This window comes from Amphibalanus amphitrite, unplaced genomic scaffold (genome assembly GCF_019059575.1).
Source record: "Amphibalanus amphitrite isolate SeventyFive unplaced genomic scaffold, NRLGWU_Aamphi_draft 001363F_arrow, whole genome shotgun sequence".
Lineage (NCBI taxonomy): Eukaryota > Metazoa > Arthropoda > Thecostraca > Balanomorpha > Balanidae > Amphibalanus > Amphibalanus amphitrite.
This window is the reverse complement of record NW_024882856.1, coordinates 62,084-184,469: the sequence shown is the minus strand read 5'-3', so window position 1 is coordinate 184,469 and position 122,386 is coordinate 62,084. Positions and strand designations below refer to the sequence as shown.

The 122,386-nt window shown below is 52.3% G+C and overlaps 5 protein-coding genes across 8 annotated transcripts; 2 read left to right on the top strand and 3 right to left on the bottom strand.

Annotated features, from left to right (window-relative positions):
* Positions 1–1,390: 1,390 nt before the first annotated feature.
* LOC122372470 lies at positions 1,391–21,487 on the top strand. 2 transcript variants are annotated; one of them, XM_043349682.1, is made up of 7 exons: positions 1,391–1,458; positions 6,678–6,939; positions 7,337–7,726; positions 13,938–14,159; positions 18,026–18,246; positions 18,629–19,016; positions 19,326–21,487. In XM_043349682.1, the coding sequence occupies exons 3-7, from the start codon at positions 7,613–7,615 to the stop codon at positions 20,799–20,801; spliced, it is 2,421 nt and encodes an 806-aa protein (XP_043205617.1). In that variant the 5' UTR covers positions 1,391–1,458; positions 6,678–6,939; positions 7,337–7,612; the 3' UTR covers positions 20,802–21,487. The 2 variants fall into 2 exon arrangements, with proteins under 2 accessions (XP_043205617.1, XP_043205618.1); XM_043349683.1 differs by lacking the exons at positions 1,391–1,458; positions 6,678–6,939; positions 7,337–7,726; positions 13,938–14,159 and adding an exon at positions 17,897–17,913 and having other exon boundaries at positions 18,011–18,246.
* On the bottom strand, positions 8,590–12,268 carry LOC122372471. 2 transcript variants are annotated; one of them, XM_043349684.1, is made up of 5 exons: positions 11,964–12,268; positions 11,687–11,793; positions 11,284–11,424; positions 9,623–9,720; positions 8,590–9,395 (listed from the first exon to the last, which is right to left on the bottom strand). In XM_043349684.1, exons 1-5 carry the CDS (start codon positions 12,213–12,215, stop codon positions 9,364–9,366), a joined length of 630 nt encoding a protein of 209 aa, XP_043205619.1. In that variant the 5' UTR covers positions 12,216–12,268; the 3' UTR covers positions 8,590–9,363. The 2 variants fall into 2 exon arrangements, 1 of the variants encoding a protein (XP_043205619.1); XR_006254879.1 differs by lacking the exon at positions 8,590–9,395 and having other exon boundaries at positions 9,402–9,720; positions 12,122–12,265.
* Positions 21,488–32,874: 11,387 nt separating the features above from the next.
* LOC122372474 (insulin-like growth factor-binding protein complex acid labile subunit) lies at positions 32,875–73,824 on the bottom strand. Of its 2 annotated transcripts, XM_043349687.1 has the most exons (3): positions 73,592–73,824; positions 56,935–57,009; positions 32,875–35,987 (listed from the first exon to the last, which is right to left on the bottom strand). In XM_043349687.1, the coding sequence occupies exon 3, from the start codon at positions 35,963–35,965 to the stop codon at positions 34,439–34,441; it is 1,527 nt and encodes a 508-aa protein (XP_043205622.1). In that variant the 5' UTR covers positions 35,966–35,987; positions 56,935–57,009; positions 73,592–73,824; the 3' UTR covers positions 32,875–34,438. The 2 variants fall into 2 exon arrangements, with proteins under 2 accessions (XP_043205622.1, XP_043205624.1); XM_043349689.1 differs by lacking the exons at positions 56,935–57,009; positions 73,592–73,824 and adding an exon at positions 41,190–41,769.
* A 25,031-nt stretch (positions 73,825–98,855) lies between these two features.
* On the top strand, positions 98,856–100,575 carry LOC122372472 (serine protease 33-like). Its single transcript, XM_043349685.1, has 2 exons — positions 98,856–99,213; positions 99,514–100,575. Exons 1-2 carry the CDS (start codon positions 98,856–98,858, stop codon positions 100,470–100,472), a joined length of 1,317 nt encoding a protein of 438 aa, XP_043205620.1. The 3' UTR covers positions 100,473–100,575.
* A 6,585-nt stretch (positions 100,576–107,160) lies between these two features.
* Positions 107,161–119,118, bottom strand: LOC122372473. Its single transcript, XM_043349686.1, has 9 exons — positions 118,928–119,118; positions 114,733–114,790; positions 110,877–111,011; positions 110,229–110,333; positions 109,783–109,894; positions 109,100–109,311; positions 108,643–108,859; positions 107,760–108,350; positions 107,161–107,334 (listed from the first exon to the last, which is right to left on the bottom strand). The coding sequence occupies exons 1-9, from the start codon at positions 119,090–119,092 to the stop codon at positions 107,298–107,300; spliced, it is 1,632 nt and encodes a 543-aa protein (XP_043205621.1). The 5' UTR covers positions 119,093–119,118; the 3' UTR covers positions 107,161–107,297.
* Between the last annotated feature and the right edge of the window lie 3,268 nt (positions 119,119–122,386).

The window sequence follows — 122,386 nt, the reverse complement described above, 5'->3', positions numbered from 1 at the left end:
CAACCCGCTGGCGGATGCAAGGGAAGGCATTTGGGACAAATGTTATCCCCCACGTAGGCCCACATCCGGGGCAGCGTCCGAAATCGTTTTTCGAGAATAAAACGAAAACTTCACAACTTTTATGAGGAAAACTGTATTGATCGAAGTGCACAGTAGTGCGCAAGGAATCGAAATCCGATGTTTTTTAATTCACAGAAACCTTTTTTAGGGTATATGCCCCCCGATGTGTTCAAGACCGCTTCCTGGATCCGCCAATTAAGAATATGTCACGGTCGATTATTGAGCTTCGACGGGACTGGGCGCTGTATGCGTCGTACCTACAATGAAGAGGCGTACAGACACCTCACCCCACATCCTACTGCTCTACCCGTGCCTCTGGGCGAAGCACTGAAGCATCACGGAAGCCCAAAGGACCTGCGAGTCGACGAGGTGGCCGCCGGATACTGCAGCCCCGGAGTTGCCCGGGACCGAGGGTTTAACAGTAGTAATTTTCACTGGTGGTGAATCCTCGTAATGTAGAGATAATATCCTCTAGGACCTCCGTTACGATTTTATATTCCTAAACAATGTGGCCGACCAATTATGCTTGCCTACGTTCAGGCATTATCCCTGATGCTTATCCGCCCACTACAACATGTGTTGTCTGTCAATCAGCCATCGCTCGACGACGGGATCAATTCTAACCATCGGTACTCGGTTGTCAATTCACCCACCCCGTTTCCCTAAAAATAGACGGGTCAGACTCGGCCTGGGTCCTAACGAGTCCTAGAATCGCCAAGGACGGGATCGGGTCGCCGTTATTGCACCGGTCTTAGCGTCTTTTGGTACATGTAGAGTAGACAGCTTCGACCACGGACGTCGGACCGTTCTACGAATGTACGCACCATCCAGGCCTAAGATGCGTCGAGCTTTATAAGTATGCAGTCTAGATCAATCAAAATAACAATGGTGGTATGCAAACGTTAAAATCTCTCCCCAACTCCCGCAACGTCCAACGCTCCTCCGTTATACGCTCGCTCGATGCGTCCGCCGAGCCGGCTTGCCTCCAATGACGTCATCGGCCGGCCGGCGGCGTTCAAGGTCAAACGGCTGGTGTCCTTACCTGGAGTTCCATAGCCTTGGTTACGTAGAAGAGCTGACATTGCACTAAAAAGCAGCAACATTTCGACAAAAGTGAAGCTCAGTGGGCTTCCCATTTGTAGGTGTTTACCTGTAGTTAATAAGTTTCGAAAATTGTAGTTCAGTTTATTTTTGGTCAGTAAATAAGATTCGGTTTGGAAATATAATGTTTCAGCCTTTAAGGGGCTTCAACAAATAAATATTATGGTTGGATGAAATTCTGCTGCGTTTTTGCAGCCCTAAACAGGTTCTAATTATGCCGCGCTTCATATGTTTGCGCCGCACGACCACGTTTGCGCGCAAATATCGAAACATCTCGTTTGCGCGGCGCTTACGTAGGTATGTAAATCCGTTTCAGTGTTTTTTCCTAGTATTTTAGGTATTAGTAAGCCTGGCGTCCCAGGAAGATGCCAGATTGGGACGACGGAGATATATAGACCAAAACAAACTTGACCTAATGTGATAAACCGCCCATTACTGTCGTGTCCGGACAAAATTTCGTCTGACATTTTTTCGTCGGACAGTTTTTCGTCCGCAGATTTTCGTCCGACTTTTTTTCGTCTCGCATTTTTTCGTCTGTACATTTTTTCGTCTGTGCATTTTTTCGTCTGTACATTTTTTCGTCCGTACATTTTTTCGTCCGGACATTTTTTCGTTCGTATATTTTTTCGTCGGTACATATTTTCGTCCGGACATTTTTTCGTTCAATAAATTTTACGTCTGTTCACCCAAGGTTGAGTGAAAACATAGTACAATGCTATTCAACTGTGGAGGCAAATGATGTCATAATAATACTCGGGGCGAAGCAGTGCAGTGCCGAAGGCAATGCCTTAGGAGAGATTACAGGCAATGGTAAGTCAAATATTTTTAGGTTAAGTGGTTGTGTATCTGGCTTCAGGCCGAAGGCCTGAAGCCTGATGCATAACCACTTAACCTAAAAATATTTGACTTACCATTGCTTGCAATCTATTCATGCAAGTAACTTTTTCCTTATCCCCCGGTAGGCAAACATCAGTAGGTAAGGCTAGGTAAGGTTAGGTTAGGTTAGGTTAGGTTAGGTTAGGTTACGTTACGTTAAAATTGTAGACGAAAAAATGTCCGGACGAAAAAACGCACAGACGAAAAAATATACGAACGAAAAAATGTCCGGACGAAAAAATGTACAGACGAAAAAATGTACAGACGAAAAAATGCACAGACGAAAAAATGTACAGACGAAAAAATGCGAGACGAAAAAAAGTCGGACGAAAATCTGCGGACGAAAAATTGTCCGACGAAAATCTGCTGGACGAAAAACCGTCATGGAATCCATTACTGTCGAATGTGGTGCTCTCACTAATATTCGTTTTCTGTCTTGTCCTCAGGTCAAGGTTTATGTTTATGTTTGTTTATGTTTATTTGCTCATCACCAACAGGTACAGATAAAACCCGGTTACACGTGAAGTCATGGATAAATATAAGATAAATCTATATGAATACACGCAACCCTTCGGACGGACAAAAGCTCAATAAAAGCCAGCTCGTGCAGCATGGAGCCTTACAGAGGCCTTGTACACTGATATCGGAGAATAAAAGAAGTCTAGAGATGTGTTGTCTCTTAAAAGCTCATTGCACCTCGATGGGATACGGCAGAAGGTATTGTTTTTGATCGTTGCCACTCGAGCAAACGGCACATGCCAAAGAGCTGGGGACCTGTTGCGTCTGACAGGTGTCGACAGCTGAAACTGATGTAGCAGCTGAGGACAGTCAATGTGGCCGTGAAACACACCGTAAAGGAACATCAGGTCATGTTGCATGAGACGTGATTTGATCGAGGGAACGTTAAAATGCTGAAGTAGGTGATCATAGCTAAGATTTTGTGAGCAAGTGTTACTAGAACAGGCCAGCCAGATGAGAAATGTGTGCTGAATACGTTCGAGTCTTTTGAGGTGAGTCACAGCTGCACCAGACCAGACCACACTGCCGTATTCGATGATGGAGCGAACATGAGCGTAAAACACAGACAGTAAAGGCTTAAAACTGACCCTGGCGCGGCGCGGGACGGCCGATCGCTGCATGCTTCTGATCAGCAGACCGACCATGCGTTTCGCTTTGGCGACCGTGGCATCTACGTGACCAGCAAAGGTCAGTTTGCTGGTAGGTACAACACACTCATATCAGTCGAATTTAGTTGAATAAAAACATTGTATTCATACTATAACTTTTGGTACCACACCTAACCTTACCTACAACCTGCAACGTACAAACCGACAACCTACAAACCTGCAACCTAACCTACAAACCTACCTACCCTACAAACCTACAAACCTAGGTATCGGTAACCCTGGCGTCACCGGTACCTAGTGTTTTCGTGCAAGGCTAAGGTTTCCTGTATTAGGCCGCCGTGCCAAGCCGAAGCATGCTGTGACGTCACTGGGTAAGAGATGATAAAGTACCACGCTATCAGTATCGACCGACTCAGAACAACTCAAACTGACTCAGACCGACTCAACCGACTTAAATCGATTCCGATCGACTCCGACAGACTCAAAACGACTCAGGCAAACTCTAATCGACTCAGGTAGACTCAAGGTGACTCGACCGACTCAAACTGATTCAGATCGACTCAGACCGACTCCAACTAACTCAGACCGACTCAACCAACTCAAATCGATTCTGATCGACTCAAATCGATTCCGATCGACTCCGACAGACGCAGACCGACTCAGGGAGACTCAGACCGATTCAGATAGATTCTCAGACCGACTCAGATAGACTCAGAACGACTCAAACTGACTCAGACCGACTCAACCGACTCAAATCGATTCCGATCGACTCAGTAAGACTCAGAACCAGGGCTGCGGAGTCGGAGTCGGAGTCGGTCCGAGTCGACAGTTGTGACCGGAGTCGGAGTCGGAGTCTGAGTCGATTTTAGAAACCTGAGCCGGAGTCGGAGTCACCGAAAATCTGTCGACTCCGCAGCCCTGCTAGGTCTGCGGAGTCGGAGTCGGGAGTTGGAGTCGGTCGGAGTCGACAATTCTGCCCGGAGTCGGAGTCGGAGCTAGTTTTTGAAAGCCGGAGTCGGAGTCGGAGTCGCCGAAAATCCATCGACTCCGCAGCCCTGCTCAGAACTATTCAAACCGACTCAGGCAGACTCATACTGACTCGACCAACTCAAACTGATTCAGGTCGACTCAGACAGACTCAGATAGACTCAGAACGACTCAAAATGACTCAGACCGACTCAACTAACTCTAATCGATTCCGATCGACTCAGACAGACTCAGATAGACTCAAATCGACTCAGGCAGACTCTCACTGACTCGATCGACTCAAACCGATTCAGATCGACTCAGATAGACTCAATCAATTCCGATCGACTCAGACAGACTCGAAACGACTCAGGGAGACTCAAACCGACTCGGGCACACTCAAACTGAATCGACCGACTCAAACCGATTCATATCGACTCAACCCGACTCAGCTAGACTCAGAACGACTCAACCTGACTCAGACCGAATCAACCGACTCAAATCGATTCCGATCGACTCAGACAGACTCAGAACGATCAGACTCAGACAGACTCAGTCAGACTAACCGACTCAACCGACTCAAACCGATTTAGACCGACTCAGACAGACCCAGTGGTGACCTGAATCATCAGACCTGAATCGGTTTGAGTCGGTCGAGTCAGTTTGAGTGTGCCGAGTCGGTTTGAGTCTGCATGAGTCTGTCTGAGTCTGTCTGAGTCTGCCTGAGTCCGTCTGAGTCGATCAGAATCAATTTGAGTCGGTTGAGTCGGTCTGAGTCAGTTTGAGTCGGTCTGAGTCTATTAGAGTCGGTCTGAGTCGATCTGAATCGGTCTGAGTATGCCTGCGTCGATTTGAGTCTGCCTGAGACTCTCTGAGTCGTTCTGAGTCTGTCTGGGTCGATTGGAACGATTTTAGTCGGTTGAGTCGTTCTAAGTCAGTTTGAGTCGTTCTGAGTTTATCTGAGTCGGTCTGAGTCGATCTGAATCGGTCTGAGTCGGCCTGAGTCTGTCTGAGTCGTTCTGAGTCTGTCTGAGTCGATCGGAATCGATTTAAGTCGGTTGAGTCGGTCTGAGTCAATTTGAGTCGTTCTGAGTCGGACTGAGTCGATCTGAATCGGTTTGAGTCGGTCGAGTCAGTTTGAGTCTGCCTGAGTCGGTCTGAGTCTATCTGAGTCTCAGTCGATACTGATAGCGTGGTAAGTTATCTTCTCTTACCCAGTGACGTCACAGCATGCTTCGGCTTGGCACGGCGGCCTAATACAGGAAACGTTAACTTTGAACGAAAACGCTACCGGTGACGCCAGGGTTACCGATACCCAAACCTACACCTACAACGGTATCTGGCATCTTCCTGGGACGCCAGGCTTACTTATACCCCTACAACCTACCAGCTTACCAACCATGCCTACTTCATCTGGGCCTTGTTAACAACTGGATTCAGTCAGCTAGTTGGCCAGCTGGGGCCGTATTATAGCCAATAATATATAGATATAAGCATAGTACTAGATGGACATACACTTGTAAAATGGCAATAGAAGATAAATAACTAGATCGATATTTAGTCTTTTATATCTAGCATTGATATATAACAATCTCTGTGACCACAATCTCTGCTAGCACCATCATATGGCGTCAGCCGGCAAATAATCCAGTTAATAGCACGGCCCCTTCATATATACATATACCTCTAAGACTTGGGGGCGGGCGCAGTTAGGTATCACTTAACAGTCAAGGACAGCGACGGCCAATTATGGGATGAATTTGGCGACAGTTTCTTTGAAGCAATGGCTGAATGACTGATGGTTGTAAATGTCACCTGCAAGTTGCAGAAATTTAACCTGATCTATCTCAAATAAATGTGTATTTCCTTCCTGTGCAAATCAAGTTACTCTCTATGAGCTCTCATCTCATAGCAGATAGTAGAGTAGGTAATAGGTATGTCAGCATCTTGACATAAGTTGTTTTAAAATGTGTCATTCTTTTAACAACCCTGTATTTGCTTGAATACCACTACCCCCCCCCCCCCCTCCTCAATGCCATGGATTAGGTATTCCTAGATGGGACACTCCGCCGATTTTCCGACCACCCACGAGTCCACGACGGCGAGGGTGTAGGCGTCATTTAAGGTAGGCCTGCTATGGACAGAGAGTGTCTAATGGTTCCGTATGTAATAGTGACTAAATGGAGCCATCATAATTATTTAAAAAAAAGACTAAAAATATGTTTAAAGTGTCTGAAATCGTGTCTTACAAGCTAAAGCTCGCTAATTTCGCTCTCCGCGTTTTCAGCACGCACGCCGCCCGCCGGCGCACTCGCCACCGATGTTTCGGCGCTCTGCCACCAGGGCGTCCGCTTGGTCGCCGGAGCTAGTGTTGGGGAATAGGGAGTGTCCTATCCAGGAATACTTCATCCATGTCAATGCTGTACTGACCCCTTGTGTCTTTCAAGTTTAGCCCTGTGGCTATTTACTGACCTGACCAGTGGCCTCCTGTGTTCCTCAATGCCTTGGCCCCAGCAGTCAGCACTTACCTTCTTCTGTATCCCTCAGCCCTGTGGGCCCTGTGCTGTGGCCATGGTGCCGCCTTCACAGCTGTTTGTGCGGACGGGCGATGGCAAACCGATGGAGTTTTACCTGGATGCGGGCCTGCCACGCCGGAGCGGTGCCGGCTGCAGGCGCTGGTGGTGGGCCACGGCGGCACGCTGGTGACCAACCCGGCGCGCCGTCGGCATGCAGTGACTCTAGGCGCTGGCGTGCCGGGATCGCAGCAGCGCCCGGACGTCTGTGATCGGCAGGACACCTTCAGCATCAAGTGAGTGAAAGAAGGGGACGGGGACCTTCAGCAGGCAGTCATTGAGAGAAGGGGATGGGAGGGACCTTCAGCAGCCAGTGAGTGAAAGGAGGGAGGGACATTCAGCAGTCAGTGAGTGAAAGGAGAGGAGGGGACCTTCAGCAGTCAGTGAATGGGAGGAGGGGACCTTCAGCAGTCAGTGAGTGAAAGGAGGGACGGGAGGGACCTTCAGCAGCCAGTGAGTAGGAGGATGGGAGCTTCAGCAGTCAGTGAATGGGAGGAGGGGACCTTCAGCAGTCAGTGAGTGAAAGGAGGGATGGGAGGGACTGACACGACCTTCGACAGGCCGGTTGGCGAGCCTCTCTGTATCGGTCTGTGCTCCGATTCCTTTGTACTGAGCGTCTGTCTGTTCCGGCAGGTTCGTGGACGAGTGTGTGCGCAAGGGCCGGGTGGTGGACCTGTGTCCATTCAGGCTGCAGTCCACCTCTCGATACAGCCGGTCGGAGTGGGTGAACGACGTGCTGCTCGGCTGGTGCGCCTGGTCTGACCTGGCAGTGTGGAAGGCGCCCCCGACTCTGACACCGACGAGGAGCTGGCACTGCGGGCTGCTGCCCTCAAGGCGGGCGACGGCCGGCTGGGCTTCACCCGTGAGAAGGATGAGGCGCTGGTGCGCTTCGTGGCCGAGTACGGTGACATGAAATACCCATCGGTGATGACGCTCAAATTCTGGTTCTGGATGGCGTTCCGGCTGCCGGCGGTGCTGTCCGGCCACTCACCGCCGTCGCTCTTCGACCGCTATTTCAAACAGGTGACTGCAGTGCACATCCACTTCAGCAAACAAAGGGGGACGAAGGGACAGTGGGAAAATTTTGGGCTGGAACACTAGGAGGGGACAGACAGACAGTAGAAACACTGTAAGAGTTGGATGGACATTGGACAGTGACCATTCATGCCGGGAGCGGATGGCATACATAGATGGATTTGATGTCATGCCGTGATGAGGCCAGCCGCCGCCTATGTAAGAATTTCGCTCCAACAAGTTTCTGTGTTATCCAATCTGTGTGTAGAGGTGCTGTTAACTCTTCCTGTTTAGGTGTTTTGCCAGCCGCCACGCATGGGGGCCTGGATCCCCGCCTTTCGGCCCCTGTAGGAGCTAGAGCTTCGCGGCAAAAGCGAGCATGTCGTCCGTGGCGAGAGGAAGCCAGCCGATGATATCCAATTTTAAGGATAGGCCATTGGTTGACCTTCCAGGTCAGGTCAATGACCCAAAAGTCGGGAACATCGGGAACTGTGAGAACTACGTAGTGAGGTTGTTTTGAAGTTTTCGGGGTGCAGTGGTCAGTGGTCACGAATTTCATGTTAGTTCTGGTCACGGATTGTCGCTAGTATGCATTAAGACCAGGCTGGGTCAGGTCAGGTCAACTATATGGGCCTTGCCGGGTATTTATAGTAGGTGTCAACTGTCAACCACTACTGACAGCCTCGCAACACGTTACGAAGGCCCCAAAACTACCTCGTTCATTCAAATGGTTGCTAAATTCGAAATCAGCTAACTACCCTGGAGACATACAAAACTCGAAGAGTGAACCAAAGTCATCAAAGGTCAATGGCCTGACCTTCATGGGACCTGGACACCCACCTGACCACAGTGTTGTATCTTGAGACACTCTGTTAAACCGGGTGCGGTATATTTTACTTTAGCAACAGCACCATACCGACGGCTGGCTCAGCGGTGACCGACCGACTCCCCCCGACCGACCGGCCAGCACGACGCGGCCCTGACCGTCCGATACGATCACGTGACTGACCGATCAACGGTCAGCCAATCACAAAACGAGACACCAGACAGCCAGACACAGACAGCGAGACGCCAGACCAAACTGGGCGGGTACCCGCGCACTGGGGATGGGTAACCGCTCCGGAATGTTCCCAGCACACAACACCCTCCCATTTAAATCAAGAGTTAGCCTTGCAATTAAACAAAATCAACTTCGACAGATACATTATGACCTCTAGTAGCGCACCACAGGCCGTCTATTTCTAAGCGGGTATCGTCGTGGAGCGTCAGCGTCAACGCCCATCTGCCTGGGGACATTTGCGCTCACGGACGGACGCTCCGGCGATGGTTCACCAAATAGTGAGCCGCGGTCGAATCGCGGCGGGGAGAATCGAGGGGAGACGACACCGGGCTCCACTCGCTGTAGCGCAGCGTCTGGCACGTGACGCTCCGGGAAGACGCGACCGGCGCTCTCATCTCGTCTCAGTGTCGACGGCCGAGCAGGAGAGGTCGACCCGGCGCCGCCGATGGCCGACTCCAGACGCTCAGCAGGCGGTTCAGCCGGCTCCGCAGCAGCAGCGGGAGCAGTAGCGGAACGGCCGGCCAGACGATCGGGGACATCGGCGCCGCAGATGTCGCCACCGTGCTCCAGCTCCTCAGCAGTCTCCTCAGCAGTCTCCAGACTGGGCGCCGATGCAGCCTGTGAGTACAATTGATTGATGTGACGCTTGTGTACCTGCCCATTGGACATCCGGACCCAGTACAGAGGATGACGATTTTTGACAACAATAGCAGGGCACCACACAGCCTTCTCTCTGCCGAATTTCCGAGCCCACACAGTTTGACCAACAACAAACGCAGGCCTCACTCGAGTATGCCTTCTTTTGTGACTTTCTACCAAGTTCTCCTGTTTCCTGATCACGTTACCTTGAAGGTCCGGCTTCAGTTTATCGAACCTGGTGACCGGCTTGTATCCGATGAGCAGCTTGCCAGGAGACTCCCCGGTCGTTGCGTGCGGCGTCGCCCTGTACAAGAAAAGCCATTTAGACACAGCCTCCTCAGCACATACGTCAGTCAATCTGTCAAGCCGTACCTTGAGCTCTCGGACAGCACGTTCAGCCAAGCCATTCGAAGCAGGCGAGTAAGGGCTATCGTGCGATGCTGAATGCTGTTCCTGTTCAAAAACTCTTGGAATTCTGAGCTAATGAATGTTGGGGCATTGTCTGTGACAATGACGTCGGGCAGACCGAAACGCGCGAATATTGAAGTCAGTTTCTTGATCGTGGTACGTGCATCAATGGAACTCATGATCTCTACCTCGATCCATTTTGAAAAGGCATCACAGACAACCATGTAATACCTGCCCTTCCTCGGGCCGGCAAAGTCAATGTGCAGTCTGGACCAGGCCTTCACTGGATATTGCCACGGATGGAGCTCTTCTTTAGGAGGATCTGGACTCTGGGATCTGCATACAAAACATGATGCGGCTAGCTCCTCGATATTTCGGTCAATCCCAGGCACCAAACTGTTGTTCTAGCCAAAGCTTTCATTTTGACTACCCCGAAGTGACAACTGTGGAGTTCTTCCAGGACAGACTTTCGAGCCGCCTCAGGTATGACCACTCTTGTTCCCCACATTACACAGCCTCCGATCATGTAGAGCTCAGTCTGTCTATCTGCATAGGGTTTCAGATCAGAGCTCACGTTCTGTGACCATCCCATTCGAATAGAATGGATGACCTTGCTGAGAACAGGATCCCTGTTCGTCAGTCTTTCCACTTTAGGGGCACTCAAAATGTTGGCCTCTTCAAGGTAATTGATGAGTAAGACATCCTCTTCCTCAGGAGGGATGTAACTCTGCCCTACTGACTGTGTCAGTCGGCTCAGACCATCAGCGTGAGCAATGTCATTTGTTGACTTGTATCTGATCGTATAGGTATACTGGGAAAGCTTCAGCGCCCAGCGTTTGATTCTGGCGCTTGTCATCTCTGGCATGCCGCTGTTCTCTCCAAAGAGCTTGATAAGAGGCTTGTGATCTGTGACCAGTTCAAATTTTGCCCCATATAAGTAGTCACGGAAGGCGGTGACACCAAATATGATAGCTAGGGACTCTCTTTCGATTTGACTGTACTGCTTTTCTGCTGTCTGTAGCGTCCTAGACGCATATCCTATCGGCCTCTCAGACCCATCTGGAAACGCATGTGAGAGCACAGCTCCGATCCCACGAGCGGAGGCGTCACAGGTGAGGACTAGTGGGAGGTCAGGATCAAAATGAACCAGGAGTTGGTTAGACGTGAGCAATCGTTTGCATTCCTCGAAAGCCCTTTGATGCTCTTGTTCCCAGGACCACGGTGTACTCTTTTTGAGGAGCTCAAAGAGCGGGTGTAGCGTTTGGGCTCTGCTGGGGATGAACCGGGAATAATAATTGACGATGCCGAGAAACGACTTCAGCTCAGAGACATTTGTGGGAGGAGGTGACTGGGTTATGGCTCGAACCTTGGCCTCCGTGGTACTAAGGCCATCTTTGTCGACGACATGACCAAGATACTCAACGCGGGGGACCAAGAAGTGACACTTGTCCGGTCTCACCCGAAGTCCGGAGTCCTGGAGTCGTTGCAGCACTTGCTCCAGACGGGACACGAGCTCGTCTTCAGCCCGTCCAGAGACCAGGATGTCGTCGAGGAAGATGAAGACTCCTGGCACGCCAGCCAGCAGCTTTTCCATTTCACGCTGAAAGATTCCCACAGCTGAGTTTATCCCGTACGGTAGCCGCAGGTAACGATACAGTCCACGGTGAGTGTTGATTGTCAGCAAGTGTCTGTGCTCCTCTGCTACTTTCAACTGTTGATATGCACGGCTTAAGTCTAGCTTGGCAAACACCTTTCCCCCAGCCAGTTGGGCAAACATGTCCTGGACCTTGGCAGGGGGTGTCTGTCTACTCGAATGGCTTTGTTAGCTGTCTGTTTGAAGTTTCCGCATATGCGGATTTTACCGTCGGGCTTCACTATCGGGACGATTTGGCACGCCCAGTCCGCAGTGCGCACTGGCTCGAGGACCCCAGCCTCGACCTCTGCGTCCAGCTGCTCCTCCACGCGTTTCCTGAAGGCATAGGGAATGTTCCGTGGACATAGAAACATGGTTTTGCATCCTCATTGACGTCAAACTTCACCTCCACGTCTTTCAGGCACCCTAGATCAGCAAAACACATCACGGTACTTTTTCTGCAGCTCTGCACCCATTGACTGTCCCCGCCCAGGATCACCTCTGACCTGTTTGATGGTTTGCCAGTCGAGCTGAAGGAACTTCATCCAGTCCCTTCCCAGAAGATTGGGTCCTGCAGTGTCGACCACGACGACGGGAAGCTCCAGGTGCTGCTCACCGTAATGAATGACGGCACTGAACTCCCCCTCGACCGGGATGGGCTCACCCGTGTACGTCCGAAGCCTGGCGCTGCATCGCCGAAGTTCAAGGCTGTCGTCGCCGCCTGTAGTCTTCACCACCTCAAAGGTGCGGGCATTCATCAGCGTGGATGCCGATCCTGTGTCAACCTCAAAGGTAACGGGCACACCAAACACTATGATATCAACTGTGATTGGAGGGGACCTTGCTTCACCCACAGTGTAACTGTACACGCTGCAAACATTATCCTCTTCAGCAGCCTGACTAGGCTCTGATACTCTGACAGACTCATCAGTCAGTACACAGTGTGTAGATTTAGCTTGCGAGGCGCGCACATGATCTTGATCATTTTTGCGACATTTGCGACTTAAGTGACCCTGCTCGCCACATGAATGACACTTGTACGTCTTAAAGCGGCATGTTTGAGGTGAATGATTAGTGCCTCCGCAGCGGAAACATTCCGATCTGACGTACCGATTGGATGGTGACCCTTTCACCTGTCGTGCAGATCCAACTCGGTGAACGTCCTGCGCCGCTGGATCGGATGACTGGGCAGCCAGCTGTCTTGCGCTCTTCGTCGCCGTCTCTGCTGCCAGTGCGATCCGCTGCGCCTGTTGGAACGTCAGAGTATCTTCCTCGGTCAACAACCGCTTCTGCAACGCCTGATCAGCGAGTCCACATACAAATCTGTCGCGTAACATATCATCTCTACTTGATCCAAAGTCGCATGGATCGGCCATGACTTTCAAGTCAGCCACAAACTCCTTTATCCCCTGTTCTGATCCTTGACATTTTTGATGGAACCGGAAACGGCTAACGATAACAGACTGCTTCGGATCCACATGATCTTGCACGGCCATGACAATATCTCTATATGACATCTCAGAGGGTCGGGTGGGTGCCAGAATGGTTTTGACTCTTTGATACGCAGTTTGCCCAATACCAGCCAAGAGAAGTGCTCTCCTTCTATCATCCTCTGAAATGCCCTGAGCCTCGCAAAAGAACTCAAATCGTTCAATGTAATCCCTCCAGGTGCCTTGACGTTCATCAAATTCGCCAATGGCGGACGTGAGACATACCGTGGGCTGGTGCATTGTTGCGATACCTGTTGCCGGCTTCCTCTCATCTGAATCACTCATCTTGCCGTGGGTTCTTGCCTCGTCGCCACTGTTGTATCTTGAGACACTCTGTTAAACCGGGTGCGGTATATTTTACTTTAGCAACAGCACCATACCGACGGCTGGCTCAGCGGTGACCGACCGACTCCCCCCGACCGACCGGCCAGCACGACGCGGCCCTGACCGTCCGATACGATCACGTGACTGACCGATCAACGGTCAGCCAATCACAAAACGAGACACCAGACAGCCAGACACAGACAGCGAGACGCCAGACCAAACTGGGCGGGTACCCGCGCACTGGGGATGGGTAACCGCTCCGGAATGTTCCCAGCACACAACACACAGTATGTAAATCGGACCAACGTCATTACAGATGTTTAAACGGTCAAAACCACAAAAAGACTGCAAACACGCGGGTAATGTGGGCCGACATACGCTGAATCGCGATTCTGACCAAACAGTTCACGAGAAATAGGTGACATTTCAAGGTTATTGGGGTCGTGGTTATGAAATTTTCAGGGTATGTGTAAAATTGATGAACTCGATAGTCGATGGTAGTGCAAGTATCGTCGCGATCGGCAGCTTTTTGCGCGAGTTATTCGTGAAAAACGAGGGGTATCCGTTCGACAATCGACCCCCCCCCCCTATAAGTACGAGGGTCAACCCCTAAACCTGTACGGCCGCGGTGGTCGCTCTGACCCCTGACCTCGGGACGTCCTGCAGGTGGATCCACGACTGGCCGACTTCAAGTCGACGGTGCCGCTGCACATGGTGGAGAGTGCGGCCTCGACCACAGGCGCCAAGCTGCCGCTCACGGAAGATGAGCAACGCGCACTGGAAAAGTACTGTGAGGAGGAGACAAACCGGTATCAGCCGGTTCGGCAGCCAGGCAACTCGGACACCGAATCAGAGGACCTGATCGGCGCCAAGGCCTCGGGGAACAAGGTGGGCCGCGGCACTGCCGCCCCGTTGCCCCGCTGATAATTCCGCAAGATCTGAGGACGCTCCTGTCGCTCCTGGTCTCAGTCCTGACGCTCCTGGTCTCAGTCCGGCCGCTCCTGGTCACAGTCCGGCCACTCCTGGACTCAGTCTCCTGATGATTTGGCCACTCTTGACGATTATGTTCCTCCGTCTCGCCTTGAATTCTCAAATGATAGCACTAAGAGTACGTCAATGTCTCCGACCCAAACTTGTTTATAAATATGTCAGTTTTTCGTTGACAGCCCTGGGTGAAATCCCCCCTCGCACCCAAGGCTGATAATTGAATAGAAAACCATGCTATATAAATAATTGTTAGAAACCATACATCATCTTAGAAATGTTTATTCATTTAGGGGAGGATGGGGTAATTTGACCGGCAGTATAATTTGGCCGCCCCCACCTTTACAATATCGGACAAAGTGAATGAAATAATTCTAGCCTCTATTGATGTATCATTGGTGGAACCTATCCATGGAATTTTTTTCTCAAAAATCTCCCCTATAGACAACTTCAGAATGGCAATGCAGGGTAATGTGGCCTGTGCTAGTGGAGCAGCTTTGACGGTGCTCTCAGGATCGCTATGCTGGGGCGGCCGACTTGATAAGGTCGTCGTGCCGAGCTGGTTGGGTTTATAGACATTGGCGTTGGCATTGCGGCACAGTCTGCCTCCTGGGGGCTCATCAAGACAAGACACTGCGCAAGGCAACACGACGAAGATGCTAAGGATCTGCTCAAACCAAACTGATAGTCACATCTCCAGTTAGCAAACACTATCGACAACTTTTTGTAGACATCGGAAGGTTACGAGATGTGAGGATTTGAGACCGAGTTGAGTTATGTCATTGATTGCTAAAAAAAAATTGATTGAAATTAGTCGATTATTTCTTTACTAGAATAAAAAGTTAACGTGTTTCCCCAAACAACGCCCTCTCACTATTCACTTATTATAAGTTTCATTGTGAAAATATTTTTATCACAAATAGAATGCAAATGTTTGCTTCAGCATTGTATGTAAAGGAAGCGCATTTTCAGTTGTACAGGAAAATGCTGAAATAAGTCCTGAGTCTAAATCATTCGAATATAAGTGCGACACCGAGTCAGCCTAAAAATGCGTCTAAGACACAGGTCTTTGCTGACGCTGATGTTTACTCGCCTGTAAAATAAAATCAAGGCCTTATATAAACACCGGCCAAATTGCCCCACCTCACCGGCCAAATAACCCTGCTAGCGGGGCAATTTGGCCGCTTTGTAACGTCCAGATTCAGGCATAATTAGTTGCTCTATCATTTTCAGTTTACTGTATAAGAAAGTAAAATGAATGTTACACGTGCCAGCGTTGAGAGTGCAGAAATATGTCACCAATTTCGAGCTACAGCGCTTCCTAAAGAAGCGGCCAAATTACCCCATCCTTCCCTACTCCTAAAAAGCAGGTACCCAACATGTAGAAATATATAAAACTAATCTAGCCTTACTTAAGCTTACCTGGCATAATTTAACCTCACCAAACTGTATGGTTGGTTGGGCTTAATTTAAGAATGTTCTGTATAAAAAGTAAATGTACGTGTCAAATATGTGTGGTCAAACTTTTTCAGCGTAGATGGATGCCTCCTTTCCTTTCTTCTTTTGATTTTGTGAATATCCCCAGTGTTTGGAGTGTACAAATGGTAGAAATAACCCACCCTGTATTTCCTCAAATACCACTGCCCCCACCCCCACCCACCCCATCCCTCGGTGCTGTTCTGACCCCCTGTACCCCACAACTTTGTGGTCCTGGTTCTACACCTTTTTGTGTTAGCTTTTGACCATTAGACTGTAGACAAAACATTTGTACACACTCGCCATATAGGTGGCGCTACAAAAGGGCGGTTGGTCACAAAGAATCACCATTGTGCAAAGCTATTCGGCGGTCCTACTCTACAACTCTACAACTCTACAACTTGAGCGAATGGTTCAACGTTGTGCAAAACAAATCGTCAATGGTAAAAGCCGTTCGTCATATGCCGGGCTGGCTCGCTCAATGCCGAAGTCTGGCGAAGTGTCAAACTGTTTTGCAGATTGTTGTTGTTGTTGTGTGTTCCCTCCAGCCGCGTCACCGCGGTGTAGCCGTGCGGCTCTGGAGGTCCCTCACGGCGGCCGCCAGGGCCGCCACCTCTCCGTCGTTGCGGACGTCTTCCGGGTTCGGGAAAATCGTCCCGTACCTCCGGAGACGCCAGCCCATGAGGGCCGGGCACCGGAAGAAGAAGTGCCGGGGCGTGTCGGCCTCCTCCCGGCACACGGTGCACCGGCCCGCCGCACAGTCGGTGTCAGGGCACTGGCGGCGATCGTCGGAAGGGTTCCGTCCAATCCGGTGGAGGTATTGGCGGTATCCTGACCAGTGGCCCGCGCGGATCTGGTGGACGTCGACGGCCGACGATCTGTCCCCCCGTCGCGGCCGGCGGCGGCAGCCGGTTCTCCATCAGCGTCCGGTACCAGCCCTCTGGCCAGGCGGCGACGGTGCGGTCGCGGGCCAGTCTGGCGGCCGCGCGGTGGGCGGTAGCGACGTCCACCGGGACCGCCGCCTGGGGGAGCGCGGCCGCCTCCTTGGCGATCTGGTCGGCGCGCTCGTTTCCGTCGACGCCGCAATGGGACGGCACCCACTGTAGGTGGATCCGGCGGGACGGACCGGCCAGGGCCGCTAGTTCGGTCCAGATGGCGGCTCCTAGCAGGGTCTTCTGGGACGCCGGGCCCTCTCTCAGCGTCGCGAGGGCCGACTGCGAGTCCGAGCAGATGGTGATCGGCGCGCTCGGCTGGTGCGGGTGGTCGCGCAGGTGGTTCAGGGCCGCGCGGAGTGCGACCATCTCCGCCCTGAAGCTCGAGCAGAGTTGACCGGCCGGGACGCGTAGCTCGTCGGTCGCACCGTCCGGCCACTCCACAAAGGCTCCTGCTCCTCCGCTGCGGACTCCCGCATCCGCCGACCCATCCGTCCAAACCCAGATGGCTTGCTGGGGGAGGGACGCTAGGTGCCTCTGCGCCGCCTGGTGCAGTTCGTCAGGTGGGGCGTCCCGCCGCAGCGCTCCGATGTCCAGGGAGAATGTGACGTGTGGGCAGGCGGCCACCTCCCACGGCAGCGCGCGGGCGGGCAACAGGGGCTCGATCGGCAGCACGATCCCAGCAGCCCGCCAGGTGTCGTGCCCCACCCCGCGCCAGCCCGTCACAGTCTTCAGCCGGCTGGGCGGCCCGCCCTCCGCAGCAGCCCTGAGGGGGTCGCCCTCGGGGAGCGCGTGCGCCTTGGCGAGTAGTTTCGCTGCCAGGACGTCCCGGCGAGCAGCCACCGGCATCAGCCCGGCCTCCGCCATCACAGCGTGGGCCGGGGTGGACAGCGGGCAGCCGGTGATGGTGCGGGCCGCCGCCCGCATCTCCCTCTCGAGGAGCTCCACGTGGGACTGAAGTGTCGCCGGGTCGCTCATTTCAGTGTTCAATCTGTTTTACTGAACGGCTGACATGAAACACACAACGCTGGAATAGTTGTGCTCAATGCCGATTGTCGAAATGGCTCCTCAAACAATTATGGCGAATGGTTGAATTCAAATGCAAAAAGGTGTAGTATTGATCCCCAGTGTCCTTCAGCCCTGCGGCCCATGCTACCCCTCCCCCCTCCTGTGTCCCTCTCCCTCAGTCCTGTGGCCCCGGTACTGACCCCTGTGTTCCTCAGCGCCTTGGGCCCTGTGCTGTGGCCATGGTTTAGTTTAGTTAAGTTTTAGTTTATTCAATCAATCATCCACGGGCACACACCCAATGACGGATGAAGTCATAATATAAAACAATATAAAACAATGGTGCCGCCTTCACAGCTGTTTGTGCGGACGGGTGATGGCAAGCCGATGGAGTTTTACCTGGAGGCGGGCCTGCCGCGCCCGGAGCGGTGCCGGCTGCAGGCGCTGGTGGTGGGCCACGGCGGCGCGCTGGTGACCAACCCGGCGCGCCGTCGGCATGTAGTGACACTGGGCGCTGGCGTGCCGGGATCGCAGCTCCGCAAGGCCACATCTGTTCGGCGGGACACCTTCAGCATCAAGTGAGTGAAAGAAAGGGACGGGAGGGACCTTCAGCAGCCAGTGAGTGAAAGGAGGGACGGGAGGAACATTTAGCAGCCAGTGAGTGAAAGAAGGGACGGGAGGGACCTTCAGCAGTCAGTGAGTGAAAGGAGGGACGGGAGGAACATTCAGCAGCCAGTGAGTGAAAGAAGGGACGGGAGGGACCTTCAGCAGTCAGTGAGTGAAAGGAGGGACGGGAGGGACATTCGGCAGTCAGTGAGTGAAAGAAGGGGACCTTAAACAGTCAGTGAGTGAAAGAAGGGATGGAGAGGGACTGACACGACCTTCGACAGGCCGGTTGGCGAGCCTCTCTGTGTCGTGTGCTCCGATTCCTTTGTACTGAGCCTCTGTCTGTTCCGGCAGGTTCGTGGACGAGTGTGTGCGCAAGGGCCGGGTGGTGGACCTGTGTCCATTCAGGCTGCAGTCCACCTCTCGGTACAACCGCCCGGAGTGGGTGAACGACGTGCTGCTCGGCTGGTGCGCCTGGTCCGACCTGGGCGTGGAGACGGCGGTCCCCTACTCTTACTTCGTCGGCCAGCTGCACATTGTGCTGCTTAGCCTCGGCGGCGGCCGGCTGGGCTTCACCCGTGAGAAGGACGAGGCGCTGGTGCGCTTCGTGGCCGAGTACGGCATCCGGCATATTTTCCCACCAGTGACGGGTAAACTATTCTGGTTCTGGATGGCGTCTCAGCTGCCGGCGGTGCTGTCCGGCCACTCACCGCCGTCGCTCTTCGACCGCTTTTTCGAACAGGTGACTGCAGTGCACATCCATTTCAGCAAACAAAGGGGGGGGGGCGAACGGACAGTGGGAAAATTTTGGGCTGGGACACTGGGAGGGGGACAGACGGAGCACTGTAAGAGAGGGATGGACAAGGGCAAGTTGTTGGAGCTGGTGGCATATAGGGACTCGATGTTATGCTTTGATGAGGCCGGCCGCCGCTTCTGTAAGAGTTTCGCTCTAATCTAACCACTTTTCGTGTTATCCAATCTGTGTGGAAGTGTTTAAGCTGGCGTGGCCGCGGTGGCCGTTCTGACCTCAGCGTCACGGGGCGTCCCGCAGGTAGGGCCACGACTGGCCGACTTCAAGTCAACGGTGCCGCTGCACCTGTTGAAGATGGCGTCCCTTTTCACGGGCACCCGGCTACCGCTCACAGAAGATGAGCAGCGCGCACTTGCTAAGCGCAAACAGGAGGTGGAATATCGGTGTCAGCAGGTTTTGTGGCGCAGGCGCCGGCAGCTGCCCTTCTTCGCTGGCGACTCTTGCACCGAAGCAGGGGACCTGATCTGCGCCACGGACTCTGGGAACAAGGTGAGCCGCGGCGCCGCCTCCGCCGTTGCCCCCGCTGATAATTCCGCAAGATCTGAGGACGCTCCTGTCGCTCCTGGTCTCAGTCCTGACGCTCCTGGTCTCAGTCCGGCCGCTCCTGGTCACAGTCCGGCCGCTTCTGATATTTCGGCCACTCCTGACGATCCTGTAGCTCGGGACATCGTTCCTACGGCTCCTCCCACCGCTGGTACAACTACTGCTGCAGCTGACAAGGTCTTCGTGGCCTGTTCCGCTGCTGCCACTAATACGACGGCCGCCGGAAGTGCCGGACTGGATATGGGCTCAAGCGATGTCAGTATGGCGCCGGCTGGCGCGGGCGGCACCCACCCAGCCGCCGCAGCCTCCGTGAGTCCGGAGGGAGTGGCGGCGGCGATTTCTGCGGGACGCCGCGGGCGGCGGCTGCGCTCGGCTAGCTTGTCACGAAGCTCGGTGTCGAGCTCAGACAACTTCCAATCACCGCCCAGGAAGACGCCACTGCTGGCCGGCGAGCGGAGCAGCCAGCCCGGTCCGTCTGGCGTGAGGCCGGCGCCGAAAAGTAGCTCCGCTGACAGCGGCGCCAGCGCGCCGGACACTGCCCAGCCGGCGCAGATGAGTCTCGAACCGAGCAGCTCCACTGACGGCGACGCCAGCGCAGATACGTCACGATCGTCGCGCCGCCAATGGCAGGCGTACTCGAGGGCCGAGGAGGACGTGCTGGTGCGCCGTGTGCTGGCCGAGCACGCGGCCGGCGGCCTGCTGGGCGGTCGCCGCGTCTGGCAGAAGATAGAGGACAGTGGCGTGCTGCCGGGCCGCTCCTGGCAGTCGCTTAAGGAGCACTGGCGCCGCACGGCGCCGCGGCTTCGCAACAACTCCCAGCTGACGGAGAGCCAGCGGCGCCAGCTGTGCCGCGCGCTGCGCCGGCCGACCGGGCGCCCCGGCGGCGGCCGACCGCCAAATGAGCCTCATTCGCCGGCGCGGCCTTACACTCGCGCCGAGGACCTGGCCGTGTTGCGGTTCCTCCGGGAGGAACCGGGGCGCGTGGTCAACATCTCGGGCCGCGCGCTGTGGCAGGATATGTCCGTGGCACTGAACAGGTCCGGCCGGTCGGTCAGGAGCTGGCAGTCACTGAAGGAGCGCTTCCACAAGCGGATCGCGCCTGCACTGCACCATGAGTACAACGAAGTGGACAGCGTCTTCCGCGTCTTCCTGGCTGCCGAGCTGGGCCTGTAACGGCCGCGCGGTGAGGACGGCGGAGCACGGGGGCCGGTGCTAGTGTGTGAGTTGGTGAGCCGGTGCGGCTGCCAGTGAGGGGTGGGCTACGCCTCGCGCGGGGTGGCATCGATCTCCCAGTCTTTCCGGGTGGGGCGGTGGGTCGCGGGTCCCGTCCAGGAGTGGGATCTCTCCCAGCCATGGCACATGGTGTGTTGCGCACTCGTTTAAGGCTGCCTGTTGTGAATTTTGCTTTTGCTTTTGTTCCCTTTGGCATGAAATAGCTGGTAGACTTATCATGGATATGGACATTACCCAGATCCCCTTTTTTCGAAGCCTAGTTTTACTTTGTCGCTGCCCGCTAGACTGCAAGTTAAAGCTCAGGTCAAGGCTATTGCTCAGACTCTTTTTGGCGGCCAAAACTGGCCCGCTAGTCACTCCGTCTATGTAATGGAGTCATAGCGTGGCGTGCCGCCGCGGCTCGTGAAGTTCACTGAGTTTGTGATTTTAGCTGTGCCAGGCTGAGCGCTCGCCGTCTCTGTTCATTCTTCATCGAGGTAGGGACGGGAAGGCATGTTTGCTGCTTTTTCGCTGGTACGGAGTCCCTCTTCAACCGTTTTCGCATGTGCAGTGGAATGCTATGCCGTGCGAGGGTTTTGAGTAACCGCCACTTTGTAAGTCCTGAATTTACTTTTTTATCAAAGGTTTTTGCTCGACAATGAGTTACGAGTGGACGACTACCAAAAATGGACGACTACCAAAAAGGTCTAGAGTTTGGAGAGCTATTTTTTGGCGCGATGATGTCGCGCCTTCCCGGGTTGGTACCTTCGACTGTGGCCCGCGTTTTGAAGGACGGGGATCAAACGCCAGGGCAGCCGCCAGCCTGTTGACTGGACCTAGAGTAGTTATGTACAGTTGACTAAAGGATTATGTTCCACTCCCCAGAAGCTACCAGTTGACTGGAACGCTGAGTTGTGCCGCTTATGACGCAATGTAGTGTATTTATGATGAGCGTTGGGTCACAGCATTGTCTTCCGCCCGTGTAGTGCGGCACAGCCTATCACTCCAGGCGACTGATTGCCTATGAAAAGTGGAGCATCCTTCTGAAGTCCGCTGTACAGGCAGCTGGTGTGGGCCTGGGGCGGTGGGTCGAGTTAGAAGGCGCTCTGATGGGCTGCTCAGTCTGGATTGCTGGGTCGTCTAACGGGGCTGGGTGAGTGGGGTAGGGGCACTTATCACCATAGAGGAGCGAGGAGCAAAGCGGGGAAGACGTGACGCGTCGAGATGTGAAGAAGAGGTGAGCGCAAAACAAAGGGAGAGGAAGAGAGAGAGAGAGAGAGAGAGAGAGAGAGAGAGAGAGAGAGAGAGAGAGAGAGAGAGAGAGAGAGAGAGAGAGAGAGAGAGAGAGAGAGAGAGAGAGAGAGAGAGAGAGAGAGAGAGAGAGAGAGAGAGAGAGAGAGAGAGAGAGAGGTTGGGGAGACTGCTGTGGGGAGAGCCGGAGCGAGGGGAGCGGCGCCGCTGGTCGGCGGGCGGGCGGGCCGGATATTTGATACCGTAGCGCAGCGGTCGGTTTGTGCCATCAGCTGCAGACGGTAGTAATTAACCCGGAGGAGGGCCGGCCCGGAGCCATCCGGAACAGACACCGGAGCACCGCCGGCGGCCGAAGACCGGCAGCTCTGACGGCCATCCGTACCGCGCCGCGAGCCGTGACCGGATACGGAACGGGCGGGCTGCCGATGGCCTATTGTATACGTAATACGTACTTATCAAATAGTACGCGAATTACGAATGCATCATCTTTGCCCACTAGGTATATCTACCTTTACCTACGTTCCTAGACGGGTGATGAAAAGGTAGGTGTTCATCATCGCATGCGCTTTCCCAAGAAATAGTTCATGTTAATCCCACCTACTCCAGAGATATTGCAAACAACTTTGGCAGAACACTGGGGACAAGTCAATTTGAGAAGAACTCCATGAACTAGCGGGAATCTAATATTCTCGCCAGAGGCTGCCTCATCATTATGCAAAGCACCTCGACGAGCTGATATGCACCGTAATGAGTCCAGTTCACTCGGCCGAGTTCTGGTCGGCCCCTGCGCACTCTCACTCTGTACCCGTTATTTATTGGCTAGTAACGTACCACATCACACATGTAGGCAGATGCCTAAGTAATGCCTGTTTAGTATTTGCCCTCCATTCAAACAGAATCCTGATTCAATTACCTATACCCAGCTTTCGCGGCCGAACGACTGGTGTTTAGAGTTGATGCATTGGCCCGGTATGTCATTGTTTTGGGACGTCAGTAAGCGATGTGGAAATGGAGAAGAGGTAGGAACGAATCACGGGAATGAGCGGCACAGCAACACAGCGGCATTTTATTCATTCATTCGTTCATTCATTCACAATTGCCACATTATTTGTGCATCATGTGATTTAGCCCGGGATTTTCCGCGACGCTGCCCGAGTCTGGACGTGTCGTATGAAATCCACCGCCGTGCTGCCTGTCCAAGACTGAAACCGACGCGAATCTGGGCCTCCGTTTCAGTTGCTTGTTATATATGATATCATATTATATGTATATTATTATATATTCACTACCTATATGTTATAGAGTGAATATACCTAACATGCTAAGTCCGAGTCGCAATGCACCCGGAGCGCCGTTTACGTATATTTTTGGTCGCAACCCGAATTAAAGGGACCCTCCCACCTTAACATTAGATTTGAGTTGAGATAGCCAAAATGGGGTCCCTGGCTCACAATTACCGGTTTCGGCACTCACAACATCGAGAAATGCCTTAAATCAGAAATATTGAATTTCAAAATTGCAGCATTTTGATTCAGAGGGGCTAATGCTTAGGAATACCCCTCTGAATGTGTGACGTCAGCGCAGATATCTACGATTTTTAAATGTTTGACTAAAACGTTTTGTAGCACGCGGTGGTATATGCTATTTGCGCGCAACATCTGCCGCAAACGCCGCACTTCTAAAATAAAGTCGCTAGAAACAGCGGAGATCCCAAAAAAGTAAACAAAAGTAAAAGTCTAATATCTTGAAAACCGGTGAATATTTTTCGGTGAAATTTGGTAGATATTCGTTTTCGCTCTTTCTGAACCGAGCGACATCACTTTCATGCCAATTCATAAACTTTTTTGAAGGTGGGAGGGTCCCTTTAAACCAATGATCGCACCGAGCCGAAGCATCGCCAATAAGGCGCTGACGTTCCCCTCACACCGACAGTGCCGCCAGCTAAACGGTAACGTTCTCCTAACACTGACACTGTCGTCAGTACCTATAACGGTAACGTTCTCCTAACACTGAAACTGTCGTCAGTACCTATAACGGTAACGTTCTCCTAACACTGAAACTGTAGTCAGTACCTATAACGGTAACGTTCTCCTAACACTGACACTGTCGTCAGTACCTATAACGGTAACGTTCTCCTAACACTGACACTGTCGTCAGTACCTATAACGGTAACGTTCTCCTAACACTGAAACTGTCGTCAGTACCTATAACGGTAACGTTCTCCTAACACTGACACTGTCGTCAATACCTATAAGGGTAACGTTCTCCTAACACTGACACTGTCGTCAGTACCTATAACAGTAACGTTCTCCTAACACTGAAACTGTCGTCAGTATACCTACCTATAACGGTAACGTTCTCCTAACACTGAAACTGTCGTCAGTACCTATAACGGTAACGTTCTCCTAACACTGACACTGTCGTCAGTACCTATAACGGTAACGTTCTCCTAACACTGAAACTGTCGTCAGTACCTATAACGGTAACGTTCTCCTAACACTGACACTGTCGTCAGTACCTATTACAGTAACGTTCTCCTAACACTGACACTGTCGTCAGTACCTATAACGGTAACGTTCTCCTAACACTGAAACTGTCGTCAGTACCTATAACGGTAACGTTCTCCTAACACTGACACTGTCGTCAGTACCTATAACGGTAACGTTCTCCTAACACTGACACTGTCGTCAGTACCTATAACGGTAACATTCCCCTATCGCTGACAATGCCGCCAGTAAAACGGTAACGTTCCCCTATCACTGACAATGCCGCCAGTAAAACGGTAACGTTCTCCTAACACTGGCAATGCCGTCAGTAAAACGGTAACGTTCTCCTAACACTGGCACTGTCGTCAGTACCTAATTATAACGGTAACGTTCTCCTAACACTGAAACTGTCGTCAGTACCTACATGGGTGGAGAAGGTTTGAAAAAGTTACCCCGGCCGGCGACCGAATGTCAGAAAGACGATGATGCTCAAATATTTGTCAACGGTTATCAACAAACTCCTGTTCTGTGACATGGAATAATGGATGTCTGCCGTTTTTATGTTTTTTTTGGGGGGGGAACTGCTGCACGCAGGTGCGCAAAATTTCGCAATTTTAACAACAATTTTGCAACACGCCTTGAAATATCGGACGCATGTCACCTAGTGTCAGGTCATCAGGTCAAATTGGTTGGATGATCGTGCTACAGACTGCGATCATGCCCTTTGCAAAGCTTATTCCATGGAAAGTTGCAACATTCCCACACAAAAATGTCAAATTTGATCGTTTTGACCCTATTATTGATTTGAGCTAGCACCTGAAATATTAACCTTTCGCGGCCGAGCCTTAAACGAGTTATCGGATGCTTTGTTTGCAGTGGTTTAGCTCCGTTACGTTCATGAACTGTGAGAACTGAGAAAAGTTGTCTGAGAACGCTAAAATCAGAAAAATTTGGCTTTTGATGATCTATGGTGTTTTATTATTGAGCTTCCCTAAACATGACCAGATTCCTCTGATCACGTTTGTCGCTCTTTCAAACGTCGTTCCGCTTCTCGCCTCGTATAGCTGAGCCGAGTTAGAAGGGGCTGAAACTTCTCGACTCAACGTGTTACGATAGGGCCACCACCCTGGCGCGGGTTAAGTTGGGGGAGCCTTGAGCCTCAGCAGCTCGTCCTTCTTATCTCACTGATATTACCCTCGTCCTGTCTTGTGATGTGTTTGCAGTGCCATCTTTCTATAACGGCCCTTAACCCTCGCCGGCACAGGCCATTTTGAGTCCTTCGACGGCACAAGGGGGGGTACGACCCCCCCCCCTCGCGTTTGGCCCCTGATCGAGCTAGAGCTTTGCGGAAAAAACGAGCGTGTTGCCCGTCACGAGACGAAGCCGATGATGCCCAATTTTAAGGTCCTAGGTCATCGGGTGACCTTCCAGGTCAGGTCAATGACCCGAAAACCGGGAAAATCGGGACCTGTTAGAAAGTCGTAAAGTGTGGCTGCTATGTGGTTTTTCCGGGGTGCTGATCACAAAAATCGTGTTAGTTTTGATCAGAGATGATGTCTTTAAGCATTTAGACCAGGGCCTCGTTTCATAAAACGAATTACTTACGGCGTTCCGTCAATTATGCCAGATTTGGCGTATTTGATGCCAATTCGGTTTCATAAAGCCGGAGACCGGAGTAATTCACGCCATCGAAAGTACGGAGCTTCATTTACGGCAAATGCTCGATTCCGGACCAATTGATGCCATTTGGGTTTCATAAAACGACGTAATTAACGCCAAATATTTTATCAAGCTCTTGATATCAGTGGTGTAAACTACGCACAAAAATGGGTAACGGTAGCGCTGGCTTACACCTTCTCCGCCGGCGCCAAGGTTGAAACTAATCAAGGTCACGTTTATTGATGTCCGTGAAGTTAGCGTCAGCAACAGCAACGAATACAGCTTCGGATTCAGAATCACTTCAAAAACTCATATCAGGTCAATTGGGGGACGGGGAGCAAGAATATGACCTTTATTTAGCCCTAGCTCTTACCCCTTACCCTTTAATTGACCCTTAAAGAAAGCGGCGCGTCAAAAGTGCCTCAAGGGTTCGTCTGATCGCCAAAATAAGGGCGGCAATCGATTTCTCGGGTGAATATCTAGCCGCAGCGTCGGGTTCCAGATGTGTGCATCTTACCCCTTACCTCTTAATCGGCCCTTAAAGGAAGGGGCGCGTCAAAAGTGCCTCAAGGATTCGTCTGATCGCCAAAATAAGGGCGGCAATCGATTCCTCGGGTCAATATCTAGCCGCAGCGTCGGGTTCCAGATGTGTGCATCCTATCCCTTACCCCTCAATCAGCCCTTAAAGGAAGGGGCGCGTCAAAAGTGCCTCAAGCGTTTGTCTGATCGCCAAAATAAGGGTCGCAATCGATTCCTCGGGTCAATATCTATCCGCAGCCTCGGGTTCAAGATGTGTGCATCTTACCCCTTACCCCTTTATCGGCCTTTTTGAACCTGAGGCTGCGGCTAGATATTGACCCGATGAATCGATTGCGACACTTATTTCGGCGATCAGACGAACCCTTGAGGCACTTTTGACGCGCCCCTTCTTTTAAGGGCCGATTAAGGGGTAAGGGGTAAGATGCAGACATCTGGAACCCAAGGCTGCGGCTAGATATTGACCCGAGGAATCGATTGCCGCCCTTATTTTGGCGATCAGACGAACCCTTGAGGTACTTTTGCCGCGCCCCTTCTTTTAAGGGCCGATTAAGGGGTAAGGGGTAAGATGCACACATCTGGAACCCGAGGCAGCGGCTAGATATTGACCCGAGGAATCGATTGCCGCCCTTATTTTGGCGATCAGACGAACCCTTGAGGCACTTTTGACACGCCCCTTCCTTTAAGGGCCGATTAAGGGGTAAGGGGTAAGATGCACACATCTGGAACCCGAGGCTGCGGGTAGATATTGACCCGAGGAATCGATTGCCGCTCTTATTTTGGCGATCAGACGAACCCTTGAGGCACTTTTGACGCGCCCCTTCCTTTAAGGGCCGATTAAGGGGTAAGGGGTAAGATGCACACATCTGGATCGCGAGGCTGCCGCTAGATATTCACCCGAGAAATCTATTGCCGCCCTTATTTTGGCGATCAGACGAACTCTTGAGGTACTTTTGACGCGCCCCTTCTTTTAAGGGCCGATTAAGGGGTAAGGGGTAAGATGCACACATCTGGAACCCGAGGCTGCGGCTAGATATTGACCCGAGGAATCGATTGCCGCCCTTATTTTGGCGATCAGACGAACCCTTGAGGTACTTTTGCCGCGCCCCTTCCCTTAAGGGCCGATTAAGGGGTAAGGGGTAAGATGCACACATCTGGAACCCGAGGCTGCGGATAGATATTAACCCGAGGAATCGATTGCCGCCCTTATTTTGGCGATCAGACGAACTCTTGAGGCACTTTTGACGCGCCCCTTCTTTTAAGGGCCGATTAAGGGGTAAGGGGTAAGATGCACACATCTGGATCGCGAGGCTGCGGCTAGATAATTGACCCGAGGAATCGATTGCCGCCCTTATTTTGGCGATCAGACGAACCCTTGAGGTACTTTTGACGCGCCCCTTCTTTTAAGGGCCGATTAAGGGGTAAGGGGTAAGATGCACACATCTGGAACCCAAGGCTGCGGCTAGATATTGACCCGAGGAATCGATTGCCGCCCTTATTTTGGCGATCAGACGAACCCTTGAGGTACTTTTGCCGCGCCCCTTCTTTTAAGGGCCGATTAAGGGGTAAGGGGTAAGAGCTAGGGCTAAATAAAGGTCATATTCTTGCTCCCCGTCCCCCAATTGACCTGATATGAGTTTTTGAAGCGATTCTGAATCCGACGCTGTATTCGTTGCTGTTGCTGACGCTAACTTCACGGACATCAATAAACGTGACCTTGATTAGTTTCAACCTCGGCGCCGGCGGAGAAGGTGTGTAAGCCAGCGCTACCGTTACCCAAAAATGTTGCGTGATTTTGAATTAATGTGAAGATTCGAAGCTAGTTTTTAATATATTTTATAATGTTGAGCCCGGTGAGGAAGAAAGAACAGCCAAAATGAGAAAAAAAACTGCAAATCTTCTGTACCAGTCGCTTTTTGTGGCCACTACATATAGGAATTGGGACCGTGTATATCACACCACGGTGAGATTTACACAATACCGGCCATTTGTGTAAATCACACCCACCCCGGTGTGATATACACAAAATCTACTACGTAGTGTAAATCACACCCGGGTGAGGAATACACAGAGAGGGCAGCTGTGTGTATATCTCACCACGATGTGACGTCATAGCAACGCTGAACGTCCATTGGTCAGAGCAGTGACTCTGCTCGCCCATTGGTCAGATCAGACTAAGCACTACGAATATTCCGGCGGCATTCCGGGCGTCCTCTCTCTCGGAATCAGCTGACCGCCTGGCCTAGTGGTGAAGGTGCTTGCACCGTGATACGAATGTTTCGGGTTCGAGTCCCGTCGGTGCGGGCGCTTTTTCCCGCATTTTCGCTTTTCCTTGGTAGCGGTGGGTTCGCTGCCGACCGACAAGTTTAAAAGCACCAATACCTACAATATGGAAAGCGACGTCTGAATGCTCGTGGCGAAGCGGTGCAGTGCCGAAGGCAATGCCTTAGGAGAGATTACAGGCAATGGTAAGTCAAATATTTTTAGGTTAAGTGGTTGTGTATCTGGCTTCAGGCCGAAGGCCTGAAGCCTGATGCACAACCACTTAACCTAAAAATATTTGACTTACCATTGCTTGCAATCTCTTCATGCGAGTACCTTCTTCCTCATCCACGGGTAGGCAAAAATCAGTAGGTCAGGTTAGGTTAGGTTAGGTTAGGTTAGGTTAGGTTAGGTTAGGTTAGGTTAGGTTATGTTAGGTCAGGTCAGGTCTAAGGTTTGGTTAAGTGTCTTGTTACCGTGCCTACTGTGTAAATCTCACCCAGGTGCTGCGTGGTTTGACACCCAGGTGTGATTTACCCACTACCGAGCACACAGTGTATATCACACCCTGGTGAGATTTACACATTGGCTAGGCCTACTGTGTAAATCACACCCAGGTGCTGCGTGGTTTGACACCCAGGTGTGATTTACACACTAGGAGCACATTGTGTAGGTATATCACACCACGGTGTGATTTACGCATTTGCCGGGCCTACTGTGTAAATCACACCCAGGTGCTGCGTGGTCTCTGTTTTTAATATATTGTTTTGATAAAGGATGGTCATCAATATCAATTTTGTTTTTCATAAATAATTTTTAAGATTTAAATTCTACATAATTGTTTTATAATTTCTTGTAAAAAAATAAGTGTTGACATGAAATTGTAATTTGTAGGACGCTTGATAAATTACGGTAACTACGCAAATGTGCTTAGTTACGGAGGTGTAAACAATTCCAGTTGTGGCTTTGTGAAACGGGTTTATTTGCGCTCCGTAGTTAACACTCCGTAATTCACACTCCGTAGGGTGTGAATTACGGAAAGGTGTAAGTTACGGCAGAGCTTTATGAAACGAGGCCCAGGTCGGGTCAGGTCAGGTCAGGTCAACCGGTAGGGGTTGTGACGGGTATTCGTAATACGTGTCAACCGCCTCGGACAGCTTTGTAACATGTTACGAAGGCACCAAAACTACTTCGTAAATGTTCAAATGGTTGCTAAATTCGAATTCAGCTCCAAAAACTAGCCTAGAAACATGTAAAACTCGAAAAAGTGAACCGAGGTCACCCAAGGTCACCAAAGGTCAATGACCTGACCTGACCCTCAGGTGACCTTGACACCCACCCTAATGCATGGGAGCAACATCAAATCACATGTTTGAACGTTTGAAACCACGAAAAGCTTGCAAACGCGCGGCTAATGCGAGCCGACATGCGCCGAACCGCGATTTCGGCCAAACATGGTCACAGAAAAGAGGTCACAGGTCAAAGGTCATTGGGGTCAGGGTCATGAAATTTTCAGGGTATGTGTAAAATTGATCAATGCGAGGGTACTGAAAGTTTCGTCGCGATCAGCCGCTTTTTACGCGAGTTATTCGCGAAAAACCTTAGGGGGGGTTGCATCAACCCCCCCCCCCTGTGCCGGCGAGGGTTAAATATGAATTAATTATGTTTGATGAAACTTGTCGGGCTCCGCGATGAAAAGATTTGAGTGCATTGAAGCTCCAAAATGAAAATAAAGTAAATTTTCAAAAACTTTTCAAGGTAGATAAGAATAATGAGAGACACTTTTGTAGGTGACAGTTTTTTTTCGCATGGAGACAGCTTTAGGGAAAAAACTGGAAAAAGTTACCCCGGCCGCGCCGGGGTAGGCTGAAAGTTGCCCCGGCCACGGCCGGGGTGGCCGGGGCAGGTTCTCCACCCATGAGTACCTATAACGGTAACGTTCTCCTAACACTGACACTGTCGTCAGTACCTATAACGGTAACGTTCTCCTAACACTGAAACTGTCGTCAGTACCTATAACGGTAACGTTCTCCTAACACTGACACTGTCGTCAGTACCTATAACGGTAACGTTCTCCTATCAATGACACTGTCGTCAGTACCTATTACAGTAACGTTCTCCTAACACTGAAACTGTCGTCAGTACCTATAACGGTAACGTTCTCCTAACACTGACACTGTCGTCAATACCTATAACGGTAACGTTCTCCTAACACTGACACTGTCGTCAGTACCTATAACGGTAACGTTCTCCTATCAATGACAATGCCGCCTGTAAAACGGTAACTTTAAACGTTCCCCTAACACTGACAATGCCGTCACTAAAACAGTAACGTTCCCCAAACACAGTGTCGCAAATAAACTGGTAACGTTCCCCTAACACAGTATCGCAAATAAACCGGTAACGTTCCCCTAACACAGTGTCGCAAATAAACCGGTAACCTTTTTTCTAACACAGTGTCGCAAATCAACCGATAACGTTGCCCTAACACAGTGTCGCAAATACACCAGCAACGTTCCCCAAACACAGCGTCGCAAATAAACCGATAACGTTCCCCTAACACAGTGTCGCAAATAAACCGGTAACGTTTCCCTAACACTGACAATGCCGTCAGTAAACCGGCAACGTCCCCCTAAAACCGGCAGTGCCGCCAGTGACATGGGAACTTAATGCCGCCAGTAAAACCGGGTTACGTTCCCCTGACACCGACAGAACCACCAATAAACCGATAACAACACCCCTCTAACATTGACTTGACAACGTCATTGATAAACCGGTAAGGTTACGTGTCCTTAGTCCTGCCCCTAGTAGCGAGTCCTTCTAACAGCAGGCGATATTACTCTGCCACTAATAGCACGGTTACGGAAGCACAACGATAACAACGCCCCATAACGCCAGTCCCCGCTAATAAGACAGTAACGTCATCCGTCCACCTCACCGATAGCGCCGCCACGCTCCGCCGTGATGTCCGGCACCCACCCTCGGTACTTCCCGCTGAGCGCGAATGTCGTGTGCACTGTGCAGAGGGACTCGGACGGGCGCCTATTATGTGAAGGCGTTATTACGTGAAAATGCGACTGCATATTATTGGCACAGTGAAACAATTCGCTGTCTCCAATCTCTCAGTGCTGTGACTTTTCGGGGCTAGTTCAAACCGTGATTGGCTCGCATGATGTAGGCATATGTAAGTGGTGTAGTTCCTTTTTCATAACGAGATTTACTCAGAGACCAGATATGAAGAGCGATATTGCAATCACATTACAAATATGTATTGTGCCACGGATTGCGATTGTCGATTGGTGAAATCACCCTGCCCGGTGCCGTACCGTTTTCTGAATTTGAACAGCCAGCTTGAAGCTGTTTGTTCTGACGAAGCACCAGCACTGTGCACACAAACGGACTACGGCATCACCGCAAGTTGAGTATCAAAGCGGACGCCATGCATTATTCAGCGTGTGGCCTCTCATCAATGTTTGTTTATCGGGCTACCTGAGAACGTGTGTCACAAGGACAAGATCGTTTGGCCTTTACTGGCTGCCGAAAATCGTCGAGACGAGTTCCTAACACGGTAGCGTGCTTCGAGTGATAAGCTTCGCCGTCCAAATCTACACTGTAAAAAGTGTTTACTAATTTCCTATAGCTTGCGGACACTTTTTACTAACAAAATGCGAGCACACTTCACTTAGATGCGAGTAGACTTCAATTCTATTCGCATTTTGTTAGTGAAAAGTGGCCGGATAACTAGGAAATCAGTAAAGTTTTTATCAGTTTGCGTTGCTCCCTGGCTGCCTGGATAGCAAACACGCCTGGTATTCACCATAACACAACCAAACAACCACTGGCATCGTGTGATCGACTGTAATATTCGAGTACAGCATTTACAGGCTTGGCACATACGAAAACGGATGAAGCGAACGACTCGGCATAGACGTACGAACAAGAGAGCGATCAATGTCTGACGGGGCTTGTGTCGGTCACAGCCCGTCCATCCCTCCCTCAGTGGACAGAGACGGTGACAGTGCTCAGTCCGGCTCAGCACAACTCACAAACTCAGTGAGCTTCACGAGCCGCGGCGGCACGGTATAGACAATGCTATGAATACATTGCATAGATGAAGTGACTGTAGCCTGGCCGACCGATGACGGGGGAGCTGGACTAGGCAGGGGGGGGGGGGGAGCAGAGGCGGGGACGGCTCCACAGGCGGTGACCGGTCAGTCATCGAGGCCAGATGCGCGCCGCCTATCACCAAACTGGAATGCATGAATAACAAAAACAAACGGGCCGGTCGCAGCCGGTCGACCTTCCAAGCCACACAGGAACTGAGCATAACACACGCACGCACGCGGCGGGCAGTGAGCATCTGAGAGGTAACAGCACAAAACGACCGCCGACAACCTTGGACGCAGCGCTGCGTCCTCGCCACAGGGGTAAACAACACACAAAGGTATCAGCTTGTCGGGCGAGCGGACAGGTCTGACGTACTCGACAGACTGGAGAGCCCTCCACCGAACTCCCACCTGCGGTGGGCCGTCCGTACCGCTGGCATTAACTGCCAACTTTGGGGCAGCGGCAGCCCGGGAACAGGCGGTCCTCAGTCGAGAGGAGACCAGGGACCAGCTGCCGAGGAGCTGCAACGGACCGGGGGCCGCTCCGACCGAGCCGGTCCGAGCGGGGACTAGAGAGGGTCTCAGCGGCGGCCGAGGGAGAGCTCAGAGTGGGGAGAAGAGGAGCGGAGGGGGCGGGGCAGAGGACGCGGGGTCAGCGCCGATCAGACATCAGCGACGCTCACAGAGGCACCGATAAGTGCGGCACGCATCGATAAAAAGGCTCGTCTGTGCCTATGCTGGCCAGTTTTTGCCGCCCAAACAGGCTGAGTTTTAATTTACAGTCTGGCGGGCAGCGACAAAGTAAAACTATGCTACGAAAAACTTCTGGGAACCTTGTCCTTGAATCTCGATAACTTTACCGGCTATACAAATCTAATGGAACAAAAACACGATCCGAATGCACAACAGACAGCATACATAAAATGAGTGCACATCACAGCGTCTGCCGTGTTCGAGAGGCCCCCACTCCCGGCTCGGGCCCGCGGGCCGCCGCCCAACCCGGGAAGACTAGGATCGCTGCCGCCCCGCGCGGAGCGCAGCCCGCCACTCACTGGCAGCTGCACCGGTTCACCAACTCACACACTCACAGGCTCACGGACCCACGAGCTCACGGCAGCAGAGCTGCGCGCCACGTCGCCGTCAGCGCACAGAGAATGATATGCTTCGCGGCCCGTCCCACCCCAGACTAGGAGAGCGAGCGTCACTGTGTGTGCGTCCACTGTCTCCGGCGCCGCGGCCGGGCGCCACAGAGCGCCGTCTTTGGTAGCTAGCACCGGCCACTGGCGGCGGCCGCTCATCACAGTTCGGTCACTGGGATAGGCTTGTCGCGCGGGTGGATAGGGTCGTACATGTCGTGGCAGTAATAAGTCTGACCGCGGTGGTACGGCTCCTGTTTCCGCTTCAGACCGACCCGCTCGCGCCACGGCAGCACTTTGAACATTTTATGCAGCCGGCGCCGGTAGCGGTAGCACGCTCCGACGGCCAGTGCTAGCAGCAACACGGCGGCGCCCACACTGAGACCAATCACCAGGCCCATTGAGCTGGAGTCGGCCGCGCCGCAGTCCAGGTCCTCCGCGGACAGGCCGCGCACCGAGGAGCCCCGCAGCCGGTCCGGCGCCGCGCAGATGGCGCCACTGATGTTCACCTCCGGCGGCAGCTCGGCCAGCCAGCGGAGCGCGCAGTCGCAGCGCCACGGGTTGCCGCCCAGGTCCGCCGCCAGGTTCCGCCAGTCGGCCGTGCTCTCCGTCAGAGAGCTCAGCGAGTTGGCGTGCAGGCTGAGCGAGCGCAGCAGCGGCAGGAAGAGCAGCAGTTTGTCGGGCAGCTTGGTCAGGTTGGGGTTCTCCTCGAGCCGCAGGGTGGCCAGCGCCGGGTTGTGTTTGAACGTGTCCGGCTCGATGGTGTTGAGGCCGGGGCAGGCGCGCACTGAGAGCAATGTCAGCCGGTGGAGCCGCTCCAGCGGCGCCGGGCCCAGTCGAGAGAGCGGGTTCCCGCTGAGGTGCAGCTCCTCCAGCCGGTCCAAGCCGGCGAACGTCTCCTCGTCGGCCGAGTCGAGCCCGATGTCGGCCACGTTCAGCTGCCGCAGGCCCGACAGGCCGTCGAACACGCCATCCGGCAGCGGCGCGATCCGGTTCCCGGCCAAACTGAGCTGTGTGAGCGCCGGCGCGGCGCGGCCCAGCTCCCCGGCCGACAGGCGCTCGATGCTGTTCCCGGCCAGACTGAGGTCGTCCAGCTGAGAGAGCTGCTGCAGCGCCTCCGTCGGCACAGCCGTCAGCAGGTTACTGGCCAGACTCAGCCGGCGCAGGCTGACGGCGCCCGACAGCGCGTCCCGAGACAGCGCCGCCAGCCGGTTCTCTGAGAGGTCCAGGTCGGTGAGCATCTGTAGCGGCCGCAGCGCGTCGTCGGGCACCTCCCGCAGCTGGTTGGCGCTGAGGTCGAGCACGCGCAGACGGCGCAGCCCGTTGAACACGCCCTCCTCGAGCTGTCCCAGCTGGTTCTGACCCAGGCGCAGCTCGAGCAGCCGCTGCTGGCGCTCAAAGCTGTTGGCCTGTACGCTGAGCATGCCGTTGCGGCGCATGTCGAGGAACTCGAGGTGCGTGTACGACGAGACCATGCTGGTGTCGAGTCGCCGGATGGCGTTGTCGACCAGGATGAGGCGGCGCAGGCGCGGGTTGAGCGTGATCGGGAAGCTGTCCAGCTGGGCGCCCGTGCAGTCGGCTGTGAGCGTGATGTCGTCACACTCACACCGCGGAGGGCAGAAGGCGGCCACCGCCGATAGCAGCGCCGCCAGCGGCAGCAGCAGCAAACTACTCCGGCCGCGGGGCATCGCGCTGGCCCCGTCACGACATCTGGGGAAAACAAAGAGGGGTTACTGTCAGCAAACACGTCAACAAACAGGGCCACGAACATCGGCCGGTTACCGTAACTGCCAACTGATGGCACAGAGACGCATACAGAGTCTTCAACAAACATGTCTCTGTCGCCGCCGTGACGACAATCTGACACACGGACAGGACAGGAAGACAGTCGACAAGACCTGTGCCGCCGTGATACCGACCGGGATACGAGTTCTGCCGCTCCCTGCAGCCAGCCGAATCCAATGTCCATTCCCGGGTCTCACAAGGGTCTGGGCAGCCGGGCAGAGTCGGTCATTAGTGGGTTGGTCAGAGGCGGGGCGGCCGGCAAAGGGCGGGGCCGAGACGGACACTATCGACAGCTCCATCCCGGCCGCGGGCCACCCAAGTTACCCGTCGGACATCGGAGCAGTCGTTTCCGCTAATGAAGTGAGAGAGATCGCCACAGCGCAGTCTTAATGACACTGGAAATGGACCGTTTATCACCGAATTAGCTGCAACACTGCTCGGGTCGCTGCAATCGGATGGGAGGCGATACCGCTGAATATGCATATAGGTACCCGATTACAGCGACAACCTCCACCCAATGTGAGTTGGCGAACATCAAAAGCTAGTTCTCAGACCGAGAGCGGAGGAAATTCAAATGGAGCGGCGCGGCCGAACACTAGTGCAGTGTCGAGCTGACGATAGAGAAAAATCAGAGAGCGCTGATGAGCCGATAGTGAACTCAATAGGTATCCGTCAGCATTTTTAATCGGAACGAATTGTAACCGCTGGTTGGCAGCGACCCGAGCGTAGCTTTTTCCTGAGTAGTAGCATTTCGAAAGTCGAACGACGGTTATTTCTCCTCAGAAAGGCATGTTCTAAATCAATCATCTCCCTGGGACAGCTAAATCATCATTCCGTTGGAAGTGCAAAGCGTAATCCAGATCAACGTCATCCCTCCGAACAACAAATAACAAGTGAATCATCGTTACCATCACGGCGGAATTTCGTTACCATCACGGGTGGTGGGAATGATGATTAATCCCGTCCGATCAAATCATCATTCCCACCACCACCCACACCAGCAGGTATCCGGTTTTCTGGCGCTGTTCAGGTGGTAAACACGACTCCCGCACAGCAGCCCTCATCGCCAGCCCAATCCATCAGCGAGCCGCCACCGGCCGGCCGGCCGTCGGTCATGAGACCGCCGATAACAGTCCGCTCCGCCCCCGCCCGCCCGCCCGCGTGCGCTTACAGAACGCACATATACGCGGATAGGTGTGTGTGTGTGTGCGAGCGAGAGGTGCGATAAGATAGCGCAGAGCCGGCCTGCTCGTTCCCAGCCGCTATCTCATCTGACATAGATGCCACCAGGAAGGTCCATCTCCCTGGGTGGCATGGGGGCACAGGACAGGGGTGACACACGCTACAGGACAGTCAGATGCCTCGTGAGATGGAAAGGTACCCATGACCTAACAGAATGGTCGGTGTGTAGCTGAGTACCTGGGTAATGGATATGTTTGACCAGATAAGAGCTCTCCGACAGCTGAAACGATCCACTATCTTCATAATCATCCCAATAACGGCTAACATCTATGATACATTACTACTGCTGCATAATTCCTTTCTGGCAATTGAAAATGATGGGACAGTCATGCAACTAAAAAGGCTGCACCACTACAAAGGTGGAGGTTCAGCGTTCATCATACATAACTCATTTCCAGTTCAGTCAGTTATCTGACGATCTCCCCACTGTCTCCTAGCACAGTACCGCTGCACGTGCGGCGCGCACCGCCGCGGGTCACCGCTGACCTCTGGTGACCCTCAGTGACCCGTCTGAACAGAGCGCTCGGCGGGGCGCCGCCCAGTGTCGGCTGCAGCCGCCTCCCAAGCAGCTAAGAGGTTAGGTGTCCACCCGGCCAGCCGACTGTAGCCCAGGAGTCAGAGATGTCACTGAAGGACACGGCACGACATGATAAGGCGGGTTTTTAGACGCTGCTCATCGCCCGGTGTGATTAACGGTACAGCGGACAGTAATAGGGAAGTGTGAAGACGGAATGCCTAAAAAGGCACGCTGAGTCCTTAAGAAGTCCTCTTCTTTTCGTGTCCTGACATAGACCGGGAACATCCCGACCTCATCCGCGAAGCAAAGACAATGGAGCAGTCCTTACTCCTTAGGTACAGGGCGTTTCGACCTCATCCCAAGACACCCCGACTACTTATAGCAGCATCTCACACAAGGATTTCACAGTCGCCCTCAGAAGTCACGTCCACAGGATACATCATCTTCAATGAACTTCCCTGCAGAGTGGGGGACCGACACACGCAGTCCAACGCCGCCTCCCGTGCTGATTGGTGTCAGCAAGCAGCTTTTCGCCGGCCCGCCCGGGGCTTGGGGACAGCCGCGGCTGCCGCTGCCTGGCCCATATGACCGATTGAGAGGCCACCCGCTCTGACGGCCCGTTTCCCCCGGGGAGCGGGCAGGTCCCACGCACGAGCGGCTGCGTAACTGGGGAGGGACAGGGGCGTAATAGCGGACGAGAGATTTAGCTGCCTAACTGGGGAAGGAACGGACGTAATACCGGGCTAGGGAGACTGCAACTGGGGAGAGGAATGAGCAATACTGAGATACCGATGCAATAACGATGAGAGGGAGAGCAATACCGAACCAGAGGCACTGAAACAGGGGGGAGTTCAGAGATCGTGATTCGCGTAAGGCAATGGGAATGCTCTTTCAGTGCTTTTTTCGGGTGAAGGGTAGCTGGGGAACGGGAATGGCCGATTCGGGCGAAGTGAGCACAGCCCGCGGGCCACGGATTGGTGTCACGAGCGGATAGAGGAGAGCGGAGAGGCCATGACCAGTGAGTGTCTAATCAGCAGTCTCAATCCCCACCGCGACGAATTCCCGTCATTCTCCATACCCACCCACCTGGCAGCAAGGAGCGAGCGGGGAGAAAGAACCCAACCATCCAGCCAACCCCCACTTCAGCTGAAGATCCTCCGTAAAAAGCCGGTCCGGACCCACTCCGGAACGAATTCCCATTACACGACCGACCAGACCGATGCTGCTCACGTCCCAGGTAATGCATATTTATCAGCTTAGCGGACCGCCGCGCCGGCGACAGACGGTGTAAATTAGCCCACGCGATTCCCCGTTGCGCCACCGGGAGCGATGCTGGTGTGTGATTGTCCACGGGTCATGACGACTGTCCATGGGGTCCTGTGGAGGTATAGTGCCCACGTGCGGCATACTTCGCAAAGCCGTAGTACATAAATCAGCTGGATATTCAGACTATACAAGAATTAAAGAAGGGTTGACAGCGTCGTAACAGAAATGGCAATGATATGTGTAGTAGGTAGTCATTGTCCAACATTGACAGGAAAAGGTACCAAATCCCTGCAACACATTCCACTTTGAATGACACAGTCGCCCATCCATGCAAGTAAGTGGCCGTTCCTGTACTCGTATAAGCCATGCATCAAAAGTTTCAGCACTGGGGACTTGCGGAGTACCGACGACTTAACGTCGACAGAACCGATAAAAATGGACACTTCTGCAACGGAGCCGCATATCTGGCCAATTGGCCATCCACTTACGACAGCAAGGAAATGGTAGCCAATTCTAACAGGATTGTAAAACGCTGGAAACAGGTGGACATAAAAAGGACCTCCCAACTAGATTAAGTAAAGGTCAACACAACACCGCCTGTGCCAAACGCCGCGAATGCATACGTCAGTATGATAAACAACGCCTGAGCTGGCCACCGCATTAACATTTCTTTGATATAAAATCACCGTCGTCAGCACGCAAATAAATTATAGCTTCCGGACGGAGTGCATGTGGTGCTGATTTTTCTACCGCTGACATGCAACATGTCAAAAGATAACACACCTGCTCCTTCACAGACTGAGGCTGTTATCACACGGCACGAAACGCTCCGGCTCGATATAACTGCCCTACAGGTGCACTGTCGCTTTGTTCCAGAAACTAACACATTCTGATTGACAGCTCCGACTGTACGTGACCGTATGAATATTCATATAAATGAGCCTGCGGCTATAGCGTGGACCAGTGTCGGCGCCACTGCCCCGGTCAGGTCAGGCCGGCAGGTGTGCCGTCCGGACATGAACTCAGGTCGTTACCAGCTGCGTCACCGGCCGATAATTACCGGGGTCAGAACGGACACCTGGATAGGTTACCGAGGGCACCAGTCCCCGGGGTGATCTACAGAGGCGTGCGGTGCCGGCCAGCCAACCGCAGTCGGCACTGAATGGGAAACACTTGTGTAAATTACATTAAATAAAATAAATATCGGACATTGAGAAGAAAGACAGATGGAGAAATGGTGTAACATTACCCCTAAATTCTTATTTCATTCCGTAAAATAGAAAATGAAAGTAGGAACCTTTCCCGTGACTCGCGTTTTGTAAGCGATGTAATTTGTCCACTCTCCAGTCTCCTGCAGGTGATCTAGCACGGGAAGGTTGGCGATTGCAAACAGACCTCCTTCAAAGCTTCTTGGAACCCTGCACCTCGGCCGCGAAACGTTCTCAGAAGTCAGAGCAAACCACACAGCGTCCTTACCACATCACGTCTACATTAAAAACCACAGCGGCGCGAAGCTCCGCTAATCACTGAACAGCCTGTATCAGGCGGAATTTTAAGACGAACAAACTGAGGATTAACTGCGGTAGTGTCTTGCGGTTAGAGCCGCAACATGACAAGGAGCAAGGCAGCTCTCGGCCGAGACGTCAATTCACTACCAGACAAGGAAAATGGCAGGAATAGAAGGAATTGAAGGCAAGATCACCACCTGACAGATCAAAAAATTCCCCTCCGCACGTCACACATTCCCGTCAATCAGTGGCGGTAAGGAGACTCTATTAGTGCGACTGCTTACATCACCTCTGAAGACCGGGAGCGTTTTTAACGAGCGCACCTGGCTCCAGTTGGTGACATTCTCTCTCCGTGTGGCGTAACTCCTCGTTCGTCGGGTTATATAGCGCTGCCGTGACGAAAGTGAGGAAACTCCGTGAGACGATACGAGGCGAGCCGGACCAGAGAACCTCACACTGACCTCGTCCCATCGTGCGACTGAACACTCAGTGGTCAGCTACATTGAGGTTATTGGAATGCATGACAAAGTATGTCATCACAGTAATGCGCAATGCGATCATAGGTCTCGTTTATGCGTCCGAAGATAAACTCACCACGAATGAAGCAGCGGTGCAACACGCCGAGAGTAGGTCCGTTGTGTTGCTGTCTGTGCTGGTTGGCGTTTAGCTGGAGATCTTGCTGCGACAATCAACTCTCACTACACCTCTTCCTGCACATGCACACCGAGTCACCTGTTCGGTGGGACAGTGTCGCTGCTCCGTTTGTTATCAGAAGACGCGGTCGACCGGACTGTCCACTCGACTGCAATCGAACGGACCACTTCCGATCCGGTTTCGGTGCAGTACCGGTGGACCTCCGTCCGTCCGTCCACAAGGTCCACGTCTGCTAGTCCACACGGTACGCCTTTAATCCACAGTCCACCTACTCAACTTTCAGACAAACACTGCGATCCCTGCACACTTGCACAGCCTCCCTCAGGGCTTCAACAGTTCTCTCATTTGACGTCAAGCTCAGCAACTCACAGCTCACAGCACAGCAGGCCGTTCAGCACCCCGCAGCTCCCAGCTCTCAGCACAGCGGCCCGTTCAGCACCCCGCAGCTCCCAGCTCGCAGCACCGCGTCTCAGCCAGCACTGACGGCCGCGTGGTCGGCTCCGCGCGCCGGGTCCGCCGCATCCACGCCGACTCGGCGGCGCAAACAGAGGCCGGCAGCCGGCGGACGGTGAATCAACATTGGCGGCTCGCACACACACGGTGCGGCGCCGCGGCGGTGGGCCCCTATCGGTCCTGATAGCGCACCGACGGCTGCTCACCGGCCGACGATAGCACGGCCGACCGACGCAGGCCGACGGTCCCCTGGACGGACGGTAGGGCGACTAGGGGCTGTCCCCGCAGCACTGCGACGTCAGGGGGTGGGCGACAGAGCAGAGTCGTCAGGACAATGGGAATCGACATCTTCTTTTACCAGGAACAGAAAAGGAGATCCACAAGCGATATAGCTAGCCGATGGGGCGTCTGGTATCAAAACAAGCAAAATATGACAGATCTTCCACCAACGATCGCCATAGGACAACGCTTGGCGATTGGTATTTTCGATTCGCCGCATTGAATAACCCCACATAACTGTCAGACCGTAAATTGGTCACCGACTTCCCGTGAAGTATTCGCGTTCACCTTCTTTGTCACCTGGTTCCGAAATGATATCGGCCGTACACAGAAGCATAACGACCCAGTGACTGTACCGCAAACATGTCATCGTTGCGACAACTGCGCCGCTACTGGCCACTCGCCAAGACTGTGCGGAATGTCCCAACTGATAGCCTCCTCTCGACACTCACTGAATCACAGCAGTTATACCACCGCAGCTTTGTGCTTACCGCCGCGCTGTGGACTCTTAGATAGCCGGGTGGCCTCTATTGTGCGGACCACGCACCCTACCCTCCCAACAGAGCCCCGGTCAGCACCCCCCAGCAGCCGAGATGTGCGCACCACGCACCCTACCCTCCCAACAGAGCCCCGGTCAGCACCCTCAGCAGCCGAGATGGTATCGGTCGGTGTTAAAACGGTCCGCCGACCGGCCGTCACGAGGTGGGTGTAGGACAGCGCGCCGAGACACCGGTAGGTGAAAGCGGGTCGACCACGCAGGTCGGCTGCGATATACTAAGTGCGTCGCGCGTGAGTCACAGCGAGTCACGACGAGTCACGGTACGTCACGGGCGCTTCACGATCGTCCCATACACGTCACGTCATGGGCAGCTATGTCACCGTCTCGGCCGACCGTCTCCGTCTGTCGTCACATCGCGCCGAGACGACGAATCGTCTCCGTCACGCACCGTCAGAGTGACACCGTCACGAGCCGCTAACCTCGCTGCAGAGCGTCACGTGTTTGCTGTCTCTCACACGTCACGTCACGAGCAAAACAGTCACGGCGTGCTGTTTCTCATTCGTCACGGTCTGGCCCCGCGGAGTACGTGCTGTCCGCGCGTACAACGCGTCAACAACAGGGCTTCGCCGGCAGCTGTGGTAGCCAGACCGAGCCGAACACAGGGGAAGGCCAGCCGCTGGGGAAGACATCCTGACCCGGCCGCCGCGATGACGCCGGCGGCGATATTAGCCATGACGACATCGGTGACGTGGTCGGTGATGACGGCCGTCCGCCGGGATCACTCGGCTGATCGCCTGGTTATCATCTCTATTTTCGGCTAGTCTGCATGACTTATCGCCATTGATTTGCCTCTAAAATACGCGCCACCGGTGGTCGTCAACGTGTGAATCAACCGCATCACACCATATCCAATTGAACGCGTCTTCCGGACTTTCCCGAGGGACGGAGGAGCTTCCCTGAGAAGATTGCTCGGATAAAATCCTTCCCCCGCACCCGTCAGATCCCAGACAGTCGCCCCTTCACACCTTTTACCCGGTCCCCTGGCCTCCCTCTCTCTCCCCTCTCAATCAGCCCGCCTGCCCACCGTCTCGCCAGTCCATCAGACCCTCCCTCCCTTCCCTCTCGTCCGGTGGCAGAGGCACGCCCCTCGAACGTGAAAAATCGCCGCCGTATGCAAACGTCGGCCGTCGCTCTAATCTCGATAGGCGCCGTGGTCGCTCTGCTCTGCCCCGGTGATTCGGCTCGGGCCGCGCCGCGGACGGGAACAGACCGGCTTTCCCCGTCGACAGGCCCTGTATGTGTGCGATGTGGCGTATGGTTTGGGTCTGATAACGGCTGGGGAACGACCCGGGACCGCTTCCCGCGGCGAGCGAGTCTGGTCGGCCAGCTGGAACACCATTTATCAATCGGCGAGACATGTAATTAAAAATATTACCGTTATTAATATTCCGGGAGCGAGCCGGCCGTCTTTTCCATTTATTCGGATGCCTAGCGTCATTAGGGATCTGTATTAAACACAGCTGGACTGGATTACAGAGGACCTCTCCAGGTCTGCCGTGACCAAGTGCGTACGCAATCACCGCCCACAATCACTGCCTGACAGTAACAGCCCTCAGTCTCCTCATCAGAGCAAGTGCACTGCCACCGGCCCACCGCCGGGCCGGCCGACCAGCAATTCAGGCGAGGTGGAGCTCCGACCCACAGTAATCCCTGTCGAGACACCCGACAGCCGTCACATGTGTCACGTCACGTCACATTTTCGTTATGCATGCCGGCCGCCGAGTAACGAGTGTCACGTGTCAGCGACAAACGTGTCTCAATTAACGAGCGGTCGTTCAATTTTCATCAAACAACTCAAGAGTACAGTCCACTTCATTATGGCTCTGAAATATTTAGCGGTCTGTCTTGTGGCACGCCACCGGTGTTACCAGACAGCGCAGTTACCGTGACAGACCCTGCAGACGGCACCGTGTAAGCTACGCACTTACGGCCGGTGCGGCGGTCGTACGAAGCACAAACCTCCACTGTGGAATGGGGCTGGCTGTCGTGGGGAAACACTACAAACATTGGGCACGCGATACACTGCCCGTTAGTGTATGAAAATGGGGACAGTGTGAGTAGAAGTAGCTCGTAAACTTCTTTCTACATCTTTATGAGCTATGTACTGATATATGAGCTTCCATACGGCCCAAAAACGACGTGGCTAACTGCATTACATTAACGTTAAATAATCCTAGCTAAGCAATACTTAAAAAAGCTCACTCAAAAGTTTAGATATACGGGAAAACCTACAGAAGCGGGGCCGATGTTCGATGCATCCCATTTTTGTCGCTAGATGGCAGCAGCGTCTGCGCCTGAACACATACTGTGCCGCATGACTCGGCGATCGCCTGAGGCTGCACTGGCGGTGGCGTCGGACTGGCGAATGGAACGCCGGACTGCAGAGGGGGCAAAGAGAGACTTTTAGGCAATGAAAGGACAAAATCAAACCAAGGCATAGCATTGAGAATATTAACTGAGAACAGTCATCTATAATTGCAATTCTCAATTTGCAGTTCACAAACGAATTTCGCTGGGTTACAGAAGCAGCATTGACGTCCGGAGAATAAGTGAACACTTTCAGGATTCGGAATTCTCTGTTCATTACTCCGGAGAGCCATTTAGAGTCCAAAACCAATGGTTGCGGTGGAATTGTTCGTTTACTGGAACAATGGGCCGTCATTGGCGGTAGTGGTCGGCCGATCGGTCTCCTGACCGGCGTCAGCGCCGGCCGACCAGACGGGACCGGACGGAGACGGAGGGGGGGGGGGGGGCGACAGAGGGATCGGTCTGGGAAAGGATTCGCCCGCCACGCGCCACTGGCCAGCGCCCCTTCATCACAGAGACCGCCGGGGCGCCAATGGTTCACCTCTCCCGGAGAAAAATGACACACATTTGTCTCCCACGTATAGATGAGCTGCTGATGTCGGACAATAACTTACAATAGTATCGAAATACATCCAATCGGCCGCGGCGCGGGCGGAGATAGTGCAGCGGTAACAGCAGCGGCCGCCAGACAGCGGCCCGGGACGGCGAGGGTGACCGGCCGCGCCGCGCGCCTCGTGAATCTGCATATTTCTGCCGTTGCCACTCCGCCCCATTACTCCACGCCGGTGATTAAACGAAAACTTCGCGCAAGTTCATCCTTTTACTGGGAGGGAATCTAATTAAATTCCGCTCCAGTCAGGTAGAAACTCGTGTCTAGGGTGTTGGGCCGTGCAGTTCCTTTTTGGCCGGTCGAAATTAGCTGCCGGCGACCCGTCACCAGTGTATGCAATATTGCTCCGGTGGGAGCCTCGCCGTGCTACCGGAAGGAGGAAACATCCGGTGAAATCCAGTATAACAAAATGATCATATGCAATAGTTGCCTGGCGACATTTTTGCTTTTCCGCAAAAATTGCACTGACACATAAAATGTCACGAGTATTCACTACAGTACACCCACAGAGGTGGCACAAGCTTAACAAATGAACAACATGTTCACCCGAAACAATGAGCGCATTTGACACATGAAAATGGCCTCCCTCACTCTTGAAACCGGGTCCCGCTTTATAATAACTCAGCAATCAGCATCCGATCAGTATTTCCATCGCAATCAGGTTTCTGGTATCAAGCTATCTGGAACTCACCTGATAAAAATTTTATGCTGCCCACATACACACTTATGAAACATCACTATGTTCTGCACCGGTGGTAGCTATAAATTCATTTAGCTGAATGATGTTGATCTTTTCTCCGAATCGGACCGCATCCAGGCGTTCCGTGGCGCTGTCTGTGGAGATTTGGTTATGGAGATTCTCTGAATGTATTGACAGAGTTACCAAGGCCGGACCGGAATGGGCGGCCGTGGGATCCACTCCCGCACGGCGGCCAATGACCCCCCGAGGCAGATGGCGGGCAAAGGTCACAACCTGTTCACCCCACATTCTGGAGGAACAAAGCACTGGCGCCGCTCCGAGAATCAGCACCCCGGGCAAAATGCGAGCCGGCAATCATTCCGTCAAAGGCTGTTCCGTCGCCTGACGGCCCTGAACGACCGGTCACAACTAAGTCGATCGAAGCTCCAAACGGCCAAGCGATTGGCCGTGTCGGTCTAAGGCGTCGGCGACGGCGGCCCGGGCGCGGCGGCACCTAAATTGAGCTCATTCCGAATGGCTCGAACGACACACCATTCGACATGAACCCGTGGAGTCCGGACTTCCTGACCTGGCCGCCGCGGCTGCACGCGGTGCCCGCAGAGCTAATGTCGCTCAGTGCCGTCCCACTGTGGGCGCACATTTCGGCCGATGGCGGGCGGGGCGGCTGCAACTGTCGACCACCTGGTACTTCCCGTCAACAACCAGTGCGGCCAGTTCGGTGAATGTGGCTCGAACGTGGCGCGAGCGAACGACGGGCGGTCGATGCCGACTGCGGACGGTCGACTCCTCCCTCCTCCCGACATCGACAGCCGACCAGGAAACGTCGCCAGGGCTGCAACTTGCAAATCTGCCGTGGAACCCAATATCTATTCCCGAAACGGCTATAAAATCATGATGGAATATTAAAAATGGACCATCAATGATGAATTTATAACACTTCTTTAAAACGTAAAAATTAAGAAGTAGCAATTGCATGGCAAAATTTTCTGTAGAATTAATAAAAATAGTCAAACAGTGCTAATTATTTCTGGTAGTTGGAAGTAAGAATACTTTCAAGGATATGTTAATGACATCCCCTAAAATTCACTGTCGCTGGTCTTATCTTAAGGGCATGCGTTCTAAACTTAACATATTATGTTACAGCTCGTGTGCAGCCTGAGGGTGACGGAGGGTCAGCAACGCACGACCCAATACGGCGTCAGCTCTGTCTAAATGGCACGGGTTTATCGTTCTGACTTCAGCCCTTTCGCCCTGTCATTCTGATGAGTTGGCATTTCTCATCTTTATCATTTCAATTTTATCGCGTTTTTCTTCGTTTATGAAGTCGCCTAGTCGCATTTATCGCTTTACTGGGTTCACCTGGAAGCAATTTATCGTTTTAATTGCTTTGTGTTTTCACCTTCTCCCCTCGCCTTCCTCGCCTTTACGTTTCATTGGATCAAAACGTTTTTGCTTTCTCTTCTCACTGATAGTGGAAAACTGAAGCAGGCTCACAGAGCTAAATTCAATACTGATTAAACGAGAAAACAATACTATAAAAGGAAGAAGTTTCATCGTTCAGCGTATTCCAAATAACTTATCTTGTCGCACGACCACACTTCGTCTCCGTTAATCTCTCCTACAGGACAGTGGTGATGACAGTTGACAGCTGACACACAGCTCCCTGACTATCGTGATTAGAGATTGCAATCCCGGAACGTTTTGACAATCCCGGGATCCCGAAAGTTTTTATTTCGGGATCCCGGGATCCCGGGATCCCGGTCTTGTCACTATAGGTCGTAAGAATAATTTCCTACTGACATGTTTTGCGTCTTTTAGCTTACCACAAACAAAGAGGCAACCAAAAGCCATCCTTAGACCATGTCATTTGCAATAAACACGATTGAATTTGCGAAAGAAACGTTTCGATTTGATTAGTATTACCCCAATTGGCCTTAATAAAACTGTGCGCCGACCAGTGCGTTTACTATCTCGTCATTCAGACGGGTTCCAGCACATCCACGCCACACTCACTCTTCGTCTACGCTACTCGTATTAAAGGGACCCTCCCACCTTCAAAAAAGCTAATGAATTGGCATGAAAGTGATGTCGCTCGGTTCAGAAAGAGCAAAAACGAATATCTACCAAATTTCATCGAAAAATATTCACCGGTTTTCAAGATATTAGACTTTTACTTTTGTTTACTTTTTGGGATCTCCGCTGTTCCTAGCGACCTTATTTGAAAGTGCGGCATTTGTTGCGCGCAAAGCAGCATATACCACCGCGTGCTACCAAACGTTTTAGTAAAAGATTTAAAATCGTTAGATCTCCGCTGACGTCACAAATTCTAAGGGGGCATACCAATGCATTAGCCCCTTAGAATCCGAAAACTGCAAGTTTGAAATTCGACATCTCCGAATTAAAGCATTTTTCGATGTTGTGAGTGCCCAAACCGGTATTTTCAGACCATGGCCACCAATTTGGCTATCTCAACTCAAATCTAATGTTAAGGTGGGAGGGTCCCTTTAACGCGACAGTTTTAAGCCATTGCTGGTAGGTCTGTCTATTTTAAAACTCGCGACCAGTGTACGCAAAATTTGGCAGCTCCCTATTTCACAATGTTTTCAAGATGTCGATTGGTCACTTCACCTTCCGGTTCCGCTTTCATCACTAATGTCTCTCAGATTTTGCTCTAAAGTCGCTTTGAGGGCAGAGTCACTGACTGGGAGAGTTCCACTCTACCGTCTTCAACGTTTGAATCAGTGAGCTCTGCCGTCACTTGCGTGACATCTGTGGCATCTTTCTGCGACACGAGCTCAAACACTGTCTTGATGACCTCTTTTGTTCCGGCCACGGACGGACAAGTCAGAATCGCTTAACTCCACGATCCGTGATCCTGATAGAGATGTTGCTGCACTGATGCTGCAATTCTTTAACGTTCGGGACCCTTTTTCGTACACATTTAAGCGGCTTATCCGCTGTGGGTGATACCCGGGAGCTACCAACACGGTCAATTGTGGACGGCCGGTACGGGGTGCCAGCTAAATAGTTTCTCTGCTTTATGTCACTAAGCACCATGAACAATGTAAACAAGACTCGTGCAGCGGCTGCATTCTTTTTATGGTGAAAAACTGATTTTTTTTTCGGGATCCCGGGATTGGCGGAATTTCGGGATCGGGATCGGGATTAAAATCCCGCCGGGATTCCGGGATCCCGATCCCGGGATTGCAATCTCTAATCGTGATGACAGTTGACAGATGACGGCACAGCTCTGTGACATCTGAACAGCGCGACGGCGGCAGAGCCGACACAGGGAGGTGGTCTCCACGCAAAAGTGGCGGTCAGAGAAGAGACAAACAGGTAAGTTTGCGGAGCCAGAAAGAGGTAACAAGCATACTAAGCAGACGGTGACGAGCGGCGTGAAGGGGACGACCGGACAGAAAAAAGTTAAGGATTTTCTGTGAGGTTTAACGGGTCAGATGCTTTGTTGGACCAAAAGGCTGGCCGAAACATCAAAACAAGCTGGGGTAATTAATGGCTTTGAAGAGATTCTGTTTTTGAACCAAGCCCGCCAGAGGCCGAGGCTAAAAGTAAATTTATTGCTCTCTTGTGGTGGCAGCGCGCTTGCTGTGAGGAAAGGGGTAGCCGACAAATAAAACACTGGAGTTGGAATCCTGTCTGTAATAAAGCTTGGTAAATGTTAGCCATGTGAGTCGAATCAAAGACGATCTCGGAAGGGTCACAGGGACTGCCATATCCGGCAACGCCATCTCCAGATAGTCAATCATGGATCACACCTCAACGGTAAACAGAGATCCGATTCACTCGGTCGCCGGAGCTCACAATAGAATCCATCATATGTCCCGGATATCCCCAGAGCACGGAGACCTTGAAGCTCTGCTCTAGCGCTGCCGCGCCACCCGCCGCGCCCGCAGCCGCTGTCAGCAGTGTCCCCAGTGCCTCCACCAGCCGGCCTGTGTACCGCTGCGATCCCCGTCGGTGCGTCGGTGCCGACGGTCCCCGGGGTGGCCTTTCTGCCTGAGCCGGTGCCGCGCTCTGTCACCATCCAATTGGCGGCAGACGACCGGCCGAGCCGGCCGGCCGGCGGGCGGCCGCCGCCGGCTTTTACCTAATTGCGTCCGACCGTCGGCCGCGACAGGCAATGATTCAGGTGTGGAGGGCACGCCACGGTCCCGGAGGACGGCAAGGTGCTGCAAACGGGGTGAGTGCCGCAAATACCACGCGCGGAGAGCACTGTCGACACGACACAGGGAGTGCATCGCACACGACACACCGAATATACCTGCTAACTACCTACAGGCACGACACATGACATACGAAAAGTTTAGAAGGCAACGTGCAGATACATACGTGAAGTGTGATACAAATGCGAAATATTCAGTACCTATGCATGTCATATTTCAAGCATGCGTGAGAGCTACATCTTTCATTCAGGCCCAAGTCAGAGGCAGGTAAACTGGAGGAGCTACGATGTCGATAGTTTTATCGACGTTCTGCCCAGTCGGTTATTAAGTTCTCTCGTTACGGATACAACAAGTAAGAGGATCAACCCCAAACGACAAATGGAATCCCGACAATAAGACCACTGAAATGTAATGTGGCGCTCCATTCCATAAATCCTCTCAACAAACATCCTTTCAGCTCACATAACGGCCGCAATTAGAGCAGTCCCTCGGGTGCCAGGCTCGTTCCCGTTAGGACCCAGCAGCCGGTGACCTATGACCTGTCCCTGTCCCGGGGCGGCCCCCGTGACCCCAGGTATATATCACCGGTCGGGCGGCCTCCCGGGCTGCGTTAGCCGCTCCGGACTGAGCGGCGCGGCGGGAGAGCACTTTATCCCACTATCGTGCAGGCGCAGCTCGGCTATCGAGCTGCAGCAGTTCAGACCTGTCGCCAGAGCGGCTTGGTCCCACGGCGACCTGATGCATTCTCAGAGCGCACACTAGGTAAAGTGCACGCTGTAACGTCAAGTGTATGGCAACAACACGCAGTATTTCCAGCAGTAAATATTGCAATACATAGTAATTACCTAGGCATTACAGATTTCAGTGCACGGCGGCAGGGCCGTACCAAATGGCGGCAGTAATAATCCGCCGGAGCGCGAGCATCAGTGCATCAGTGCACGTCCTTTAGTGAACAGAGGCGACACTCTGACAGACATCCCGTCTCGCTGTCACACCGCGTAGCGATCGTTCCAGTCGGGAAACGTGTTCCACTCGGAGGCCGCATCAGTCATCGGCCGCCAGTCGCACGGCAAATGCTAATGATGATGGTGATGACGGTGGCTTCAGGACCGACCGACGCCAGGTTATATGACGGCCATCAGTCAGACAGACTGTGCCATGGCACAGAGCCCGGCTGGTACTGGGGACGGGGCGTCCGTGCAGCGGGCTCATACGGTACTGTTCCGCTGAGCGCTGCACGGTCTCCGAGGCGCGTCCTGACGCCGTAGAAACGCGACCCCGGCTATTGTGAGCTGCAGGAGGCTCCGGGTCACATGGTAGGCCATCGGAGCACGGCGTGTTCCGGACTGCAGCAGCGACACTACACCGACATCCCGTCACGCCACCAGTCACGTGACAGGTCCGGTAAGACGCCATTACAGAGTCATGCGGTCCGACTGAAGACCGGTCTCTCGGTCATGTGACACGTGACAAGTCCTTGGCAGCAGGGGTGGAGTAACCCGCTATCTGGGCGGCGAACAGGTCTGACCGAGGGCCCGCCCGCAGCTGGGTACGGCCCGGCTGTAACTCGGCATTACCAGTCCCGAACTGAGTGAGCACCAGGGCCAGTCCACTGCAACTGCATCGGGCGGGGCTGCTGTGAGGGACAACTTTCTACGGGCTCGGTAGATGGAATCGACCCGAGGAGGTCACACCGCCGGCCACAGCCACAATCGCACCATAATACTGCTGTTTTAGCGGTCTCCGCGGGGAGCCGAGTGTCCCTCACGATATCATCGCATACATGAATACCTGATCAGATGGACATGACTTGCTAAAACGAGCTGCAGCTCGCCTGCCACACGGGTGCGATATCGGGCTCGGTGTCGTCAGGGCCGGCCTTGCCCCAGGAGCAGTCGGTCGGCCAGCTGCTCGAACTGAACACTTCTGAACACATCTGCTCGGGCTGCCTTCCCTTCCCACGGTGGTAACAAACTGAAGGTTACAGCCGAGACATGCAACGAGCCACATCTGTAGTAGCCTGTAAGCTTCTAATGTCAACATATACTGAACGATGGATTTTCCTTATTGAATATTCTGCGCCGCGGAACCGCGATGGTCCTGTTTGAGAATATGTTTATCCGAGTTTGCATAAGCGACAAGGAAAAAGTGGATGATACACATCACCAGCACCATGTTTCCCGTTCCGGTGATGGATCGACGGCCGTCGTCATGCCCTCCCACAACTCCATCAGCCCGCCACGGTCCTCCGGAGCTCCACAACCGGTTCGGGGTGCCTGCGGCGGCGGCGCGCCCATCACGACTCAATTGGCGAGATCGGCGGCCTCCAGAGCGGCCGGGGTCGGACGGACGTCATTAGCGCCAGGTAGGAGCGGCGCGGCGGCCTCGGCACGGCCGTCCGGTAACCAGACAGACGAGTCGGACAGGGCCAGACAGACGAGTCGGACAGGGCCAGACAGACGAGTCGGACAGGGCAGCAGATCGGCGGCACCGGTTCAGAACCCGTCCCCGCCCCGCCCCTCACCGCGCCGTACCGGCCGCTAATGCAGAAACCACATCAACCAAACCGCCGCCGCCAGAGAGCGACCGCCACCGATCAGAATGGGCGTACCTGCCACCGAAATAAACCGACCCGTCTCCTACAGGTGTGAGGGGACATTCCTGGTGCCGCTGCCGGACCGCGCGGCGCGTGCGACGCATGCCGATGTGGTCGGACCGCCGCGCCGGTACGGGGAGGGCGCTGCGCAGCGGGGAACGGATGGTGGCGATATAAGTGCATGTGACACTGACGAAACCACTGCCACTCCTGTCAGGACAGGGGCGCCGATAAGCGTCCGCCGCGGCCGGAGCCTCGATACGATACGACTGCCGTGTGTCAGGCGTGTCCGCCAGCAGGCCGCCGATATGCTTCACAAACTGTCTGCGGAGGCTAAAGGCGCCTCTAGAAACTTCCCCATGCAGCGGTCGGTTTGGAGGACCCCCGTGGCGGTCATGAGCCCAGCTGCCCTAATGTCACTCCGACTGACATTTAGGCGGCCAAGGAGCGTAAAACGACGCTTTTAAATTTTTAGTGACGTCAGTGGTCGTAGTTGCCCGCTCGACTATGGACCCCTGTGTGCGGAATTTCTGGACCGTGCCACTGTTGCCGAGCCGTCTGGTCCAGAATTAGCATAAGCAGCGAGTCAGACGCCGCCCCGACTCTCCATGATGCCAGTGTTCCAGTCGAGAGTCTCACAAAGAACGCGTGCATGTCGTACGAGGTCGTCCAATTGGCCTGAGAGCGCCGGAGTGGCGCTCTCCGTCGTCTTCATGGCATTCAAAGTGCTCCGCGGCCACTGACCGACTCAAGTTAGAAATAGTTACGAGCGATACGAGCACGCTGTTCCGACAATCAAATCCCCTATTGTGGGATCGTCGACTAGAACGAACGTGACATATGGCTGAAAGCGTGGTAAACTGGTCAAGTGTCATCCAAGCTGACATCCATATTGAGCCGTGACTTCGCTGACTTTCTACGTTATATATTCATGAAACGCACGTGCAGGCATGCTTAGTGGAAAACTCATGTCTGCGTACTAAAACGGCTGAACAAGCAGGCTTCAAGCAGGTTTTCTGAGCCCGACGCTTTAGTTAAAACCCCTGCTGGATTCCGGTCAAACTCCCAGCCGGACCCAGGCGACCCAACATCCAGCATAGGTCAAGCAGACCCTCGCCGTCCCGTTTTCTCCCGGCCGCTAGCTGCCAGGGCTGACACCAGGTCCAACCAGCCACGCCCACAGTCAACCATCAAACACCACCACCCAGGACCCGACCGAATGAATAATTCAAAACTACGTTTACCGCTTCATTTCCTTCGGGAGACGGACCCGACGGAACCGAAATCTTTCAAGTGAAACGGTTGCTTGAAACACCATCACTGTGGGAATTGTATCTGGAGAATTTATATTGAAGCCATTGGTCTCCCTCATCGTATGTCGGTCTTTTCACACCAGTAACGTCCACGGAGCAGCACGCGTATCTGCAGCCCCATCGAACTACTCATGATGAGTGTCACGAGCCTGAACCTCGGACAAGCCCCAATGTGGGGCCGACTGAGGTCATCGGCACGTGAATTCACCAAACTAGGAACATTACAGGGTTGATAGCATCGCAAGAAAACCTCAGCCCGTGCCAAAGTGAATAATGTGACATCATCGGACATACAGGGTGTCTCAAAAGTTCGTTCACAGGTACCAGCCATGCTTTTTTTGTCAATAATTCTGAATCAACAAGAAATTAATAGTCGAAATTTTGCATGGGCATTGGTGACATGACAACCTTCCTCAAGCAGTCGCATTGTTTTCAACTGCATTCGACCCTTCATGAGCTCACAAAAAGGGTTCACCTCTGACCATGGGTCAGGCACGAAAATGTAGGTTGCAAAGTCGGGTATGTTGTGAAACTCTCTGTTTCAGGAGTAATGGGAATGGTTAAGTCGGAAATGACACATGGCTAAGTGTCGGCGAGGATGAGCGCAACATGATGATCATCTCATAAAAAACGGTGGCTAAAATTTTTGAAGGACGAAACCATGCGAGACTAACGGCGTTTTGAACGACCCTCGCACGACAGCAGAATCGTGTTCCGGAAAGCAGCTGAAAATGCGGTCATAACTATTGAAAACTGGCAAGAAGGTCACAGACAGAGGTTACCCATTTTCAAGAAGTGCAGGTCATCATAAAATAAAGACAAATTATAATTTAAAATTGTTTATAATATCTATAACGCTAATTTTTGGGGACAATAACACAAAAATCGTCAATGCCAAGGACACCTGACCCTCCAAAAGTGTCAGTTATTGTAAAATTTTATCTAACGAAGTTTCAAGAGGCAGATCTGCAGCGAATAATTTTCTTTTAAACACAAAATCCCGATAAAACCACACGATGGACAGGTTTGGGCCGTTTACAAAGCAGAACATCTCCCGAGGAAAACACTCCGCAACCGAGCGAAGGTCTTGGCATGGGGAATGACGAGCGCTTGGAATTTGCAAAATTTGCACAATGTGTCTGAGAAACAGACGTCCGACACATTCTGCTACCATATGATGCGAAAAATTTACTCCTGGCACTTCCCGTTTGTTCAGGACTGGGGTCGTTTTGAAAAGGAAAATGGTGCTTGGGATGTCGACGCCAGTCATTCATGAAGGAGTTAGCGCCAGAGAATGCCTACAAAATACTCAAGAATGGTGTCGATGCAAGCTGTCGGCTTTCAGGGAGAAGCGGATGTTGCCGGGGAGCTCGTCAAACCTAATTCCGACGCAGAAACTGCAGGGGCCTCCGGCAGTTGACGGAGCAACAAAAATCGGTATGGGCAAATATTTTTGGAGATACAGCAAAGGGGTTGGTTTCCAACCTTCTTAATCAGTTGTCAAAGCATGCATATTTGTCTAGTGTACACACAGACACCAAAACCTTATACTTTTGGCCGGTTCTTATATGCTTTATTGGCATGGGAAATGTGTGAACGAACTTTTGAGACACCCTGTACACTTGGGGACATTGTGGTCGTCAGCATTGAACACCTTTTAACAGAGATGCAGACAGAGTCAGCTTGGACAAGATCTGTGGCATCCGTTTGAAGTCTCTGCGTTGAATAGGCATGTTACTCCGGCGGTTGAATTTTGGAAGCAAATATACCTAGAAAACATTTGAATCCTTGCGATTCTGAGGCCGTTTGTGCCTTCACCTCGGTAAGGACGCCTCCCTTTCGGTGTCCTGGCTGATAGTTCAAAACAAACAGCCGCTCTGTACATTTCGAATTTGTCTGTCTAATTAGATTTCATTTGACTGTCACTCGGCTGACAGAAGTTGCTTGTCGTGCTACTTTCCTCTTAATTGCAGAAGAGCCGAGTTAATGTGGGGGCGTTTTATCACCTCTAGGATGTTCAAAGTCACTTCGGAAACTGAGTTAACTTCGCCAATTTCTTTAATTTTTAATGCTACTTAGACGAGTCTGAATACTTCACTGGCACTCCAAACCATACGCAAAGTGTAACCCGCCATTGTAATACAGAACTGCCCATTGCATCCGAAATCCATTACGGCACAGCAATGCGCCTTGCCGGGTCTTTATTTCCCCACAAATCGTACAGCGGTAAACAAACCCTCAGCTCCACCAAACACAAGGTGCCGCGCACGGCGGGCCACGCCGAATCACTGTGGCGGAAGTGACGCGAAAAATACAGCCGGCCCTGCACCGGCCGACTGGCGGTAGTTCACGACGACAAACTGCGAGCCGACCTCCAAGGCCGTCCGTTTGCCGCTGACAACAACTCGGCCTTCAGGTGCGAGCGAAACCGAACCGTTAGCCTACAACGATACCTGCTGCTGGGCTCACGAGGGGACCGAGGGCGGGGAGGGGACTCCGACCGGCCGGGTGGCAGCGAGTCAGTGACTCAGCTATGAGTGACTCCCGCTACGTAGTTAGTCAGCTGTGACAGCACAAATAAATAAACGGACGTTCGCCAACAACTCACAACTGCAGTAATCCAGGACCTGAATACTGAAGACGACGCGCCAGCAGGACTAGCCGCCGTGTCACTGCTGACTCACCTGAACCCTGCAGTCCGTCCTCCGCCACCGGGGTACGTTCAGATCCGGGAGACTCAGCAGACCCACGGGAGACGCCTGCGGGAGAAGACACTCGTCACTGACGGGGTCACTCCATGTCTCCACTCACAGACAGACACGAGCAGACGACGGCACGGCGGCACCGACACCCCCGCATTGCCACGTCAGCGCAGTGGCTGCATTGGTGCGGGCGGGCGGGCATGCTGCAAAGTTGCAGCTTGCAATGTCTGTAACAAGATCGTCAACATGAACGCTAGGCGAAATGAACCGCAACTGGGTGTCAACACGCGTCATGTGCACAGTGCAAAGCCCAATGCCCCGATAAACCGTGTTTGCCAGGCCTTGTCAAATTTGATGAAGATAAAACATGTCAAATCGGGCGAGTCAAACTGCTCATTCTCATGTCAACATGGTCACCCCGACCATAAACGTAATTCCCAACAAAAACGTTGTAGCATGAATAGAAAAACCTGGTTAAACACGGTCAACATTGCACTATGCGACAGCATAACGACAGATCATCCGCACAGTATGAGTACGTAGTACGCATGCATGACGTTCGACGCATGTGTGACATGTTTCATCCATGTTTACAACTGACAGCAACACGTCACTCATGCCCGCACAGACATGTGTAGTGTGTACGTACCATGTCACCTGTCATATCCCGATCACATCAGTCGCCAAATCTGTCACCAAAGCGGTCGCCGCGCCCGCGGCAGCGCTCAAAGGAACGCGGAGCCGCTGACGTCCCCGTGCTCCCTCCTGTATGTTTTCCCAGGTCAGCCCGGTCCAGCCCAGCGGCGGGCGCGACTCCCGTCAGACACATCTGATTCCGATATCCCGTCCATCTGCCAGCGGCGCACGGTTCGCAGAGCCGTTCAATCAGATTCTCTGCCTGATGCACCCGATCGTCGCCGGCCGCCAGGGACGTGACGCAGTCAGGCTAATTGTATGACGGAACTAAGAGAAGGTGGGACCGTCCGCTCCACTGCCTGTCTGCAGTCTCCTGATTGACTGAGTGAAACTGAGTTCAGTAGGTACCCGGAGACAGAAACGGCCGGGCAGGGGGGCCAGTTAAAAGACGGGTCAGTTACCAGTTGCAGTCGATAGCGGGGTTTATTTCCTCCACATGTTTGGGGTCGTCTTGATTCGGCCCCGGAACGGAATTAGTTCCCTTGCAAAAGTGTTCTATCCCCAAAGACCGGATTGAACCTGGACCCGAACCTCAACCTCAGCCTTCAACTCCGCCTTCACATTCGTCTTGGCTTTCACTAAGCCCGCGTCACCGTCCACCGTCCACATTCTACAACTCACCGCTCACCGTCTACCGCTCATCGTCTACCGTCTACCGTCTATCGTCTATCGTCTATCGCCTACCGTCAAACGTCAACCGCTCGCCGCTTTCATTCAAACATTCACCGCCCAGCGTCCACAGCACACAACCCACCGCTCAACCTCCACAGCCCATCGTCCACATTCCACCGTATACCGTCCACCGTCCACCGCCCACCGCCCACCGCCCACCGCCCACCGTTCGACCTCCACCACTCACCGCTAGCCGCGGCGCGCTGCCCACACCCATGCGCCACCACAGAGCATTTCGAGAGTCAAACTATGAGAAACGAGCGGTCGAGGCCGGTTTCTGGGTCCACAAAGCCTCGTGATCGCAGTCAGGGGAGCGGAGCGGTGGTGGTGGTGACGCAGACGTGGCTCATGACTCACTTGGAACTGATTTGTTGGCGAGGGCAAGAGATACTAATGGCAGTCGCCGGAGGAAGGGGAAGACCTGGCTGTGGTCTGTCTGCCGGGAATGGGAACAGATCGAGCTAGGTGTGTCGCACGGGAAGGAACGGACCAGGCGTCTGTCGTCGGGGGAGAGACAAACCGAGCGTGAGACCACGGACCGACGATCGGCTGACAGTCCAGGCGGCCCCGTGTGATGGAAATAGCGATGACGCCGTCCGATGACGCCGTCCGATGACGGAGCCGCGGTCCGCCACAGACGGAGAACAAAGGGTAGCGGTCGGGTGGCGGGGATCGCCACATCTGCTGGGGACAGATACGGCGAATGGTGGCGAACGGGGCGCGCCGTGAAACTGCCCGTATTGATTTTAGCGGTGCTGAGCGGAATGAGTTTGGGGTAGATATGGTCAGAGAACAGCGCTAGAAGTAACGGAAATGACATTCGAAAGGGACGGGAACAGTGAATGGTGAAAATGAAGGGGATTAGATTTACGGCTGGGTGGAATGGACTGCGGAGCGTCCATTGGGCGCCACTGCCGCGTCCGGACGGTGTCCAATGTCGGGAGATGGCGGCAGAGCGGTCGTACCGCCGGCACAAGAGCCGCCGCTGAGTGGCGGCCATTCACGGGCATCAGCCGAGAGGGCACAGGCTGCAAGTTAACTGGCCGTCTGCAGCTTTACTGCAGGCGCTTTACTGCACTCATGGCCGCGGGCATGTCGTCCCATCAGCGGAGGCGCGGCGGAGACGCAACGCTGGCCGTCCGGCTGCTCAGCAACCGGTCACAGGTCGGCCACTCGAGCGCCAGCAACAGCCCGACACACAGCTTCAGTAGCTCCCACTCTAACTCCACCTAACCGACAGCTTTGCAGTCCTTCTCGCAGCCAGCGAGTGTCATCATTCTCAGTCGAAGTGGCGGTATCATAACTTATTAACTTATTAACTTATCAACTTATTAACTTAACTTATTAACTTTTTAAAACTTAACTAACATTATTATTCCAGCATGGCGATTACCTATCATCATTTATATAACCTGAAATGCGATCAGATTTCAAAGCACGTCTTTCGTTTCGACAGAAATATCATACGTAGCCCTTCCGATCGACACAGAAGTCATAAACAAAAATCAAATCCCGACAGTCGCCATCCACCATAGGTCTCATGCAGCGGGATGACAAATGACCACACATATTTGGTCGGAAAATAATCCAACTATTCCCTAGCAGGTGCTCATCCCCTATGCATGTGTCCAAGAGGAGCGGCGGTTTAAATCAGCGGAGGGCGTGCCACAGCCCACTGTTCCTGCTGCCGTGCCAGTACCGCCCCCTCCCCCCCCCCCAACTGAGGGGCTGTATCACGACATGGTTATGGTTATATTGGCTTTGAGGCCAGCACAGCGGCAAATAGTTGGCAAACATGAAAATAGTCGGTCGGCTCCCGATAATCTGAGTACGGAGGCGAAAATAGTAGTCGAGCCCCGCCCTTTGGCAAGGCTACTGCTGCTGGCAGATAATTTACTATGATGAGTCACAACACCTTCAGGTTCAGGATATGGCTGATCAGAATCTCAATGGTGATTCGATTTACTGATGGGTTCCGGTGAAATGAATTACAGGCAGCCACGCCTGTGCAAACCTTGTGAGGCACAATCAGCAATCAGCCGACGGCGGCAAGGAACACCTCAGCATGTAACACCCGCTATCATTAGCTTCACGTCTGCGCCAGATTATCATTAACCATCTGGCATAAAAAACACTCGCGTGTCCTAAAAACGAGGGCCACGAATCTGCTTCCTGCTGCCGTGGCCAGCGGTCACAAAGAGGCTCAGAGAGGTCCCCAGTAAAAACGAGGTCAGCCACACAGACAATGGAGTCACACGTCATCGGATGGCGGTTAACAAGGGACGACACCGAATCGGGGGTGACCGATGGGCGCGGGACGTGCGGCAGTGCGCCGGAGAGGACAGAGGGAGGGGAGAAACGAGCGGGAGTGGGGTCGGAACGGCGGAGAGACCGTCAGTGGGTCCTGGAAGAGCAACTTGGTAGAGTCCGGTTATCTTATAGTTATCAAGGAATCTAACAAAAATCGCGGATATATTTAGCAATCTAACAAAACCGAGAGCATTCGTGAAATGACCAGAATAAAGCTCAGCTAGCCGAGACAACTCTTTAAAATGCATTACCATTCATCAACAAGATTTGTCAAATATCGCGCTCGCGTGACTACAGATGTTTCATCTCCAAACCCACATATCAAAGTCGCGTTCCGTGTTCATAGGCGACCGCGAATGGTTGGTCCCCAAGCATCTAGATCAATCCCAGCAGCCATGCCACACAATGGCATTCAATCAGCAGGGAATGATACTACTCAGAGATTTGTGATTCGGTCGAGACCGAGACACAGTAGCAGTGATGTTTCCAGCGCCAGGAACACAGACGACATCCCACTGAGATGGGCCAGAGACTGATCCGTGGATTGCATCATTTAATCATCAATGCTGCCTTGCAATGCAGTTTTGATTCCCAGTACAATTGATGCCAATTTAGCTACTTAGCATTATGCATCGGAACTATGAATTATTAAACGCTCAATGCATGATTTGTTATGCAAATTCAATCAGACTTAACAGCGTATCATCTGAGATTATGAAAGAATAACAGCTCGGTGTCCGTTTCCTGATCAGTGATCATGGGCACGGTCCGTCATCCACGGTCAGCCACCGTAGAACGGACCGCGGGGTCGACAACGGGTCACCGTCCGGCACCGCCGGCCACCTCCGCCGCCTCCGTCGCCCTCCCCTCCATAAATCCTCATCAACAGGGCCGTCAGGAGCCGTCAGCACGGCTGTGGGCGCCGTCCGTGGACGCTATCGGTCGGGAGATGACGGCAAACACGACCGGCCGCCGCCGGAGAGCGTCCATCGGCGGCGGCAAACAGCGCCACGTGCGCCGGTCCCACCGCCGGAGGGCACTACCCAGAGACTCGCAGGCGCGTGCCTGAGACCCGTGGACACTCCATGGAGCCCCGTGGGCACTCCTTTGAGACCCATGGCACATCCTCAGCACCCCTGGGGTCACACCGCCACCTTGGTATGAAATTGTGTCTTGCTCCCATTCCAGGCACCCATAAGTGTAGAAATTAATAAACCTTTTTCCCGAATTCACGTTTCACCCGGTTTCGCCCCAGTACTCGCACCCTATCGGCACACTGCAGCTCAACTGCTGGGCTAACTTGGCTCCGTTCGGCTTCCTAGCTCATTCAATCTGTCGCTACAATGCTCACAGCCGTCGCAGCTCCACCATGGTCGCCGCACTGTCGCCAGCCGCTCCTCCTGCAGCTCTGTCTGTCACAAAAATCCCACCAGCAGCTAAATCAATGGCTCTGGCTGTAGGCTTGTGTGTAGTTCTGTCACTGGCTTTGTCAAAAAGTTCAGTTGTCTCCGTCGGTGGTCCCAGCTCCGTCATGTCGGCTCCGTCTGTTCGCCGCCCTCTGCCGTTGTCCGGGCAGTTTCGTCCTCCGGGCAGTTTCGTCGGCCGACCGGCTGCCACTGATGAGCCCCGAGGTTTAGAGCCGCCCCAACAGCGCGGCCAGCTGGGTTTTTACACGTCCCCAGACGGCAGCAGCCACACTCGGATACTGGACGTCCGCAACCGGCGCTGTCCGTTATAACACAGAACTCTGCAAAACACACCACTCTACTCACAGCATACAAGTCACGTACGAAACACGCACAACTGTTGCACAGTTATGCAAGGCCGGACATATCCAGACGGATGCGTTTTCGTAACAGCTGCTCTGCTATCTCCTGCAATGAACTGGTGTGACCTCGTAACTGACATTGGGTGATCACTGAATCGAAACAACGAGAGATAATCGAAAACATCCGATGTACCCTGCAACTGTCTGAGGTAGGTCACTGCAACTTGTGCTGATCATATGCAGAGCGGCGGTTACTGACCGGCGAGTGATGCGGGTCGCTGAGTGATACGTTTAGATACACTGAGTGAGTGATATCTGTAGATGTAGATACTGAGCCTGAGTAAATCCTGAGCGGTGACGTAGATTGATGGCGCCACATATGTCAGAGTACAGATTGATGTCCGTTTGATAATACACAGGGTTGACACTAAGGTGGCTGTCAAAATGAGTGTTCTGTGGGGAGTGTATGTATGTCGGTCCCCAGCCAAGACAAGGCAGACACACTCAACCCAAACGGTGCCGCTCAGTACATATAATCGCCCGTTTGGACTAGATAGATGACCATTGATCATTGACCGCTGTCACCGGCAGATGAACAGCGAGCCCGCCCCGAACAGGTGACTGGGGTGGTCAGACTGCTTCAGTTTGAACGTAGTCTGGTTCATACAGACCCAGAAATCTGCAACGACTGGGTAGGATCGGACCACTGACAACCCATGCAAGGATGACTCACTCGCAGAGTCATGAGCACGAGAGAGCAAGTGAGTTCAGATAGCCGACCACCGAATTCACACAGGTCAGCGCTGAACTGGCACTGATAGGCAGCTTCAAACAGTCGACTGCTGATCTGCGCACTGTGAAACTAAGCAATGAACAGTGCACAACATGGTTCTGATCCCTGACAGCCAATAGTTGACACGAAAGGTGGAGTTCCTGTGGTGAGAGGAATGGAGCTCGGTCCGAGAATGGGTGATCCTGTGAGCCTCAGTGGGGAAATAAGTCTAGACCCGTCAATGGATGCCACTCAGTGTCTCTATGGGGATGGAAGGACTGCGACCCGGTCCGTGACGGTTCACGGTCCTGAGCGGATCGGCTTAGTCCGGTCCACTGGCCCATAATGTCTGGTGACGGTGGACGGCAATATGCCACTGAGGCCCTGCTCAAGTGTGATTTATCACCGACAGGGTTCATGCATATAGATGCTAAGACCATGTTAAAAGAGCTCAGACGGTAAGTCAAGAAAACTCATCTAGAGGCAGCATGCAGCGGTTCGTGATTCAGCAGTCCCGGAAGTCGTGTCAGAATCGTGTGTATTTTACTGGAACGGATAACGAAGACAGCCTGCCTTTTACAATAAAAACACCTATCTCGCAGAGGTAAACTAATATTACGAGCGGATAAGCCTTCAGAAACCAGTCACCGTGTCTACGTAAAAATACCAAAGCAGTCAACAATTAACCACAACCAAGACCGCGGTACCCGTCCATCGAGCACACCTGAGGTCGCGCTGCACCACTCGTGACAGGTGGGCGGAGCCTGTGACGCTTGGCACTGCACGCGCGCCTGCACGCGCGGCGCGGGCTGCCGGCCGCCTCAGCCGCGTACCGGCGTCAAATGCACCGGATCGCTCGGATATCAGCCGGTCGACCAGCTCGGATATCGGGCGGCTCAGCCGACTCGAATAGCTCGGATATCATGACCGGCGGCGGAGCGGCATGCCGGACGCGGGTCGGACGGTCGGTCGGACGGCCGGGCGGTCGCGGGTCGGAGTCGGTCGGCCGCCCCCGGCGCTGCCCGAGACCGCGCTGACGAGGCCCTGACGTCGCGGCAGAGGCGGTGCCTTTGTGACGGCTGCTGCCGACCGCCGCAGGCAGGGGCGGTAACAATGGTCGGCCTGTCACGGGCGCTCTGAGAGGAGAGAGAGACGCGCAGCGCCGGGAGGAACGCCGTCCGAGGGCCGCCGATCGCCGGGGCGTGGAAAACGGGAGCAGAGACCGGCCGCGCGCCGCCAGCAGATGGTGCCGGGCCCAGCCGGTGCCACCAGCCCGGTCAGGGAGGGCCGGAGAGCGGAGAACGGAGAAGAGAGAACAGAGAACGGAGAGAGAGAGAGAGAGAGAGAGAGAGAGAGAGAGAGAGAGAGAGAGAGAGAGAGAGAGAGAGAGAGAGAGAGAGAGAGAGAGAGAGAGAGAGAGAGAGAGAGAGAGAGAGAGAGAGAGAGAGAGAGAGAGAGAGAGAGAGAGAGGGCCCAGCCGGTGCCACCAGCCCGGTCAGCGATCGGGCCGGAGAACAGAGAGAGAGACGAGACGGGTTTTTGGAATATGAATACATGCAGATAAGATTCACAATGCATGCACATACGTGGCGGAAATCGGGTTTACCTGGGAGATTGCATGAATCCTGGCTCAGGAGTTCCATGATCCTTCGCCGGAAAACTAAATGTTTATGGATTATCAAGACAGGTTTCGTGTCATGACAAAGGAATGTGCATGAGAAGAGCTCCAAGGCCGCCAGGGTCGTGTTCACGATATTTATCTAATGGAAACTAGAATTTTCCAACTGGATATGTGGCATCGAAGAGCTTCAATTAAAATCGAATGCATCTCGGTAAATCATAGCAGTGGGTGGGCACAATGTAAAACCGAAATGACCTGCGAGACCCGAATGTCATGCCTCATTGCCTCAACATCAACATATTTGATTCGGCGGTCGGATTATTTTGGCATGAATGCAGCGTAAAGTTACCGAACGCAAATGCGTTCAGCGAATGCGCATTTAGTTCATTCATAGAAGCGGAATGAAAAGTTACTGGTGGTTGAGTCTCCAGTGAATTCCAAGTGGCAACTTTCAATGAAAGCATCGTGTGCGTTTTTATAAAACCCTTCAAAGTCTCTATCAACAGTAGTTTAAGCTTGGCAAGAATTGATAGCATGGCGGATGTCTAAAACCAGATGGGGAGGTCCCGTTGACAGGACACTGACCCTTCCGGCCGTGTGAAGCAGGCGGTCAGTGGGGAGGGGGGGGGGACAGTGCAGCGGGCGGGCGGGGCGGGCGGGCAGTGCAGCGACAGCGAGCAGCGGCCGTCGGAAGCGGCGGCCGCAGCGGGCGGGTCGGGCGGGTCGGGCGGGCACAATCACAGCCGGGCAGCGCCGCAGCGTGGTGCCATTGAGGCGGCGGACGCGTCACCGGCCCCGTTCATCGCTGTCCTTTATGTCTCTGCAGGGAGTCGCCGGGACCGGGGCCGGGACGGGAGAGGAGCGGCCCGCCCGAGCAGCGAGCACCCAACGAGCTCAATGGGGCGGTACTGATTGGTGCCGCGGCCCAGCTGCAGCCGCGCCGCCGACACGGGCGTCTACCGGCGGGGACCGGCGCCGAACCGCCCGCAAAGACACGAGTGGGACCGGCTTCCAGCCAGCCCAGCCAGTGGGAATCAAAATGGAACTCAGATTTACGAATACAGTCAATTAAATAACTAAAAATTACTAAATAGCAAGGTCGCTGCATGAAGATATACATTACGAATGCGTTCTAGCCTTGACAAATTTCTAATTGTTGCAAACAATGCAAAGATCCGCAATCCGGCGGCATGTGCTGCGGTTTCGGCGTAGTTCTGAGTCAGCTCGGTATGCTGACGGGGCGCAGCGGGTGACGGCGTTACCCTCTCTCGCCACGGCGCGCTGCGATCTGTGGCTCCCAGGGGGGCGAGCAGCGGTCCAGAGGTTCTGTTTGCACCTCCATCAACCCTGTCTAGTTCCCACCCACCCTTAGCGGCCGGCGCAGCCGCGAGCAAACAGTGTACGACGCACTGCACACACACGCATCGGTCGCCAGTGACGTCACCAACTGCAAACCAAGGAAGAGGAGGAGAGGGAACAGGGGTGGCCGAACCAACGGGCAAATTACGTCAAAATGTTGACAAATTTAAGTAAGTCAATGAAAAGTTTCATGGTGATCAGCGGTTCCTGAAAGCGGTTTATTTACGCTACATTGGTTAATTTTTTTGATGGAATGTCGTTGCGTCCGCATGAGATTAATCAAATCAGTAGCCTTCATACCTTTAGTATTACGAGTGGCAATCCCTACGTTATCCTTCACCAAACGCCACTCCTGTACCTACCCACTCATTTCAAGCGACCATTACTATCCACTGCACAATCATAAACAGCCACTCACACTCCATTCCGAACAGTGCCACCCACTCACCCCATTTCAATCCCAGCAGCCACTTCCACCCACTCAGTCCCAATCGGCCACTCCAACCCACGTCATTCCGACAGCCACTCCTACCCACTACATTCCAATCGCGGCCACTCCCAAGCAGTCTGAGTGGCGCAACCGATGACCGAATTTCGCGGAACGTTGAAACCACCAGGAAAGTCTCGAACATACAATCACAACAATCGTGATCAGGAATTACAGCACCGGTATCCGTGCCGACATGTCTTTCACCGAAACCGCCTGATCGCTCGACCGCGACGCTGATTCCAACAACTAACAATAGCCCATCTTGGCATGGGTAGTGGTGCACGCTGTGGCGCCTGCCCTCGCCAGCTTTCCAGCCGTGTCCATACAGCTCAAACGGAGCGTGGCGGAGGTTCCGGCGGCTCCGGCCGGCGCCGATGGACGTCATTCCAGCACGCGCCGCGCCCCGATGGCCACTGGAACGTGCCCATTCGGCAGGTCTGGACGCCGCCCATGGGTAACGGTGGGTGCGTTGTGGGTGCTGCTGGGTGCCGATGGGTGTTGATGGGTGCTGAGGGGTGCTGACGGTAGCCGGGAGGCAGTGCTGACTGGACTCGGGTCGGGTGTCGATTTGTTAATCCTCCTGCAGGGTCGCTCGGTCCGTACCGTGCCGGCCTGGCAGGCGAGCCAACAGCGCCATGAGATCACCGCTGACGGCGCTATACCCCGCCTGACGGGGCGGGGACAGGTGCTACCCGGCCCCGAGGGGCGGGGAACAGGTGAAGCGAAGATCCGCCCCCGCCCGCCGATCGTCTGTCAGTCAGGTAACCCGGCCCGCTCGGCGGCCCGAGACCGGCACAAAAACTGGCAGAGAGCGCCGCCGAGGCGGTTTCCGCATCGGTGGGCAGGGAAAGACGTATGGTAGGATTGGGAACGGGGCTGGAAGAACCCTGGAGTATCATACGATTGCTTAAATAATACTGAGTGGGAGGTATTGAAGCAGACAGTTTGAACCAGTCGGTCATAAGTTTGTGTACAAGGTCACATCGTAATTGATCATCTGCCCAAAGGGTCGAGCCGGTCGGACTGCGCTGTTGGCAAACATTGCAGGTGACTGGATTGAGCCCATTCATCATTCACCGGACCACCACACCATCAGAGAAACATCAGAGACGCCGACATTCGGCGCGCGCCAAGGTCTCTGAGGCCGAGTGATCATGGAAGAGTGCCCGGCGAGGTGCCTACGAGCCGGGGCGAGCCGGCCAGCTGCACCTGAAGGCTGCCCAGTGCCCACCACCGCCGTCCGCCACCCGGCCCGTCCGATGGACGGTAATGGAGCCCCGGCACGACACGGACCTCACAGGCGCGGCGTCCGCCAAACTCCGGCGGCCGGCAGCGCGGCATTGGCCTAGGGCTGCTGCACTAAGTGGACGAACACCAAGGCAGTCTCGGACGCAGCATCGGTACGAGCGGCCACACCTGTGCTACTCACCGATCACTCCCTAGTGTTCACCCGAACTGCAGGGCCTGATCACGATTTCCGGAAACACCACCCTAATGTGCCCCGAGCGTGTTACATTATAATGTGCCTTGTGCACGGTGCAGTGCGCAGGTTTATTAACCTTAGCTTGCATCTCAACGTAGCTCGCCTGCGGTTTCCCAGTGCTGCATGCTTGGGGAAAATAACGTGCCCAAATGGATCAGTGGAAGTGATAGTTGAGCCCTGAGCCCATTGCATGTCAGCGGGTATTTTACGAACACGACGCCGAGCTGAGACCGTTGGAGCAGGTTTCAGTGAGGGAAGGGTCGGCTGGCTGGGGGGCTACGGCAGGTTTCAGTGAGGGGAAGGGACGTGGAAGCAATGGGTTTCAGCGGGGAAGGAAGACTGAACTGGCGATGGGTTTCAGTGGCGGAGGGGTCGTGAACTCAGCACTCGGCAGTGACGGATTTTAGTGAGCGTTACATTTATTTTCAATGCAGTAAACACAGCACACGAACTGACGGGTAAAGAGCACACGTAGACAGGTGTTTATAAACCGAGAGGTATACGACCAAGGGTCTGCCATGAATTGTCTATGGGATCACTAACTTCAAAAAGGAACAAAGAGATTGGAAATTACATGCAGAAACAATTAACCAGGTGGACGCCCAACAAATCAAACAGTTTGATCTCCAAGTGCAAAATAAGTCGCCAACATCTCAACTGCCCAAATATATTCGTAAGCGTGAAGCAAGCAGTCAACAGTCCCTACACACTGGTACGACGGCGCTAAAACAACAGACGAGCAGACGCACAGTCCGTTCGGCGAGCTCTCCCCCATTCGAAGGACACCCACAGCTGTCTACCATCATCTGCCCGTCAGTTGTACGCTGTCACCTGACACTCAGTTGTACGCTGTCATCTGCCGTATGCCGGGTGGCCCAGTCAGTCAGCCGGGCGGTCGGCTGGGGTTCGCGGTCGGCGGCTGCCTGCCGTGCAGCGGTCGGGAGCGGTCGGCGTCGGCAGACGGGAGAGGCAGGCGCCGTGTTTTGACAGTTTTATGGCGGCAGTGAGGTGGCCCGTGTGTGACAAACAGCCCGGAGGAGGCGGCAGCAGGCACGCCGGACGACATTGCAAGCTGTTGGGGAGCGATATCACTGGGTCAGCGGCCGGGCCGACGACACTGCCTGGCCAGTGACCGCACGACCCAAGGGACTGCCTGGCCAGTGACCTTACGACCTAAGGGGTCATCAACCGGAACACCGTCATCAAAATGATAATGAGTTGGTTCTAGTAACCCGACAAATGTCAATTTGCCCGATCTGTTTTATCAATTCTGAATGCAAAGCATCGATCTGAAAAAGATGCCCGAGCCCCGAGTGTGCGAATCCAGCGGTCAGCCGGTCACATATCTCTCCCCTTCTCCGTGCCACATACCAGCCTTTTGTAAGCCCAGCACTATCACGCTGCCCTTGTGAAGGCTGAGCGCGGGCCGTGCCCGCCGCTCGCCGTCCGGCCGGTGCTGGCGTTGGTCCGTCCCGGTCCCGTGGCACACCTGGCGCGGCAGGAACACACCTGGCGCACCTTTCGTCGCCGCCCCCTGGCGACAGCGGTTCGGTACGGACCGGACCGGTCCTGTGACTATACATACCGGACGAGTGCTGCGGCCGAGGGACTAGTCACGAGCTAACGACATGTCTGTATTCTGTATTCTGTATTCTGTATTTATTAGATCGCCAACAGGCCCATCGCCCTTTTACTGACGAAGTCAGTTACACACAAGCAATACACAAGATGACAGTACCTACATAAGAATAAACGTTCGATAAAACAAGATCGATAAAAGTAAAGCACGTGAGTATGATGTAAAAGATCACATGAAAGTGCCTTGCGTAATTGTGAAGCCGATAGCGCATATTTTAAATGAGTATGAACTACCAGTAAAGAAGTCGGTGGTCGGGTCATGGAGCAAGAATGAGTTGCATGCAGCTGGGATCCTGACAAACAAACATCGTTGCACAGTGTTCACTCGCGCGCGCGGTGTGTTCCACAGAACCGTGCTCCTCGTCCTCCGTGCCGGTACGGCAAGACCGAACGCACCGACTAACACATCATTGTCCAGCTTCCCACGATGAATGTGGAATAAAAACATGATATCGTATGTATGAATCTAGACTTGATGGAGCGCACTTTAAAATGTGAGAGTAAAACCAGGTAGTCCAGGTCGTCAGAGCGCCTGTCAGAGTAACGAGCTAACCACATCAGAAACTTGTGCTGCACTCGCTCGAGCCTTGTCAGGTGAGATGCAGCCGCTCCAGCCCATATGACACAGCCATACTCGATGATTGAACGCACATGAGCGTAGTACGTACACAACATGGTTTTGTGATCAAAGGCGGCTCTGCTGTAGCGTCGAGACAGTTGCATACTACGGATAATCAGTCCTAACATCCGGTTTGCCTTGGCAACAGTCTGGTCAACGTGGGCGGCAAACGTAAGCTTGGAGTCGAGGATTACTCCTAGGTCTCGGACTTCGGATCGGCGCTGTAGGGTAGTGCCATCTAGAGTGTATGTGGCTAGGATGGGAGATTTTCGTAGGGAGAAGGAGATGACATGACATTTGGTAGGATTTAATTTTAGACGCCATGCAGCAGACCAGGTGGAGAGACGGTTGAGGTCGGCCTGGAGCAGTTCTGTGTCAGAGTGGGAGGTGATGCGGTGGTAGAGTTTGATGTCGTCTGCGTACATGATACAGTTGGTTTGGATAAGGGTGGGCAGGTCGGCGGTAAGACAGATGAACAAGAGGGGACCACAGACACTCCCTTCCGGCACGCCGGATCTGACAGGAGCCCAGTCAGAGCACATGCCGTCTAGCACCACTCTCTGACGACGGTTGGTTAGGTAGGACCTGATCCAGGATAGAGCGCGCCCAGTGACGTTGAGTGACGTCGCATGGCGACCGGGCTGGACTAGACAGGGCTGGACCAGGATGGACCAGGGCGTACAAGGATGAACCAGGATGAACTACGAGTACATAGAACGGACCAAAGCTTAGGGAGACATGTACTCAAAGCGGAACCAGAGACTCAGCAGTCACTACTCGGCCTGTCGTCAGCCATGTAGGTAGATCTGCTGCCATCAATCAACAACATCGTATGTCTTCAGTCAAATCGATTTGTCAGAGGCAAGCTTCATGCAATAGTGTCAAACCAGTGTGCAAGGTGTGCCACTGGGAAACAGAAGAAATGTGCAATACACGATGGGATTGGAGATAAGTATGAAGTTTCTCGAGGAGGGCAAAGGGAAAGGTGGGTCTGCTGATATACTAGGGAAGCAAATGGGAGATCAGATCAGCGTTGGCTAAAACTGACTGGAAAAGCCAGCAGATGATTGAGCATAGTGATCGCTCGACATATCGGCTACTGCGGTCAATGAACCGAACATCAGACAAAACTCAAGCAAGAAGAACCAGAAAAATCGGAGCCAATCTATGCACAGGACAGTCTCGGACCGGAATAGTTTGTCCTTGGACAGCAATGCCTAAACAGAACACAGGGCAGCAAGAGAGATGAGCCGTCAACAACAGCCGTGTCACTCTCGACTCTCCTTCTCCAAACACCCACTCCCAGTCCCGGTGACATCCCCGATAGACTGGAGGGATTGCTGAGTCAATGGCTCCGCAGGTTCGGACTCGAGTCACGGCTGTTTACTCTCGGGCCGAGCCGCGGCGGTCGGCAATGTTGAATCTGTACACCGACCGTGTGTGGACAGTGACTTGAGGCGCTGAGCCGACAGCGCCGACAGATGCTCTCGGTCGGTGAGACGGTGAGTGAGAGAGGTGAGCGGCAGAGCAGCGGAGACTCCGAGCACTCTTATAGTCAGCCGAGGACCGCCCAGCTATTGTGGCCACCGCAGAACCGGCGCGGTCACTGAGCAATGGGCATCGATCACGCGCACACCGCCCGCGGTGACGCCAAGAACGAGCGCAATTATTCCGCGAAAGGACGACAGCCGCCACTTTCAAATTAATGGCGTGGCATCCTCGCACATGAGGCCACCGACCCGGAGCTGGCACAAAGACCATCAGAGGGAGGGGGCACCCAAAACGCGGGCAGCGGCCATTCACTGGGCACTTTTGCCGTGCTCAGTTTTACTGTTGCTGCTACTTAGCGACATTCTGACAGTAGGATCGGCTGATTTATGGTCGCCAAGGGACCACTTCGGTTCACCGAACGATTCGTCGTAAATCAAAATGACGTCATGAATTCGCCTTTTCTGGAAGGGTGGCGACGTGATGGGCGGCAGCTGGGGAATGAAGGTCGGGCTCCGGTAAAACCGCAGCCTTGCGACAGGTCTACCGGAGGACAATGTCAGGCCGACTGACAGGTTCGACACGATCGGACATCTAACGAGCTTCAGCTGCACGGTATCAGAGCTGATCGAGGACGCTTGGCATGTGGTCCTGAGGGGAAAGGGAGGGGGGGGGGTACTCCCACTGGGCTGCAGCAGCGGAACATGACCCGGCGGGACCGGCGGGGCGGGGCGGGGCGGGGCAGCAGGACCACGCTGCTGGTCGGGGGGGGGGGGGGATTCTGCCGGTCACTGCCACACTGCCGGGCGCGCAGCCCCCCCCCCCCCTCCGCATAGAGCTCACGGCTCGGGCGTGCGCCGTCACTCATTACTGAACTATTCGCAGTGTGAGCGGGTCCAGCGGCGTAGTTCAGTGACGCGGTCTTCATGGAGCAGAATAGAAGCAGAATAGAAGCAGCGAGTCTGCTGATACGGAGTAGACATCACAAGCTAGCCCTCCATGCGCTGCCAGCCGTCCCTCCTTCCCGTCAGGTCCGGTTCGGTTTCGGAGCAGCCTAGGGGTCATTAGCGCCCGGACCCGGAGCGTCCCCTCGGTACCCGGAGTCCGGTCTGTCCGGATCCAGGCCGGAGTGCCGTCCCTCCACTGTCCCCCGCGGCCGAACCGGGGATGTGTGAGCGGCAGATGGGACCGGGAGGGGAAACAGGGGAGGGGAGGGGGAGTGGAGCGTGAAGGGGTGAGCGGATAATGGCCCATGGCTGGAGAGGTGCTGCTCCCACCAATCCGCGCACAAAGGGCCAATGATGACCGGCGGTCGGTGCTGAGGGGCGCTCAAAGGAGCCGATGAAGCGAGCAGCACCAATTAACGAGTCAGCTCGATCGCGGCTGATACGGTCTCACTGGCCTAGCCCTGCCGGTCGGTCGGCCAATGTAGTGCCGCTCCAGCCCGGCTCGTCACAATATAGCGTCGAGAGACGGGAGAGATACGGCAGTCGGCTGTGACCGGACTGGACCGGCCGACAGACAGACCAAATCTGATCGCCGGGTCGGTGCGCTCGGACGAACGGGTGGGGATGGCAGCGGAGTCGAAAACAGACGGACCCTGTTGATTACCGGGCGCGCTACTCAAGGTCACCGCTCAAGGTCACGCCGGTCGTGACCGCCGGCCGGCCCATCGCAGCGGCGAGGGAGAGCACGCGAGAAGCGACCGCGCGCCGTTACCCACCTGTTTTCAGTGGTCCTCTGTGTTGGTAGTGGATCCTGCTCCTTAGCAATCGTCGTCGCCCGACACAAAACGGTCTTGATCCTCCTTTGCAATCAGTCACCACTCTCAGTCGCTCGGCAGTCCGATCACCACAGTCGCCACACTCGCTCACCGCTCGCTCGTCCGGCCGGCCCTCGCGCTGCGGCTGCCGGCACCGGACACGCACCACGCTCGAATGCGGCCGACGCGCCGCCGCCGCCGCTACGACCGCCGCGTGCGCTGGTCGGCTGACGTCACTGACCGGCCGACAGCCATTCGGCGGCTAGAAAAGACTATGAGTGACGTCACCCATCGGCGGGTGGCCAATCAGCGGGCGGTGACGTCGTTACGGGTCGTAGCCGCGGGTCACGGAGCGCGTGAGGAGACGGGCGACGTGACCGATGACTAATGACCAATAACCGTCACACTCGGTAACTAATGGTGGTCATGAACGGAAGGAAGGTGTGACGCTAAACCGCAGCCCGGGAACCTTGCTAGGGAAGCGGAGGGAGGGAGCACGAGGTCGCCCGCTATACAAACTACTTCTGCTCAATGACAGACAGTGATTGTCACATATCTGACATAGCCTACCTAATACCTATCCCCTGAATCGGTCTGGGATTAGCTGGGATTTGAAAAGGCGCAATGTGATCCACGCCAAATAATGTATTGCAGTCACGGACGCTTGGCATTTCAAACCGTGAGCAGTGAGCACTAAGCGAATGCCTCCTATTGTAGCGTGGAAGCCCATTGATTTTTTCAATGACCATAGACGCTCTTATGCCAAACGAGGCGTGCATTAGCCATTTGTAGCATCGCATCATCGGACTCACCGGCCATTGAAGCACCACAGACAGTAGAGTTGGCCAATAGCCATGTCATCGATCATCACGTTGTATGTAAACGAAAGGCGAATGAAAGGGACGAAGCACACGAGAAACTCGAGACGAGTGCTCGACAAAAACAAAGTACGAATGGTTTATTGAGCTGTCCCGGCATGTTCCCTTTGTGTTTGGAAGCTGGGAAATCTATCTGATTCTTTAAAGGGACCCTCCCACCTAGAGTTGCAAAGTTTCCCTACCGCATTACCGGCATGCCGGTAATTTTTCACTACCGCAGGTTTTTTTTGTGGTATCTGGCATGTCTTGCCGGTAGCATGCCGGTATTTTTGGTTTTGCACACAAAAAAAATTATTAGTATATGATTCAAACTTTGGACACTAAGAGGAAAATGTGGCATCTCTTGTAGGGGTAAACTGGAATCAACAATGCAGGTTTTTTAGTATGCCGGTAATTTGGTGGTGTTTTTGCTTTGGGCGTGGTAGCATGCCGGTATCCCCAAAAAAATGTGTGGGGCGGGGCGGTGCCGGTAGCAGCCTTTGGGGGAAACTTTGCAACTCTACTCCCACCTTAACATTAGATTTGAGTTGAGATAGCCAAAATGGGGTCCCTGGCTCACAATTACCGGTTTCGGCACTCACAACATCAAGAGATGCCTTAAATCGGAAATATTGAATTTCAAAATTGCAGCATTTTGATTCAGAGGGGCTAATGCTTAGGAATACCCCTCTGAATGTGTGACGTCAGCGCAAATATCTAGCGATTTTTAAATGTTTGACTAAAACGTTTTGTAGCACGCGGTGGTATATGCTATTTGCGCGCAACATCTGCCGCAAACGCCGCACTTCTAAAATAAAGTCGCTAGAAACAGCGGAGATCCCCAAAAAAGTAAACAAAAGTAAAAGTCTAATATCTTGAAAACCGGTGAATATTTTTCGGTGAAATTTGGTAGATATTCGTTTTCGCTCTTTCTGAACCGAGCGACATCACTTTCATGCCAATTCATAAACTTTTTTGAAGGTGGGAGGGTCCCTTTAAGTAGGTACGGTACTCTTTTTATCTACATAGTTGAATGTCATCCAACAGCAAAGGAAAATTTCGCTGTTATGCTCGTAACTTTCGCGACAGAAATGCGCCTCCTGATCCTATCAAGTAACTGCATATTCAATAAAGTTTCAAATGGGCTGCTAATGTCTAATGACACACATTGCTTTCACCTGTCAAAGCAAACAGAATAGTTAATAGGTACAGACTGATGGCTGATGCCTCAGTCTCTGTCATCACCTCAGTATGACGGATGGCTCGTCCAGCGTTTTCCACGAGCTGGGAGGTCATGAGACGTGATAAAATCGGTCATGGTAGCACCGGGTAGAACTGGATAGAAAGGGCAAAGCCGTCACCCCGGTCATCTAAACTGGTTCTGTGTGGTTGGCACGGGCTGGCAGTGCGGCACGAGGGCTGGCAGTTGCCTGTATCATAGGCGACTCATGGGCGCTGGGACGCTCCACCGGCCCCTGCTCCTTACAGCTGCGGGCCAGGGGCAGAAACGTAACGTTACGTGTTGATGCTGCTGACGTGGTGAGACATCAGACGGCAGACGAAGTCGGGTCTCGTCAGTCAAGGTCACTCGTCTAGAGATGAAAGAACAGCCCGCCCTTGCAGTCGAAACTGCCGTCATCAACTGTGGCAGGCCCGTTCCCCGTGCTCTGACTAACAAGACCGAACGGCGCGGCGCGTTACATCATTTCCGCGGCTCTCCCTCTCAGGCCGCCGTTCTCCGAAGCCGTGGCTCGTTTTTCCAATTAATAAGTCGGCCGCTCCCCGCGCCCGAGCACCACGGACAAGTTTCTGGCCACGATGCTGCAAGTTTCGGTCATCTCCTGCGGTACGAAGCGTCCAGACACCACCACTCCTTCAATCACCTCTCGGCGGATCGCCGAAAGTTCACCCCGCGCCGACCGGCAGCGACCAGCTGCTCCCATCGACTGGCCATTACGGGTCATATCCCGTCGACACTGACCAGAGCTGCTGGTCCTATCGACTAACCATTATCGGTCATATCCGGTCGACACTGACCAGAAGGGGAAAGGAGAGCTGCAGCCTCTTGCCTTGACAGTCGCCGGGGCTGACGAAAGCCAGGCAGAGACGACATTACGCGCTGTTATGTAATGTCGGCTGCCGCATTGCGGTAGCCGCGTGGTGACGCTCCTTGTCTGCCTCCATACATGCATAATGGTGCCTAGCGCCAGCACAAGTATGCAGGTATAACTGCATTGCATTGTCACACTAGCCAGCAATTTCCAATGTCCACATTTGATGTCCGCTTTCCGCAGAAACGCCTTGTTGCCTCTCCTGTCACGTGACGGAGCTCTGTCTGCTGACGTCCACAATTGTGTCCACTGCAGAGTGCAGACTGTTTTTAGACTGCAGAGTGTGACAGTGTCCTCAGACTGCAGATTGGCCTCATGACTGCAGACTGTCCTCATGTCCTCAGACTGCAGACTGTCCTCAGACTGCAGACTGCCCTCAGACTAGTGCAGGCTATCCTCTGACTGCAGTCTGTCATCAGCCTGTCAGTCCTGATCTCAGACTGCAAACTCAGACTCCTGCAGACTCCGCCGGCGAGGGAGCCCGTGACTGGGAACGACCGGCCGGCGCGGCAGGCGCGTCAGCCGGCTCTATTTGGTCGACCCGGCACCACGCCGTCCGATATACCGGGCAGATAGCGGCTGATTAGCGCCCCGGAGAAACGGTAATATGGTCAAAAACAGGAAACGACGCCTGCCCCGCCAGGTGCAGATAACGCTAAGCTTTAACGTTTGGCTACACTACAAAGAGAGATGTCGAAACATCGGCTGTGTTACAAAGACTATACATGCAAACATTAAAGTTACGTGCGTGACTTTGAGAGCACTTATCGTAGATGTTGAACAGATTCGCGGAATTGAACAGTGGGGGAGTGCAGGGTGTTAATTAAAGCCAACATGATAGCACGCAACGTGCAAGGAAAACAAATGAGAGAGAGAGAGAGAGAGAGAGAGAGAGAGAGAGAGAGAGAGAGAGAGAGAGAGAGAGAGAGAGAGAGAGAGAGTGAGAGAGAGAGAGAGAGAGAGAGAGAGAGAGAGAGAGAGAGAGAGAGAGAGAGAGAGAGAGAGAGAGAGAGAGAGAGAGAGAGAGAGAGAGAGAGAGAGAGAGAGAGAGGAGAGAGAGAGAGAGAGAGAGAGAGAGAGAGAGAGAGAGAGAGAGAGAGAGAGAGAGAGAGAGAGAGAGAGAGAGTAGATAGACCATTGCCGAGGCCGATTGCGTCGCCTCATCTCGTGCAGTGTTTCTCTCGGTAGGAGACCGTTGCTGTTACCGCTGCCGGCGTTAGAAAACCGGCGTAAATCTGCCGTTTGGGCGCCACTGAGTGGGCCAACGCGCAGGGAAAGCCAAACATGCGTAGCCGGGTGTCGCAACACGTCGCATTAGTGTGCGGCGCTGAGGGATGGGCAGGAGTACTAGTGTTATGGGGTGTGACAACGCCCGAGTGGTGGCTTGTTTGATGCTGTGCACACAGATGCGAGCCGCACACATCTGCTGGATATTGTTCCGCGTGCTGCTGGCGTTTCCCTGCAGTCTGCCGCTCTCAACCCTCTCTCCTCGCTCCGTTCGCCGGCCCTCATCTAACGGCACCATCAGCCCGGTCCCGGCGGCGGCCGCGGGCTCTCCCCCGAGACCGTCTGTCGGATACAATACCGGACCACGGCACACCGCCGCGCGCCGCTCGGTACGCCGCCGCAGCGTCCTCGCAGCCGTCCTGCCCGACCATAAATCGCTGACCGAGCCTTTGTTGCCGGCCCGCCCCGCGCTGCCGTGCTGGCCCCGCGCGGCGTAGGGACGCGCCGTGCGTGGCGGGCCGGGCGGCGTCGCCCCCAATTCGGCCGGTCTCACTCCTGGTAATTAGGGGCGGGCGGCGCGGTGCGGCCGGGGGCACAGCGCCGCGGTGGGAGCTGCCCCGCGTGCGTGCGCCGGAGAGACAGTAGGGACGCAGCCGGCGGGATGGGCCTAGGCCATCGCGGTAGGTATTGTCTAGGAACTCCAAGGAAGCCATCACTAGAGAATTATGTATGAGCGGAATCAATATAGCTCAGGTTGTCCAAGTTGTCCCACACCAGCTCAGTAGGAGCGGAGTTTTTGGCAGGTACATTTGTCGTTTCTGATGGAGCGTAAAGCCTACCTACACGCAGTGATGCGACTGCTGGTCTGTTTTTGTTCACGACGTAATCTTGTCAGAGTCCCTACTGGCAGAGTGCCCCTCAGTGAACCGATGTCTGTTTTTATAGGCTCGTCTTCTTTTTGTAAGAGAACTGAATATCCCATTGTCTACAGGATTTAGGAAATACCTGCACGGGAACATTTCCACATACATACGGCAAAAACTAGCCTCGGTCTGTCTGTCGTCTGCTTCACGATCTGTTTGCTTCTCGGAGACCCCATGGGAGGTTGAGCTGCCCAACATTGAAGAAGGCTGCGTAAGGGGTTTGCTTATGATGACTGTTGACAACAATGTGAGCATGTCGTCTTTCCGACTATTGGTCGCCGGCCGGGGTAACTTTTTCAAACATTCTCCACCCATGGTGTTTGATAAACTAACCACCTTCATTTCTACTTAGATAAAAAAGAAGGGATGTGTTATGGAAGAGTACGACCATTCTTTTGAAAATACCACTCTCTCTAAATAGTGCATTCGTCGTAATTGTAGTCTCTGTACAATATTCATGAAATACTTTGGTGTAAAATAAACCAGCTCGGTGTTAACATTTTTTTTTTGTGTGCATGGTCCACGGCTACCTTATAAATAGGCAGGCATATTGTATGTAATTACTTAGGAAGACGCCGATACCCGAATCTTTACGCGCGATGCATTGTAAAATATTGTAAAATATTCGTTTAGTCATTATCATAACTTGGAAATATAGATCTTAGCGGTTTTGCGTTTTTATCTATCCCATACCTACTGTTCATCAAGCGTCTGAATTCCGATAAACGTTATATATGTAAGAAGTGTGAACCATTGATGAATGAATTCTCATATTCCATTTGAGTTTATTGAGTTCAGTAAGGAGTTCATATGACTTCGCTGCTGAGCTGATGCGAAACAAGCATGAAATAATCTTTTTGGGCCTATACATTATACACCATTGTCACATCCTATTCGGATTGATCGATCCATGATGATACTCGAAAAAGTAAAAGTTAGACATTTAGGTTGTTTGGTACAATTGAGCTTACCTATTCCCAATCCACAAATTTCATCCCAGAGAAAATTCGAATCCCAGAATTCACTCCACAAAGGATAGGTGGAGTGTCCTAAGACTTATGCGGAGTCAGTCACCACGCATCAGTGGTCGAGAAACACCACAAAGGATAGGTGGAGTGTCCTAAGACCACACTCCACCACAAAGGATAGGTGGAGTGTGGTCTTGATGTGAGAGAAATAACCCCGTGGAAGGTTCTATATATATTACATTCGTAAGTGGTGATACTGATCACCCACGCCTTCCCACAGCACCATAGGCGTATAACTAATTATTTTCAATGACAAAGATTTGAGGTCAGCGATAAAATGATGATAGTTCTTCCCTGTATTGTGGGCGGAACGACTAACAAACCATTATCGATGTCAGCTGGAGCTGAAAGCAGCAGTTAATAGAGGCTGAGTAGTGAGTTAGCTGAGTAGGACGAATAGTGGGAGGACTCAGCATGCGGAGTCAAGTCAGTGTAGTTACAAGGTGACACCAGTCTGGCTGCTTTCAAGTCGACACGCAGCAAGACAATAGTGCTTATCCTACCAGCACCTATCGCTGAAATATAGTAACTAAACCTAACGCTGAATTAAGATTGAAGGTAATGACTCATTGTTGAGATCTGGCTCTGGTGAAACAAGGTAATTGTGGTGATGAATGACAATGGCATCTATAGATGTTGTGTTGTATAGAGCATGCTTCATCAAATGTCTCACAGTCCTGCAGTGACATGGAACCATAGTGACCCTCAGACAACAGCTGATCATCGCACATCACCGGCGGCTACATGCCTTTTCAATGAAGTCTCGCCCACATATTTACCCTCGCAAACCGCAGCTGAAATGCGCCTTGACCAGCTGGCTGGTGTCCCATAGTGAGGCGTCCCATGACTTTGGCCAGCGACTCTGCAGTCCATACAATGGCTCTACCAGCGACTCTGCAGTATGCAGGCCAGCCGGACGGTCTGCTAATGACCGGTGATTCAGCAAGAGGAAGGAGGGAGGAGGGAGGAGGGAGGAGGGAGGAGGGAGGATGGAGGAGTGCCGAGTGCGTGCAGCCGACGGGAGGCCACGCTCGACTCTCCAGCCCCGCGGGTCCGCCCAGGCGTGCCCAGCATGCGTGAGGCGGCGCGGCGGCTGCAGATGGGACGACGACGGGGTGAGACGGGGATCGGCGACCCAACGGGACCTGGGACCGCTGCTGGCTCTGAGCTGAGTGCTGACATACCGGGATTGAGTGTCAGGTATGCTCTTCGACCAGCGCCGGATGTTAGACGCGCGGGGGACTGGAACGTCACCACGCGTCAGTGGTCAAGGAACACTGAACAGACAAGATGGCAGGGGTTGTCTGCGGAGGACAGATGGGGTGGGTCACAAACACGAGCACGACGGAGGGAGAGAGGGTGGACGGTGCCGAGAGGAGGGGTGGACGGTGCTGAGAGGAGGGGTGGACCGTGCTGAGAGGAGGGTAGACGTCCGAATGTTGGCTCTGTAAGCAGTCGGAATGTTTGGACGGAAATCAGCCGCCGGTGCAAGCTGGATGTGAGATGCGTGTTGATGATGTATGCGTTCCCTAGTGCGTGTCATATAGCTTGTATTGGTTCGATCCCTTATGTGTTATTTTTAGAAGGCAAAATAGACTGCAGAGGTAAAGATTTGTATTTGGATCACTGTTTGCTCTATAGGAGCTATCTCAATCGTGGTCTTCCAACAACCCATTGGAATTAAGTTTTCCTTCAGATATATCGTTTGTCTGTTTGACACATATATTGATATCATCCTTTAAAATATCGTTCGAAGCCTTAAGCGACAGACTGAGAATGTATTGCATGGACGGCAATAAATCGGCCGACCTTGTGTAGCCCATCATTGCTTTGTCGACCAACGATCGTAAATATCGACGGCGATTCGGACCCATCCTAACGGAAGCGGCCCAACTTGCAGCTTATCATCCGGGCGGGGCGTTGACATTTCTGAGCCAACAGCGACCTCGCTGTTGCTATGAGGGTAAATTGGATTCCGTAAGTTTAGCCAGCACGCAAGGATTCGCACTCAAAATGCACCGTGTAATCCCGCACTGCTTCTGAGCCTGGCAGCTATTTTCAGTCTCCAGTCCGGTGCCACATTGCTCCCCGCGGCGGCGCATCCCTTACACCCCACCGCCCTCTTGGCGGCCAATTCGGCGCAGATCTGCGCCCCCACTAATGCATAACACATGTCCGCGTCATATTCGTCGACGCAGCTCGCCACCTCTCGTATAATGAAGGATGACAAATTGTGGCGCGGCAGCTGCGACGCGCGCCGCACCGCCGCGTAAATAAGCCGCGCCGCACGTGACCGCTAATGTCAAAACAGATAACACGACCGCGGTGGCATCCGAGTGGGGGAGGCGCAAAACGTTGTGTCTGTAGGTACCTACTTCATTTGGGTGCGCCTCATTATTGTTATAAGTGGAGGGATACCGTTTAATATTTCTTTTTACCTGATCATTTTTATATCGATGACGTTCAACTGCAACCTTTATTTAATTTACATCTGTGAAACAAATGATCTAGGATATTAGCTTGCCAGAAGGAAAATTGTAAGAGACTTTGCCGGTAACTTCGGGTCCATTTCAAAGGTTCTATAATTGCACGGACGTAGTAGGTCCTAGAGTCCATTATTAGGACCTTGCTTTCCAAAGAATACAATGGGTTATTGATTCTAACAAATTGCATGCATTTCAATTCCAACAACGGTGTTCACAATCCACCTCACAATTTGTTCCAAGAAACGGTACAATGATAATCATTAGGTATAGCAAGCTTTGGCTAACACAAATTATTCTAGTTGATACTGGTATTTAGGAACGAAGTTTAACAGACCTCTATCCGGACTAGATCATGGCTTATCATTTTTCATGCTAACGTTTGAAGATATGGTGTTGAGTGCTCTTGCGAGGAACATATTGTTATAATAACTCAAAATGAATGACCTTTTCCTCGAATATAGAAAGTTTAACCCGCGCCCCGTTGGGCTCTGCCGAGCAACGCGCCCCGTTGGGGGGGGGGGCATTTTGGCCCCCCCCCCCAAGATCTCGAGAACCACGCAACCTAGCGACAAGCGGCAAACGGTGTTGGATAGCCCTATCAGGGAACTACCTTGTGACCCAATTTTATTGACCTAGGTCAAACCGATGACGTCACAGGTCAGGTCAAAGGTCCAATTTTCACCGTTTACAGGCATTTCAAGAAATGCGTTGTAAAAGCGAGTTAAATGCATTTCTTTGAAAATCATCGATGGGGAAATGTTCTTCAAACACATATTTTGCTATTTGAGGTCACTGATACCAGGCCAGGTCACAGAGGTCAGGTCACTGGGGGTCACAATATGAAAGTGTCGTGTGATACATGTTTTATGGTCCATTTTACATGACAAATGGGGCGTTCCACGACAAATCGACAAATAAAAAATTAAATTTGCACCCTCATATTTTATTTTTCGTTGAAAACTGGTGTAAGGGGTTGTGATGGGCGGGGAAGCCAGCTGTGGCAAGGATTTTTTTCTTCGAACAACGGTTTCCGAGATATAGCCTCGGGCAATTCCTGGATGTCGCGCTGCAGCCCTATGTTTGGCGGCCTATAACTCAGAACTATTGGTTTTCTACGATAAAAACTTTATATGGTTCAACTCACAATCAGCCAACAAACATTTTGGCTATCTCGGATTTTCAATTTTTGAAAATTTTGATCACGTGACCTTTTGACCTATTTTTCGAAGAGTGACCTTGATATTTTCCCCACTGAAAGTTGCAATTTTGTCTGATGACGATTAAAGCCTTATCAATTGTCATTCATATGCGAAAATAAAAAAAGTGGATATCGCCCTGCGTTGACCTCAGGTCAGGTCATTTTTATGACCTGTCCATTATTACGAGCGGGAGCGACGGTGAGATCTCGAGAATAAAGCAAGATAGCGACAAACGGTAAACGGTGCAGGGTACAAATGGATAAGGTCTATAATTTTTACTGAGGTCATTTTCAGGTCAGGTCAAAGATGACGTCACAGGAGCAAAAAGGAAGTCAAAATTGCGGCACTAAATATATATGAAGTTTTTCTCGAATAACTTTCAAGGTATCCCAGCTAGGAACAAACCAATAGCACCATCGTGATCCTCTCGTCGATCCGCATCGAAATATATGTATGTTGACCTCGAAAGGTCGAAAGGTCAAAAGTTGACCTTAGGTCACGTGACGAGCGGGAGCGACAGCGAGATCTCGAGAATAAAGCAAGTTAGCGACAAGCGGTAAACGGTGCAGGGTACAAATGGATAAGGTCTATAATTTTTACTAAGGTCATTTTCAGGTCAGGTCAAAGATGACGTCACAGGAGCAAAAAGGAAGTCAAAATTGCGGCACTACATATATATGAAGTTTTTCTCGAATAACTTTCAAGGTATCCCAGCTAGGAACAAACTAATATCACCATCGTGATCCTCTCGTCGATCCGCATCGAAACATATGTATGTTGACCTCGAAAGGTCGAAAGGTCAAAAGTTGACCTTAGGTCACGTGACCCAAGGTCAACTTTTGACCTTTCGACCTTTCGAGGTCAACATACATATGTTTCGATGCGGATCGACGAGAGGATCACGATGGTGATATTAGTTTGTTCCTAGCTGGGATACCTTGAAAGTTATTCGAGAAAAACTTCATATATATGTAGTGCCGCAATTTTGACTTCCTTTTTGCTCCTGTGACGTCATCTTTGACCTGACCTGAAAATGACCTCAGTAAAAATTATAGACCTTATCCATTTGTACCATGCACCGTTTACCGCTTGTCGCTATCTTGCTTTATTCTCGAGATCTCACTGTCGCTTTCGCTCGTAATAATGGACAGGTCATAAAAATGACCTGACCTGAGGTCAACGCAGGGCGATATCCACTTTTTTATTTTCTCATATGAATGACAATTGATAAGGCTTTAATTGTCATCAGACAAAATTGCAACTTTCGGTGGGGAAAATATCAAGGTCACTCTTCGAAAAATAGGTCAAAAGGTCACGTGATCAAAATTTTCAAAAATTGGAAATCCGAGATAGCCAAAATGTTTGTTGGTTGATTGTGATTTGAACCGTATAAAGTTTTTATAGTAGAAAACCAATAGTTTTTGAGTTATAGGCCGCCAAACATAGGGCTGCAGCGCGACATCCAGGAATTGCCCGAGGCTATATCTCGGAAACCGTTGTTCGAAGAAAAAAATCCTTGCCACGGCTGGCTTCCCCGCCCATCACAACCCATTAGACCAATTTTAAGCAAAAAATAAAATATGAGGGTGCAGGGCACTTGTCGATTTGTCGTGGAACGCCCCAAATGCGATTATGTGGGTCAGGCAGCCTTTGGGGCCAGCTTAGGTCACGTTTTGGTCAAGGTCAGGTCAAATTAGGTCAAATTTCAAAGTTGATATTTTTGCATAAAATGGGTATTGAATCGATGCAGCTCGTCACGGGGAGTTCAATGGTGGTCTTTGTTTTGCCATACGTGGTCTAGAATCGCTAAAAAATGAGTTCAAAAATTTGACGTCATCATTTTTGAACAGTGTTTTCGCTATAACTTGGCCAAAAAACGAGATATCGATCTGAAATTTGGTATGTATATAGAAGAGCGCAGGGACTATCACATATATTCCGGGTTTTTTGAAATTCGCAATTTTTTTTATTTTTTAAAGTTTTTCTAAAAAAAATCAATTTTTTGAATTTTTGAGGGTCAAAAACCCAAAAGTTTGAAAATCCGAGATAGCAGTTTTGTAGCGCCGCTTTTTGTCTAACAGACCATATAAAGAACTTTGAAATTGCTTGATAACTGTAGATTTGGTGAGCGTTTCAAGATTGCATGTTTTTTGCTCATTTTTGCTCGAACATGACCTCAGTTTGACCTCAATAACTCCTGACCTAAGGTGACCTAAGACTTGAAATTTGGTGAGAAGGTGTCAAATTGATGCCCGGGAAGGTACTGAAAATTTGGCGGCGCTGCGCGCCGCTGTGTTCTTGCTATTCAGGAAAAACCACAGGGGGGGCCAAAATGGCCCCCCCAACGGGGCGAGGGTTTTAAATGTCGAAAATGATGTATTTTCGACATTTAAACTTTCTATATTCGAGGAAAAGATCATTCATTTTGAGTTATTCTAACGTTTGAAGGTTGATTTGTGTACCAACTTACGTGTCTGGTGCAAAAAAAAGAGCGACGAAAACAGTTTGCGACGCTGAAAACAGTCACCATGGCCCATGTCATCAAATGCTTGCAGCATGAAGAGTTAGGTACTCGTGAGGAGTGTCTCATCTTTCTTTGCTCTTACTCGCAAAATCATTACATGAACGTAAAAGCAATGTCATGACAAAAGAAAATAATAAAAGCTCTCGATCGGGCTTTCCGACCAATGTCGGTTTCCATTAACATATCAAACGGGGGCGCGGAGCGAGCGAATATCGGCCATGCGGCACAGCCTATCTTCAGGCGTCCGACACCAGCGACACCTAGGAACATAATAGTGAACACGCGAGGTGAGGCGCTCACAGTGGGTTCTTTAGGCGTGCAACAAACATTTTGCTACTTTGTCCAAAACCTGAATTTTCCGAGGGCACACGACTGTTACAAAGAAAATAGATATCCTCAGGAGATATCACCGGTGCTGCGCACCGGCGCTTGCCTGTCAAGGGTTCTAAACCATCAAAGATCGGACGGCTACGGGCGGCAGAACTACGCAGAAGGTGACACTAAAACCTGAATAGGTCTACTAAAGCGTCACTAAAGCCAGCAGAAACGCAGCACCGTGAAAGTGGTGGCCGCTAGTTCTCCCGAGCTGTCGAGGGTGCCGACGCCCAAGAGTGATAAAAAATACCGTTGCGGGGCCCCGAACTACATAATATATCTACGGAAGAAGGATAACAAAGTATCTATTTAATACTTCAAGTATTTTTCAACAATTATAAGGATAGAGAAACACTGCGTCCTCTCCTGTGCTGCATCTCGACCGGCGACACGCGTACATACATAACTATGCCCATTCTTCTCGAAGTCGCTCTGTTTCATTGAATAGATTCGAACAGAACTCTGTTTCTGATTTTGAAGCATTCCGTGCGGTCAAAGCTGAGCACATCATCATATGCTACTGCTTATAACCGACTATTACCCGATATTTTGTAATTCGGCGCCGGAAGCTCACCAATCCTCAACATGCAACATTGGCGGAAGCCGGGTCGGGCCGGGTAAAAGCGGACAGCCTTTGGCCTCGTCTCACTCTTTGGGCGGCGGATCTGACGGCTGTATATACGAGCATATACATACAGCTGGAGCCCCGTGGGCCGTGAGCCGTGGATTGAGCCGACTGAGCCTCGGGAGCAGCCGCTGACGAAAGGTCATTCACAGCTGACTCGAGGCTACGGTCATGCTATTTCAGCACAGACCAATGAACGTACCAATGGTGTGACAAGCATAACGCGCTCAGATTGGATTCTAATGAATTTAATTTTTGTCACATTTATGACGCCGGTAAAACACTAACTTGCATTGATATTCATATTGTATGCATGCGTATAGTGGTATAGACTATAGTATATAGTGCACTCGATGTAGCACTGTCACGCGGCTGTCGTGCGGTACCCGTGTCTGGCACCGTCCCGAGGCGGTACCCGTGTCTGGCACCGTCCCGAGGCTGTGGTACCCGTCCCGGTACCGTGTCCCCGCACCGTCCCGTGGCTGTACACGGCACCCTGTCGAGCACCGTGTCTGGCTCGGCTGATTGTCTGAACTGGTCACCATTGCCCACACCAATAAACTGGCCCGTAAACCGGCCGACCGATGGCGTCAGACGTCACCAGTGACGCCCACAGACGTCTGGCCCCTCCCCTCTCAGACTGGGCTATCACCGGTGATACTGAGGTAACTGTCCCTAATTCTGCACTCCGCAGATCGTAGCCATTTGATGGCTCACCCGAATCAGCGGTGCTTAGATGTCCTGCATGTCCCCATGTCCTAACTCTGCACAGTTAATAGGCAACGGTCCTTCGATAGCACAGTCAAGTGAAGCAGCGCCGATGTGTGCACTGCTCCCCTTGCACTTTGCAATGTGCAGCAAGTGGGCCCTAAAAGAACGGCCCCGCAATCGTTCAGCCGCAGTGAGATCAGCTGCGGTTCTGAACCAAACGAAGCACCAAGATATATGTAGATAGGGGCCATTCAGCTTGGTCGTGAAATAGATGACTGTGCCGAGAGGTGGGACGGAGAAAGGGCCAGAAACAGGCACAACCTTCAAATGCTGGCGCCATGGCATCGGGCTTCAGCCGTGGCTAGGACTTTCGTCTGGCTTGCTTCCTGATTTGTCATAAAAAGAAAACAATTTCGCACGTTGATATGTGTTAATTAAGTCACATATTTGGTTGCTTTTCTAAAGCTTTTTTTAAGGAATGTGTTCAAAAATACATAAAAGAAAAGAATGAATTTAAACATCTTTACCAGCTAATATCTGTACATACCTATTTACTTGCACTTTGTCTCCTACCTTCAAGAATATGCCTCCTGTCTTTCAAAATATTACCGAATAAATGTGAGGGTTTCGTTTTTACGTAATTTGGTCCGTTAACGTAAATTGCTATAATACAGGTAAAACTTGGTTGACAGAAAAACGTAATTTCACCAGCGTTTTGGATGTAACTAAATGCTGTATAAATCCATATCTCTTGGATTAACCGCATTTGGAAAGAAGAAAGTGCTCGGATAGAAATGCCGCTTTCCTCCAGCCGCATCAACGCAACTGTTGATGACTATGTTAGATTGTCTTTAGATGGTAATACATATACCTAAAAAGACCTCACCATTAAAGGGACCCTCCCACCTTAACATTAGTTTTGAGTTGAGATAGCCAAATTGGTGGCCATGGCCTGCAAATACCGGTTTGGGCACTCACAACATCGACAAATGCTTTAATTCGGAGATATGGAATTTCAAACTTGCAGTTTTCGGATTCTAAGGGGCTAGTGCATTGGTATGCCCCCTTAGAATTTGTGACGTCAGCGGAGATCTAACGATTTTTAAATCTTTTACTAAAACGTTTGGTAGCACGCGGTGGTATATGCTGCTTTGCGCGCAACAAATGCCGCACTTTCAAATAAAGTCGCTAGGAACAGCGGAGATCCCAAAAGTAAACAAAAGTAAAAGTCTAATATCTTGAAAACCGGTGAATATTTTTCGATGAAATTTGGTAGATATTCGTTTTCGCTCTTTCTGAACCGAGCGACATCACTTTCGTGCCAATTCATTAACTTTTTTGAAGGTGGGAGGGTCCCTTTAACAATAAACATATACGAGAATAGCTTTATGTCTTAACTAGCGTGCACATAAAGCCAGCCAAACGAATTGGAGACACTTGAAAGTGCTGATCTATTGGGATTTTATGGATCCCTTCAGTTCTATCTCGGGACATTTCAGCTGCAAGATAGGACATTTGCTTACATTGAGGGGCCGTTTTCATGATTGACAACATTCCGCGTAGGGCCCGAGGGGGCAGTCAGAAGGGTGCGTCTTACCATTGCGATGAGCTGAATCTGCATCCTGACAGGTCCAGTATAATGCATCAGATGCAAAAGCTATTTGTATAAATACATGCAAATTTTCAGTCAGCCCTAGCATAAAACATCGCATGGGTTAGCGTTGTAAGTGCATTATGATTTCATAGGCATGGGGAGACGCTGGCCCTATTACTACGGTAAGACTGTTTCGGGATCGCAAAACAGCAATTGAATATTCCTAAAGTAAAAGCAGTTCCCTGCACTCGAAACATTTTTATGCGCCTCTGCTACTCATCTCAGCACTTGATTCGGGATTTACTGGCAAAAAAAGCGTTATTTCCCGGGGGTAATGGCGTTCTGTTCCACGGGTCGCTGCCCTGCGAGGACCAAATGCAAATTAACTGCTATACGACGGCCCGTAAATCCAGCCTCCGGTGTAAATTGTCCCATGCCACCGTTTATTCTGAATGGGGAGCAGCGGCCGGCAGGGGTCCTCCGGAGCAGGGGGTCGGGCGGCGGGCCGCTGAATTCAGTCTGTGACAGCTCCGGTCCTGTCGGCTCCGGCACCCCACGGAGCTCCAGCCACCGCCGGGGTGGGGGGTGGGGGGGGTGGGAGGAATAGGACGCAGTGTCAGGGAGAGGAAGGACATCAGGGGGACATCAGGAGGGGTAGGGAGAACACACGGCCTGCCCAACCGCAGATCATGTTCCGATCTCTGTCTCTGCGCGGCTACCGCCGACCTCCCTCACCAGTCTCTGCGCACTGCCATCGCCAGCGTCGCCGGTCGGTCGGCGGGCCAGATTGGACCTGAATGGGTGCCGAGAGTACGGCATTATGATAATAGCACATCGACCGGCCACAATACTGGCGTCCCGCCGCGCGCTGAGGAGCAAGACAAACCCGGCGCGGGCGTGATTACCGCCGCGCGCCGCGATCGCCGCCGCAATTGCGAGCGCGCCTTTGGCCGGCCCCGTCCGTATTGTCCGAACAGCCATTGTGTGGAACAAAACCGGCACCGTTTTAGGGGACCGAATTGGGGAACTGGTGAATGGCATCAAATTGTTGAGGCTTAGATCGGATTTGGAGGACGCTCTCTGGAGGGTGGCTCTTGTTGTCAGTGGTTGTAAACAGCGGCGGTTAGCGGCTCATCCCCGCAGTCAACACTCAATGGGATGGCAAGGTCGACAAAACCACCATCTCAGTGAATGGAGACATCATTACGTAGGGGAGAGTGGGGTAATTTGGCCGCTTTTTTTTAGAAAACGATGTAACTAAAAATCGACAACACATTTCTGCATTTTCTCAACGCTGACAGGTGTGGCATACATTTTACTTCCCTGGAAAGTAAACTTGAAATGATAGGGTAACTACTTATATTGAAATTGTGACGTATTACAAAGGTCTGCAAAGCGGACAAATTGCCCCACTAGCAGGGTTATTTGGCCGGGGGTGTAGGGCAATTTGGCCGGTGTTAGTTTGAGGCCATGATTTTTGTTATCGGCGAGTCAGCTTCACATTCAGCAATGACGCGTGTCCTACGACGCATTTGAAGCATTTTGGAGGTTGACTCAGCCGTCACATGGGAGTCGAAAATAGTCAAAATAGAGGCTCTAGATGCGATGACAGTGTTTTATGAATAACTTTTGAAGTAATCAAGCTAGGCCAAAACTAAAAGTACCATCGTAATTCTCTCGTCATTCCGCATCGAAACATGTATGTGTTGACCTCGAGAGGTTAAGGTCAAAGGTTGGCTTCAGGTCACGTTACCTCAGGTCGCTTGACCTCAAGGTTACGTGAGTTCAAGGTCATCATGTATATCATTCGATGCGCCTTGACGAGCTGAACACAATGAGACCATTTGCGTGGTTGTATCTTTTTTCTGTAAGTATTTACTAGCAAAAAAGCGTTAGGTAACCGTTGATGACGTCACAAGCCCTTACAGCTGTCCAATAAGAAATATGGCATTAAGGTAGTCAAAGTTGGTCATGAATTATGTCCTTTATGGTATAGTTGACCATGACAACTCGGCCGTCCCAGCATAGTGACTCTGAGCGCACCGGCCAAGTTGCCCCGCTAGTCCCGGCCAAATAACCCCACATTGCCATTCTGAAAAATTTTGTCTATTAAGTCGTCATGGCTTTACATAACTAGATGAAATTGCTCTTGGAACCGCTGAACACCCTCAAGAATGGCGCCATAATGTTGGAATTCGTTTACAGCCCAAATACTACATGTTATACAAATTGTTTAACGGAAGTAAAAGTTACCATTTTCTAACGAAATTCACGTTTTATCAATTTTGAATAAAACTAAGAGGGGGAAAGTTTCGACATTTGTTCTCGAGTTAGTTCTGCCGATGACAAATGAATAGAGACTAAAGTTATTTCATTCACTTTTATCAGCTTTCGTGCAGGTGGGGGCGGCCAATTTACACCACCGGCCAAATTACCCCACTCTCCCCTACCCACTTCGGCATTAATTTCGAAGTGAAGCATCCTCAATGGGCTTTCCTATGAAATGATCAACATGGTGATTTACCTCCAGACGAAATGAAACGGAGGAATGCATATTTGTAATGCACAGGATTGTGTATATCCAACTATATAACCGTTTCAGCCAAAATTTGCCGAGTCGAGACGCCATTGTTTATTACTGCCGAGGTAACCACTATATGTTTTAGGATTCTCTCCTAGAGAGATCACTCTGGGTCGCGCTGAAGGACAAAAAGTCCCCCACAGGCCATAGATGACCATAAGTGGGTCACAAGTCACTCTCAGAGAGGCATAGGTCAATATCAGGGTCAAAAGTCGCTCTCAATCAATAATCACCGATAAAAAGAACAATAGTCTCTCTGAGTGTCAATGGTCATTGGGTCACTCTGTGCCGAAGAAAGCCTCTGATCGTTCTCGGAGTCGGCGGCCAATGGCGGCAGGCTCTCAGTGACCTCCCCGGGGGACGGCGGCCACTCTCACAGGGCCGGCCGGCTCTCAGCCGCCGCTCGCGCAGGGCCATCGCCGTCGATGGTGTGTCGCCAGCGACGATCGAGTGTCGGCGTCGCGAGCGATGAATCGACTGGGCGCCGACGGCCCGGCGGCCGGCCGTCCCCCGGGACGGTAACTGATTGCGCCCTCCCGGAGACGGCGGCTCGAGCCGGGACCGATCACAGAGAGCCGCGGCGACTCACAGCGCGACCTCGGCCCACTGACGAGCCGCCTCAGACAGCTAATCGGAAATCCGTCCGGATTCCAGTCAGGGCGATCGCCGAATCACAGCCGGCACACGTGGTATTTACAAACATTGGAAACATTTTCACTCCCGGAGGTATACCTATATTTGTGTTTGTCGGCGCAGTTGAGTAGTTCCTCCGCAAGTTTCTTGCCGACTTCGAGGCTCGATCGACCAGTGCGCCACCCCAGCCGTGACTGCGTGACCGCCCAGCTATTGGACCTGCATTCTTCATGTGGCGCCCGCGGAGAGTGCGCCCTACGACGGTCGCGGTGAAGGGGCCGAGGGGGCTCTAGATTTGCTCTAGACTGCGAACTCGGCGCTGCGGGTCGGCCAGCTCCCTCAGCGAGCGCGACGCCCGCGGGACACCCCGACTGTCTACCGGCTCCGGTGTCAGCCCGCGGCGCCGCGTCCGCTCCGACTCCCCAGCGGAGACGGAGGTGAGCGGCACACGAGCAGCAAGCTCTCCCTCGCCCCTCGCCGTCTCCCCGGGGAGACGAGCCACACCGTTAGCGGGCACTGCCGGAGAGAGCGCACCTCCGCTCTGGGACGACGCGCGTCTTTATTGGCGTTTAGCAATTTATGTTTCGTCGTCGTGCTGCGCGGACAATGAGCGCTGCCCGCGTGCCGACGTGAAAAGGGAGCGGCGCGCGCGAGATTGGAGACGGGGAATCGGAGATGTGCTCGGAGCGGCGGGGGAGCGGCGCGCAATGAGACGGTAATCAATCTGGAGAGGCGAGCACCGCAGACAAACGGCCGGCCGCCGGAGACAAACGAGACACGCCGGCCCGAGCGGAGACCGGCCGACCGCGCTCGGGCCGACCAGTACTCTGTCCAGACGGCCGGCGATTAATTCGGCATAGCGGGTCGGTCCTATTCACACTTCTGCAACACACGGCGAAACTGATAGAGCGGTGCTGTTGAACGTTGAGCGAGCTCACTCATTTCCCTCCAACTATTTCTCGAATGAGGTTGCACGAGTGCACAGGCCGATGGTTAGGGAGATAGGCCAACTTTGCAAGAAAACAATGTATAAGTTAAGCTGCGATAAGCAGCACGTCCACTGAGGTTTTAAATTAAGAGAAAGGCTCTGCTAATAATGCAAACTTAGCTGGTACTTAACACGGCAGGACAAAGTATCGATTAGGTGCAAGTTAATTGGTAGTTCTGCACCCCTGTAAAGCGAAAACAAAAGCTTAACTATTGGTTAAGTCAATGAAAACCCGAAACTTAGCCTCCACCGATTCCTCCGCTTAGTTCCTCGAATCTCAATCGTCCCCAGCGCCGCCTCCAGCTCTACCCCCGTCCCCCTACCCCCTGCCCCCTGACCCACCTATACCTGTTCCGTCGTCTCTACCACCACCTCCGACCTGTCTACCCGTGCCGTTGCCGCTGTCACCGCCTCTGACCTGTCTACCCGTGCAGTGCCGTCGTCGCTGCCCGTGTCGACGGCAATTAACCCGATCACGCCGCCTGAATAAGTAAAGGGCACAGTGTGTATGTGCCCCGTCCTCAGGGAGCAGTGTGCGCCGGGACAGGAGAGACGCGACGATTAGAAGAGGCACGACGGTGGGAGAGAGACGCGAATGTGAGGGAGATGTGAATGTGAGAAAAACGCGATTGCGAGAGGGGCTCGGCAGGCGAGCGTGGGGAGGGGAGGAGACGGCGATGGGAGAAATGCACGCGCAAAGATGAGACGGAGCAATGCAGAAAAGCCGATTTGAAAGTGAATGCGGTATACATGTAGCGATAATTCACTCACATACATGAAAGCACGAAGAGTAAATATGTATGCAAGAGCGAAAGATATGTAAATGCTGTCAGCCTGTCAGTGTCAGACAGAATAAAGTACTTATGCATAGGTATGATCTAAACGCTCGCAGCGGTGTCATATTTAAGTTTCCCGAATCATTTTATTGGTAAGATATAAATACGTTTTCATCATTACGAAATCAACAAAGCTCATTAAATACTTATCATCATAAATAAAATTACATTTCCGGAATCATATTGAACGCTGCGGTGCTGACTGCTGATATGCGCAGTTATCAGTTATCACCATGCCGTTCTAAATGAGCGATACACTGAAAGAATGACGTAGCATAAAGAAGCATCAACCAGAGAATAAGAGGAGAGAAGGGACATAGCGTTCAGTCGGCGCATGGGTGGACCGAGCAGCAGATATGAGACGCGAGCTGAGACCTCCGTGAGGGGACAGAACAGAGGAGGCAGGTGGTGATAGATGACCGGACTTATCCTCCTATCATCGGTTGGTATGGGTGTGATCAGCACCGGCTGTGTTCCCACCTGGGACCGGTATCACCCCACAGGGTTAGGGACGGAGGGAGGGAGATATCACCGCCACAGGGTTAGGGAGGGAGGGAGGGAGATATCACCTGCACAGGGCTTAGGGAGGGAGGCCGGTATCGCATCCACAGGTTTAGGGAGGGAGGGAGATATCACCACCACAGGGTAAGGGAGGGAGGTATCACCTCCAGAGGGTAAGGGAAGGAGGCTGGGGAGGTCGGTATCGCTTCCATAGGGTTAGTGAGGTCGGTATCACCGCCACAGGGTTAGGGAGGGAGGCTGGTACCACCTCCGAAGGGCTAGGGAGGCTAGACCACTGCATAAAAGTGAATATTAATTATTGAAACTTCAGGGTGGCATTAGAACAGTTTGTAAATGCCTTTGTCATTGTGAGGCAAATGTTCCGTGTATAACATAAAATAGAAAAAGATATAGGCTCATAAATATATTGATACAATTTCCGGTGAGGAGCAAATTAAGTGATTCCAATGCGTGGGCTTATATTGTTGAATGACTAGCTAAAAATACCGGCATAAATATTAGTGTTAATATGGCAGCGATTGATAATGCTCGGTAAACGATAGCTAATGAAGGTATATTCGATACCTACACCATTTTTAGCGCCGTGGGTAATAACATGCCACATTCTAATACGGCGTTGAAATTATGCAATGCAAATGTTTATCTCTTATGAATGCAGGACGTCACTGAAACGCCTGCCATTTTATCTGAGTAAGCTAAAAGGGTATTGCTCCGCGATTATGTAATAGCTTTGTGATTGCCGCTCCTGCATTCACTCAACTCTATCCCCTAAGTTCGTTCAAGGTTGACTGTAATATTGACTGACAGCCTCTCAGATGATTTGGAGGAATCCATACGATACGGAAGCTGTTCAGGCTCGATCCAATCAACAGATGAACATACCGCAAACTCCGACTGCATCCCGCCGAGGACAGAATTGGTGAATTCTGGTCAGCGCTGAACCTTTTTTTCGTTGCCGAGCGGCATGGCTTGTGACCAAGTGAAAGGGAGTGTCAACTGTCAAGGCTCATGGCATCACATGTCTCCCTTCGATGCACGTTGTTGGCAAACTTACTGCGAACTAATCCTAGAGTGACCTAAGAACGGACCAATAAGTGGGAAACAGAGCAACAGATAATTTAATATCCACATTTTCTATTTTGATGACGCGATATCTCTATTACGCCTCTCCCTATGCATTTCTTTCACTTTATGCTTTATGATTTGTTCACACTGGCGGATCCAGGGGGGGGGGGCCACGGGGGCCATGCCCCCCCCCCAAAGGCCTAAAGTGGCCGGTTTGGCCCCCCCCCAAAACGTCCGAAAAAATGCTAAGAAAATATACCATGATGGAGGTTTTTAGCCACTTGGTGAAGTAAAGTTTTCCACAGCATAATATGGAAGCAATATGGTAGCAGTGAGGGTCAGTCAAAAGTTGCGCGAGAGGAGTCGACCTTAAAAAAAGACTGTTGTTGGCACGTGTTTATGGCGCGGCAGCTGGTAGTTGGCGGTGTTTCGCGTGGTGTGGCATCACTGGCCGATCCAGGGGGGGGGGGGGCACGGGAGCCTGAGGTGCCCCTGACAGGTCCATGGTGCCCTTGCTAGGCCTGTGGTGCCCCTGGACCCTGGCAGGCCTGTGGTGGCTCTGGCGGGCCTAGGGTGCCCCTGCTAGGCTGCTGATGCCCCTGGGACCTGACAGGACTGCGGTGCCCCTGACAAGCCTAAAGCGCCCCCAACAGGCCCGTGATGTCCTCGACAGGCCCAAGGTGCCCCTGCGTGATGCCGTGATGCCTGCGAGGCCGGCAGGGCCCCTGACAGGACCATGGTGCCCCTGCGAGGCCGGTGGTGCCCCTGGCAGGTCTCTGGTGTCCCTGACAGACCTGGGGTGCCCCTGACAAGCCTGTGGGCCCCTCACAGGCCCGTGGTGCCCTTGCTAGGCCTGTGGTGCCCCTGGCGGGCTGGTGGTGCCCCTGCTAGGCCGGTGGTGCCCCTGACAGGCACCACCCGGGCACCAAGGGGGGTCATGACCCATGTGGCCCCCCTTGGATCTGCCACTGATACATAATATAATAATATATTGATTTGTAAAGGCTAGACCGGTGGTGCCCCTGGCAGGCCTGTGGTGCCCCTGCTAGGCCCCTGGTGCCCCTGGGCCCTGACAGGACTGTGGTGCCCCTGCTAGGCCTCTGGTGCCCCTGCAAGGCCGGTGGTGCCCCTGTAAGGCCTGTGGTACCCCTGCTAGGCCTCTGGTGCCCCTAACAGGCCCATGGTGCCCCTGCGAGGCCGGTGGTGCCCCTGGCAGGTCTCTGGTGTCCCTGACAGACCTGGGGTGTCCCTGACAAGCCTGTGGGACCCGTCACAGGCCCGTGGTGCCCTTGCTAGGCCTGTGGTGCCCCTGGCGGGCTGGTGGTGCTCCTGCTAGGCCGGTGGTGCCCCTGCTTGGCCGGTGGTGCCCCCGGGCACCAAGGGGGTCATGACCCATGTGGCCCCCCTTGTATCTGCCACTGATACATAATATATTGATTTGTAAAGGCGTTATGGCTTATGCAATATGCAATTGCAGGCACTTGGTATCCCTCACTTATCCCTCATTGGGGGCTCTGGCGGGCTCCTGAGGGCCCACGTCTATCTCCATTCTCCGGGAGCCCTAGACGGGCTCCTTTGGGTCCTTTCAGTCCACTACAGCATAAGAGGTCTCCACGCAAGTCCTATACATCTGAGGGCGTACCCTGACGTCTGAGGTACCCAACTGCAGCTCCAATGGTGTCTTACACTGGCGGATCCAGGGAGGGGGCATTTAGGGCCATGCCCCTTTCCCAGAGGCCTAAAGTGGCCCGTTTGCCCCTCCCCCAAACGATAATGAAACATAGTTCAATCAGTGCGTGGCCCAGGAGCCGAGTTAGACTGGGGGTGTTTTACCACCTCCCGGCCCGCAAAGGGACCCAAGAACTGACTCGAAGCGGGTTAACTGGTCGACAAAAGCAATGGTAAGTGTTCACAAAGTAATATAAAGGCATGGGTCGGGTGGACTACCATTTATATATTTTTCTTTTTAGTTAAAAAAAAATTAATAGTGTCAGAGCTGTGACGAAAAATAAGTGGCCTAAATCCGATGAGAAAACAGGATTTGGGGGTACCCTAGGTTTGGCTCCGCATGAGTTGCCCCCCCCCCCCAAAAAACTCAAGCCTGGATCCGCCAGTGTTTGTTTACTGTGCCCCCTCAACCAAACGCTGGACAATTATTTCTGCCTTACAAAATCACATTCTCTTCACATTCTCCCAGCACTCTCGCATACTCTCTTCTGACTCCTTACTCCACAGTCCACTCCCACGCTCTGTCTCCATCCGTTCCCGCCCCTGCCTTAGTCTCAAATCACCGAGTAAGTGTTCACTGAAGTGTGACATCAGAAATAAAACACCATGCCATTTGAAAATCTGCGACGTCACGACCGAACCCTTATTTACGATGCGTCAGAGGGGCCAGCGCCGGTTCCGCGTCGTTACCCCGGCGTGCGTCCATTGATTTTTCTTGTCTGAACGCCCGCTCATAGAGTCTGGCTGCGGCACACCCGCAGATGTCAAATGCCTTTAAATCATGCGCGGGACCGTATGAACGGCAGTGGCGCGAACAAAGGCCCCGGCAGCGTCCCACGATGAAAAGGCAGCTGCCGCCGATCGGCGCAGCGCGAGGGCATTGTCGGAGGCGACTGGCTCCGTTATTCTGCGAAAATCGCCACCCTCTGCGAGATACGGCCGGCCATAAAGCGCCGTCCAAAACCTATCATCACGATCGGCTGAGTGTCGGCTCTCCCTTTCAAGAGTATCCCGTCACCCACACCTGCCGAAGCCCGGAAGCTGAGCAGGATCTCTCTGTCGATCCCGCTATTGTGAGTTGTGACTCAGGATGGCCGGAAAGCCCGCTGCAGCAGCTGCCCTGACTCGGTGACTCGGGGGCGCGACTCGCAGTTGCCGCCTCACCTCGACAGTGCCCGGACCCGTGTCCTCGCCTCCGTCACCGCTGCCGCCATGAGGAGTACCACGGCGTCGCCGCTGGCTCTTCTGGCGCTGACCTGCGCTGTGCTGGGCGCTCAGGCCAGTGTGATTGTGTTCCGCGAGAGTGGAGGGGTGCAGTGCGGCACAGGTCGCTCCTGTGTCTCAGCCCTCGCCTGTCCGGAGATCATCTCTGTCCACCAGCTGGTGGGGAGGCCCATCTGTGGGTTCAGCGGTCGGATCCCCTTCATCTGCTGCAGGCTGAGGTCGGGCGGCGATGGGCAGTCGGGAGATGTGACCTCAGACGAGCGACTAACCTCCAGTTCGATAGTCTCTGACGGACAGCTGCCACCTCCGGATGCTGCTGGGCAGCGTTCACCTCTGGCTCCTGATGGTCAGCAGTTATTGGCACTCCCAGCGGACTCTAACGAAAAACTGAGGCCACCTCCAACGACAGTCTCTGATGGAACAACTTTATCAGGTTCATCAGATGGACCAGGTGATCTGCCGTCCATCAGCTCATCAAATCTGTCGACTTCAGGTAGAATGAACATCAATGAAGAGGAATTGGACGACCGCGAACCGACGGAATTGCAAGAAGGGTTAAATCTTCCAGAAAAGGAAACCCCACCAGAAGAGTCCATCTCAATTCCGTTTAACGGGTCGCAAGAAGACCATCAACCACCACTGGCAGCGTTCGCTGAAGAGACGACCGAAACTGAACCGGAGGACGAGGAGGATGCTGAGTGGGACGATGGCTCGTGTGGATTGGTATCGTTGAGCTCAGCTCTGCAGCGACAAAGGAGGGACACCTCTTCCGCTCCACTCCAGCCTGTGGAGGAGGTGATACCTCCACCGGAGACCGACCGATTTCGGACCGAGGTGGTACAGGGCAGAGGCGTGGACCAGCCCGGTCGCTGGCCCTGGATGGCCGCTGTGGGTCGGCAGAGGCCCGGCGACCCCACTCCGACCTGGCTGTGCGGCGGGGCGCTGCTGAGTGCTCGCTGGGTGGTCACCGCCGCCCACTGTGTACCCACGGACGATGTGGCCTCTCTCAGGGTTAGAGTTGGAGAGCTGCGTCTGTCAGCTCCGGCGGCGGTGGAGCGAGGCGTGACGCGCGTGCTGCGTCACCCGGAGCAGACAGCCGCACTGCACGACCTGGCTTTGCTGCAGATGAACCGCCCCGTCCGCCGCTCGGAGACGGTGAGCGCCGTGTGCCTGCCGTCTCCCGGTGCCGACTTCACCGGCCTTCCGGTCACCCTCACCGGCTGGGGTCGACTCAGCTTCGGCGGCGCCACGGCCGACGTCCTGCAAGAGGCTCAGCTGCGGGTTACCGACACAGCCCAGTGTGAGGCCGCCTACAGTCGCCTGGCTGGCTTCTCTCACAGTTTCCCTGGAGGTTTCAACGGCTCGGTACTCTGTGCCGGGGACGGACCGACGGGTGGAGAGGATGCCTGTCAGGGCGACTCGGGAGGTCCGCTTGTGTACCGTGCCGCTGCCACAGGAGGGGAGGCGCAGTACCTGCTGGTGGGGGTGGTGTCCACGGGGATTGGGTGCGGTAATCCGCACTTCCCCGGCCTCTACACCCGCGTGGCCAGTTACGTCCCGTGGATAAGGGCCGTTGTGTTTGGAGAGGAACCTGTAGAAAAGTAAGCGATAAATTGGTCATTGGTCAACGGCAACGCATTGCAAAAGAAATACAGCAGATCGGTAAGAACTAAGAATCCGATCCACAGCTGGATTTAACGGCAGCGAACCATCTTCGTTTCGCCGTGTACTATAAATCGTTTATCATGAATCGTTTATAAATCGTGCACGAACTATTACTTAGAGTAAAGATCCGGACCAACAGGTCTACACAGGCCTCTAAATTCCGTGTACTCCTAAGGTAATGTAAGGTCAGGTAAGGTTTATTCATAGTTTTGGTGTGGGTTTATGCGCTTCTTTTCACATGGAAATGCAGAGCCTGTATAATTAACTCATAAACGATAAGCGATTAGGAGCCTTATCGATGCAGCATGAGCAGTTACACTTACAAGTTACAACCTGTAGAAATGCGGCATTTACTAAAAATAAAATAGCATTCGCCACATTTGCTGTTAAATTGGAATTTATTAGCAAAAGTTTGCTTTCCATAAACACGTCATTACTCATTCTTTCCACGCGCAACACCAAATTGACCTGACGTTCCAAAAATAACGAGGGCAGCATCCAGAATAAAAATGTCGCTGTCCCGACACTTCCCTCTTTAATGAAACTCATCACTTTCCGAACCCTCCGTCCCCGTATCATCAATCAAAGCCAATATGGTGCTGTCGTGGGATGCGATCTGACGAAGGGCGCGGCCGGTCGCCCCAGCAGTCGTTAGAATTCTCGCCAGCTTCTCGGAGAAGCTAACTGACGGAGGTTACAGCCGGCGAGGGGCGCCGGGCCGCCGGCGGAGGCAGGGGAGCCGCCCCTCGCCGCAGCGGAGGGGAGCGCTGACGCCGTGCCCATCTCCGATCCGGTGATCGCCAAAGCCACGGCCGCCGCCCCACAGTTGATCCAGCTAATGCCCACTGATGCGAGGGGAGGCCGAAATGACGCCTGTGAGGAAGACGGATGCCAAACATACTTGTGTGTGTTTCCTGAGCGTTATCCCAAAAGTCGTTTAGCCTGTCAGCGCGAAAATGCTCTCGATTTGTCAGTAGTTCAATATTCGTAGGTATTTGGCACGATATGTATTCAACACAGGCGAACGGGGTGTGATACGAACTGCGAAGTCTCAGCTCTGCGTTGGGTAGAACGGGCCCGTGGAGCGGCTCCGGATGCTGACTGCAAGTGCAGCCACGGAGGCAGTGACACTCCAGGACAAAGAATCGGGGAATTCAGGAGGGCAGGAAACGGAGGTAAATTGTATCATGCCTACCGTCATACAATATTTTATCGGTGTCTCTACATCGGCATCCATATCAACAGTTGATTGAAGAAGCAGAAATACTAAAGATAAAATTTGAAACGTTCGCACGGCGTCCTACGTTGTGAATTTAAAATGCTTTAGGATGCACTTATGACATTGCAAGGTCCACAACGCCATCCAGGGCATCCGGTCGCAACAGGTCGGCAGCATCTGCCGGGCCAAGCCTACGGAGATGAACAACATCGACGGAGTCCTGGCCCGGCCCATTGCAGGAGACCGGACTCAGCACGGAATCTCCACCATCCACTGCTGGATCCAGTCGATGGAGATGTTCATTCACATCGCGTACTGACTCCCGTTCTGCGAGTGGCAGGCCCGTGGAGAGGAGAAGCAGCGGATCGTCAAGGAACAGAAGCAGCGGATCCAGACCGAGTTTCGTCAGCGTTTGGGGCTCCTGATCGACCAGCCCCTTCCTGGCGGAATAGGAACGACCAACGACGGCAACTCGGCCCGCCGCTTCTTCTTGGAGCACGAAACGTCTGCGGGCATCCTGGGCCTTGATTCCACCCTGATCCGCCGCTTCAGCTACCTCCTCCGCGCTGCGTCCTCCAACTTCCACCTCGACGAAGAGCGGTTCGGCGTGTACGCGGTTGAAACGGCCAGGATGTTGGCCAGTCAGTATGGGTGGTTCAGGATGCCCCAGTCGGTCCACAAGCTCCTGATCCATGCTCCCACTGTCTCCGCCGGCATGCTCCTTCCCCTGGGGGCGATGTCAGAGGAAGCCCAAGAAGCCAGGAACAAGGACTTCAAGGCAATCCGGGAGCACCATTCGCGCCAGATGTCCCGGGTTCAGTCCAACATCGACCTGGTCCACCGGCTTCTTGAGACTTCCGGCCCCTTGATCAGCCCCCTCCGGATGCGGAAGCTGAAGACTCCGACGACCACGGCCACGGACCAGTTTCCTTCAGAGGTCCTGGCCCTCCTTCGGGCTCCATCGGTGAAGCTGTAGAGCCTGGGTGGTGGTGGTGGTGGTTGTCTTGCTGGTCGCGGGGATGAACTTTCAGTGTGTGTTATGATGGGGAGGGGAGGCATAAAGTTGCCAACTTTCAGTGTGTGATATGATGTGACATATAAACAGTTTTGTTACAAATCAGTGTGTTTGTTAAAGCTGGCCAACTAAAATCACTCGTTATTTTCTGTTTCTGAGGTAAAATGTAGAAATTCGGTCATGTTTATGCTTATAGATCCTTTTCATGTGAATTTGAACTGAGTTCACTTAAAAATTATTTTTGATCGACTTCTTCGTGAATCTGGACCAGTGTGCATTGCCATAAATAACGAAATAATAGAGATAAGAAAACGATTAGCGACACTTTCCAAGATATTAACCTCGCAGCGAAAGTGTTTTAGGTGCGATAGCAATATGTGAGGACTGAGGATACACAGGCCACAACTTCACCCAACGAGTAAACGAGTTGAAAGAGCGCGTTGATTTCCGTCGAATACAAAAGCGCTAAACTCGCGGAAGAAGAAGTTCGTGGGCGGCACCATAAAGCCTCTAAATACGTTTCGCGCCGTAGTTAGGTTATCGTTCCCGGGGGAAGAAAACAGGTTGGTTTCGGCAGTGCAGTAGTTCTGCCCAGCAAAAACAGACGCCTCGAGCGCTGTATACCGGCGCTGATCAAAGGCGGACTGTGCGTGCGGCATGTTAGGGGCGTGCGTGATGCGTGACGGTCACGAGTTCAGCGACACTTTGGGCTGACCTGCAGGACAGACCTACACGTCCAGAAGAAGTGTGGTTATCCGTTAAATATAGCAGATAGATAAAGCATTGATAACTCAGAATAGTAGAATAATGGCTCTTGCTAATGCAGCAGATCATATGTTTGTTGGCATTGTTTAGGGAAACTTCGTGTAACATCGGCTACTTTGTGACATACGAGTATAATATGTATACCTAAGCCACACCCTTATAAGGCGAAGAACGACTCTCATGAATCCCAGGTCATGGGCAAATGCCTACAACAGCCCACAGAAGTATGAGCTGCTCAGTATGAACAGCAAGGCAAAGTTTCGAACTAAAAATGATGAACACCCTGACGTTATAATCTCTGGGAACCCTGCGAAGCACTAGCTGAGTCTGAACCGCCCCCGATGGACTCAGCCGTTTGGATTACCTCGGAGAATCCTCCGAACTCCTCCCAGGAAGGATCCTCCGTGGACCACAGAAGACGTGCAACTCCTCACTTCCGTCTGTCCAGGGACCGGTCCTCCTTCCGGGCGAGTATCCGGAGCGAGCCGTGAATCCGGACACGGTATCATCAATCCCGGATTAGCTGGGCGGTATGATGGATACTCCGGACAGTTATGGAGCGCACGGGGATTGTAAGTTAGTAAATTACACACCGCGCGGTCGGTGGTCGCTCATCACTAGCCGGTGGGCAGACGAGCCAATCAGATTAGAAAGTCGAGCTGCCACCCGTGCCGCCGCTGCCCTTCCCGTGAATGTAGGGTGCTGGTGATGACGAACGGGTGATGGGATGTGACAAGTGTGACAGTGGCTCTTTGTAACGACTGTAGGTAGTTGAAATGCCCCGCCCAGTCAAACGAAACAGGATTTATTCACTGTTCCATCTGAAGTCCCCACACGTGCCCCCATAACTAACGGTATTGAGTTTTTCTGCTTGAAGCCGTGATCCACCGGCCCAAGGCCTTATATACGTACCGGCCTCAGAGTGGCACAAGTCATAGCTAAAGTGGTCATCTGACACCGTATCACATTATCAAGGGGCTGGCAAACAGCATGAATTTGAGGAGTTTGTTTTGTTGGGTTAGGCCCTTTCGGTCGACAAGACCATTGCAGAGCCGGAAGGATGATAGGAATTAGGGGGAGACATTGGTCTGGGCAGGCACCCTAGTAAGTCGCCGGGGCTGAGCCCGTCCAGAGGACAGGCCACCCAGCCCCAAGGCACTCACTGCACCCGGCTACGGGGTGCGCTCCCTTCGGGAGCAGCGGTGCCGCTCCAAGGGAGCAGCCCGCATGAGATAAAGTTGCCTGTCCAGCCCGGAGGGGGGTTGCGGCGCGGAGGAGAAGGATTTCAGTATCCTGAGGATAGAAGCACGGATAGGTGTGAATTTGAGGAGTATTTATATCGAACTTCCCTCAGCAGATCGATGTCATTAGCACTCCGTTCAGGAAAAAGAACATGGTTGCGGAGCGCGGGGTTTGCTCCAAAAAAGGAAAAGTTCCGAGGATGCAAGGCCACACTGATTATAATCTGATACTCTCTAGTCTCTATATGCTGCCCTTCACTACAGTCAGATGCTTTTCAGGTAATGGCGTAACGCCAATGGCAAACCCACTGTTGACGGGATAATTTAAATTTGCAGATCAGCTGAGCCGTCAAAACCGATCAGCTCGTACGGAAATCTAATCCACAATCAATGCTGAAATTAATGCTAATCCAAGTCAGCCCACAGGGGGAAGGAGAGAAAACTACTTAATCGCTGGCGGATTGATATTTGAGCACACACAGCTGGCTGACTTCCCACCAGTACGTACAATGGCAATGTTTATTTCCATTTAAGCGGTTAGCGTATTGATTTTCAGCTCCCCATAATAGTCATCAATACGTTATTGCGTTTATACAAACGGTACTTGAAATGCGCTTACTCAAATGCGCCATTGTTAAGACCCTCCCACCTTAACATTAGATTTGAGTTGAGATAGCCAAAATGGGGTCCCTGGCTCACAATTACCGGTTTCGGCACTCACAACATCCAGAAATGCCTTAAATCGGAAATATTGAATTTCAAAATTGCAGCATTTTGATTCAGAGGGGCTAATGCTTAGGAATACCCCTCTGAATGTGTGACGTCAGCGCAGATATCTAACGATTTTTAAATGTTTGACTAAAACGTTTTGTAGCACGCGGTGGTATATGCTATTTGCGCGCAACATCTGCCGCAAACGCCGCACTTCTAAAATAAAGTCGCTAGAAACAGCGGATATCCCAAAAAAGTAAACAAAAGTAAAAGTCAAATATCTTGAAAACCGGTGAATATTTTTCGGTGAAATTTGGTAGATATTCGTTTTCGCTCTTTCTGAACCGAGCGATATCACTTTCATGCCAATTCATAAACTTTTTTGAAGGTGGGAGGGTCCCTTTAATTACGTTTGCTGTTACCAAAAGCAAGCGTAGCGTAACTTCCAAACTATACTACGCAATTGTGTCCGAAACTCAAGGTATGACCGGAACTAGCTTTCAATGATATACAAAGCCTTTGCATGTATATCATGTTTATATACATATAAACATTTGAATGTTTTCGCATCACCGATGTGCACGCCAATATGCCATTTATGAATAACGCTGCATCTGCATAGTTCATGGGCAACCAACCTCTTTGACGATAAATTTGTCGACAACTCTTAAAACATTACTAACAAAACCAATCCGCTCATAATGTTGATGCAATAAACGGTGCAATGTTGAAGCATATGCTCCTAGGCTATATAGGTGGTGACAGCTCACGCCTCACATGGTTTTTAAAACTTGGCCAGAAATGTGCCGTCACAACTCAGTAAATGTCCCTTCCATCAAATCGGCATCAGGAAGTCAAACATGACGACTTGTGGACAACATATTACGGAGCGAGCGAAGCGAGCGTAGTCTTTCCTTAGATTAACGGAAATTTCTGAGTATGAGCGGCCGGCCGTGGTCACGCTTTTGCGAGGCTTATATCTCAGCAACCACTTGACCGATTTACACGCGGTAATTTTTGTAGGGTAGCTTCATTCCTTCTACCAAGTATTGGACTATTGCCGATGCATGTGGGTGACCCCTTATGCACGTGCCACGTGCAAAACGAAGAGGTGTCACTTTTGTAATTGTTGCAATTTCTCAGTAACTACTTGGCCGATTGCGCTGAAAGTTGGCATGTAGGTAGGCACCCACTAGGCAATGCATATCCATGTGCCAGAATTGGGGTGCTGCTGCACGTGCGCACGTGCAGGGGTCGATTCCAGATCTCGAGAACGGCTGGACCGATGGCGCTCAAATTTGGCACATGGTTAGGGACCGGTTAGTAGGGTGCCGTGCAAAACTCAGTTGGGACCCATTTTGCACGTGCGCACGTGCAGGGTGCCACTTCCAGATCTCGAGAACGGCTGGGCCGATTGTGCTCAAATTTGGCACATCGCTAGAGACCGGTTAGTAGGGTGCCGTGCACAAGTCAGCTGGAGGTACCTCGTCGAAATTTCGCACGTGCAAGGCTCACCCTCTCGCTCGCTCCGTTAGTCGCCCCAAAAGGCGTTATACTGGTTTTATTAAAAGAAGAGTTTTTACGCATCGTCAGCCGTTTCTTTTATTTATATTTGCTAAATACCTAAATTCAATAAATTATGAATGATTCGTCAATGCCACTAAACAGTACGGACAGACAAAGTAATAAATAATGAGCAAGCTGAAGTCGGTCAACTAAGTAGTCAGCTTGCACCTAGCTCGTCAATAATAGCGCAGCGAGTCTTCGACAAATAGACGGATTGATGGGGAGAACTACCGATCTCGACACAACGATCACGGGTCCATTGAAGCACGGTCGGTGGACTGACGTCTGAAAAAGAGGTAGATAAACCGTCAGGATCGGGTACCGAAGCCGGTGTGTGTTCGATGAGGAGCGCAGACATAGATTATTGCAACGATACAACTTAAACCACTCTTCTTTAGCAGCAATTATAAAAAAAAAAAAATACGAATGAAGTTAACGGTTAAACGATAGGAAGAAATGTCTGCGTTCATTGTTTAAACGAAAACCAGTTTTTATTTCTACGCCGATAACAAATCGTTACAACAAAAGCCAATGATGCGAGATACTAGCCTAGTAAGGTATTAATTACACTTTCTCCGGGACGGGTCACTAATCCGATAACTTGTCCCAAAATAAAGAATAAAAAATCCAGCCCTGGTGAGCTCGCCCAGTCTCTCGCCCAATGAGCTTTCCAAGTCTCCCTTCTATTAGTGAGCTGTCCCAGTTCTCACCTGGTGAGCTGTCCACGCGCGTCCTGCGTATGGAACACGATGATGTTGGACGAGCGCGAGTCTCTCTTCTCGAGCGGCGGGTGCAGGGAGACGTCGGCGGCGCCGGCCGGGCTGCTCTCGACCGGCACCTCCAGCAGCTGGCGGCTGAAGCGGCTCGGGTCGCCGCGGAACAGGTCGCTCAGAGACGAGCCGCTCGAGATGTCCGACTGGGACGAGCTGCGCCGAGACTCTGCCTGCCGGATCCGCTTGAACTGCTCCTGGAAGCTGGGCTGCTCGGTGTCGGCGAGTGATGGGCGCGGGCTCGAGCCGATCGAGATCGAGGAGGCGTTCGACTGGTGGGACGCGGTGCGCTCCAGGGGCCGCTTGGGCAGCGGTGGGCCGGCCGGCAGGTCCAGACTCGTCTGCGGCACGTCCAGCAGGTTGGAGCCGCGCCGCAGCCCCAGCGCGCGGAACGACTGTTTCGAGTCGCGCCGGTTGCTGAGCTGCGCCCTCAGAGGCAGCTTGGGCTGGTCCATCTCGAAGGCGACGTTGTCGGAGCCACCACGCGGGTCACTGCTGCTGCCCTCGTCCCGGCCGCGCCGCGACAGACGCCTGAGAAGGTAGGTCGGTGTCGTGACGGAGGTGGACATGGTACGGGCGTGAGGCTCGGAAACAGTTCGTATGGAGTGCAGAGATGAACGACTACGCTATAAATCACGCTATAAATATAAATCATAGTGTTACAAATAACGTGCCAGTTATTGAAGTTTGAGCCAAACTTTTTAAATTGCAATTTAACTATGACGTTGATGGTTCATGCCTGTAAAAATTATCGTTTATCAACACCGTAATACGAAGCTGCGGTGCCCGAGTCAGTACGAGACTGGTGGCGCCCCCTGCTAACCTGATCAGTTTGGAGGTGGCCTCAAGACCCGCTGTGATGGGCTCCTCCAGTTTGGGTATCTTCAGCGTGGGCCGCTTCCTAGACTCGTCTGACTCGACGATCAGCATGTGTCGGTCGTAGGGCGTGCCAAAGTCCACCTCCAGGATAGTGGAGAACGAGTGCGGGTGGAGGAGATCCATGATGGCAGCCAGCACACCCACGCCCGTGCAGAGGATACCTGACGGAGGAGTAAGGAGTGTTACACCCACACCTGTAAACCGAACACCTGACAGAGAGAGAAGCGTTACATCCACTCCCGTACAGAGAATCCATGGCGGAACATATAACCGGATTGCAATGCACACACTCAAACACTCGCTCGATTCATCGTTGATAGTGTGAGGGTCGTCGCATCCACACACGCACACAGATAGATGGCTAGATCTCATAGATCTCAGGATAGATTTTCCACCCTCACCTGCCAGCAGCACCAGGTAGAACTGCCAGCCGAGGCTGATCCTCAGCACGGCGTCCTCCAGACGAATGGCCATCAGGTGACTGGGTTTGAGCGTGCTGTAGAGAGCGCAGGCCACGCACATCAGCGCCCCCGTCACCACCATCATGTAGGCGCCGTAGCGGGGCACCGTCAGCAGCATCAGGTTCATCAGCAGCCAGCTGGCGAACGACGTCCTGCGGCCAGACGGTGATTCAGCGGTGGAGCCGTCAGATGTGGAACCGGGATGGGGCTCCATCAGGAAGGTAAATGCGGTGGCTCGGTCCGTTGCGGTATGTTACGATACAAGTTAGATCGATAAGTAGGTACACTGTGCCTCAGATCAGGTAAAGCAGATGTCAGTGTGCACTGTGTTGTAGGTCAGGTCGAGCAGAGAAGAGGTAAGTCGTACACTCCCTAGCAGTTCAGGTAGAGCACAGGTCAGATGCCACACAGCGTCACACGTCAGCTCGAGCTGTGCTCTGTGTTATAGGTAAGGTCAGGGGTTACACAATACCACAGTGTTCAGGATGACCAAGGGGTTATAGAAGGGCGCTTCTGTGTTACAGTTCAGGTCCAGCAGAGGTCAGGGTCACGCTAGTGTCACAGTCCAGGCTGAGCAGAGGTCCATACAGGTTATTTTGGCAGAGATCAGGAGTCACGCTCACCAGATAACGATGCTGGTGTAGTAGCCGGCCGTGCGCAGCTTGGGACCCCAGTCAAAACCCTCCGAGTTGGCGCTCAGGTGCTCGGCCACCGTCAGAATCGGATACGGCAGACCTATGGGACACGGGGAAGGGTCAGTGCGGGCTCAGTGGAACTACTTCCGAGCGTGTCCAGTGTCCACCTCGCACTGGCCATCGGCCACAGTACAGATATGCAGATTATAATTTACAAAAAAAAAAACAAAAACTACTTTTACTGAAACGAACGACACCGTCGCTCATTTACCCGTTGGGACATGAGGGAAATAAAAGATAGCTGTTAATCGATTGCTTAAAAACAACCGGCTTATTACTTGCAAATATGTCGATTAAATATACGTCAGCCCAGAAAGCAGCGGTCTGACCAGAAGCCAAGTTTCACATCTTAAATGACTTTTTTCTCATCTCACCTTTCACGAGTGCCGCCCGGTACTCCTCCCTCATCTGTGTGGGACGGTTCCAGCGGAACCGCTCGTTGAACGCCACGTCCACGTTCGGACCAGCCGACGGCGCCGCTGCCAGGTCAGGTCAGGTCAGTGGATCAATGGTAGGTGTGCTCAGGAAAAATCACCGTCGGTCCGTCCGTTAACAGGCATTAAAATAGCTAAAATTAGTAAACGGCTCTCATTTTACTGGCTCCCATTGTTTGTTTTGTTGGGTTAGGCCCTTTTGGTCTGACAAGACCAGTTCAGAGCTGAAAGGATGATAGGAATTAGGGGGAGACATTGGTCTGGGCAGATACCCTAGAGTCACCGGGGCTGAGCCCGTTCGAATGAACAGGCCGACCAGCCCCCCCCCCCCCCCCAAGCACTCTCTGCACCCGGCTACGGGGTGCGCTCCAAGGGAGCAGCCCGCACGACATAAAGGTGCCTGTCCAGCCCGGAGTGGGGGTTGTGGCGTGGAGGAGAAGGATTTCAGTATCCTGAGGATGGAAACGATGGACGGGGTGTGTAGCTCCCATTTGCATCCAATGCCTCAACTCATGGATTAGAGTTCGAGACAATTTCGGACCATGTGAAGTGTTACGCTGGTGACCTCCGGTCTCGTGGTCCGCTCACCGTTCATCGTGATGTTGACGTGGTTCAGGCCGATGTGCGCTCCGAGGTTGGCCTGCATGCTCTCAGCGGAGAAGGCCCGGTAAAACGTGTCGATGTCCACAGAGCCCGACTGCCAGTCCGAGCCGGTGGCGCCGACTGACGGCAGAAACGAGAAGCTGTGATTCAGGTACACGCCCACGGAGCTCACAGAGGGCGGTATCTACATCCAAGTCCGTCCAATGCGGTCCAATGCACGGGACTAACCATGGTCACGGGTGGCACACCATCATGGGTGTTGTTTTGTGTAGGCTTGGTATCGCCTGAGCTCTACCAATAATTTCGGAAGTTTAACATCTGCCCAATGCGATGCAGAATGGCTTTGGTAGCCTAAAACTAACCATTAGAGCCCTACCAACCAGTAAAACGCCTTCTGGGCGACCAACGGAGCGAGCGAGATCACCGTTCCGTGCTTCTATCCTCAGGATACTGAAATCCTTCTCCTCCACGCCGCAACCCCCCTCCGGGCTGGACAGGCAACTTTATCTCATGCGGGCTGCTCCCTTGGAGCGGCACCGCTGCTCCCGAGGGAGCGCACCCCGTAGCCGGGTGCAGTGAGTGCCTTGGGGCTGGGTGGCCTGTCTTCGGACGGGCTCAGCCCCGGCGACTCACTAGGATGCCTGCCCAGACCAATGTCTCCCCCTAATTCCTATCATCCTTCCGGCTCTGCAATGGTCTTGTCGACCGAAAGGGCCTAACCCAACAAAACAAACAAACAAAAACAAACAAAAGCGAGCGAGAGGATGGGCCTTGCACGTGCGAAATTGCGAGGGGGTACCTCCAACTAACTTGTGCACTGCACCCTACTAACCGGTCTTTAGCGATGTGCCAAATTTCAGCGCAATCGGCCTAGCCGTTCTCGAGATCTGGAAGCGGCACACTGCACGTGCGCACGTGCAAGCGGGGTCCAAACTGACTTTTGCACGGCACCCTACTAACTGGTCCCCAACCGTGTACCAAATTTGAGCGCAATCGGCCCAGCCGTTCTCGAGATCTGGGAGCGCCCCCTGCACGTGCGCACGTGCTGTAGCACCCCAACCTTAACACATGCAGATGAATTATCTGATGGAGACCTAACTGTGTACCGAGTTTCAATTCAATCGGCCCAACCGTTGTGCCGTTATTGAGGTTGCAATTTCGGGGGTTCTTAAAAAATGTCCAACTTTACCACGCGCCACGTGCGGTGTTTGGCAAGAACGCATGGTGGCCATCACACCACAGAACTTTTACGTCCAAGTGACATTCAGTAAAGAAGACCGCTTGTCAATCGGATGTCCCGTTCCTAAGATATTAGCTTTTGAAGAGCGTCCCCACGGCCGGCCGGCCGGCCGGCCGGCCGCTCATACTCAGAATTTTCCCTTAATTCAGTATGAGACTCCGCTCGCTTCGCTCGCTCCGTAATAACTTCGGAGAACCCATGCACACCATCAGGAATAACGTTGCACGGGTAGTGGAATTTTGCTAGCGTACTTCTTTACACAGCTGCACCTGTACATCAGAATCATTCAAGCATACACAGCATGATCGTGTTTACCTAAAGGGCCGGGGAAAATGACAAATAATTATACTTGGCACGGCCTACGACCGTAACGAATAAGACGTTTCATGCTAGATTAAATTGATTCAGTTTGCGACTTTGAACTTTTAACGGGCTTCGAGGTTCTCACTTATATGCATTACAGATTCATGTGATGCATGACTGTAGGTCACTTTCACTCGCTCTGAAAACTCGGCGTTGTGTTAATTATGGCATTAATTTATAATTATATATACCAGAACTGGGAATATACGGTTATTTGGAGCTAGCACGACAGCGTTGAACAGCCAAGTGTCGGGCCGTCTACAGCTGATGCTGAATACAACTAAACTGCGCCCAGTCTTGAACGAAGACGGCTGAGCGCCGACCCCGACACAAATAAGAGCGATTACGGTCTGCATTCTCCACCCTATACACAAGGCCTAGTGAGTAGTGACTATGACGCAGCGAAGGTCTGTTCCCTACACACATTTCTCCCCACCCGTCTGTCAGAAGGGAGACTCCACTCTCCGCCCACCCAGGCGCGGTCTGTCAGTACTGCCCCCCGGCGGACCGCGGAGCCCCAATGACCGGCCCTGACACACATGGTACTCCCATCGGCTGCCACTTCCGCGGTGATGACGTCAGCCTCCTGTGACGTCGGGTGACGGGTCAGACCACGGAGGAGCGACACAAGGGCGGCGACGGCCCGCGGCCAGCTGTTACGGCCGGGAACGGCGGGGCGGAGGAGGGGGGGGGGGGGGCTCCGTCCGGTGGAAACTGCGCCACTGGCCTTCGTTCGTATGGGAGAGGCACATGGCACAGAGTCTCCACGCGGGACGTGCTACGGGTCAATCCCGATGGATTAGTAATAAAAAGGTAATTTGAATTGATTTAACGGCTATATGACTAAAAATGTACCAAAAATTACATATATGGTGCATTGTAATTCACTGTCTTATCTTACTTTTTAAATTATATTTAGCTTATTAGTGTGCTGTTAAATATCTTTTATTTCTATTAAAACTATATGTATAATATTACATGTATTTCATATTTCAATAGGTATATGACTTATTGCATCATTACATAAGAATGTAAAAAATAATCATTGCAAGACGCCGCTTGACTTGCGCTCATTGGTCCATATTAATTCATGCTTGACTGATAGGTGATCCACCTGACCCGGTAAGTCGCTGAAACATTTTAGTCTTCAAATGGCTCGTCTATCTTATCAGCCGATCTGCACACAATTGAACTGAGAGGCCCACAGAGTCTCGGCAAATACATGTACTGGCGAGAGTGGAGTGGCCGCCGATAACGCCAGCGGGCGTGGATCAACTCCAACATTCCCCAGGCCGGACGCAGAGGCCCCGACGGTTTGAATCTGTGGTCTGACTCACACGTGATATTTGCACCGCCACGTGGCGTCTCCGTTTTGAGGAGTTCGACCCCGTTGACCCCGGGTACTCAACCGTCAGGCACTCGATCAACGGAATAGTACGGCCACAATAAGTGGGCATCAGTAGGTAGTAGAGATGTCAATCGGATACCAACTTTTTGGTATACCGATACCAAACCGATACCAACTCGGTATTTGGTATTTCAATCCTAATGTGTTTGGTATTTAGTTGGTATCATGAACCCTCACTAATGTATAAGAGGCTAAGAAATCGGTATAAAGTTGGCATTTCCCTCATTTTCCCAAGTTGGTTTGGTTTCGGTATTTCCCCACGGTTTTGGTTGGTATTTGGTTTGGTATCGGTATTCCGATTTTCTGTAATTGACACGCACTAGTAGGTAGTATCTGGCATCGAAGTTATCGTAAAGTTATTGTTAGGAATGAGTGAAAATAATTTTGGAAGTGTTTCTTTAGGTACAAATTACTTCCATGGCTAATTTTAAGACGATAAATTATGTAAGCATAATTATGTTAGAATATTACCGGGTATTTGCATTATTACGAAATGGCCCAATTCATCATTATCCTCATAACGTAAACATTAAAATCGCGAGGATTGCGAGTAATATAACAACGAATTGCGAGTAAAATAAAGAATAGCGTGTGCCGTGTGTATTCCATAACACAACCAAGTGAGCAGATTAATCCCTACCGAAAGGCAGACACGTTGACTAGATTGTATAGAATCTGCACTAGGACTAGGTATTGGAGCATACATATATGCTCAGTGTATTATAGGAGTATAGTAAGTCCGCCAATCGCACACGGTATCACTACTCGTACTTCCACTAAAATGTACAATTGTATTATGTGTGGCTAAGTAGGTGGTCCCATTCACTTACGTGTGATGGAGAGGCCGGTGAACAGGCTGAGGATGACGCAGGCGAACGTCGTCAGACGCTGAAAACACACATCATAGTTACGACATGTCACAAAGGTCGAACGGAGAGAGAGAGAGAGAGAGAGAGAGAGAGAGAGAGAGAGAGAGAGAGAGAGGGAGAGAGAGAGAGGAAGAGTCAGGGAGGGAGAGAGAGAGAGAGAGAGAGAGAGAGAGAGAGAGAGAGATGGAGAGGGAGAGGGAGAGGGAGGATAAAAAGAAAGGGGGTGAGGGTGGTGAGAGAGAGTGAGAGAGAGAGAGAGAGAGAGAGAGAGAGAGAGAGAGAGAGAGAGAGAGAGAGAGAGAGAGAGAGAGAGAGAGAGAGAAAGAGAGAGAGAGAAAGAGAGAGAGAGAGAAAGAGAGAGAGAAAGAGAGAGAGAGAGAGAGAGAGGAAGAGACAGGGAGGGAGAGAGAGGGAGGGAAGAAGCGAGAGAGGGAAAATAGGTGCAGGTAGGAAAAAGAGGGAAAGAGAGATAAGATAACTAATGACAGGAAATATAAGTCTTTGAATGTGCCGATCACACTCGAAAGTCGAAGATAAATTTTTTTACTAATCATCCTTGACGTCCATGGTAATATCGCACACATATTTGAAAACTCATCCAGTCTAACGACAAGCGAGGGAGGTGCAGTAAGCTCGTAAATTACGTAAATAGAAAGAACGTTATATTTGCCGAAACATCTCATCATAGGTCATGAAAGTTTTGGGACGGATCGTGGAGATTTTACTATATCATTTAGCAAAATTTACCTACCTATTATAAAGCGGACATAGGCCTACTGAGTGACATTGCGATAGCGTTGTGTAAAAAGTTTAAAGGAAATAGTTCACTTTTTAACATGGGTTTTGAACTGGAATAGCAGTTCCGTAGCTTGGGCTGAGACGAGCATAAATCAGGAGCTTTTACAGCCCAACGATCACCCTAGGCAAAGATATTCTATTTCTCGTCCCGAAAAAGGTGTCTTGCGTTGAGGATGTGTGCCTTGCATATACAGGGTGTCCCAAAAGTAAGGTCATCATTTGTTCTGGCCACACTGCCAAAAATACGCGATGGATAGATATAAATAGGACATCATATGAAAGAGCATTTTATAAAATTTTATTCTGACATACATATGAGTCAATACATTGGCTCGTAGCCCCACATTTGCTGCTTTTCTACATGGCTACCATTTCGGGCCGCGTGCATGAATAGACTACTTTTGACTTCCTCCACTATTCTGGAGCGATTCTCTGGTGAGATGCCGCCTATGTTTGCTCGAAGGGATCATCCTTTAGTTCTTCCCGGCTCGTTGGGTTGTCCTAAAAGACAATCTTTCTGTTGTGTATCCAGAGAATAAAAATATGAAGGTGTAACGTCAGGTGACCGCGGAGGCCATTCAATGGCGTTGCCCTGACTGAAAATTACGGGATCTCACATCCACTCTCGGAGACAATGCATGATCTTCAGGACGGTGCAAGCATAGTCTCCATCCTGCTGAAACCACTGCTGGCTGATGGTGTCGGCACAGCTGCGTTGCGACGAGCGGAAGAACCACTGGGAGGACTCTCGGCCACCTCTCTTGATTTATTGTCACCCGATTCCCGCTGTCGTCCTCAGGACCTCGAAGCACAGGTGGCTAAGTATACATGCCCTGTGCGTACATTATACCTTTTTTCTGACGTTTTACCGGTTGAGACGAAACTATGCATGAGTTCAGAGATAGGGCGAGCTGATAGGGTCTGCTTAGGGCCGAAAACTGGGCGGTATTTACCTTTTGTTTTAATGACGGACCCTCTCTAAGAGTTGAATTTCGACCTTCTCAGTTTTATGCCTACTGCTCGGTGTAGTTATGATCAAAAATGGTTTAAGCACGCAAGAAAATAATTTTATGGATGTACCTTGCACGTGTTAAAATTGGAAGTGATTCGGACTCTTACTTCTCGAGATATTTAAGTTTTAAATCATGACCTTACTTTTGGGACACCCGGTATTTCCATCCAGTATGAAAAGAGCATGGGTCCCGAAAATTCTTCAGAAACTAGAGAAATTATCTACGAGAACTCTAGAGAAATTCTTGTACTGATCAATTAGGACATTCAGGGGAACATTATCAGATCGAGCAGATCGCCCAAATGCCGGTGGCTGCGATAATTTCTCTATTTCTGAAGAATTTTCGGGACCCATGCTCTTTTCATACTGGATCGCGTGTGCCTTACAGAAACTGAAAAGTTCTTCCTATTTCAAAAAATAGAAAAAAAATCTTTTGTTATAAAAAGGTTTTATTTTCTTTGCTGATTATTTTGAACATAAAAAATAATAAATCGTTGCAAAAAAAATAATTTCGTGAAAGTGAACTATTTCCTTTAATCTACGCCGTAAAGTGGTACGCAAAACAATAACCTATACGCACTATGTAATATGATAATACAATTAAATTTCAACGGGATTAAAACGTCTCTTCGATTAAACACCGAGTTTGTTAATAATAATAAGCATCTGCTTTTTTTCTTAACAAAGGACAAAAAAGCGCATCTTCAGGTATAAAGCCTGGCGTGACAATTTAGGTATCTAACGTTATATCTAGGGCTAGGGCAAATATCTGACAAAGATGACAATTCGTATTTAAAACGAAAAAAAACACAATTAAGACATTTAAAGCACTTGTAAAACGGTCACAAAGAATTATTGCATGCTGACCATAACCTCCAATTGACCGTTCCAACTTCCACTCGCAGAAATTATTGGCTTTTTCACCTTGGTGATATTACCTTTGGAGTTCGGGTTGATCTTTTTAAGGATTCCCTCCATGGATCTCAACAAAAAAGATAGAAAGATAGGTAAAACCCATGTCTTAGCTACCTCACGGACAGTTTTTTCCACGAATACTCAAAGCGTGATATTTGACATGCCTCATAACTGACCAAAATTCAATTTACATATTTCTAAAACAGCTATATCTTTAGGTCAGGTGAGAGCAGGTGAACTTCGATATCATATTCAAAATTCAACATGGTCCAAAGACCAAAACTGTCACAGCTTCGCAGAGCTATCAGAGGTTTACCTAAAAAGACACGCGTCGCCTAAACCAGGGAACGTTTTGCAGAGAGGTGAAACGTTCAACAAGTGACAGGCTTTGGAGTTCTTATAAGCACCTTGCATATGCATTATGCATAATGTAAAGGTGCCTAAGATGTTTCATGGGGGGTCTCGAATCGGTCATATGACCATTATAACTAACGGGATTATGGTAATGCGAAAGCTGCTTATTATAACTGTTGGCAATGATCTAATGTTATCTTGAACACCTGGGAACCGTAATATATCGTATCGTCCTTACAAGGTTCTGGTTCAATGTTTTGTTTGTTTTTCACTTTCCGAGGTTGCATGTTGTCATGTATGCCGTCACTGAGGTCATCTGAGGTCATCGGAGATATCCATTAATCATTCGCAAGCTAGAATGTCGAAAAATACACCAAACAAGCTCAACATAAGCTGCAAATATCTAGCCCGACCAATCAGTTTCCCGGCCTGACATGGGCTTTCACCCAAACTTGACATGAGGTAGACAGTAACACACAAACTAACCGTTTCAAACTCATAATATGTCCATTGATGTGCCTGAATTTAACAAACGCTATATTGTGGAAATCGCTCCTTTGTGACTATTGTTGTCGAAGTTATTTGCCTAAAACCGAGTCTTCGTCTACTGATTAAGCGAAGATTCAGCTAAACGGGAGACAGAGTGGAGAGCGGCGACCTACATATATTTACCGCCTCCTGAACCAGGCAAATTTCGTCCTACAATGTCAAACAATCGACCACCGATGAGCTCAGATGACCAGACTATCTACATGTCCTAACCCTCTCCGGACCTATCGGCCTTCTATACCTACGCTCTGGCCGAGGGGGCCGATGGAACCCCTCGCCGTTTTCCCCTAATTGAGCTTTAAGGGCCGTGCGAAAAAAAAAGACGAGTGTATGTGCCATTACGAGACGCCGCGACTGGTACCATATTTGAAGGTCTCAGTTCAGCCGGTGACCTTTGATGTCACATCAACATACTTGATAATAACACACTCCCTATAGCAATGGCATCTACGACATCCCCTTGCCACTCTCACTCTCACACCTTTGACACATGGTTACGTCTTAATCAGCCTCCTAGCCGGAACTCACCTGGCTGCGGACGCCGGGAAAGATGAGCAAGAAGGCGACCAGCACCGTCAGGAACACGATCGAGATCAGGATCATGGCCATGTCGCCGTGCACAGACGTGCGGTTATTCTGAGTGTACAGAGTTGGTCCGCCATCCGCGCGGAACGCGTCGAACCAGCCCTTCATGTTGGGGGTTTGTCGAGGCGCCGGTGATAAGTCTGCGAAGACGAGCAGGTGATAGGTCAGTTTGATGCATACATCTCCAATCTCCATGCATTGACAATTATCCAAGTAACTTTAAAGACAAATACATACCTACCCAATAGAAGGATATTGCCTCAAGCAATGCTCATTGCACAGTGCACACCAGTTCCAACAGAGATAGGCGGAACTAAACTCTCGCTGTTGCTCGCAGCTACTCACCTATGTAGACGGCTCAGCGGCTCGGGTCGCCTCGGTCCCACACCACTGCGCCGGGCGGCGGTACACCCGGTCACACCTGCTCCAGTAAACTGATGTTCCTCAGGGTGCTGCAGCACCGTCAGCGGAGGGCGGAGTCGGCAGCTCGACCCTGGTCGCAGCCGGCGGGTTCCGGGGCCAGCGCCGACCGCCAAGGTCCCCTGCCTTCCGCACCACCGCCGCGCCCGGAACCGCCGTAATGGAGCCATGTATACGGCCGGAGTAAGTGCTGCTGCGCCCGTGACCGGCGCCAGTGACCTTGCCCCTGCCCTGACCGGGCCTGGATCCCGGATCGCAGCGCTGCAGACGGCGGCACCCTCATCCAGAGACGCGAGGCGCGGTGGGAAGCGAAATTACCGGCCCGTCTGATACCCGAATTGGCCTTGGATCGATTGCTCTGTCGTGCTCGGCAAAGTTTGCTGATGATATTTATGGCAGCTGTGTAATAATATCCTCCGTCAGATCGTGCGACATATATTAAATCAATGCTATCATCAAATAAACGGGCATTCAGGATACAATAATATCCGCGTTTCAGTCGCAGAAGGTCGAATCAATCAAGTAAAACAATCAAGATAGCCAAAGGTCCAAGTTAAGACCATATTTAGAACGAAAAACTGAAAAGATAAGAAACATAAAGCAGGAGCTTCATGCCAAAGCAAAAGAAAAAAGAAAGAAAAAAGACGTTTCAATGGAGTGCATTTGACAGTTCAGAGTAGGCATGAGTGCACTGAGAAAGAGTGGTTGTTTCGGGGGAACGGCCAAGTGTGGAACGAACAAAGTTAATTGTTCTCAACATTGAAAGCTCCTTATATTTTCAGCCTACTTTTGGTCATCAATATCATTCACTTGCGCTTTCAAAATCAAGCAATATCTATCCCCATCCTCAACAAACATGGCAGCTGCCTACCCTTTCCTCCCGCACACACATCACACATGACAATCATAAGCCAGAGTCGCTCCCGGCTTGACTCGGTGGCGCTCCGGCCGTCCCTCCCGCCGCGTCGACCACCGGACGTCCGGCCCCAGCGGCCGGTCTATCTGTCTCCATCCGGCCACGGCCTGTCGACTTCCTTCCTGACTGCAGTTGACAGCGCGTGCGACCCGCCGCGGCCCCGTCTCAGTCAGGCCGTGACATTGGGCCGACACTGCGGGTGCCCGGGGGCTCGCGGCGCGCGCGGCGGGCGATCCTGACTGCGACTGCAGGAACTGGGTCAAGTTCGCTCCCACACGCTCCTCGTCGGCCGCGGGTCGCCGTCGGAAGGTAGGTATGCATTCGCGCACTGAGGATAACGTGTGAACGGCGATGAGGAAGGTCGGGGTATCCTGTGATCTATGTCACTGGAATGGAGACAAGGGAAGGCAGGCAGTCGGAACAGCAGTTCCGACGCACGCATTTTCAGTCTGTTAGGTGGCAGAGAGGGACTACTCGTAAAAGCAACCGTGATGAAGCACTCTGTCGGTGACGCGAAGGTCGGCCCTGTGCCTCTGGCTGAGGTCAGTGATTCATTGAACTGAGCAGCGGCTCAAGGATGTCTGCTACAGTGGCGGCGGAAGCAGGGGGGCAAGGGGGGCAGCTGCACCCTAAAGCTATGGAAAGGGGCGCCTCGAAAATCTGTAGAGGAGGCAGGAAGTTATAAGAGGTGCGGCGGCCATAAAGCTGAGCAGTGCGACACCGCAACTGATAAAGGCACTTGTGACACAAAGAGGGTGGCAATGACTTGGGAAAAGTATCTTTTGATATGCTGAAGAGTGGAGGGCATCCTTATCTGAAACAAAGGCAGATGCTGCCGACCCTGTCGAATATAATCTTGCCAGGCGATAAAGGCTAGGAGGGCGCAGCCACTCGAGAAGCGCGCCATGCGGAAGAGGGGCGCCTGCATGCGAAAGGGGGGCGCCTGTGTGTGGGACGAAAAAGAAACATGTATGGAGACGTCTTTGAAGGCGATAGCCTCCGAACGCCAACACGAACATATGAGGGCTTATAGCGTTGCAGGCTCCATGCGACAAAAAGGGGCGCCTGATGACCGATATGCGAGAGGAAATTAGTTTGTGTAACATTTATCGGGGGCGGTTTGCCGTTTACAAAATATGAATGTTAAGGGAGGTCCGAGATTGGGACCTGTAAAATTGCACTGTCCGTATGGGCGGTTACACCCCTAGTGCTAGGGCGTATTTTGCGTTTTTTACTGGGGAGATGATTATGACCAGGAATAGCATTCTGCAAACTTCTATGGGCGCCTGTATAGGGGCGAAACTGATTTTCCAGTGCAGAGACGGCCATCGGCATTGTGGGGCGGCATTCATTCCACTGGGGCGTCTGCCAGTGTTGAAGGGCGGTATTCATTTCAATGGGGCGCCCGTTGGTGTTGATTGGCGACATGTATCACCTGGGGCGCCTATCGGAGATTGGGGCGGCATTAATTTCACTGAACCGTGGAACTCTTTTCGATATGCCTTATTCGGAGAATCTTATGATATGGTGATGAGGTTGTTTCTAAACGAACATTATGAAGGTTACATTTACGCTATGGAATATACCTAACTATTTCTCGTTACATAAAAACTGTAATTCTGAACGTATTAACAGGTACAACACATTGTCAAACGTCTCTCCACTGTTTGTGTTACTACAACCGTGTATATGGTAAGGGGCGCCCAGCGGGAAGGGGCGCTTCAATATCGTTTGCACCCCTATCCTAGAATACCTTCCGCCGCCACTGGTCTGCTAGACCCCGAGCTATGTGTTCCGATTCATCTACAGCGCGCAGAGATGAACAAACTAAAGTCGATCGTTAGAGACGGGCAAGTCAAGATCTGCGTCGTCACAAAAGTCATATCAGCTCTCACTTGACTCAAATCTTGTTATTAAGTTATCAGTTATCACGCTTTTTAGGTCACGGCTGACACGAGTTGTCCTCTAGAATACCTAGACGTTACATTATCAGATATCATTTCCTTTGTCTCTAGATGTCTAAGACTTTAGTTATTAACGCACTTTTTATTCCAATATGCATACCT

Bases quoted from the DNA above. Each gene is read 5' to 3' on its own strand.
- LOC122372470 (XM_043349682.1), top strand. From the start codon at position 7,613: ATGAAATACCCATCGGTGATGACGCTCAAATTCTGGTTCTGGATGGCG. The intron at 7,727-13,937 runs GTGACTGCAGTG...GACGTCCTGCAG, and splicing joins TCGACCGCTATTTCAAACAG to GTGGATCCACGACTGGCCGA. The intron at 18,247-18,628 runs GTGAGTGAAAGA...CTGTTCCGGCAG, and splicing joins CGGGACACCTTCAGCATCAA to GTTCGTGGACGAGTGTGTGC.
- LOC122372471 (XM_043349684.1), bottom strand. From the start codon at position 12,215: ATGAATGCCCGCACCTTTGAGGTGGTGAAGACTACAGGCGGCGACGAC. The intron at 11,794-11,963 runs GTCAGAGGTGAT...CTATGCCTTCAG, and splicing joins ACTGGCAAACCATCAAACAG to GAAACGCGTGGAGGAGCAGC. The intron at 11,425-11,686 runs GTAAAATCCGCA...GGAATCTTTCAG, and splicing joins CCCGATAGTGAAGCCCGACG to CGTGAAATGGAAAAGCTGCT.
- LOC122372474 (XM_043349687.1), bottom strand. From the start codon at position 35,965: ATGCCCCGCGGCCGGAGTAGTTTGCTGCTGCTGCCGCTGGCGGCGCTG.
- LOC122372472 (XM_043349685.1), top strand. From the start codon at position 98,856: ATGAGGAGTACCACGGCGTCGCCGCTGGCTCTTCTGGCGCTGACCTGC. The intron at 99,214-99,513 runs GTCAGCAGTTAT...CACCACTGGCAG, and splicing joins TTCACCTCTGGCTCCTGATG to CGTTCGCTGAAGAGACGACC.
- LOC122372473 (XM_043349686.1), bottom strand. From the start codon at position 119,092: ATGAAGGGCTGGTTCGACGCGTTCCGCGCGGATGGCGGACCAACTCTG. The intron at 109,895-110,228 runs GTGAGATGAGAA...CGTGTCCCATAG, and splicing joins CCGGGCGGCACTCGTGAAAG to GTCTGCCGTATCCGATTCTG. The intron at 107,335-107,759 runs GTGAGAACTGGG...CCTCTTTTTCAG, and splicing joins GCGCGTGGACAGCTCACCAG to ACGTCAGTCCACCGACCGTG.